This window comes from Macrobrachium rosenbergii, chromosome 49 (genome assembly GCF_040412425.1).
Source record: "Macrobrachium rosenbergii isolate ZJJX-2024 chromosome 49, ASM4041242v1, whole genome shotgun sequence".
NCBI lineage: Eukaryota > Metazoa > Arthropoda > Malacostraca > Decapoda > Palaemonidae > Macrobrachium > Macrobrachium rosenbergii.
In genome coordinates, this window is record NC_089789.1 from 22668606 (window position 1) to 22798605 (window position 130000).

The window sequence follows — 130000 nt, forward strand, 5'->3', positions numbered from 1 at the left end:
GTTGTGTGCTCATTCATTCGAAAAAGGACCGTCGTCAGCTCATTCATTCTTCAAAGGGCAATCATCGGCTCATTCTGCAAAAGACAGTCACTGGTTCACTCATACTTCAAAGGACATTCATTCTACAAAGGACAATCACTAGCTCACTCATTCCTCAAGTACAGTCATTAGCTCATTCATTCTACAAAGGACGGTCATTATCTTATTCATTCTACAAAGTACAGTCATTGGCTCATTCATTCTACAAAGGACTTTCATTATCTTAATCATTCTACAAAGGACAGTCATTGGCTCATTCATTTACAAAGGATGGTCATTATCTTATTCATTCTACAAAGGACAGTCATTGGCTCATTCATTCTACAAAGTATGGTCATTATCTTATTTATTCTACAAAGGACAGTCATTGGCACATTCATTTACAAAGGACGGTCATTATCTTATTCATTCTTCAAAGTACAGTCATTGGCTCATTCATTCTACAAAGGACGGTCATTATCTTATTCATTCTACAAAGGACAGTCATTAGCACATTCATTTACAAAGGACGGTCATTATCTTATTCATTCTACAAAGGACAGTCATTCATTCATTCTACAAAGGACAGGATTCATTCTTACAGTCATTATCTTATTCATTCTACAAAGGACAGTCATTGGCATATTCATTTACAAAGGACGGTCATTATCTTATTCATTCTACAAAGGACAGTCATTGGCTCATTTATTCTACAAAGTACAGTCATTATCTTATGCATTCTACAAAGGACAGTCATTGGCACATTCATTTACAAAGGACGGTCATTATCTTATTCATTCTACAAAGCACAGTTATTGGCTCATTCATTATACAAAGGGCGGTCATTATCTTATTCATTCTACAAAGGACAGTCATTAGCACATTCATTTACAAATGATGGTCATTATCTTATTCATTCTACAAAGGAACAGTCATTGGCTCATTCACTCTACAAAGTACAGTCATTATCTTATTCATTCTATAAAGGACAGTCATTGGCACATTCATTTACAAAGGATGGTCATTATCTTATTCATTCTACAAAGTACAGTCATTGGCTCATTCATTCTACAAAGGACGGTCGTTATCTTATTCATTCTACAAAGGACAGTGATTGCACATTCATCAAAGGATTATTATCTTATTCATTCTACAAAGGACAGTCATTGGCTCATTCATTCTACAAAGTCATTTATTCATTCTAAAAGGACCGCCATTAGCTCATTCATTCTGCAAAGGACGGTCATTATCTTATTGATTCTATAAAAAGACAGTCATTGGCTTCTTCATCCTACAAAAGACAGTCATTGGCTCATTCATTCTACAAAGGACAGTCATTGGCTCATTCATTCTACAAAGGACAGTCACTAGCTCACTCATTCTTCAAATAACAGTCATTATCATTCATTCTACAAAAGGACAGTCATTATCTCATTCATTCTACAAAGGACAGTTATTGGCTCATTCATTCTACAAAGGATGGTCATTTTATTCTACAAAGTACAGTCATTATTCTTCATTTCTAATTCTACAAAGGATGGTCACTAGCTCAGTCATTCTTCAAAGTGCAGTCATTTCATTCATTCTACAAAAGGACAGTCATTATCTTATTCATTCTACAAAGGACAGTCATTGGCACATTCATTTTACAAAGGCCGGTCATTATCTTATTCATTCTACAAAAGCACAGTCATTGGCTCATTCATTCTACAAAGTACATTATCTTTTCATTCTACAAAGGGCGGTTCATTCTGCATCATTATCTTATTGATTCTACGATCATCTACAAAAGACAGTCATTGGCTCATTCATTCTACAAAAAGGACAGCCATTGACATTTTCTACAAATGGACGGTCACTATCTCACTCATTCTTCAAATAACAGTCATTAGTTCATTCATTATACAAAGTACAGTCATTATCTTATTCATTCTCCAAAGGACAGTCATTGGCACATTCATTTTACAAAGGACAGTCATTATCTTATTCATTCTACAAAGGGCTCATTCATTATACAAAGGGCGGTCATTATCTTATTCATTCTACAAAGGACAGTCATTATTCATTTACAAATGACGGTCATTATCTTATTCATTCTACAAAGGAACAGTCACATTCACTCTGTACAGTCATTATCTTATTCATTCTATAAAGGACAGTCATTGGCACATTCATTTACAAAGGATGGTCATTATCTTATTCATTCTACAAAGTACAGTCATTGGCTCATTCATTCTACAAAGGACGGTCGTTATCTTATTCATTCTACAAAGGACAGTGATTGGCACATTCATTTACAAAGGATGGTCATTATCTTATTCATTCTACAAAGGACAGTCATTGGCTCATTCATTCTACAAAGTACGGTCATTATCTTATTCATTCTACAAAGGACAGCCATTGGCTCATTCATTCTGCAAAGGACGGTCATTATCTTATTGATTCTATAAAAGACAGTCATTGGCTTCTTCATCCTACAAAAGACAGTCATTGGCTCATTCATTCTACAAAGGACAGTCATTGGCTCATTCATTCTACAAAGGACAGTCACTAGCTCACTCATTCTTCAAATAACAGTCATTAGCTCATTCATTCTACAAAGGACGGTCATTATCTCATTCATTCTACAAAGGACAGTTATTGGCTCATTCATTCTACAAAGGATGGTCATTTTATTCTACAAAGTACAGTCATTGATTCATTCATTCTAATTTACAAAGGATGGTCACTAGCTCAGTCATTCTTCAAAGTGCAGTCATTAGCTCATTCATTCTACAAAGGACGGTCATTATCCTATTCATTCTACAAAGGACAGTCATTGGCACATTCATTTACAAAGTACGGTCATTATCTTATTCATTCTACAAAGCACAGTCATTGGCTCATTCATTCTACAAAGTACGGTCATTATCTTTTTCATTCTACAAAGGACAGCCATTGGCTCATTCATTCTGCAAAGGACGGTCATTATCTTATTGATTCTACGAAAGACAGTCATTGGCTTCTTCATCCTACAAAAGACAGTCATTGGCTCATTCATTCTACAAAGGACAGCCATTGACTCATTCGTTCTACAAAGGACAGTCACTAGCTCACTCATTCTTCAAATAACAGTCATTAGTTCATTCATTATACAAAGGACGGTCATTATCTCATTCATTCTACAAAGGACAGTTATAGGCTCATTCATTCTACAAAGGATGGTCATTTTATTCTACAAAGGACAGTCATTGACTCATTCATTCTAATTTACAAAGGATGGTCACTAGCTCACTCATTCTTCAAAGTGCAGTCATTAGCTCATTCATTCAACATAGGACGGTCATTATCTTATTCATTCTACGAAGGACAGTCATTAGCTCTTTCATTCTACAAAAGACGGTTATTGTCTTATTCATTCTACAAAGTACAGTCATTGGCTCATTCATTCTACGAAGGACTGTCATTGGCGCATTCATTCTACAAAGGACGGTCGTTATCTTATTCATTCTACAAATTACAGTCATTAGTTCATTCATTCTATAAAGGGAAGTCATTGGCTCATTCATTCTACAAAGGGCAGTCATTAGCTCATTCATTCTATAAAGGACAGTCATTGGCTCTTTCATTCAACAAAGGACAGTCATTGGCTCATTCATTCTACAAAGGACGGTCATTGTCTTATTCATTCTACAATGGACAGTCACTAGCTTCCGGCACAGTAAAGATACAGATCACTGCCGCGGCATTATTGCTGTAGATGTCGAGGAGATTGGTTCGTAGATACGGTGGTGAAAACAACAGATCGTGAGGATTTTACAAATGCTTTAAATGGTTTTGCTTTTAAAAACATTGATGGTTGTAGTCATAATTCTGTTTTCATTTATTTATTGTACTTATTTATTTTGGAAAATTTGTGCTTCGTGTTTTGTAACGCCATTAAACGAATGGGTGCTTTTGATAGTGTATATTTGAAACAGTTACGTACGTATGGGTATTTATGTTCGTGTTTGTCCAGAACAGTCATTCCCTAGAAATTACTTATTGACTAGTATATATACAGCATATATATATATATATATATATATATATATATATATATATATATATATATATATATATATATATATATATATATATACTCTGTGTGTGTTTTACAGTCTATTATTACAAAAATATCAGAGAACAAGAATTTAATAAGAAGAAAGCGATAATTTTATGTTTTTAGTTTTCTGTAAAAGAAAACTATTGTGACGGCTTTGTCTGTCCGTCCGCACTTTTTCCGTCCGCCCTCAGATCTTAAAAACTACTGAGGCTAGAGGGCTGCAATTTGGTATGTTGATCATCCTCCCCAATCATCAAACATACCAAATTGCAGCCCTCTAGCCTCAGTAGTTTTTATTATTTAAGGTTAAAGTTAGCCATAATCGTACTTCTGGCACCACTATAGGTATCAACAACACAGGCCACCACCGGACCGTAGCTGAGTTTGATGGGCCGTGGCTGAGGCCACCACCGGACCGAGGCTGAGTTTCATGGGCCGCGGCTAAGAGTTTCATAGGCCGTGGCTGAAAGTTTCGTACTGCATTATACGCTGTACAGAAAATTCGATTGCCCCGAAGAAACTTAGGCGCATTTTTTACTTGTTTTTAATTCAAATTGATATTGACTTTCAGTTCATATAATAACTCTGCCTGATTAACATCTCGTGTTGTTTCTATCATTATTAGTATTATCCAGCAGAATCAGTGAGAATAGGATCACTAAAATGCTCTCATGATGGATGTCAGTAAACTCATTTTCAAAGTACTGTTATGATATCACTTTGAATTAAATTACAGAGAATGAAGAAAATTAATTTGAAAAAACACCTAAATAAACATTCAGCAATAATTATTCTCATATGATAAGTACAGACTACTCAGAGAAACTAGTCGTAGGCCATTCATGGAAAAAGTTTTTTTTTTTAAGTAATTTCTAAAAATTCATAAGAAAGAGTTAGAACATTATTTCGAAGTAATCCCTAATGTAAGAAAATTGTTTCAAAACAATTTTTGGTGATAAGAGGGAAAAATTACATGGGAAAAAATAAGTAAAACCAGATTAGAAAGTTATTCTGGAATGTTCAACAAACATAAATTATGTTGAAGTAATCCTTGAACCAAGTTAGGCATTTATATTGAAACCATCCGCATACTCAAACAATTACCAGAGAAATAGTACAAAAATAACTTGGAAAACTGCTGTCACGAAGACAAGTGTTATGTTAACAAACTGCCTGAAGGCGTGACATGTATTTCCCCTCTGTCTCTTCCTACCTGCTGCACATTTTCCTATTTACAAAAGGTAGAGGCAACAGATGCGCATTCATCATCAGAGCAAATCGTTCGTTGTAGATCACGTCCACTCGCTTCCAAATTACAACGCAGCCAGATCCTAGCGTATTCTGCTGTATACAACACATAAGGATCAAGAAGCATTTGGATCCGCCTCATTCAATGGTTTCATAAAACTTCCTTAATAAAACACCTAAAATACTGTCTTAGTGCTTTCTAAGCGGTATCCTTCAGTAGTGCTTTCTAAGTGGTATCTTTCACTACTGTTTATATAACAAAGGCAACCATAGCCCCAATAGGAAGCCAAGGTCAAGTGAAAATGAAAAATGAACGAAAAATGGAGGAGGGATCTGAGGCCTGAAGAAGTGGTTTAGACGGTATGTTGGAAATACGGAAAACTGGAGCCGGGGAATCAAATTTTGAGAGTGGGCGAAGAAACCGTCACCGTTTGAGAGAGAGAGAGAGAGAGAGAGAGAGAGAGAGAGAGAGAGAGAGAGAGAGAGAGAGATTTCTTCTGTCACATTCATAAAAAAATAACCATTCTGAATTTCGAATTAAGGCCCTGCTTAACGAGCACATTCTTTTTTTTTTTTTATATTGTGGCGTCATATAGTCAAACTATACACAAAAAAAGCCAACATCTTCGTTTGTCTATATTGTTGCAAAATTGAAGCCATGTACGTTCGTTACTGTGGTGTCACACAAGCTTCAGTTTAGGCATCAGTATGGGCTACTTAGGGCAAAAGTTTAGAAAAAGATGCAAGACAATGTTTAGGTCCGACACTACCTCAATACGGTTGATTGGTTGGCGTAGATTAAACCGGCCTTATGCCAGCACAGACCCTTGCCTGAAGAGTGGTAAGGTGTAAAATAGAGCGAAAGATATGGTGTAAACCTTTGGACTCTACCAGGACCGAGACTGGCGTATTTTCATTAATACACACTCTCTCTCTCTCTCTCTCTCTCTCTCTCTCTCTCTCTCTCTCTCTCTCTCTCTCTCTCTCTCTCTCTCTCTCTCTCTCTCTCTCCGTTCGTCATTAGGCAACTGTCCCTTCCTTTTCCTCTTCACCAAGTTTCAATTTCCTTTGAAAGAAATGGCTCCCTAAGGTGTTATCCCTTCGGGTCATAATATTCACCAAAGTTACAACCTGTCACGGTCGAAAAATTACCTAATCACTGCTTAGGTCGACAGAGATGTGATAGGAATTCATTCCATTTACTAAAGAGATTTTAGTGGGATTAGAGAAGAGGTGAAAAACAGAGTAGGTAAAGCAAGGAAGGTAGCAGTATGTGTGCAAAAGACTGAGAGAAAACTTGGAATGTCTTTGGAGGCCAAGGTTGGGATGTATGAAAGAATTGTTGAACTAACTCTCCCTTACGGAAGTGACGTGCAGATGCTGAATGCAAATAATAGAAAAGGCATAAAATAAGTAAGAGAGTGAATTATTTGTCAGTGCAAGGTGTATACAGTTCAGAATTGCAGGGAAGATGAGGAAAGGTGTGGAAGAGTTGCAGGAAAGGATGGACCTCAACGTCCAGGAAACAAGAGATGCTTGCAAGGTAGAGGTGAAGGATGCAGTAGATGTAGTGGGCTTGAAACCCTTCTGGTGGGCCATCTGTATAGGTGCATGAACCGGCTGGTGGTGTTGGAGTTTTGAACAATGGGTTTTGATTTTCTTGGGGTCCAGTCCTCTTTGGGGAAATGGCTTAATGCTAATATATATACATACTTACATATATATATATATATATATATATATATATATATATATATATATCATTTATATAATTTCTTATATATATATATATATATATATATATATATTATATATATATATATATATATATATATATATATATATATATATATATATATATATATAATATATTCATATATATATTATATATTCCTCTATAAATAATATATTTTATATATAAGGGGGATTTTTAGTTGATAATAAGTCCACCGTATATATACGGACGAGAATATACAGTGACGCACTAACGCAGTCAGCCACCTCTCTTGTGGCCGACCTTAGTGACCGTAGTCGTTCCTCGTCCGTCGCTGGTTCGACCCCACGGACGGTGGACTTATTATCAATTTCTTCGGTAACATATATGAAAATATATTATTTCCGAGGTAGAGTGAATTGATATTAAAGCGACATTTGTAGCTTTCTGATTGTATATGAATCACGGTGATGTGATAAATAGTCATATATATATATATATATATATATATATATAAAATAAAATATATATATATATATATTAATTTACCTGAACGGTCGGTGATTTCTTCCAAACAGCTAAAAAAAAAAAAATGAAGGGAAAAAAGATCCCATTTGCAGTCGGCGCGCGTGTGCCTCTTTCAATTACCAATAGCTTTTATGCCACTTAGAAGAAGGCCGGAGCCTCCATCTCCGAAGCGGAGGTGTCAAGCCCCTTTCAAAGAGGATTTGCATAGATGCCTCCGACGATAACGTCGCTAAGCCGATCGGAGTGAGCTTTTTCCTCCTTTATTATATCTCTCGTCTTTTGTTTGCCTTAATGCCTCGTCACTAACACGGCGGGTTCTTGGTTCTTTTCCGTCATTTTCTCTCGTGTGCGCCGGTTTTTTTATCGTCTCTCCCAGACGTGTACGTATTCTGTTAGGGTGAATTTTGGGAGACAAAGTAATGAGTTTTTTTTTAACTTTGTATGAATATGTATCCGTTTTAATAATAATAATAATAATAATAATAATAATAATAATAATAATAATAATAAACAATCAAATTAATTAATCAATTAATAATAACAAATTATATGACTGAAATTCACTCAAGATTTTAAACGCATAGCTATACACGAATTTTGAATTTGAACTGAGGTAGACCATTTTATTTTTCGCTTACTCATTATTGTCATTCAGTGGCATATATATATTTTTTTCTTTTTTTTTTTACTAACAGGAGCTCATTGAAGCTGGGTGGTATCTAGCGGAGAATTCAATAAAGTTACAAGCTTCCCAGGACTGACAATGACGACTGTTAGTCCTGGAAAGCTTGTAACTTTTATTGAATAAATATTTCCGCTAAATACCACCCAGTTTCAATGGGGTCCTATTAGTAGGCTAATTGTATTAATGCACAAGTAATCGTGTAAGCGATAAAGTTAATTTATATATATATATATATATATATATATATATATATATATATATATATATATATATATATATATATATATATATATTATGTGTTAGCAAATCTCCTCGAGTTGATTCATCCTGATCTTCTGTTAATTTTTGTGAGGAAATATGCATAGAATTTATGAATTTCGTGCTTTGCCTCTATAACATAAATTAACATCACATTTCTTGAAAGATGTTTCTGTTCGGATTAATAATCTAGTTTCTTATTCTATCCACCAAATTTCTCTTATCATTTTACTATAATCCCGAAGCTTTTTCATTATTTCCTCCTCTTCTTCTTCTCATTCTTCTTCATCTTCTTATTCTTCTTAAATTAAAGGTATTGCAATTACCGCGAATGCGATATCTGTAACTGGTGTAAATGTGTAACCATTCCATTCTAATAATAAGTGATGCAGAGGTTTTGATCCATTTTTTCGGAAATGAATGATTCCCTTATCATCAATACGGTAAAAATGCTGAATCATCAACAGTGACCGTTTAAGGCCCTCTTAAAAATAAAAGCACCAGAGGACCAAGAGTAAAGTGACAAAAAAATTAATTAAGAAATATCTGTAAAAAATTAAGCTTATAACACTGACAGACCTTACTCCGCAGTGGTGGCAATTAGGGCATGATACAATCTCCCTGGTAATGACAACCGGGGAGAGGAGAGAGAGAGAGAGAGAGAGAGAGAGAGAGAGAGAGAGAGAGAGTCATAAAACAAACAATGCCAAAGACAAGAGCGCTCAAGACCTTCCAAAATGTCCCTTCTCTCTCTCTCTCTCTCTCTCTCTCTCTCTCTCTCTCTCTCTCAAAAAAAAAAAAAAAAAAAAAAAAATAGATAAATAAATGCAAGTGTATTCCTATCTCTACCAAAATCTAATGAGGTCAATCTTTACAAAAATTATCTTGAAAATCCCCCTTCCTAGCTAGTTTGCCTAATCCCAACAAACGGAATAACAAAGGAAAAAACTAAATCTCTTTGCTAATGTAATATTACAGTCCACATAGGAAAGTGACGACACTGAAATATAATCTCAGAACAGCGGTGTTTTTCAATTCTTGACGCTAGACGGCTCTGCCAAACCCAGCCCAGATAAATGGTTTAATCTTTATTTGATTGATTGACTGAATGATTGATTGGTTAACTGAAGATTCGCTGGGTTAGCGAAGTCGTTCGATCATTCAGTCATTCTAGATTAAGCTGGTATATGCCAACACGGGCTCTTGCCCCTGGCCAGCCCGTAATTAAATAAAAAATTGAAGAGTAATGAAGGCACAGAGCATGGCTCATAGACCACATGGACACATACCACCGCATCAGAATCGTGAGTTGAAAACCTACATCATCATCTGACACTAGCAATTAGTTCCTGAACCCAATAACACGCTAATTCTCAGCACGACTTAAAATGGTGTACATTGCCGCTGGGATTTGTGATATGTGAGCTTTCTTCTTCTCCTTCTCCTCCTCCTCCTCCTCCATATATTTGACGTTTATTTAATTGCCCGTCTAAGTGAAGGGAATTCTGGTCGGTGAAGGACTTACAGTTGAGACTATCATCCAGCAGGTTACTCGATCGTACGAAGCCCCAAGTTGACGAAATTTCTACTCATTCATCTTAAATATCCATTTTATCATCGTTGTTTTCCTTTGCTGTCACCATGTTATGTATTTATAATAGTTTTTTTTATCAATCCTGTCTCTCTTTGATGACAAGCGCTCTGAAGATCAGCCTACTGGTCTAATCATCTCTTGATAGACTTACGTTTACAAAAACTCAGAAAGATCATATTTTCTTTCATTCTTGCACAATCTAATGTTTCCTTTAAACTTTTGATCAACTATGTTGGCACTACAAGGAAATACCATTACATAACAGTAACTTAAATAAGGTTCATGAACAGTGCGCATGGTGAATCCAGATAATCCGAACAGATTTCTAGTCTGATCTGCCTTCTTGCTTTTGTGGGTGAATGTGTGTGTATGTGTGTGTGTTCCTTTTTGACCGATGTTGTCGTTGCTTTGATGCTGTTTGTTACTGCTGCTCTTTTGAAGCATATTTACTCTTCAGCTTACATTCCGCTGAGAGAGAGAGAGAGAGAGAGAGAGAGAGAGAGAGAGAGAGAGAGAGAGAGGATTCATTATATATATATATATATATATATATATATATATATATATATATATATATATATATATATTGAGAGAGGAGAGAGAGAGAGAGAGAGAGAGAGAGAGAGAGAGAGAGAACCCATTTTTAATATCGGTGGAGATCTCCAACGACCTCATATCAGTTTCGTCAACAAACTCTCTCCATCACCTTTGTTGCCTTTAAAAGCGATTAGTAAAATCCCCCAGCGATGTTTGGCCGCTCTTAATGAGCCTATAAAACGCTTCGTGGCCTGTAAAAGGCCTAAAAGAACAAATTATCTCTAGATTCTACAACGCAGCGCTCACTCTACGAGAAAGCATCGCTTGGGAGGACTTAGAGCTCTCTCTCTCTCTCTCTCTCTCTCTCTCTCTCTCTCTTTATACAGCGATTAATAATAATAATAATAATAATAATAATAATAATAATAATAATAATAATAATAATAATAATAATAATAATTTCAGCCCATAAAAAATAATTGCTTAGATCTTTCTACGTGCTTTTGTGCGCCCTGGGTCAGTTAGTACCTTGGTTCAGGTTATTCTGGTCTTATGCCGGTACAGGCTTGTAAGGGTGGACGAGTAGGAAAGGGAATAAGAGGTCTGACGTGGACCTATGGGCTATTCCCAACTATCTGAGATTGCGTGCTCCCTGAAACATCATAAAAAAACTACTAAAAATGGAATAGAACAAAAAAAAATTTAAATCTTCATTGGCAAACCATATTGTTACAAGGAAGTTTAATTTTTACTGTAGAATTTAATCTGTTGACGAATAAATTTCATTTTTACTAGTAAATTTAACATTTTTTTAGGACATTTAATTTTTTACTTGGAAATTTCGTCCCTACTAAAAAATTTCAACTTTTCCAGAAAATTAAAAACTTTTACCAACAAACCTTATCGTTTGACTGGAAAACTTAATCTTTTGAAGATCGTATTTCTTCCTCACTCAATTATGTTATCCTAAGTGTGCTCAGTAGCTGTAAATTTCAATTGCCTCCGCCTATGAGGTTGACCTTTGGGGTTACGACCCCAAGTTATCATTCAGTAAATTGTTTACAATCTTTTCCAGGTTCATCTGGTGCCTACACTATGGAACTCACGTTTTATTAAAATAAAAACAAATTTTTTTAGAATATTAATAAATTTTTTTTTATCTTTGGCGGCTCGAGATTGTTTTCATATAGCAATGAAATTCAGTACGAAAACTTGAAGCAGTTTTTCTCCTAAATGTGAACACTTAAACGCATTTCAAAAACATTTTTTTTTTTGTCAGTGTGAAGTCTTTTTCATTTTGAATTCACCACGAGAATTTGAATATATCCTTTTCTTGCAGGTGAGACAAGATGTTTAATAATTTTGTATATCTCTGATAAACTTTTAATGAAGATACATTAAGACATATTTGAAAGCATTTTTGCGGCTACTGTTGATATGACTTTTTTTAACTGGGACATTTAAATATATTTGAAAAGTTTATATCCCTTTAAGTAGATTTGATAGGATTTTTCATTTTAGTTTCGAACATTGCTGAGTCCTTAACATTTATTTTACGAAATTAAACTATTCATTTCATCTCTCTTTTTTTTTTCTTTCGTCGCCAGCGAGAACGTGTAAAAACCCGAAAGTCAAAGACTCCTCCACCCACAACATCCTTCGTAATATTTTTTTTCTTGTCTCTCTCTCTCTCCTCCAGGAGTCCTGTGTCGGAGGTCACACAATACCTATTAAGAATACCCATTGGTTCCAGCCATACAAGGTCGATGACGTCATCCAAAGTTTTCCCGATAAGAGAATACTAAAGAAAATGCAAATTGAACCTGATTAGCGATAAACATCAAACTACGGGGTCCCTCTGGTGAGAGAACCCTTTACCAACCCAGGCTGAAAGAAAAAAAATCAGGCAGTACCAACAGTCCCCTCGTCACGAAGACAGGCGAGACCAGCTTTTATGCCACAGCGCCGTGAGGTTTGTTTTCCTTCGGCGAAGGAGGGTTTCAAGTGGCTCTCTGGCCTCCGTGTAGGTGTCTGCTGATCCACATGCACGAGTGGCCTTTTTCTTTCTTTTTTTTTCTTTTTTCAAGTGGTGAGTGAGTCGTGTGTTCCCTAAAGAATAAGGGCGGCGGAGCCCCTTTTCTCACCCTTTTCATCCATCCGTCATCTTTCTTGATATGAAATCGACTCGATTTTTTGTTCCCGTCCCTCCTCTCTCTCTCTCTCTCCAGAATGTATTATGAACAAACAAATGTTAAGTTAGATACTTTATGGTTAAATAAGTGGGAGGTGTCACTACTTAAGTACTCAGCCAGATCAATAGGCCGTAAGATTTTCGTACTCAGTCGTCTGATATACCTCATACACAACATAATCCACGTGCAAATACGCAAATACGCAGTATACAGGGACAAACACATCTGACTATTTACCTATTTCCTGCTGTCCGTCTTTCTCCCTTTAGTGTGGGTGCCTCCGAATGTTGTTCCTTTGGCTCCAAGCAATCGTAATTTAGCTGTGCGACCGCGGCTTGTCCAGTACTATTTGGAATACTTAGTTCATCAAACACCCCATGGGACTATCTACCTTAAAGGAAATGATATATATATATATATATATATATATATATATATATATATATATATATATATATATATATATATATATATATATATATATATATGCACAAGGGAACAGTGGTATATTTGTACATGTTAGTGAGAACAATCATGCTATCAACTGGGAAGGGGCAAAAAGGATTGTATATTCTAATAATGCACTGGAAAAGAACATCATTGAATCTAGCTTTATAAAAGAAAGTTACAACCATAATATGCATATCAGTCAAGGGATGTATAAACTTGATCCTTTAATATCAAAAGAAATTTGTAAATTGTTTCAACTTAAGGTAGGCAGTAGAGATGTATGAAAATAGGATTATCAAATTTGTAAACACAGTACGAGGGTAGTAATGTTAATGAGTTTCCAAACTCCGCCTCCATGACACCTGTCAGGTGTGGATCTGAGGTGGGGTATGGTCTGTTTATCAGCAATGTCCCTGAGAGTCTATTGTGATTTTTAGCCAAATGAGTTTTAAAGGCCACTCCTACCTCGACACCGGCCTGAGTGGGGATATGGGGTCTCTAACAGTTGTGTATGTTCGTCAGTACTGTTCTTAGTATATATATTTGTGATGTCTCATATTCTGTATCAGTCCTTCGTCAATGGCTTGGAAATAAAGTCGAAACCGGTCAGGACCTACACCCCGTTTCTATTTTTCACATGTGGTAATGTGGTGATAAATGAATCACGTACAAAAGTGATAATAATCATATATATATATATATATATATATATATATATATATATATATATATATATATATATATATATATATATGACTATTTTTCACATCACCGTGATTCATATATCAGAAAGCTTTTAATATCCACATGTGGAAGTAATATATTTTCATATATGTTACCGAAGGGGAATTTTATTGATATCCACCGTCCCGTGGATCGAACCAGCGACGGACGAGGAATCAGACTATGACACACTAACCAGTCGGTTCGATCCCACGGGACGGTGGACTTATTATCAACTTATAACATATATAAAATATATTACCTAGGTAGAGTGAATTGATAAAGGATATTTGTAGTTGATTATATATATATATATATATATATATATATATATATATATATATATATATATATATATATATTTTGTTTCCCTACCTATGTTATGAGTTTCACCACTTGTTGTTTTCGGGAGTTTCCTAGGTCTATAGGTTATGATAAAGTTTTTTTTTTTTTGAGGATCATGATATGTTAGAGACCTTCCTTTAATAGTATAATTATGAGATTTCTACCTCTCGCATTTTCACCCGAGTCTTTATCACTGGGATATCTCAAGAACGAATGGATAGATCTGACGGACATATTTGAACGACGCCATTGGGTCAACTTTTTAGACAACTTAAACTCAAGAATCACAGTCAAGATTCAGGGATCAAATCTGAATAGTATTGACGATAATATCTCCAACACTTAAACATAAGTTAAGTTCCCGCCCCCCACCATGAAAGGTTTCTTGAGAATCCAGGTCGACTGGATTGATAACTAATACCTTAATCTAGTTTCTCGAGAATCCAGGCAGACTGGATGGATAACTAATACCTTAATCTAGCTTCTTGAGAATCCAGGTCGACTGGATGGATAACTAATACCCTAATCTAGTTGCTTGAGAATCCAGGTCGACTGGATGGATAACTAATACCTTAATCTAGCTTCTTGAGAATACAGGTCGACTGGATGGATAATTAATACCTTAATCTAGTTTCTTGAGAATCCAGGTCGACTGGATGGATAACTAATACCTTAATCTAGTTTCTTGAGATTCCAGGTCGACTGGATGGATAACTAATACCTTAATCTAATTTTTTGAGAATCCAGGTGGACTGGATGGATAACTGATACTTTAATTTAGCTTCGTGAGAATCCAGGTCGACTGGATGGATAACTAATACCTTAATCTAATTTTCTGAAAATCCAGGTGGACTGGATGGATAACTAATACCTTAATTTAGCTTCTTGAGAATCCAGGTGGACTGGATGGATAACTAATACCTTAATCTAGTTTCTTGAGAATCCAGGTCGACTGGATGGATAACTAATACCTTAATCTAGCTTCTTGAGAATCCAGGTGGACTGGATGGATAACTAATACCTTAATCTAGTTTCTTGAGAATCCAGGTCGACTGGATGGATAACTAATACCTTAATCTAGCTTCTTGAGCTTCCAGGTCGACTGGATGGATAACTAATACCTTAATCTAATTTTTTGAGAATCCAGGTGGACTGGATGGATAACTGATACCTTAATTTAGCTTCTTGAGAATCCAGGTCGACTGGATGGATAACTAATACCTTAATCTAATTTTCTGAAAATCCAGGTCGACTGGATGGACAACTAATACCTTAATCTAGCTTCTTTAGAATCCAGGTGGACTGGATGGATAACTAATACCTTAATCTAGTTTCTTGAGAATCCAGGTCGACTGGATGGATAACTAATACCTTAATCTAGTTTCTTGAGAATCCAGGTCGACTGGATAGATAACCTAATACCTAAATCTAGTCGACTGGATGGATAACTAATACCTTAATCTAGTTTCTTGCGAATCCAGGTCGACTGGATCGACGACTAATGCCCTGATCTAGCCCAGACCTGAATAAAAGAGGGATGGATAAGGAGAGAGAGGGGACAGTCTTCAAAGAACCGATAGTCTTGCTTCTTGAAGGTTATATTAAAACGATGAAAACGAAAGTCGAGAGAGAGTCCCTTAGCTATGTGATAGAGGAAAAGAAGAAGACACTGAGACAAGCAATCCTAGAAATCGGGGAACACAGAAGTAGGAAATATTTCCGAATCATAGCGAGGAAGGAAGAGATCCTGTCACACAGGACCAGGTATGCGATTGCACGGTTGATAAAGATATTTTCCGATTACCTTCGGAACAATAAGCTGTAATTTTCAAAGCTACATCATCTAATTAATATAGTTTTTAAAACACTTCGAGAGAGAAAAGAGAGTTGCTGTAACGTGAAGTCATGCGTCATACAAAAAGGATATTTATACAACTTAATTATTATGATTTCTCCTAAGCGTTACTCCTTTGCCTGTTCTTGCGTTAGAGGAACTATCCCCGATGATAAAGGAAAATATTTATGGAAGAAGAGACGGGTTCTAATCTAAGGGACTATCTAAAATTGTTGAGGTCGAGAGCAATAAATTTTTCCAGTCCTCTTAGATTCCCAAAGGAAAAACTGGTCTAAGTAGACATTAAACGCTTAAAATTGTTAAAATTGCCTCAGATCGTTTCTTGAGGTGAAGTCATCTGCATCCGCATTTAACTGGAATATTTCCACTAAAATTGTAGGAAAGTGAGAATGGGGGAGAGGCAGAGAGGAGGAGGGATATGTGTGTGTGTGTGTGTGGAGGGAGGACAGCATTTTGCGTGTTTTGTGTATCTAGAACTATTTCAATAACAGATTGCCTTGCTTTTTTTGACATTCATAATCAATCTCATAAACCATTTCAGAGAAGTAGCATAGTTTGTGGTATTCTTATACTAAAGCAAACCTTTTTCATATCTCTCTCTCTCTCTCTCTCTCTCTCTCTCTCTCTTTTTACATTATGACCAGTCAGAGCACGCTACATCACCTTTCAATCATGTTTGCACAATTGGCTGAAGTGTTTTGAAGGCTATTTTCTGACATGTGGGCCATCTCAGGCGATAAACTTATAGTGGCCTTACGCCGGATGGTGGCTTTGTAAAACCAGTGTTTTTTAATCTTAAAGTATATCACAGACAACGTACCATGGCCTTCGACATACTTGAGTTAGAGACCCATTGCGTGCAGGCGCCCTAGGTCATAATTTCATCATATCTTCTGATGCTTATTTAGTTGTTAATTTTTTATATATTTATATATATGTATATATATATATATATATATATATATATATATATATATATATATATATATATATATATATATATATTATATATATACATAGTGTGTGTGTGTGCATGAATTTTCAATTTAGAGGGTTGGCTCCATTTTCTCAGTAATAATAGATGAGGTTCCCAGCAGCTCAGTAACAACCAAGTATTTAATTCACAGGTTTTATCGATAGAGACAGCAATGTACCTAAATCTTTCCACCTCTCCCAGAAATCAAACACAGGCCCTCTTGCTGGTGAGTCAAGCATCATCCCCACTTGACTACAGTATTTAGTACGGGGAAGCTTCTAAGGTCAGCTTCCTACCTTTGGTCTACTTAGGAGTATACTCACTCTATGAGAATAAATGCTAATGTTTATAATGATGATGATAACTATAATTTCATTCTAGATATATTTTCCATTATATGTATATTTCAATATTTTTTCATATGCAATATGTACATATTGTGCATATATATATATATATATATATATATATATATATATATATATATATATATATATATATATATATATATATATATATATATATATATATATATATATATATATATATATATATATTATATATACATACACAACTATATATATTATATATGTATATATATATATATATATATATATATATTATACTATATATATTATATTGTATATATATGCGCGTGTGTGTGTGTGTGTGCATTATTTATGAGTTCAAGACATGAAAGTCCTTTGAAGTCAGCCCATGGTCACTGCCCTGCTTTGTCCTCATGAAGGGCGGATATACCAACAAGAAAGGCACATAGGGTTTTCACATTATAATGAGGGTTGTCTATGGCCTGAAAAATCATACAGGCTTGTCGCGACTGGGTAGACTTGGATAAAGCAAGAGTTTGGAAACGAGATAGTTTGGAGAGAATATGAGGCGGCGTTCGAAAAGATTAGTGAAGAGGAAAAAAGCGTGGTGGATCAAATCCAAAGACATATTTGATCAGGTGACGATAGGCCCGAAAGAGGAATTTATAAAGATTTCCTTCTTAAATTTTCGTATTTTCAAGTTTTTTACTAATTTCTGAAACAGTGCTCCAATGGTACATTTTCCGAATGATGGGATGATATGATAGGTAAAGCAAGGGATTAGCAGGTGTGCAAAGCTAGCTGTAACTTAATAAATAACTGAGCCAGCTCTCCGGTATAAGAGTGAAGTGTGGGTGTTGAGTAGGCGTGAGAAAAAAACGGGCCTAAATCTACAGAAATGACTGGTTTTGTTGAGGATTATAATTTACGCATGGTCTATATAATTTAGTATACCGTGGAAGTCCATCTTCTATATTTTAAAAGTTTTCTTTTACTAAATATCACTATACACTATACCAATAACCAACGATTTCTTAAAATCTTCATTTTATCATTTTTTAATAAGTTTACGATTGCAAGACGGGCACGAATTATAGTTACCTAACCGATAATAAAAGAATCTCTAGTTCTTGCACAATTGTGACGGCACTGACGTCTCAATATAAGCGACACAAAATTTCATTCATAACTTCGATATCAACAAAATACTTTTAACTTCTTAAGTAATGGTGGTGTGGTGGTAACAGTATTTATTCTAAAAGAAAGTTATAACCTAATAATTTTGCTAAATCTCAGTTTAAACATTTAAACACGTTTTATGTTTACTCAGCATTATACAGCACAGAATATCAGCACTGGTTAGTGTCTTATACCGTGGAAGATATGGCACAGCCCGCACAGGGAATCACCAGTTTGATTTGATTGTTCATTGAGTGGAATTCCGTTCCTTCCTCAGTAGCCTATTTTGTTACTCATTCCACCGCCTTCTGCTTAAGACGTGTATGTAGCCTATCATTTAAGATATATACACGTTGATCTGGGCAGCATTGGCCATCTATCTCTCTTAACTGAAAAAAAAAACAAAAAATAAAGAGACCAGTTTAGAAATGTAGATTATTCTGAGACTTCGAAATAACGTCACTATCTTAATTTAGAGATCAAATTTTCCCTCCCTTACTGGTCATCTGTCATTCAGGAGCAGAGCCGAATGTGCCGAATAAGAAACAAGACATGTCACAATTAAAAAGAAGTCACAACGCTGGTGAAGTTAGTATAAGGGAATCAGTTTCCAAAATTAAAACATCCTGAAGATTGCCCATCAAGTACTTCTGTTTATAATCAATGTTGCCAATAACTGTTAAATTTCCCTGATTCGGAAATTCAAACCCTCAGTGTGGTAAAGGGGGATTTCTTAACCCCGTATGCAAATACTCTGACAAATCGAGAAACTTTTGATTCCAAATTAGCGGTTAAGCTGAAGATGTGGTATTGGATATGCAGAGTAAGGATGAACATGTCAGTAACTGTTATTTTGTAGGGCAAAGTTAATCAGTTTTTGGTTATGCAAGTTCCATGAACATTCTAAATCACTTCTCAAACTTTTGCTCGTATTCTGCAACCTCCCTTAATTGCGTCACGTGGCCGTGACTCACCTTTTCACAGCATACCATCATTCATTATATTTACTTCCAACTACGTATACGATTCAACTGTTTAAACTCTTTTACCATCCAGGCTGACATTTATTACTCGAGTCAATCTTCCTTGGGATTTCACACTCTCGCTAATTTCTGCAGTTCCCTTCACTGTCAACCAATCGGTATTGTACCATCTATAATTATCAACCGTTCCGTGACTCTCCGTTCACTGACTTTTCATATTACTATACCCACGAAATTATTAGACAGCCTTGGAGACATAACATCCATGTTGTAGGCCTAAGCTAACAGCAAACAAGTCACTCTCTCGTCTGTATCTTCTTGCACAAACAGTTTGCCTCCACCATTAAAGCAAATTGGTTATGGATGACTGAATGAAAGAAATGGAACATTTGAATTGTCATAACCATTTCAGGAATTTCGCCACTGTCACTTCTGCCTTTCAGTAAAATAAATTACCATTTCTATCTTACCGAAATTAAGCAAAGTCTTTTTGTTTAAACTTAATGTTTCTGTTGTATAGTCTCTCCTTTGTAAGCATGTAAAGAAACCAATCACAGTATCATCATATGTGTTTTTCTGTGTTATTTCTCTTTTAAACTTTATTCCTTTCAATTTTTCCCCCTAATGGGCAGCTGCGTTGCTTTCCCTATTGTGATGAATTTGTGACCCATGCCAACTAGGTTACACATTGGATGGTGATAATAATAATACACAATGATAATAGTGATAACAACGTAGAAGGGAAAATTACAGGGGAAAATTTGTATGAGCGGGGATTTAATGGGGGGAAAATGCGCAGATACAGCTGGCAACACTTTAAACTCTGAGGTTCTGCTCAAGTTCACAATCACAAATACCCGGACCTTGAGTGACCCGTATGCTTTCTGTTTTCCGATCCATTCGCTGGAAAATTTGTTCTTGTTTTTTATTTTCGTCATGTTAATTGTAAGTATTTTTCAAACATGCTACTATGTACTGTACTTTAGATCTAGTTCTACCGCTCTGCCAATTATACTGTATTTCCAAGCGTGCAAATTAGAATTGTGTCAGATGAATGTATGTAGGCCTAGTCTTTTGCTAGTATAGCCTAACAACTCTTAGATAGTTATAAATAACTCTATTAATGTAAGTACATCTACATAAGTAGATTAGGTTGCTGTTGTGCAAAGATTTTGATTTGCATTCTACCACGGATTATTTACATATTTATATTCATGCAGAAGGTTGTTGCCATCGTATTTTTAAGCACACCTCTGTAGGTAAGTTATGGTGACACAGGCTAGGTAACTGATTTGGTATAATTCTGTAAATTATCCACAGTAGAGTTCAGCTTGGAATTATGTTAATGTATTATTTTACTTTAAATCAGTATTTCATTTTGGTCGTGAAAATATAATTTTCTTATGTTTTAATGTGTGCTTTGAACGTTTATGCCTTTTGTTTTGTTAGCAATTGTGTACTTCTAGAGGTAGGATAGAGGACCCCATGCGTATATCCTACAATTCAAGGCAGGGTCGTTCCTAGACATTTTGAGGCCCTTGGGGGCACAGTCCCATTTGGGGCCCCTCTTACGGGGTGGGAGGCGAGCCAAAGCAGGTGGAGGGTTTTGGGGGGGCTGCTGTAAGCCGCCCCCCCTCCCCCTGGGAACATGTTTAGAATATGAGCAATTGTAGGATCATTTTAAAAGGCGCTTGTAAATGCAAATTTCAGAAATTTTATATCTTGAAACTAGTTGTACATTGAATAATTGAAGATCCACTTAATCCAGTTGAACATAATGATAAATGGTAAAAATGAGGATAACAGTAATGTACTCTGATGGCGATATGATGTGGAAAGAGTTAAGTGAATCAATATTGCTGGAAGGGACTCCATTATGCGAAGGGAGGTAGATCAGAGTGAAAGGAGTTAGATCAGAGTGAGTGGAGATAGAACAAAGTTTCGAGCGGTAGAATGGAGTGAAAAGAAGTTAAAACAGTGAAGGGAAGGTAGAACAGAGTGAGGGGAATGTAGAAGAGAATGAAGGGAAGGTAGAAGAGAATGAAGGGAAGGTAGAACATAGGTAAAGGGAGGTAGAACAGAGTGATGGGAGGAAGAACAGAGGGAAGGGAGGTAGAACAGAGTAAATGGAGGTAGAAGTTAGAACAGAGTGAAATGAGGCAGAATAGACTGAAGGGAAGGTAGAACAGGGCTCGCCCAAGCACCCTTCAATGGGGCCACCGGTCCCCTGCATTAAGCAGAAGGCCAGATTCATTGAATCATTTGAATGTGTACTATCTGGGTAAATGGGGCCATTATGGGGGCCCTCAGAGGATAATTAGGACCCCTATAAGCAGTAATCAATTACCTTAGATCTGCCGTGCTCTTACCCCAATCAACGTTACCCACCTTCCTCTGATCCGTATGAGGAGGTCTATAATGAGCTCTACTATTGGGAGGAGCCCCTGGAGAGCCCTATTTCTTTTCCATAACATTTTTGTTACTTTTTGGGTATTATTTCACTTATGGACATAACATTTTTCTGTTGTATTATGATGTGATTTGAATGATTTTGAGGTTTATTTCATCGTTACTTATCCTTCCCCGCAAATGATATACTGTATACAAAATTAATAAAATATGAATTGGAATATTGGGGATTACAGTTTTGCCCTATTATAAGTATTCATTTTGCGATGGAAATAACCAAAATCATTCAAATCACATCATAATACAACAGAAAAACCTATATTTTATGTTGAAAGCAATTAATGTCCATAAGTAAAATAATACCCCTTGTTCACAGAATTGAAATTGGGGCCTTTACCCCAAACTTTTATTGGACCCCAAACTTTCGGGCCCTTTATTGGACCCCAAACTTTCGAACCCAAATATAAATGGGGCCCTTGACCATTTTGGGCCCACTGGATTAAGCTTGTCCTGTCATAGCAGCAGTGGTTAAATTTTGTATTTTGGGGCCTAGGGAACGATTTCAAACAGCCCCCCCCTGGAATGCCACTGATTCAAGAGACCATAGTGGGAAAGCAGGGTTTTTGGAATGGGGAAAATGCAAAACAAATGGAATACAAGGGCCTTAATCCTACTGATAGCCCTCATTCAGATTAGGGTCAGTTCATGGAATGTTTTCCAACTATCCAACTAACATTATGCACAAGAGTAAGGTTAGGTTGGGTTAGGTGTGGTTGTTAAGGTCATTTGCTAATGAGACAAACATAAAAAATATTCAGATTGCACATTAAAACAGGAAAATTACATTTTCCAGTCCAGAATGAAATAGTGTTTTAAAGTAAAATTGTACCATTTTCTGTAGTTATTGTTTTTGGTGACTGATATTCAATACCATAGGAAATGGGATAATGTTTGTTTCCAGTCCGAACAGCCCTACTCGATTTTTTATTTAATCTTTTGAATCTTCCTAAAAAATGAAAAAAATATTTATTATACATAATTCTTGCAAACTAATATTTATCACAATAAAAAATAATATACAAGTAAATAATTGGGGATTTTTTCTAAGTTTCAGTTTTGTAGAATGCACTTAGGGACATTTGAAGGGGCTGGTACTAAACAAAGCAAAATACATAGGACCCCCTAGGGGCTAGTACTAAACATGGCGAAAGTGTAGATGAATCACTGTTTAGTACTAGCCCTCATGTGGAATTGGAGTTCGGAACGGAAACAAACTTTTACCAGGAAATGTTCAGGGAGCCCATAAATCTCCCTGTACCCTGTGTCAGACTAATGTAGGTTCCCTGTGTGAAACAGGGGCTGTTAGCTGGGGGAAATAGATGAGTCAAGTTCAGGAAGGCACTCTTTCTGAACCTAACCCAAGTAGCTGGACCCATACTTGGCCTGTGGCCCACCCAACTTTACCTTGAGTGCTCAAGAAATTGGGTAAAATATATGATGCATACTAACCTAACCTAACCTAACCTGGGACCTGGGCCCTTACCTGACTGATGGCCTGCCTGTAACCCACAGAGTTTGGGATGATTAGGCCATGTTATTTTCGGCCGTGAACCTGTAAGGCCGTCACAACTTTAGGCCATATGAAGTTTAGGCCGTAAGACAGGGTGGAAGCTCCTTGGGATGCCATATATAGTACCAGCCCCTTGGGGATCCAAGTATTATATACACCCACTTCACCTGTTTGCTAGTCTGGATGTTACAGCTGGAATGACCAGGACCCCACCCACCTAAGTTGACCTGGAGTGCTGTAAGTCACTGGATAAATTATATAAAAGTTCAATAAAGAAATGCATCACAACCCAACTCTGGTACTGCCTCACCATTAGCAATGCACACTGCTTTGAGATTTGGAGGTACACAGCAAATTCGCCTATTTCCACTTTTCACATCCTGTATGGTGATTGGCTTTCAGCCTGGGATTCTTTTGTCGAGGAGAATCAGTGGAAGAGAATAATATTACTTTTAGATGAATAAAGCATTATTTTATGCATTCTGGTAAAATAAAATATACTTTCAAGTATCAGCGTCAACACTTCTTACACAAATGACAGCCATTCTTAAATTGAAGACATAAGTGAAACCAAAGAATGTTAGACAAAGTATAGGTACTTTAACATAAGAGTCTTTTAGTTTGATTGGTTGAAAACTACTGGGGTAAGTAACAGTAGAATGATGCTAGCAATTATTCCTTGAGAAGTATGTTAAAGATCAGATATTCCTATTGTAAGGGGATAAACTTTCTCCCAGAACACAGTGAAGTTTGTCAAACAGGCTATTGAGACTCATTTTTCATGGTAATGAGTTAAACTGTGGTTATTGGTGTTGTCATCAGTGTTGTCTGGAAGTTCATTTGGCTGCAATAATTGATGATATGTCATCAAGGTTGTCTGAGAAGTTTATTTGCATAGAGATCTGCAGAAACATTGTGTGTATTCCAAAAAAAGAGAAAAATTCCAAAGTTGCTGGCCACTTCTGACCAGAGAAGTTAACCCTATAATGGTAACTGCATGAAGAGACTGTGTATTGGAGGTAGCTCTAAGCCTGATCATAGAACAGCCGCAGAGTGGGACCGAATCAGAATCTCAACTTGTGAAACTGCTGGTAATGCCCCTGATCTTGATTGATATTAGATGCCTTTTCCCAAGACAAATCCAGCACGAAAAGGCAGTCTAGATTGCAGGGGAACTAATAGTTAACTTGTAGTAGACAAGGCGCAGCTTGAAGAACAGCCTGTACTATCATGATGAAACCCGATTGAGGTGGGCCAAATAGAACTAATCTCTTTTGTCAAGAAGTGTTACAGTAACACAAGAAAAATGCTCTTGAAAGTTTCTCTGTTAAGAACTGGAATATCAGGGTTCCCTAACCTTTTTTTTGTGGTTTTTCGTTATTCTGGACGTAACTCAAGGGTCCCACTCAGAAGACTTGAGAAGCCTTTCTTTCTGTGGTAGACCTGCCAAAATAACCTGTATTACCATCAGAATCCTGATCAATGGTCATGAAACAGTGAAAAATCCCAAAATGATTCTGTTGAATGTTTTAGGTAATTTATGTGGTTATCCTGAGTACAGAGATCTTAAATTAATAAACTGTGCTTGCATGCTGGAGCACTTGGGAGGGTCACTACAAAGGCCTTTGTAAAAATCGAAGGGTTGCTAAGGGTCGTGGGTAGTCCAAATTTTTCATGATAAAGAACATTTCTGGCTACTGCTTATAAATTTATGCTAGCTGTAATTTTATTTTTCATGTTATAATTATGAGTTTAGTTGTATTTTGTGGGTTCATTATCATACTTGTTAAAAATAATTAACAACAAAATTCTGAACACAGAATAACGTATTGAATTTAGCCGAGAAAAGGAATCACAGTTCCTAAACATTCTTTCAAAAAGCTTGTTAGATTTATAAATTCTTTAGGCAGCATAGAAAAGTATAGTAAATTTTCATTTCAGTGACATGCAGTATATATGCTATTTATGCCCATCATTTCGTGTGAAAACTGATGCACAGTTGGCAAACATTTAAAAGATTTTACCTTGAAAAGGTTTTTAGTGATAAAGCTATTTGAACTTCAGCTACTTAATGTGAGATGTATTTAAACCATCCTACAACATCCTCTAGACAAATCCCAGTTCTTCCTGACATCAGACTATTTATGACTAATTATTATTTTTCTGCAAATTGACTTCATCAGAATTTCTGGGATGACATTTGCATGATGTTACTGGAATGTCGTAATACAGTATTAAGTAACGTAAGCATTCCAGTGTTGAAAGGAAACTGTTTACCCTGATAGGCCTTGTCAAAGGAAATGACAAAGTGCAGTAATTCTCCTGTGTTCAGTAAGAAAAAGATGCAAAGCAAAAGGGAAATACTACATTGCACTTAAGAGCAAAAGAATAGAGCAGGAGACCTATTGACAAAATAAAATTGAAAGGCTAAGTACTCTTTATGAAGATACAGTACCTAATATTCAGCAGTACAGATTTCCTTTCCCCTACTTCAGATAGTGTAAAAAGGCAAAACTTCGTAAAGTGTCCACCTTGTGTCAAAAATTATGGGAAGAAAGAAACCACTAAATGGCCAAATAGGAGCAACCAAAGCCATTGCTTGGTAGTGAGCCTATTTGCTACAAAAAGAAAAGCCAGTGAAACCCCAATGGCACATTGGAAAGTTCCCACAAATTGTAGATGAAAGTATCAACACTCGATATGGATAAAATGTACCCAGAAATATCACTTAATTTGGCTGGGAAACCTCATGTGATAACAAAAAAAAACAAGAAAATTCAAGTGCAGAGTTCTCACAGTCTTGATATATGAACCTGGTAAGTATGTTATTTGGGAAAAGCATGCAGCCTGGCACACTACAGTATGACAAATATTTCTTACAAACTTGAGGGCAAAAGAAGGCAGCAGAAAAGAGATAGGGGCTTGTAACAAAATAGGAGGCTCCATTCAGTTTGTTTTATGTATTGGTGACATTCATTTAGACGATAGTCAATAATCCATGCCTGGGGTGCTTTTTGCAGAAAGAATTTCTACCCAAATATGTCTACATCATGTTGCTTTCTTCTCAGGAGCTGAATGATGAAAGCATCCTCTTCAAATAAAAAAAAAATTTTGTCCCCATTTTGGGTTTTTATATACAGTATACAGAACCACATAAATTTTTTCTAACTATGATCTTTATATTTTTTATTTGGTTGACAAAGTTACTTGGTGTTGGCAAACAATAAAAAATCCTGTTTTTTCCAGGATATTCAATTAGACCTGGACTTAGGCCAAAAATAGGTTTATTAAGCATTACTGTATAGATATTGTTAGTAATTTGCAGTTTGTGTTTCAGATTTCCATTGAACTGTTTTCATATCTGCTACCAATATTTGATCAGTCCATAAGAAGACAAATTCCAATCTGCTGGCTACCAAGATTAAATTGTGGATGAAAAGCTGTCCAAGGTTCCTGTAGCTTTTGGAGGCATTTATCCAAGTAGTAGTCTGAAGTACGTAAGTATAGCATAGCAGCAGCTTCTCAGAATAAGAAGTGGAACGTATTACGCAGAAAAACAATGCTTTCTATTCTCAACTTTTAATTTTCCTTTGGTCTCATTCCACCAAGCTGTCCTACATTTTTAGTTATACCTTACTCAATTTTTTTTTATTCAATTTAGAAAAAGAGTTTTGGCTGAGCCCTGTGCAAGTGGAAATAATTTCATATATTGATATTTTTTAACACTTATTTGTCAGAACTAGGTACAGGGTCTTGCTTTTCTTGAAATTAGGTAATAAAGTTTTTCATTACTTTTTTAAGCTTTTACTGTTAAACCAGAAATCTTTGACGTTTCTTAATTTTAAGTAGACTTTGAAGGTTACTTAAAAATTTAATCCCTACAAAACTCCCTGTACTGTAGAAGTAGTAGCTGTCTAGACTGTAACAAAAGATGGTAATACTGTATACTGTATGCAATATTTTAATTCAATTTATTTTTCAGATGTCTCCTCCTCTACTACTTTTTCTTGTGGTAATTCAAGGTCAGCTTTTGGAAGTCAGCTGCACTCATCATCTTGTGTTGTGGAAATCAGGTAACTTGTGAAAGATGGATGATGCTTGGAATATGGGGAACAATGCTTCCATATTAAACATGGAAGATACTGTAATTGCAAATAATCTTGGCGTAAAACCTCATTGTATAAGATGTGAATTGTGCTAGTTTCTGCATGGGTAATTACTTTGCATATTCAGATTATATTTAATCTAGCGCCATTTTAGTCATTTAAATAGTTGGCATGAAAAAGGGATTTTGACAAAGGAAAAATCTATTTCTGGGAGAAGACCTGTGTCACCCAGCCGACCGCCAAGTAGGCGTCATCACGAGACTGACACGTCATCCCAAATTTAGCACCCACTGCTGAGTATTTCTCCGGGTGGGAAAAACAGGTGGGTCACTGGGTGATACAGGTCTTCCCAGAAATAGATTTTTCCTTTGTCAAAATCCATTTTCTGGGTCGACCTGTGTCAGCCAGTGAAATAGTGACAGAGAATTAGCTATACGAAAGCTTGGTGGCCCGCCTCAAAGAATACACAAACAGAACTAAAGTAAAACATTTTACGAATAGAACTTACCTGGCAGTTCACCTGGCAGTCCCGGTTTCTGACGGTTCCGGCTATATATATAGCTTAATTTTTTTAGAACCCTGTTTCGAACCGGCAGATTTTTCAAATTTCCGGGTTACCCTGTCAAACCGGGACAGATTTTTTTTCAAAACTCGCGGCAACCGCTGAATGGTAGGTGTCCGATTAGGTGGTTAACAACCCTTACCGGGTGGTAGCTGGAATCATTCCCGTTTTCAGTTCCTCAGATCATCTCTGCCGGTTGGACTGACAACATCGTTGCTGGTCCATCCGTCGGGTTTTTCGCCGCTTCCCTAGGTCGCTGTGATTGGACTTATAATTGGTGACGTATATTGACCTTTTTGATTGGCAATCGCTTTTGTGGCTTGTTTTTTCGATTTATTCTTTTGATTGTTCTTGGATAAGATGTCTGATCCTAAGTTTTTTCGAGTATGTGTGAATGAGGAATGCAAGGTTAGGTTACCGAAAGCTTCACCCTCACTCTGTTTGTTTAGGGTGCAGGGTTTTGAGTGTGCTTTTGATAAAAGATGTAAAGAATGCGAGGATTTGGATGAAAAGAAATGGATGGAAATGAAACGCTATGTGCGTAAATTAGAGATGGATAAGTTAAGGAGGGCTTCTAAATCTAAATCTAGGTCTGTGAGTGATGTTAGCCTAGACATTTCTTTTAACCCTTCTATTCCTAAATCACCCTTAGAAGTAGATCCTTCTCCTGAGGTGGTAACCCTGCTCCTTCTACAGGAACTGTATCTGCTGTTATGGACCCTCAGTTCGCCAGGATGGCTGCTGAGATGAAAGAACTAAAGGATCAACTTGAAGCCTTGAAGAAAGGTAAGAGTGCAAGTGAAGTTAGTGATAGTGTTTGTGCTAAGTGCAGTGGAGGTGGCGACTGATCGACCCTGTCATGCCCTTAGATCTAGACCCCTACCAAGCTCCCAGGACCAAGGGAGAAGGTATGTCGACGATCGTAAGGGGGTGAGAGGGACGTATCCTCGGTCAGCCGTCGCCTCAAGCAGTCCTGTTGCTCTTTCCCAGGCTGCTTATGACCGCCACAGAAAGGCGTGTCGGAAGAGCTTGTGTCTTCTCCTAGCCCCTCTCCAAGACGTAGATGGCAGTATGAGGAGTCGAGGCCGACCAAAAGAAGATGGTTGCAGCAAGAGGATCAACCTCGTTCTCACTCTCCCCTTTCGTGTGCATGGAGTAGCCCCTGAATCTTTTCCTTCCGACGACGACCGAAACGTCGCTCCAGCAAAAAGGTCAAGACCTTTTTCGGAATGTTCTCCTCGCTGTTGGTGGAGGAAGGAGAGTTCTCCTCTTCCTTCAGGTTCCGGAGAACTCTCGAGAGAATCCTTCCTTCTCCCAGCTTGTCTCGACAACCTTCTCCTTTGGAACCTCAAGATGCAGCAGCTGCTGCAAAATCCTTTATGACCGTCATGCAAGGCCAATTGGCTTCACTAGTTCAGGCCTTTTAGTCGTCCTCCCCAGTCGGACAGACGTAAGGACTCAAGTTGCCAGTGAAGAGATCAAGAAGGGAGTCCCCTGCTAAGGTTTCTTCTGGGATAAGAGGGAACTGGATTCCTCTCCCTTTCAAGTCAACAAGGGGCGCAGTTCTGGCCTGGAACATAAGAATCTTTCTTTTCTCCCAAGCAAAACCTCAGGTTCTTCTCCTGAGGCTCGACTCTTCTCCTCCACGCTATAAACGACAGGAATTTTCTTCCTCTCGCCGAAGCATTCTTCCTTTGTTCAGCAAGATTACGACTTCGGTTCTCCAGGAAGGAAAGAACGCCGTGAATTCTCGACGCCAGGACGCATCCTCCTCTCGACGCCAGGACGCATCCAATTCTCGGCGCCAGGACGCATCCAATGCTCAACGCCAGGACGCATCCAGCTCGATACCAGGACGCATCCAGCTCTCGACATCAGGACGCATCAAGGGCTATTTGTCAGGGCGCAACCAGCTCTCGCACCAGGACGCAACTCGCCGACCAGATCGCCGGGCATCGCCCTCCCTGGCGCAATACAGCAAGAAGAGAAAGAGACGGAGTTGGGAGGAATGCATGATTTGGAAGATGTTTCAGAGGACGAAGATAAACCTTCTAATGCGGCTGATGATTATAAGGTTCTCTCTCGCTCTCTTTGGAGCTGTATGGGGAGGAGTTTAAGCCTGCTGCTCCTCGTTCTCCTCAGTCCCAGTTCTGCAGGAAGAAATCGAAGAAGCAGTCAGCCTTTATTAAAATGAAACTGTCCATTTCAGCAAAGAAGGCTCTGACCAGGATTGATAACTGGCTTAAGGAGCGTAGACAAGCAGTTAAGTCCACCTTCTCGTTCCCACCAGCTAGGCTTGCTTCAAGGCGGGCATGTGGTATGAGACTGGAGAAGCTCTTGGCCTGGGAGTCCCTGCCTCCTCCCAGGGGACTTCTCTGGCATAGTAGACTCTTCTAGAGACATGCCCTTAACTCAGCTAAGGTGATGTGGTCGATGACGGAACTAGACCATCTCATTAAAGGAATTTTTAGATCTTTTGAAGTGTTTAGTTTTTTAGACTGGTCTGTTGGAATTCTATCCAAGAAAACAGAAACCATTCAGGCAACAGGAATTGAAGACCTTTCCAGTATTATGGCCTGTATGGATAAGGCTCTGAGGGATGGAGCAAATGAGATGGCTTCACTTTTACTGCAGGTATTTTGAAGAAGAGGGCTTTGTTATGTTCCTTCATGACCAAATCTACTACAGTCGACAGAAGGCAGAGCTCCTTTACGCCCCCTCTCGGAGCATTTGTTTCGGAGTCCTTGGTCAGGGATATTTCCCAGACTCTGGCACAAAAGGCTACTCAAGATCTACTTACTCGCTCGGCTAGGAGGTTTCTTCCGGCAATTCCTTCAGCTGCTAAGAAGGAGGAAAAGAAGAGTTCAGCAGCCCTTTCGGGGCAGAGTTCCATCTAGAACTGAATTCAGAGGAAGAAGACAAGAAACAGGGGTAGAACTAACAGAAGGACATTTAGAACACGCTCTAGAAATTGAAAACAAGTCCTCCAGACAACAGTAGGAGCAAGGCTGTCACACTTTTGGCAGGCTTGGGAAGCAAGAGGGGCGGACACCTGGTCCCTCTCAGTCATCAAGGAAGGGTACAAGATCCCTTTATGGGAAAACCGCCACTTTCAACAAAGCCACTAGCCCTAGTGGCTCAGTACTCGAACACTATTGAAACAAGAGGCACTCCTGAATCTAGTAGACCAGATGTTGGAGAAAGGAGCGATAGAACCAGTTTTGGAACTAGGATCCCCAGGGTTCTACAATCGCCTGTTTTTAGTGCCCAAGAGTTCGGGTGGATGGAGACCGGTCCTGGATGTCAGCGCATTGAACGGATTTGTAGAAAAGACCAAGTTTACCATGGAGACGACTCAGTCAGTGCTGGCAGCAGTCCGTCCAGGGGACTGGATGGTATCCCTGGACCTGCAGGACGCTTACTTTCATATCCCCATCCACCCGACCTCAAGGAAGTTTCTAAGGTTTGTAATCCAGGACAAATGCTTCCAGTTCAAAGCCCTTTGTTTCGGCCTCAGCACAGCCCCTCAAGTGTTCACCAGAGTAATGTCAAATGTGGCAGGATGGCTTCATCAAGAAGGGATAAGAGTATCCCTGTACCTAGACGACTGGTTGATAAGGTCCCAGTCGAAGAACAGGTGTCTGGAGGACTTACACAAGACGTTTCTGATGGCCCAGGACCTGGGTCTCATCATCAACAAGGAGAAGTCCCAGACCGAACCGAGTCAGACGATTCTTTATTTGGGGATAGTTCTGGACTCAGCTCTTTTTCGGGCTTCTCCTTCCCAAGAAAGGCAAACCAAGTGCCTCGAGAAGGTTCAGTATTTCCTGGGGAGACAGAAGTGCTCAGCGAGGGAGTGGATGAGTTTGCTGGGCACCGTCTCCTCACTCGAGAAGTTTGTCTCTCTGGGAAGGTTGCATCTCAGACCTCTGCAACACTTCCTTTCAAGAGTCTGGGGACAGGAAGAATCAGGAGGACTCATTTTCCTTCCACATTCCAGCAGAGATCAAGAAGCATCTGAGTTGGTGGCTGGATCCGTCGATCTTAGGGGAAGGAATCTCCCTACGCAGGAAGAACCCAGACCTAGTGTTGTTCTCAGATGCTTCGGAGTCAGGATGGGGAGCAACACTGGAGAACAAGGAGGTCTCAGGCTCTTGGGAAGAGGGACAGATCGTATGGCACATCAACAGGAAAGAGTTGATGGCCATTTGGTTAGGATTGAAAGCCTTCAAGGAATCTGTCGCGGGGAGAGTAATAGAAGTGAATTCCGACAACACCACGGCTCTAGCGTACATCAGGAAACAAGGAGGGACTCATTCTGTCACTTTACGAAACAGCAAGAGAGCTCCTTCTGTGGGCAAAAGACCACAGGGTGGAGCCGTTGACAAGATTCGTGCAGGGGCAGAAGAATGTAAGAGCAGACATGCTCAGCAGAAGAGGGCAAGTTCTGCCCACAGAATGGACCCTCAATCTTCAAGTTTGCCAGAAACTGTGGAGATTATGGGGAGGCCTTCAATAGACCTCTTCGCCTCCAGCCAGAACAAGAGAATCCCCAACTACTGCTCCCTAGTCCCGGACAGAGAAGCAATAGCAGTAGACGCCTTCTTGATGGACTGGACGGGGATGGACACGCTTATGCGTTCCCTCCGTTCAAGATTATCAATCTAGTCGTCAAGAAATTCGCCCTCCTCGATTCAGGGAGAATGACCCTGGTAGCTCCTTTTTGGCCAGCAAGAGAATGGTTCACAGAGGTGTTGGAGATGTTGGTGGATTTTCCGAGAAGTCTTCCTCCAAGTCCAAGGCTTCTCAGACAGCCCCACTTCGAGAGATATCATCAAAACCCCCTCACTCTTCAACTGACTGCATTCAGACTATCGAAAAGCTTGTCAGAGCGAGAGGATTTTCAGCACAAGCTGCGAGAGCTATCACCAGAGCGAGGAGGGTCTCTTCACAGAGAGTTTACCAATCAAAGTGGGAAACCTTTAGATCTTGGTGTAAGCAGCATAAGGTTTCTCAACCACTACCTCTGTGAGCCAGATAGCTGATTTTCTCTTGTCCCTCAGGCAAGATTCTAAGCTGGCCGTATCCACCATAAAAGGATACAGAAGTTTGCTGTTCTACGGTCTTTAGGCACAGAGGCATAGATTTGTCTCAAGATAGAGACTTGAAGGATCTTTTAAAGTCATTTGAAACAACAAAGCAGACTTTGAGACCCCCGTCCTGGAAATTGGATGTGGTTTTGAAGTTCTTGTGCAGCAGGAAGTTCGAACCCATCTCTCAAGCAACCCTGAGAGACGTAATGAAGAAAACTCTGTTCCTGTTGGCTCTTGCTACAGCAAAAAGGGTCGGCGAGATTCAGGCGATACAGAAGCAAGTAGGCTTCAATCGTAATGGAGCAGTTTGTGCATTAAGGCTCTACTTCCTCGCTAAGAATGAGAACCCATCCAAACCCTGGCCAGGGACGTTTGAGGTTCTTAACCTCACTGATTTAGTGGGCCAAGAGGAGGAGAAACTCCTCTGTCCAGTTAGAGCCCTCAAGGCATATATTTCTAGGACAAAGGACTTAAGAGGTTCATCCAGTTCTTTGTGGTGTTCAGTGAAGGATCCAAAAAGCCCCTCTCGAAGAATGAGTTATCATTCTTTTTGAGGGAGACAATAAGAGAAGCTCACCTTTTATGTGAAGAGGAGAACTTTGGTTTGTTGAAGGTGAAGGCTCACGAAATAAGAGCCATTGCAACATCTCTGGCTTATAGAAAGAATATGTCAGTTAAACAAATAATGGATGCCACTTTTTGGAGAAGTGACTCTGTTTTCGCTTCTCATTACCTCAGAGAGGTAAGAGTCGATTATGAGAAATGTTACACCTTGGGCCCATATGTAGCTACAGCTTCGGTATTGGGTAAAGGAGTTACTACCTCCCCTCAACCTTAACTTTTGTTTGGGATACCTGTAATTGGGTTGGTGTTTTTATGGTTGTCTGAGGAAGCTTCCTTGTGGGAACAGCAACCCCAGTCTAACTAGATAGGTGGATATCTAGTCTGCAAGGTTAGGTGGTTAGATTGAGTAAGGTTACAGGTAATAAAAGGGGAATAGGTAGTACAGAAGTCTAGTCACATTGTTGGTCTCACCCGGTTGACAGACTCGATTGAGTTGTTTCAGCATAACAGGTCTCCACCTGGCTGGCACTCCTAAGGGAAAGCGACTCAAGAGGCAGGAACCTTTGAAGTCAGCTACCTTAGCAGGTAAGGAATCAAGGTGATTACCTACGACTTATAGTTGTTCCCAACGATGTTGGCTGTCTTTCACCCTCCTCCAAATGTGTGAATCAGCTATATATATATAACTGCCAGGTAAGTTCTATTCGTAAAAATGAAGTTTTTATGATAAAACAAAGTTTCATGAATACTTACCTGGCAGTTATATATATATATTTTAAAGCCCCACCCTCCTCCCCTCAGGAGACAGGTCGGGCAAGAGATGATCTGAGGAACTGAAAACGGGAATGATTCCAAGTACCACCCGTTAAGGGTTGTTAACCACCTAATCGAACACCTACCATTCGGCGGTTGCCACGAGTTTTGAAAAATCTGCCCGTTCGACAGGGATTAAGCTATATATATATAACTGCCAGGTAAGTATTCATAAAACTTTGTTTTATCATAAAAACTTCATTTTAAAGAAAACTTCAATGTATTTTAATACTGACAATTCAAACATTATCACAAAATCAGAATTCAGAGGCAGACAGGTAAAAAAAAAAAAAAATTCAGAAATACACAGTAAAATTTTGAGGTACTCAGATAAAAATTTTGAATACTAGATATTAATCCAACTAGGATACTTAAGGCTAACAAAATTAAATGACAATGAGGCATTTGTGGAAATAAATGGGCTAGGCTAAGGGGCAGAACTGACCCAAGGGAAGATGCAGGGCAAGCAGGTGAGACAGGGGGTCAGGGACTAAATTCATATAAACTAAACTTGATTTGGACCAGGGGGAACCACATTACCCACTACAACTGTGGAAAATTTAAGGGCCTCTAAAGACTTAAGATAGTGGCGTTTAAATACTTTTGGTGATTTCCAACCCGTATACTTCTTAAGATCATCAAAATTCATATAATGAAAAAAGTTAGTAGAAGTGGCCACCGCACGAACATCATGGACCCTAGGCACTGATTCCGGATTTGCTTGCTTAATAAAATAAAGAATTTGTTGTCTGATGGCTTTGAGTGAAATATTCCCCCCCCCTTCCCTAACAAAAAGGGGACCCGAAGTTCTATTAGAGGTCCTATCTAAGTAAGCCCTTAAAGTATTGACTGGGCACAGAGATAAATCTTGTGGAAGAGGGACAATCTTCCAAGGACACCACCTATTCTGCGGGTCTTCGTTCTTTGCTAAAAAACTAGGATCTGGGGATAACAGAACTTCACCTGACGGGAGGAAATCAACATGATTAGATTCTCTAGAAAGAGCAGACAGTTCAGAAATTCTAGCCCCTGAGGCTAGACTTACTAAGAACAGAGTTTTCCTTAACAGACTCGGGTATGAACATGAAAGATTATCAGTGTCTGATGCCAACCTAAGAACATCATTTAAGTACCAGGAGACTGTGTGTGGACGGGTTGCTGGTCTAAGGCGCACACATGCTCTAGGGATAGATGAAAAATATGAGTCTGAAAGATTAATATTAAAGCCATGTAAAAATATTCTTTTTAAAGCAGATTTAGTTGTAGTAACAGTATTAGAAGCCAGACCCTTCTCGAATAATGACCTAAAGAAAGAGATTGCTAGGTTTGTGGTCATCTCATGAGCATTTGATTCTCTCAGAAACAAGGCTAATTTCTTAACTGCCGAGTCATACTGCTTGAGGGTAGATTCTCTTTTATCAGACTCAATAAATAATATATTAAGAGGGTCAATTTTGGCGTCTTTAAGCGCTGCGTATTTCATGAAATCCATAAAGTTAGGGCACTGAGAATTCTTGAGGAAGCTGACACAATCCGAGTTTGTACTATTTGTGTCAACTGTGGGTTGGGAATAGGTCTGGGAGTGAGCTTCAACTCTAGTAGTAAGGGAAACCAACTGCTTTTGGGCCAGTTGGGTGCCACCAGTGCTACTCGGCCTCTGAATGATCTCAGCTTGTGCAAAACTTTCATCAGCAAATTTACCGGGGGAAACAGATAGATCCTTTGCCACCTGTTCCAATCGATTGTCATTATCTGTGGAATAAGCCGGAGGGTCCAGATTGGGAGCTACGTAACAGGGAAGTTTGTGGTTGCTCTCTGTGGCAAACAGGTCTACCTCGAGACCCGGTACCTGAAGACAAACCCATGCGAACGACTTCTTGTCTAGAGACCACTCCGACTCCAGTGGGGTTGTCTTGGAAAGTGAGTCTGCAATGACATTCCGGACACCTGCCAGATGGGTGGCTGACAGATGCCAACAATGTTTCCTTGCTAGGGAGAAAATCGCAATCATCACTTGATTGATATGACCTGACTTGGAGCCTCCCCTGTTCAGGCAATGTACTATAACTGCATTGTCTAGTACCAACCTGATGAGAATCTGTTTGGCCGGGCGAAGCTTCTTTAATGTTAGGAACACAGCCATGGCTTCTAGGATGTTTATATAGAACTGGCGGAACACTGTCGACCACGTTCCTTGGACTTTTCCATGTTGGGAGTAACCCCCCCAACCGCTCAGGGAGGCGTCTGTATGTACCACGAGAGACGGAGGGGGAAATTGGAGAGGCACTGACCTTGACAAGCTCTTGACTGTCGACCAAGGGCGAAGCCTTTTCCCCAAGATCTGGGGGATCAGAGAAAGGTTGTCTCTGCTCCGCCTGTCGGCTCGTTTCCGCCAAACCCTGTTTATGTCTTCAGTTTGGTTTTCAGCAGCAAGTCTGTCACCGAAGCAAACTGAAGAGAGCCGAGAATCCTTTCCTGGGTACGATGAGAGGCATGCTTGTTTCTGAGGAACTGTCTGGTAGCTTTGGCTATTTCTTTTCTCTTGGCTGGTGGCAAAGACAGTTTGTGAGTGCTGAGGTCCCAATGAATCCCTAGCCACTGGAATTGAGCTGCTGGGACTAAGCGTGATTTCTTCCTGTTTATTTGGAAACCGAGGTATTCCAAGAAATTGATGACTATATGGGTTGCTCTTTGACACTCTTTGGCACTGGGTGCCCAAATGATCCAATCGTCCAGATACGCAGCCAACATGATCCCATGGGACCGCAGCTCTTGAACGACTGTCTCTGCCAGTTTGGTAAAAATTCGAAAGTGCGATGTTGAGCCCGAATGGCATGACCCTGAAGGAGTAGGCTTGTTTTCCTAGTCTGAATCCCAGGTAAGGAGAAGTTTCTCAAATAGGGACGTGATAATATGCATCTGTAAGATCTATAGAGGGTGACGGCCCCACGAGGAAGTAGGGTCCGTACCTGTGAGATTGTAAGCATGCGGAATTTGTCGCATTGAATGAATGAATTGAGGCGGGACAGGTCCAGAATTACTCTCTGCTTGTCTGAGTCCTTCTTCGGAACACTGAACAGACGGCCTTGAAATTTCAAGTGTCTGACTTTCCTTATTGCCTTCTTCTGCAGGAGTTCTTCTGCAAAGTCCTGTAAGTCCTGGGATGGGTGTTGAAGGAACCTGACTGGTGGGGGAGGCCCCTTGCACCAGCTCCAACCCAGTCCTTTCGAGACTATGCTGTGGGCCCACGGGCTGAAGGCCCAACGGTCCCTGAAGAGATACAATCTCCCTCCTACCTGGGGTGTCTCATTGATTAGGGGAAGGTCTGCTACCTTTGGTCCCGCGGCCTCCCCTTCCTCATGAGAGGGGCCTGGATGTTGCTCTACCTCTGTAGGCAGCTCTAGCCCTGCTTCCTCTCGCATATCTGTTATAGCCTCGAAATGTTCCCGAGCTTTCAAACGAGGCGTTGAAAGGTGGGGACGTCACGAAAGTTGGTGCAGCGGAAGCATGTTGGTTCGGATGCACCAAAACAAACTGCTGCTGGGGTTGCGCCTTAGATGTGGAGGGCTGCCCGACCTGTGAAACTGGAACAGCCTGAGGCACAATCAGGGCTTGAGGTCTCTTAAAGCCCTGGAACCTCCTGAACCTCTTCCCTTTAGGTTGAGGGCCGCATGTCTCAGAAAACTTCCTCTTAAAAGGAAGGCCCCAACGAGAATGGAGACTTTGGTTGGCTCTAGTAGCTTCAGCCATAACAGCATTAACCTCATCCTCCGGAAAGAGATTAGGTCCCCAGATAGAACTTTTTATTAGCCTATTAGGTTCATGTCTGATGGTGGTCTCCGTAAGGATGTGTTTTCTGCAATTTTGTCTGGCTACAAAGTCGTAAAGATCTGACTGGAAGGAAGCCAGAAAAGACTTTGTAACCACCTGAAACAAGGGCTTGTCATGATAGGCTAGAGCTGTTACTTCTGACATAGTGACTGCGTGCAGGGAACGACCTAACCTGCACCTGGCTTCAAATTCTGTTTTGAGCAAAGCTTCTGGAATTCGAGGAAGATGCTCACTGAACAAGGCGGAGGCACACTCAGGATCGAGCTTCCCTACTGTAAAAGTTGCCGGAGCTCCCAACCAACACTCCGAATCTCCGGGAAAAAGGAGAGAGGTGGAATCCGTTTCCCGGAGCTGAGGCATAGGCTTGCCGTCCAAACCCGCTTGAAGAGTCAACTCCGCAATTTTAGTAGTGCAAGGAGTCGGAATGGCATCGCCAGTAGAGAACATCGTGAAAGTCCCTTTGAAAGGAGTGAGCTTAGTGTTCACGCTCCCAACTGGTGAGAGCACGCAACAGAGTAGATTGAGCCTGATCCTTTGGAAAGATAACCGTCTCCATAGGGACCTTATCAGACCTAACCCAGGCTTCTTCCGTTAGCCTGGCGAAACCTGGATAGGGGGGAACTAAGTCAGGCGGGAAGAATTCCAGTTCCTCCAAGCGACGGGTGCCTAAACCTTCGATGGTCAAAGTGTCATTATGCAAGGGAGCATGTAAAGCCAGACGCCATGGGTTCCCTTTATCGAAGGGAGGCAGTTTGGAGGCATCCGGGACAACATGGGACTGGGGCGCTGCTCCGGACTGGATGAACCCGGAAATCAGACTTTCTTGGGCTTCTACCTTCTCTGTCAAAGATTGCATAGACTCTCCGGAAGACTTCAGGCTTGAAGCAATATCATCAAGCTTAGCATCAACTTTAGAGTCGATCTTCTCCATCAAAAGATTTATGAAGGCCTCAGAATCAAAGTCAGGCAGAGACTTAGCTTTCGAAATTCTGGATCTCGACCCCTTATGAGGGGGAGCAGCCTTAATTATTGGTGATACCGGTTTGGGAACCAGAGATGAGAGAGAGGGAAGCCTTTGAGTTTTAGAAGGTTTTGAGGAATCTTTCTTTTTCTGTGTTTTTACCTTGGGCTTGACAGATTGAGATCTGTCCCCAAGATTGGCTGGATTCGGGAAACCCTGGAAAGAAGAGGATGAAGAAGACGGTGAATTAAGAGATGGAACACACACACCAACCCCGCCTGTCTCACTTACCACCCTACCTTCAACCTAATGGACGTCAACTTCGACAATCATGGGTTCTGAATGTAAATTAATAGCCGCCACCTCTTCCGCTACTTCTCCACACAGGGCGTCGTCTTGGGAGGATTGTGTATCCAGCCGAATCTTTTCAATGATCGGCGCAGCTAAGTCCTTTGGTAAGGCGGCGGAAATCCGGGCACCAGGGTAGAGGAGATTACATATCTCCTCTGAAAGAACGTACGGTTTGCCTGCCACATTCCTCCCGAATCCGCCGACCCAGGACTTCAGAGACGACAGCGCTGCGGAGCGGATTACAGGTTTAGCCTGGAAGAGAAGGTGGGGTTAATAAAAAATCCCTCCTGAAAGGAAGAGCTATAAGAGGTAATATAATCGAAAGAGACTACAAATTAGTCGACTCTCGACACTTACCGATTCATCGGACGCCAGTCCGTAAAGGGCGTAACAAATCTCGGAGCCTTCTGGGTGCCAAACGATTCCATCCCCAACATGAACCGCACAGCTAGAGTGCGAGCGGCACACTTCGTGACCGAACGATTGATGGAGAATGGCCGAGCACCCAGGTTCTTCACAACGTACCATCTGTAAGTAGGAGGATGGTAAATGAGTACCATAAGAACAGGCGCCGCCGGAATAAGACCGGCGGCGAGAGAGATTGTTAATAGCGTAAAATTAATACAAGGCAAAAAAGGGACGAATGTTTTTTAAAATCATAAATAAGCGGAGATGTTATAATGCTCCGCCGCAGGGGAGATTATAATGCTCCGCCGCCAGTCACTGATTTCGCTGCATATACATTTATGGGGATGGAGTCCCCATGGCGGAGAAGGGGGAAAAGATATACCTCCCCAACAACCGCGGTTAATATCACCGTAGTGATAGAACAACGAAAAACAGGACTAGACCGGCGGAAATGAAAAATAATAATAATAAATATCCCGAATGTTATCATGCATACGTGGGACAATGTTCGACACACGAGCTGCCAGCCGGATAGACATTGGAAACAAGTCTACGAAACACCGCCTGGATGAAAAGGGAGTAAGTGACATAAACCTGGCAGAACGATGACTGGTTGAGTGGGCAGCACTCTCCAAACGCTGAATATACCACCCAGGGGAGGGGGGAAACCGAACAACAGTGAGCGGCTACCCCCCCATACAGGGGGAAACGCACAGGTGACATCACAAATCATATGACAATAACTGAGCTGCATACACGAGAGAGGAAAGAGACCGTAGCCTACACTCCAAAACCCAAGCTTCAGGACTAGACAGGGGGCCAGTGGGGTATGCCACTGTAATGGGGAGAGAAGGACCAAGGTCCTAGCTCAGCCAGCCACACGAGACTAGAACAAGCAGGGAAGGAGGAAAGTGAGGATTCCTCACACTATAGGCACTCGTAAACAAGGCAAACCTAACCTCCCAAGCCTAATGGCTGAACGGGAGATTAAGGTAGCCTAATACCGTGTAAGAGAACAGCACGTCTAGCCTAAGGAGAAAGGCTAAAAAACTATATCTAGGATAACAATACAATAAAAACATTCGAAAGAGGACAACATATTAAAACACGTATAAAAAGCATAAACGAATTGACGAAAAGACAGGCCAAAATAAGCCGCAGCATTGGGCATAAGGATACTGTGTGTATCCCAAGATGGCTGCCAGAACGCCAAAACGAATGCCAAACTTAATCTAAAAATATAAATGTCATCCTGCCTTGTAGAAAACAGCTAACATCATGAATAAATAGTTCACACCAAGGAGTACATATTAAAAACTGGAGGGGAAGAGGAACTGATAAGAGGGACCCAAATTCTATTGTCAGAAAATGGGAGACCCACAGCCTAAATGGTAATGGATAGGCAAAAACACAATCTCGTCTCCAACCAGCAACTCGATGCAAAGTAAAATAAATGTTCTCCACACAAACTCCAAATTATATGGAGTCAACAAAAACAAGGAGAAAAACACACAAAATAATATCAAAAATTTTGAGATTGAAGATCAAAATGTAAGAGGCAAACATAGAGCATACGCTGCAAAAGACTAAGACGAAAATTCATAAGATTAAAATTAAATTAAATTGCCTCTAAGACCAACAATCCAACCAGAATTAGTACTCAATTTAGATGGTGAGAAAACCTCGGTGGAAGACATGATGAGGTGCCAAAAGGAAAATACGATCACACACAGAACGAGGTGTTAACACGATCGGTGCTAAAATTGGAATGGTGTGTCAGTCTCGTGATGACGCCTACTTGGCGGTCGGGTGAGTATTCCGGGTTACAAGTGTGTAACGGCTCATCCAAATTGGGTCTTTGAGAATTGAGAAGTCTATTGGACGAAGGCCTGTGGAAGCGTGATAACCCACCCCTGGTATATATCGACATCTGTTTGAGATGATCGAACTGGAGGTAGTAACTCTAGCATTCTACATAGCTTTTTTCTCTGGTATATATAGCAATCTTATACCTAAAAATGTGCTAATTGGAACCAATTTCACTGGCTGACACAGGTCGACCCAGAAATTTACCTTTTGTTAATGGTTGTGCTGCTTCGGTTCTGTTGCTCATATAAAGCTGTCTGTAATTTCAAGTGCGAACAAAGAGATTCAATGCTTTCTGGGACTTAGTTAAAAAATATTCTTGTTTAGTGAACATCAGTGTTCTTTTTGCTTGCTTAGACTTTTTGCCTTTGTAATTGCCTTTTAATGTCATGGCACTGTTTTTACCACTGTGTACCTTGTACTTTCCCTCAAGCATTTTTCATCAACAATCATATTGATTAAAATTAGGCATTAGGTAACTCTTTACTGACTGTAGTGAAATGTTATTTTTTGGACTGTATGTTGTCTATGTCCCTAAATTGGAGTCTTCAATTCCACATAAGGACAAGATAGATTTTAGACTGCAGTGAACTAGCATGCTAGTTTAGTTTGTTAAACATTTTGCCCTCTGCTAATGTTTCCATTGTACATAGGAACAAGATAGATTTTAGATTGCAGTGTACTGGCGTGCTAGTTTGGTTTGTTAAACACTTTGCCCTCTATTAATTTTTTTGAGTAGCATTGTTTTCCTGGTTCTTGTTTTAAACTATACTCTTAATACCCTTCACATCCAGTAGAAACTTTTCTTCCATGCATTGCCTTACCTTCTGATCTCTGATAGAGAGTTTTTATATATGTAACTTACCCAGTAATTGCTTAGCTAAGAGTTTCTACTCGAACGGCAGTTAGAATTCTGAATTCCGCAGTAGCGATTCTTTTGTTTTGTGTAGCTGACTATGCCCCGCCCACTTTCAGGGTACGAAAGAGGAACATCGCCAACATGACAATTTGTTTCTGCTGCTTGTGACGTCAACACCTGGCGTTGTTACAGCAGTTTAGAGTTTTTTTTCTTCTTTGATGAAGTATTTTTGTAGCCTTTCTGGCATTTTTTCATATTGACTTTCACGATTTTGACCTGTTCACCTAGTTAGGATATGTCCGACACTAGTACTTGTAGTTTCCAGTATTGCATTACCCGGATGACAAAACTGACTTACGATTCTCACACCTTGTGTTCTGGTTGTAGAGGACAAGTTTGCTGTATTAATCTTGACATGTGACGAATGCAGGGATTGGGAAGAACAAAAATGGAAGACTAAATTCTCATTTCGCTAAGCTAAGCTATAAAGAGATAGTAAGAAGAAAGCAGCCGCTAAAGCCAGCGGGAAATTAGCTAGTCAGGCTTTGACTCCTAGGTTGGATAAGGCTGACATATCTGTTAATTCTCCAACTTTTAACACTTCCCCACCTGCAGCAATTTAATTCTCCTAAACCACCTACTCCTCCTGGCTCTGTCACTTCTGAACTTAATCGCTTTGTCAGCCTTGAGAATAAGTTTGGGCAGTGTTTAAATCTGGTAGTGAGTACAGTGGACCAGCTAGGGGCATCAGTGCGTGTCCTCATGGGCAAGTTCGAAAACAGTGCTAAAGGGCAGTCGTCCCTCAGTCCAGCCTGTTGCATTCCAGGTTGCGACTAGAGACAGCCACTGGAAAGGAGTCTCAGAAGTGCATCAGCTTTCATCAAGTTCTGAGGAGCCCTTGCCTTGTAAGAGCCATCTTCGTCGCTTTCCTGATGAGTCTTGCCCTCTTAAGAGACGTTTCTCGGGTAAAGATCAGTCCCTGCGTCTCCCTTACAAGAAAATGAGGAGCCTTCCCTCAGTCCTCAGCCTTTGTGTAGCAAGTGGGACAGTCCGGAGCATTTCTCCTCTCCTTGGCACCAGGGAGTGAGGTTCTAGCTCACTGCACCTTTCGGGCGAACAGCTCCAGATTTCGTGTAAGCGCCCTTTTCCCTCTGAATGTCCCATATCGGCGGAACGCTTTGATGAGCGCCATGAAGCAGACAAGCGCCCTGTAGCAGCCAGGCACCCTCATGTGGCCAAGCACTCTGACGCAGCCAAGTGCCCTGAGGTTGTTGACGCTCTTTTTCGTCGAGAGCACCCTGAAGCTTCCAATCTTTCCATAGCGCTTGGAAAAGAGCCAAGAAAACATTTTATTTAACTAATAACAAACTTGAATTCAGCAAGCATAATATTCTCAAATTACCGTACGATGAAAGGTTTTTACAAATTCCTAGGATTTTGAAGCTTTTTGATGTGAATGTTGTTTTCAGTTAATTTCATGTTAAGAGTTTAGTGATAAAAAATTCTCCTAAAGATGTTTGTGGCTGCATCTATGAAATTCCTTGTAAAAAATGTGATAAAATATGTTATGGACAAACTGGAAAATCACTTTCACAACGAATCAAACAACAACAATATTCTGTGAGAACTGACCAAATATGGAATGCATTATTCGTACATATGAGAGATTATACATGTTTTTGGATTTTGTAAGCCTAAACTTTAGTATTTCTCTTTGTTTGGTCTTGGGTTCAGTTTGTGACAGCTCGATCCCAGATTATCCGGGATTATCTTTCTGTTTATTACCCTTTGACAACTGACCATCTGGTATTCTTGTTCTTTTTGTTTACTTGTAACCTTCTTTATATGTCTCTCATTCGTGCCCCGACGATGCGTTAATAAACGTGAAAGCGCTTGGTACTGAACTTCTGCCAGTCATTTTCCTGTGGGATTCGCTTATACACAGAAGTCACGTGCATCTACTGTGATTTTTTAAGCATGCATATGTATGTAAAGAATTCAGCTCCCTTTTCCTGTGTTGGAGCCAAAAAAATAATCTTTTACAAAAATTACCTGGAAAATCCTTATTACACCAGTTTCTGGAAGCCTTCCAATTCTTGTCTTGTCTAATTCAACTTTTAATCCCCTTGCCATTCAGTATGATGGGCCAAAAATGTTTACACCAACATTAGACAAAGTCAACTGTATAAGATGGGCCAAAAAATGTTTACAAAGTAAAATACACCTGGCTTAGGTTTTCACCACCAAATAAAAAAATAAAATTCCATATTATATGCAATTATGGGCACTGTGGGAAGAGTCCCCAATAAAATGAACTGGATTAAATTTATGCATTTGCTATTTTTATTACATTTTCAAAAATTAGTAACTTGACTTCTCTTAAGTAAATAATATGCATCAAATCCTTTACTTGATTTAAAATTAGTTTTGATTTCTCTGCCAGTTTTAAGTCATAAATATGTCAAAGGTTTATCTGAAAATCTATTAATAGTCTTTTACAGAATTTTATATATTTAATTTTAGCAAATTTTATGCTAAAATTTTAATTTTAATTTTAATTTTTATAACATACTATAAAAATGTATTAGTATTAAGCTTGGTAGCTCTAACTTTTCAATCAATCAGTGAACATCATAGTCTGTTGATTTTCATGCAAACTAATTGCATACTTGGTTTGATCCAAACACTGATTGAAAGACATGGGGAAAAAAAAGATAATGAGAAGCTAAATACAAGCTAAAAATACATATTCTGTGCATGACCAAACAGGTAGCAAATATATAAAATTAAGAGGAAATTTGTATTTTTCCTAACATACGAACCTACACTTTCACATATGGAGTAATCTGTGCTTACCTAACTTCAGCTGTTAATGAATTGTCTTTGAAAAACAAAATCCTTTGCTGTCATATATGGAGCCTCACCTTAAGGCAGGAGGACAATCTCTCCGGTAAAGGTGGGAGTGTTCCTACTCGATAACACAAGGGCATGCAACAGGTATATGCTGTGTACCATACTCGCCTCCTTTCCTCATGATGTTGCCGGTGATGTCTTCCCCTATAGACGGAGCTCTCTTAGGGTTCTACGTCGTTATACAACCTTTTGTGCTGCCACTACTGGGCCATAGGTGAAGATATTGAAGAACTTTTGTGCTACATCCTTGAAGTAGAAAGAGGTGAATGTTGTCTGCCTCTTCCAGACCCTGGCCCGGAGGATCTGACCACCAAGTGGCTTTTCCTAAATGTCGTGAACCCTGACTCTGGTTGGACCCAGATCTTCGCTATGGTCCAAGCAGTATGCCCTCACAATCACCTCTCTCGGCCAGAAGATGGTGTTCCTTGAAACCTCTCACTTCACTTAATCCATACTTAAGAAGTCTTAGACAGGACGGTCTGTGGGGGGCTGTATGTTTAAGGCATGCTCTCAAGGCTCTGACTGGGCATAGCAACATTTCGTCCTTTTCACTCCCTATGAAGTCCTTTAATGAGGGACAGAAAAAACCATCGAACCTTGGTTCGTGTGCAGTGGTTCTGGGTCTTTGCCACGAACTACGGAATGAAGGTGAAGCCAATTGATGTCCACCTATGGGAGTGGGTAACGTCATATGAGAAGGCATGCAGTTTTCCCACCCAATTTGTTAATGCCAATGCCAACAGGAAAACTGCTTGAAGAGTCAAGTCCTGGTCTGATGCCTTCCTGAGTGGTTCATAGGGCAGTTTTTTCTGGGAAGCAGGACCTTGGTGATGCTCCATTCCAGGGTTTTCAATTACCAAGGGGAGCAACTCCTCTTGAAGGTTTCTAACCATGTCTGACAGCTCTCATGACGCAGCTCTCATGACGGTGAAAGGTCTATGTCCCTAGGTTTGAACAATCGGGCAAGGGCTGCCATACAACTTTTAATTGCAGACATGGAAAGGTGATCTTCTTGACACAGGAAGAGAGGGAATTCCACCACATCCCTCAGAGATGTTTTGAAAGGATGGAGATTCCTCCCATTGCACCAGCGAAGGAATACCTTCCATTTTACCTGGTACAGACTGAGGGAAGAGGGCTTGGGGGCGCTGGTAATGACCACAGCAACTTCTGAAAAATTTTCTTTTTGTGGAGTTGCTGGATAGCCTCCACACATGAAGTTGGAGGAAGGCCACTGCCTGATGAAACCAACCGTTGTATTCTTGCTTCAGCAGGGTGGCTGTGAGGGAGAGTTGCCTTGGTATGTCCACGGGCAAGTGGAGGAGGTCTGTGTATCATTCTGCTTGGGGCCATCTTGGGGCTATGAGTCATTCTAAGACCTTGGGACACAAACAGCCTGTTGATGACTTTCCAAAATTGGCTGGACAAAGGGAAGGTGTACATGTCCAGGTTGACTCTCAAATGCTAGAAGGTGTCCTGCAGGACAGTTCTTTGGTCTGGGACTGGCAAGTAATACAGGGGTAACTTCTTGTTCCTCGTTGTGACAACAAGTCCAGTGTGGGCCCACCCACAACTTCAGCAACATGTCTGCTACGCCATTTTAACAACCATTCTGTACCCACTATCTGATCTTCCCTGCTTAGTTGTTCCGCCACAACGTTCTTCTTCCTGGGTATGTACCTGGCTGTCAGCATCAGTCCCCTGGTCTCTGACCACTCATGCATTTTCACCACTAAGTCCTTCAGGTCGTGGGATATTGTGCCTCATTGCTTGTGTATGCGACCACCAAGGTGTTGTCTCTCAAGATGACTGTGGTCTTCCCTTGTTGGAGATCTTGGAAGTGTTGGAGTGCCAGCCAGACTCCTCGCATCTCAAAGACGATGTGTTGTTGATGTTCCTCGTCCCACTTCCCTGAAATGTATGCACCGTTTAAGCAAGCACCCCAGCCCCTTCGGGATGTGTCTGAGTATACCAGCATCTACAGGGTCAGTTAGCTTAACTGTACCCCTACAGAAAGTATTCTTGGCTCCTCCGCCACTGTGGATGCTCCAGTATCTTCCTTGTCACACTTGTATCCCCATTGCTGGCCTGCGAGTGGCATTCCCCCTTCTCCTTCATTATCCCCATGGCTTGCCACTTGTTTATTGGTTGGTGAGGGTTGGACAGGAAGGAGTCAGATACTTCTAGGAACCTGGCTATCCTCTCTTATAAAGGGTAGGCCTTCACCCTCACAGTATCAACTGTCATCCTCAGGTACCTGATTCCTCTGTGTAGGTGCTAGGTCTGACTTTGTGGGGTTGATCAGGATTCCCAAGTCCCTGCACAACTGCAGAACCTCATCCCTTGCCTTTGTGGTGTGCTCCACTGAAGGTTCTAGTATGAGCCAGTTGTCCAGGTACCTGCATATTTGGATACCTCTCCTGAGGGATCACTCCAACACTAGTTGAAACACTTGGGTGAAAACTTGGGGGCCTGTTGCAAGGCCAAAGCAGAGGCCCCTGTATTGGTATGGGAGACAAGCTGCTTGAACTCCCTGAAGGAGAGACGTATCGGGATGTAGAGATACGCGTCTTGCAGATCTAACTAGACCATGAAGTCTCCTTCCCTGATAGCTGCCAAGATTGACTACACCATCTCCACTTTGAACAGCATCAGTCGCATGTAACCATTCAGGGTTGACAAATCTATGACGAGCCTCCAATCACCCAATGCTTTCTCCACCAGGAAGAGGTGGCTGTAGAAGTTCAGTGTGTTTTCCTCCACTACTTCTATAGTCCACTTCTGTAGCATGTCTCCTATCTCCTGTTGCAGTGCTCTTCCCTTGGGCAAGTCACTCCAGTAAAAAGTGAACTTGAATGGTTCTGAAGCCAACGGTGGTTTTTGCTCGAAAGGGAGTAGGTATCTCTTCCTGAGGGTTTGGACTATCCACTTCTCCACTCCACACCATTGCCACTTGTTCCTCAGACATTCCCAACACCTGCACAAGATACAAACCTAATGGGGGGTCTATTGTACGATCATCTATTTGCAACATGAATTAACTGCAAGGCTTATCCTTGCCTGCACAACGATTCACTTTGGGTTTCCCATTTTCTTCCATCACTGTGGGGAGAGAGAGAGAGAACACATGAACACTAGGTATGTCAGTAAAATGCAAACACATACGATCACGTGGTCACAGAATTCACTTTTATGACCCAAGGAATGATCTCAAAAAAAAAAAAAAAAAAAAAAAACTCTCCCAAAAAAAAAAACTCCCACTACATTATTGGAGCTATTACAGGCTGGGATGGAATCCCACCTTAAGAGAAACACCACGTATTTTACGCACTATTTGCTTTGCTCCGAGAGGAGGATGCACTTGGGTCATGTTCTAGTATGCTACTCGTTGTCCTGCACCAAGGGACAAAAACTAATGCACAAAGCACAGAAACTCCAATATATTCTATAGACATGAAGATGAAAACTAGATACAGCAAATACGGCCCGAAAATCACTAGGCACAGGGAGTACACACTTCCAATCACAAAGAACAGAGAACGGTATTAACAAATTTGAGAGACAACTTGGTAACGTGCGAACGCTAGGACAGCTGCGAACACATTGGAAGATGGTAGAGTGACCCAGGTTTAGCGATAGTGTTTTGTTTTCAGAGACAATTCAATAACAGCCAAAGATAAAAGTAAACATGGATTACTCCATGTATGAAAGCATAGGTACTATACGTGTCGGAACAATTAGCAGTACAGTGTTTGCTACTGACACACAAAATGTTAAGAAAATATAAACATGCAAAAGTTACTCAAAACAAGTGCCAAGGGAACAACTTTTATTAAAAATGTTCTTACACAATCAATACATCTAAAATATGATTACCATACATTTTGCATGTACAATACCCTAGAGTACATGTAAGAAAAATGCAAACAAGAAAATCTCCTTGTTGTGTGTCAGGTTGTGTTATAATAATATAAACTGGAAACACCTGCTTCAATTAGAAAGAGCTTTTGTGAAAACAATAGAACAAAAATCGCTACTAAAAATCACTACTTTCTACTGTTGGGAAGAATATAACTTTAAAACTTGAAAGTAATACTGTATAAGAAAAGAAGAAACTTTTCTACTTTCTATGTGACTTGTGTTTAATACCATTAACAATTAATGGGAATGTTACTTCAGACACAAATGTATATACATTTTCAGACATTTTCTTGAAGACTGCTGCCCATTACTTAAATAAAAAAAAAAGATTGTCTTTAATACACAAATATTTTGCTTAAGACCAAAGGTCAGCTATTTTTATATTGTAAGAGTGGACAGGACTGTGATATTAATACTGTATAATACAGTACTGCTTTGTCTTACTATATCTTTAAAGAATGACAATTCTTATAAAAAAAAAAACCTTGGACTGACAACTAACTTAGGGTCTTCGGGAACATTTCATAAATGTGTGATATAAGGTATTTGCAAATAAAACATTATTCCATTCTTCCACTACTGCATAACAATTCAGCTACTTATGGTTTTTCATATTACTGTACTGTATACCATACACTTTCACAGTAGCTATAAACTATTAAGCTTATTTGCTGCCATCAGCCACAGTAGACTCATGAATATAATTCTAGTATGTTAAGAGACAATGTACAAAGATAACCTTACCAACAGTTATCTTATTACAGGATATGAGGTGCACTACTCCTGGTGATGACACACCTATGCTGTTATTAATGTAAGCTGTTCTAGGAATCCTGAACAGTGTCATACAGCTTTTTCTGTTCCTTGGACAACAAAGCAAGATAAAATTATCAGCCCAAAATCATAGTGTACAATATGTTAAGTCTACCGGTACCACACACAATAAACTACTGTATGGACATGCACCAAAGGTAGGTTCCTTGTCAAACATACAATATCATACATTCTTCTGCATCTAGTGCCTCATGTTACAAATAAATTGTTACATTTTTAGCACTATAATTTGTCACTGAATATAGAATGCATATTGTTAACAGCAAATCTGAATGATTAAATTATGTTCTGGTCTGCAAAGGATGTTAAATGCTAAAATATTTACAATATTATCATGTATTAGGATGCTCTCTTCGTTAGTAATATCATATTGTCAGGGAGAAAGGGAAAAAATTATACATACATAAATGTTCTTTTCACATACACATCAATATTTCCTTTCTTCATGTGAACCTTAACAATATCCATTTATCAAAAGATATTTGTATTTACTGGTCTGTCTTAGATAAAAAGCCAAATTAACATACATTCTTAAAAATTATATTTACAGCAAGAAAACTAAAGAAAGCATCATTTTCTAATGCAGAACATAGTGCATGTATGTTTCAAGTAATCAAGTAAGTCCTGAATTATCAGGAATTTATGATATGGTAGTTCATAACTCTAAAAGAAAGGAATGCTCTTTGAAATTCTTGGCTACTGTTGTTGATAGAAAGGCAGTCAAGTTTGTAAACTACTATTTTCCTTCATTCTCGTCGTGGAGTACAGAAAAAACATGGTTTGGCCAAGTGAAGTTACTTGAAGACAACATAGTCACTGCTAGAAGAAAAACTTCTGAAGCTAAAGAAAACATGATTAGTAACTGCAGGAGGAAAAATTTATGAAACTGCTTCAGTGCTTTATGAATGTAACTCTGACTTTAGAAAATCTAACCAAAAGTGTCAATTTCCTGCTACAACCAGCAACATCTGGGAGTATTTCTACATACCAGCTTTCTTACCAATATACTTTTCTAGAAAATCTAACCAAAAGTGTCAATTTCCTGCTACATCCAGCATCATTTGGGAGTAATTTCTACACAATACCAGCCTTTCTTACCAATAAACTTTTCAAAAAATTTATTGCTTAGCCATGAAAGAAAGCAAAGTGAACTACTACTTTACAGCAGTGTAACATGAAATAATGATGGTTTTGTTTGCCTGGATTAAATATTAATGTTTATAATCTAATATGAAATTACTATAAGCAAATAAAGTTCATAATCACTGAAAAATTATAAAAAGTACTCATTATATATACATATATATATATTATAATTTTCATTGAAGAGAACACTACAATTAACATGCTTAAAACAGGTATTTCATTGCAAAATATTGAAGTCTTACATAATGAAATACAAATCTTAATTTTTGAACAAATGTAAAAGATCAGCAGGAATATCATCAAACAAATGATTATGAAGGGACTTTCAAAAGAATTCAGAATGCTTAAAGTGCTGACATTTAAACCGACAGAAGAAGCCTTCAATAAAAACATGAAAAATTACAACACACTATGGTCAGAGGCCTTACACTAATTGCAACACTAGCTTGCAGTTCACCCATCAGCATACCTTCAATTTACTCCTGCTAAGTTAACATTACCCAGGCAACTTTAATTTCAAAATGCTTGATCTGCAGGAATTTATCTTCAATTTCATTTATACCTGATAAAATATAGGTCTCTGAGGCTTGAATGACCTGTATTGACCATTATTGCACTAATATGAGTCTCCCATGCAACTGACATCTTTGAATCAACTGAACTTTAATACAAATAATTAGGAAGGTATTTACATAAACATTACATAAACACATCCATATTGACATCATGAATGCACTTGATTCATGAAACTACACAAAACATTGAGCTGTTATATATATAATTACAAAATTTACATGTTACAAACATATACATAAAAACTGTATATGAGAGGCAAAGCCTAACTATAAACTGTAAGCCAAAGAAATATGAAAGATAGATCACAGTACAAAGAATTTATATACAGTAAATATAACACAAATTAATCTATATATCTCAAATAATTTTAATGCTTGCTCTCTCTCCACGCCTATCCATGTCTTGTTCTCTTCTGTTTCTTTGGCTAAATGTTTTAAGTTGTAGTCTAAACTAAAAAAAACTCCCAGTTTTAGATCTTGCCTCCCAGTAACAACGTCCTCAAATTATGCTTTTTATTACTTGCTAATGTTTGATCTGCCTCCCTTATTATTTACTATATACATATATATAAAGAACAAAAATATTAATTTTTCATCTAGCTCAAGAAAGTGCTTAAACTAAAACCCTTATGTTCTACTGAACTACCACAGCCACTGAGGCGCAAGAGGTCTAACACTTCACATTACGTACACATCTCACTCCTTTAACACTGGAATACAGAAGTGTGAGCAGAAATGCAGAGAAAAATCCATATACTATACTGCATATGCATCTTGTGAAGTAACTAAACAAAAATTTGGGATTTGGATGCTATGTAAAAGGATCCTGTAGAAAGAACAAAAGATTTTGGACTTTCCTGCTTCAATACACCCACAGTAAAAAATACCCTCAATTCTGTGTCAGAGCCTATGGACTGAATTTTTAAACCCACAAATGAGTTAACAGAGTTACTGTCATGCACAGTAATGCAAGCTCTTCTGCAATACTTTAGTCAAACATTGTATAATACACGAATAATTTACAATGTACCATGTTATCCACTTATCATTTTGTCTGCATTAATTTACTACTGTTCACTCCAGTACTAAAGTTTCATTAATTTGGCTATGATGGTAAGTTAACAACCATTCTTTCTCACTCACCCTTGTAGCTCAATGACTAAGGAAAGGTGTAAAACAACAAAAGACCATGGGCTCATAACTACCATCACAAATAAAAGAAAATCATTACTAAATTTGTATATAGATCTATGAGTCTGTTACCTTCACATTCATTTATATTTACATACATATACAGTACAAATAATTTAATAAATGAATATGATTAAATGAGTAATGATGCATTACTCCAAAAAGGCATTAGAACTTTTACACCAAACACAAACCAGTGTAAAGCAATGTTGATAGATACACTTGATTTTTCTTCTTTAAACTCAGACATATTGTTGAGAGTGATTCTGCATTAATGGATTCTATTATATAAACTCATTATTGAATTAAATGAAATACACATTCCTCCTTTGCAAACTCAGCATGAAGCTGAATCATAGTACACCTTTAATACAGTATTACATTTACTACAAAATATTTTTCAAAAATCCTTCCTTCTCATGACCTAATGTAATAAATTGTATTCTTTACAGTTCCAAGGTTTCTCAGGCAGGGTTAATATGAAACACTGCACGGACAAATATACACAACACTGTGTATTATTTAACAAGTCTGTAGAATTCCTCAACTATAATTTAACAGATTCATATAGAAATGCACAACTTAAAATCATGTTAGCCAAGATTCTCAATATATATAGGCAACCGTTTACATAAATTACGAATATATAAGAGCAATGAAAAATGTATATTTTGTAAAACCTCCAGAGGTTTCAACTGTTGCTTTAAAAAAAATAACAAAAGTAACTTTTATGGAATTGACTAGTGAGACCTTCCTTCAAGTATACATACCAAACAGCTTCATCAAGTTACTTTTCTTGTTACTTCCAAGCCTGTTTTAGAGCTTTCTTCTGGGCTAACTTCCTGGTAATTACTGCAGCTGCTAAAAGCGCTAAGAGGGCTCCAACAATTAAATAGTGATCAAAGTCATCTTTTAGCAAATCAAACATCTTGCTTGGGAAAACACGTGTATAAAACAAGTCTGAAAGAGAATAAAAAGAAAAATTTGGATGTATTACAGCCTTAAATGCATCTTGATCAAATTTAACCTTAGCAATTCTTGATAATACCCAACATCATATATGCTGTCAATTAAATTACTGAGCAGATATTTGGGAACAATCTAGTAATGAATGAAAAGCTTAATGACTGATTTCTTCAAAATACTGAGGGGAAAATCTGTATCCAGACAATTAATGTAGTATTTTCTTTTTACTACTATTACTCCAACCCTTCAAAATTCTATGAATCTTGAAAATCTAAACAACTAACCAGGTCTGACTGATACTGAAATATGTTCAAAGGGGTTGGTGTTGAGAGAGGCCTTTTCTAAACCTGATGCAAATGACAAACAATAATTGCTAAATCATCCACTTCATTATTTGGATTTTCTTTTCATAAAACTCCCTTCATATTCACATCTGCTTGCTAAAAAACTTGCTTCATATTCACATCTGCTTGCTAAATACTGTCTTTAAAAGGTAAGAACAATGTACACTCGGCAAGGAAAGTGAGGATACAGTTTTTTTAATCTTCGGACATATATTGCTAATTAATGCGACATCTGGCAACTTTAGAAGGGGGAGGAGCTTCAGTCTTAATGTGTTTGCTTTTTGCTTGACCTCCTATAACTTTCAATCATATTCTACGGTTCTGAAATCACTGATACTTAAATGCAGTAGTAAGCTTTACAGTATTCGTCCAAGTTGTAATTTGCAGCGACAGTTCTGAGCAAAATAAATATTTTTCGACATAACCTACCAACTAACCTTACACAAATGAATTCATGACACCACAATGAACGGGATGCTTGCGTAATCGGAAACGTGATCTTCCATAATGAAATCAAGAGTTAAATTTGAGCAATGCCCAACGAAAAACATGGGGAACAATAAAGGAACGAATGCAATGTTATGATGAGAGAGAGAGAGAGAGAGAGAGAGAGAGAGAGAGAGAGAGAGAGAGACGCTGTTGTGTAAGCCTAGGCCTATATGTAGAGCTACTCATTTCATTATTTTTTTTTCATTTAGAGATTGAGCGATACTATACTTGTATAGTATGTTTTAGCAATGGAGAGAGAGAGAGAGAGAGAGAGAGTTGCTGTCGTGTAAACCTAGGCCTATTTGTAGAGCTACTCATTTTATTATTTTTTTCTTTTGGAGGGTGAGCGATACTATATTTGTATAGTATGTTTTAGCAATGGAGAGAGAGAGAGAGAGAGACTACGGCAACGTCAAGAAACATACAGTTACTTGTGTTTTCCCTACTCCATCATCATAGAGAACGCTCTTGCGGTTTAAATAGATTTGGTCAACCTACCCTAGCTGTCACATCATTTACTGCCATTAATTCCAGCTGACCTTTAACACCGTGAAATATAAATATGAATGTGTAAAAATTAAATAAATTATCATTACCTCCTATGATGATGCAATAATAAGCCTGTTCATAACGGAAAACGAGTAAATATTGCCGTTCTGATAAACAGTACTACACAGAGATATCCATACACTATCTTTTAGATCTCTATGAACGAATTCATCTGAGAAATTCTGCTTACTTCGGACATCCATGGTGGTTTTAAGTATCTGAACGTTTTTGTTTTGCAGATTTAATGTATATGATATAATTTGCATTGTATTTTCATATTCTAGAGTAAATTTATCGAGATTATGTGTTTTCTGTAAGAAAAAAATTAAAATTCGATGAACGAAATCTAATGAAAACTGTATCCTCACTTTTCTTGACGAGTGTACATAAAGTACTTTAATTTCTTAGAATTGTTATACCTTCAGTTTGACCTTTACTTGCATTTCAGCGTGGAACCATATCATATCGAAAACATACAAACTAACATAACGGCTTGATATAAAAACAAGACAAAAGGACATATAAAGGCTTAATATAAAAACAAAAGGGCATAGCATATGATGCTTTGTTGGAAATTTTGTCTCAATAAAATGATATTTTTATGATAAAATAAAGTTTGTTCATACTTACCTGGCAGATATGTATATAGCTGTATTCTCCGAAGGGACCGACAGAAATTCAAAACTTACGGCACAAGCAGATGGCCCAGGTGGTTAGTACCCATTCCCGCCGCTGGGAGGCGGTATCAGGAACCATTCCCATTTTCTATTCAGATTTTCTAGAAACTAGAACTACTGTCTCCTGAGGGAAGGAGGGCGGGTACTATGATTATATATATCTGCCAGGTAAGTATGAACAAACTTTATCATAAAAATATCATTTTGTTCATGACACTTACCTGACAGATATATCACTAATGCTGGCGAAAAAGGGGGTAAGTCCAAAATGGCCTAAATGAGTTATGACTGCCAAAATGTTGCTAAAACGGGCTACTATGCTGGAAAAAGGGGGTAAGTGTACTGTGAATATGTTAGTCAGTACGTCAAAAAGTCTTTTATGGGATAACTACATGCAGCATCATTATGTTGGCGAAAAAGGGGTAAGTAGAACATACCCCTTTTTTAACCACATTTTCATTAAAATTCATAGCATTATATTGGCGAACAAAGAGGTAAGTGATACATACCCCTTTTAACTACATTTTCAATATAGGTCAAAAGGGTTAAGTAAACAAACTTATTAATATTTAGGTAATTATTCACTTTTTATCTATAACTCTGCAATTTTAGTTCTAATCTAGTCATAAAACTCATACTCTTCTTCTTCATTTAATATGCCAGTATTAATCCCACTAGGCCTAGCAGCTAATGCACTCCACGAATGTGTATTATTGTTGCGAGACAGGGCCCAAACTCGTTCCCTCTACCTAAGTGCGGCTTGGCACATCCGCACGCACTAGATAGAGAGAGATATGACGTGTTGTAAGCTGTCGTCGTTCTGAACGCCAGTATTAACCAGTGTTGATTACAACTCGCCTTCAGTGTTGATTACAACTCGCCTTTGATTGCAGGAGTGTAGTAATTTATAAGATTCTAATATTATGAACTTGTGTATAGATGTAAATTGAAAACGGTTTTGGTGATGGATGCATCTAAATCACGTGCTCGTCGAATTCTTGACAAAGCATTACACGAAAATGCAGAGAAAAGAAGAAAAATGGACCTGGAAAACCGCCAAAGTAATGTCAAACACTGGCTTATTGCTAATAACTTTGGAGAGGAAAGAAATGAAGGTATGTTATTGATGTTCCTGGGATGCCTGCAGTTTAGTGGGACACCTCTAATTCGAGCAGTGATTTCCTTTTGACGGAAATCTACTTGTAGTGCCATTTTTTTATGTGTTTAAAATTATTTTAATAGTTATTTCTATCGGAAATGAGCCATTTCAAGTATGAATCCAAACAGTTGGAGCTTGTTAAGATGGACATGCAACCTTAACCTAGGCCTATTCCCAAAAAATTAGAAAAACAGGCCATTAACCTCACCAAACCACACCAAATCTAACCTCAACTAGTAGACAGTTTCACAGTACCTAACCCGTGTGTTACCTAGCTGGGGAGGACCCCGTAAGGAATATAAGTGCTATTTTACGTAAACTGAAAATTGTCATAAATCGGTTATAAGAAGTATGTTTTCAGGGTTTTAAGGGATGCTGAACAACTTTTCTTCTATAAAATTTTTCGATATAATGAATATTAACGACTTGCACGTCGATCTTAACACTACCCCTCGAATAGCTGATTAACTTTTCTTCTATGCATTTTTACAAAATAATGGCTCTAGGCCTATAGTAGATATTGGTGTCCCACTAAACTGCAGTTAACCCATGTTCCTTTTATAGTTAAGGTAAAAATTTGTTCATATTATAAAGTAATTTTTAATACGATTTACTATAGATGTAATACAATCTATTTGTTCGACGATGGCTACATCACAAACCTGAAGGATAGCCTACTGTACTTTTTGATTGTTTTATGACTTGTTCACATGAAAGTAGGATATGGTAACACGTCATATTTGTTGTTAGTGTTTGTGGTTTGAGATGTTCATTATTCAGACAAAAGGCATATGTCATTTCTTAGATTTTGTATAAATAGCATCAACTTTGTTTATTAACCAGTGGTAAACAATAGTAGGAACTTTGTTTATGAGCCTAACAATTTTAGTTAGGCTTAAAATTCACCTTACAAAATGAGCTTCTGCCTTCACGGCAGCTGTATTGTGAAGAGCCAAATTTTTTTATATGAACGGATCTTTTAGTGTTTGGTGGTCGACACTAAATTTCATTGTAACTAGAATTTTCTATGTACTTTTGCTCATAGAATTTGAAAATCACAATCGTTTGTCAGAGAAATGGTTAGATTTTTAGTTAAAAATGAGTTTTTCACTATTTTATAGGTACTGACAAACCACGAACTTTGTAGAAATTATATTTTTGCAATGTATGTTGTCATTTGTCATTTTTCATGATTTTTCAATGTAATTGTGTGGATGGCAGGAGCACGGTTGTTCAGTATAACAAAACAAAAATATAAAATTAATTTTAAAATCAAGTATAATGTTCAAGTTATTGTTCATATTAACACAGTCTGAATACTTTTTATAACAGATTATGATGAGACGCCTGATAATTTCTATGATGATGATGATAGTGTAAAAGATCCAAATTTTGAAGTTACTGATGAAACCTGCAGTGTATCGTCTTCGTCCACAATTTCTCGTGAAAATAACAGTAAGCATGAGATTAGACTTAAGGGCAATCAAGAAGCAGAACATCCAAGAGAGGAAGAGGCAGTCAAGAAGCTGAAAATCAAAGATGAACAACCTTGCCAAACTCCAATGAAAAAGGTACTCAAGAAGAGCACGAGAGAGAAAGAGTGTCGACAGACCGGTAAATCGATACGATCGACTGCGTCAGGTAAATTAGTTTCCGCTAGAAAACAAAGTCCACCAAAGCAATGTAGATTGAAATGTCGAACGTTTTCAATGATGAAGATCTGCAAATATTATTCATTGAATATTGGAATTTGGGCTCAGTAGATTCAAGAAGAAACTACCTCACAACTCTTATTACACCAAAGAACCCATTACGCACCCGCCAAGAGATGGAGGCGAAAAAACATTAGGAGTCGAGATGTAACCTATGAGCATGCCTTAGAAATTCAAATGAAAAGACATCCTATTTGTCAAAAATGCTTTTTGAGGGTGTTTGGTGAAACCAAAACTGCCTCTGGAGTGAGCCGAGGGGATAGGAGAGGAACAACTCCAAATCCACGTCAGAAAAGAAGAGGAACTTTCTAAAATTGATGATCATATCAAATCATTTCCAGCATACGAGAGTCATTATTCTAGGGCACACTCCTCCAAAAGTATTTGTCATCAACACTTACATTAGCAAAAATGTATTCGTTGTTTAAAGAACGCTACCCAGAGTCCTCAGTAACACGCTTTACATATGAGAAAAGATTTCATTGTCATAACTTGAGTTTCAAACAGCCTAAAATAGACACATGTCATACTTGCGATGTGTTAAAGATGCAATTAGATATCACCAATACCCTGAAGAGAAAGAACGTCTCACAAGCCGAAAAAGAAAGTCATCTGTTAAGAGCTGAAAATGCCTATAGTCGTAAAAAAGAGATGATACAAAGTTAGCTTTAAGAAAATCCCTCATTTGCAACATACACATTTGACTTACAACAGTGTCTCCCCACTCCATACTTACAGTCTTCCCGTAGCTTTTTATAAGCGCTTGTTGTGGACATACAATCTCACTGTTCACAATAATGTCAATAAAAAGTGGACTGTTTTATGTGGCACGAAACCATTGCTGCTAGAGGTGCCAATCAAATAGCATCTTGTCTAATGAATATCTTGCAGAATTTGCCCAGTGATGTTCAGCACGTAATTTTTATTCTGATGCTTCGCGGACAGAATAGAAATTCCCATATGGCTGCTATGTTTATGCATGCATTGTCCAAATTTCCTAATATACTGACAATAGATCACAAATTTCTCATTTCCGGTCATTCACACATGGAGTGTGACTCACCACTCTGTCATTGAAAGACTCAAGAAAAGGAGAGCCACTGCAATCCACCATCCACGTGACTGGTACCAGCTGGTAAGATTGGCAGGAAGAAGATTTCAGGTTCATGCAATGACTCAGGAGGACTTTTATGATTACGCACAGTTATTTAAAAGGCCCTCTGGTAAAAAGATCAAAGAACAGCAATAATGACAAATTTAACTGGTCACAGTGCCAGTGGTTCAGGTATCAGCGCCCCATTGGAATTTTGTTGTATAAAGGATCTCTTTCAAACGAGGAGGCGTTTGAACAAGTAGATATGAAAAGAAGAGGACAGGATAATCCAAATTTGATAGATGTCAAAAGGAATATCATTCATTACTGTCTATCAGTAAAGAAAAAAGAAGGACTTGATTGATCTATTGCCTTTGGTTGATCCTATGTTTCACGATTTTATAAGGCACTACCAGATATGAGTAATGTTCAGGATTGTGATCCTGACTTAGGGAATTTGTTGAATAAAGCAATTTATAGCTTTTTACACCTATGCAATGCTAACTAAAGTTGTATTTCTTTAACTAGATGAATCTCTGAGGATATAATTTTTGACATTTCATTATGCCTAGATAAGTCTCTGGGAATTTTTTTCAACATTTTATTATACCTAGATAAGTCTCTGGGAATTTTTTTTCAACATTTTATCATACCTAGGTAAGTCTCTGGGATTTTTTTATGGAAACCTAATTTTCTTCAATGAATTGACTGTACTAAAACTGTATTTCTGTAACGGTTTATTATACCTAGATGAGTCTTTGAAAAATTGTAAAGTTTTATTTTTGAGAAAATATTCCTTTGTTTTTGTATGATTATGCAATGCCAACTTAACTTGTCATTTAACCGTTTATTATAAATAAATAGGCCCTCTTGAGAAATGAAAATTATCATCAGCGGTATTTTCTTTACAAAATAAAGTTATAGTATCATAAAAATGCATTTAATTAGCCTAAAAAGAGCTATGTGACAAGTAGGTCAATGAGGTTAAAAAGGGATATGTATGATATGTAATGATAACAAAGTGGTTAAAAAGGGGCAAGTCTTGGTCAAAAAGTGATATGTACTGATAACAAAATGGTCAAAGAGAGGTAAGTCCTTAAAAGTATATAAGAACTTTGAATATATTAATGTCTTCATAGTGCATGAAAAATACCTCAAATCCTTTAAATTTAGTAAAAGAGCTCAGATCGCTATCTTCTATCAGTGATTTATTGAATGCATTTGAAAACTTTAAATGCAATTTTCTCGAAAGTTCCATTTTGGACTTACCCCCTTTTTCGCCAGCATGAGTGATATATATAGCTGAATCCCACCATTGGAGGTGGGAAGAGACAGAATAGGATTTAGGAAACAAACATATGTAGGCGATTGACGCCTTGGTTCCTTACCTGTTAGCATTGCTGACTTCGTGATTACTGTCACCCAAGTCTGCTTCTGCTTTACTAGAGAACTCCAGCGAGGTAGAGACCTATAAAGCTGGTGAAATCTAGATGATCTGTCAACGGGCGAGACCACAATGTGACTAGACCATATGACCTTACTGTGAGGGTAGCGACAAACTAAACAACCACCTGACCAAGCCTAGTTACGTCAAGAAAGATTGACATAAACTAAGGACTGGGGCGACCACCACTGGTGGAGACCCAACAACCATAAAAACAACACATAAAATATTTAAAAACACACAAAAACAAAACTAAAGGAGAGGATGAGAGTCGCTTTCTGTTCCCAAGATCGATTTCTTGTGGAAACGTAAGGCCCCAGCGCACAGCAATTCTCATAGGACGTTTTCACTTCTGTGAGATAATGAGAAGCAAAGACAGAATGGCTTCACCAAAAAGTGGCACCCAGAATGTCATTGAGAGACTGGTTTTTCTGGAAGGCCACTGAGGTGGCAATGGCTCTCACTTCGTGAGCCTTGACCTTCAAAGTTCTCAAATCCTCGCCTAGCACACTGGAATGGGCGTCTATGATGGTGCTTCAAAAAAGGAACGCCAGGGCATTTTTCGAGAGAGGTATATCAGGCCTCTTAACCGAGCACCAAAGATTGCTAGAAGGACCTCTACAATCCTGGGTCCTCTGCAAATAAAATTTCAGAGCCCAGACAGGACACAGGGATCTCTCAGGTTGTTGTCCAGTGATGTTCATCAAGCCCTTAATTTCGAAGGACCTGGGCCAAGGGGAAGACGGGGTTTCATTCTGGCAAGAAACATAGGGCTCAGAGAACAGACAGCATCAGGGCCTCTGAAACCTATAATCTTGCTGATCGCTTTAGTTCACTAACTCTCTTCGCCGCCGCCAGAGCAGTTAGGAAAATAGCTTTCTTGGTTACATCTTTGAAGGAAGCAGAATGTAAAGGTTCAAATCTCTTGGACATCAGGAATTTTAGAACGACATTTAAATTCCACGAAGGTAACTTAGGGAGGCTACCTTAGACGCCTCAAAAGACCTAAGAAGATCATGAAGGTCTTTATTGTCCGATAAGTCAAGGCCTCTATGCTAAAGACCGTTGACAGCATACTCCTATAGCCTTTGATGGTAGGGACTGCCAGCTTTAAATCCTTTCTCAAATGAAAAAGGAAGTCCGCTATCTGGGACACAGAGGTTGTGGTAGAGGAAATTCCCTTAAGTTTACACCACTTCTAAAAATGACCCACTTAGACTGGTACACTGCGCTGGAAGAGGCTCTCTAGCGTTAGCGATCCTTTAGCCACTGGTTTAGAAAACCTCTCGCTCTGAGCAACTTCTCGATAGTCTGTATGCAGTCAGACTCAGAGCGGGAAGGTTTTTGTGGTACCTCTCGAAGTGGGGTTGTTTGAGAAGATCTGTTCTCAAAGGAAGCGTTCTGGAAAATCCACCAAGAGAGACATGACCTCTGGGAACCACTCCGCTGAAGGCCAAAAGGGGGCGATTAAAGTCATTCGTCCCTTCTGAAGCTACAAACTTCCTGACGACTTCCCCAGAATCTTGAATGGAGGAAAGGCATACAGATCTAGACCCTTCCAGTCCCAGAGAAAGGCATCTACTGCTAGGGCTCCCGGTCGAGAACAGGAGAGCAGTAAAGGGGCAGCCTTGTGGTCCTTGAAGTTGCAAAAATGTCCACCAGGGGACGCCCCCAAAGCTTCCAAAGTTCCTGACACACTTCCGCGTTCAGAGTCCATTCTGTTGGCAGAAGCTGATGCTGCCGACTGAGAAGGTCCGCGTACATTCTCGACCCTGCTACTGAAACGAGTGAGAATTGTCACCCGACGAGAATGTGCCCACAGCAGGATCTCCTTGGCGATCAAGAACAGGGACCGAGAATGAGTACCTCCCTGTTTCTTGAGGTACACCAGGCCGTGGTGTTGTCTGAGTTGACTTGAATTACCCGGCCTGCAACTTGATCTTGAAGAACTGAAGAGCCAAGAAAATCGCCAGTTCTTTTTAGATTTATGTGCCAGGACACCTGTTCCCCTTTCCAGGTGCCTGACACTTCCTCCCCCTCTGAGTGTTGCTCCCCATCCCGACATGGACGCGTCGGAAAACAACACTAGGTCGGGTTCTGAAGATAGAGAGAGACCCCTTCTGTCAACTTTAAGGGATCGAGCCACCACCGAAGATGGTCCTTGACAGAGAGAGAGATCCTGAGAGACTCCTCCAAGTCCTCCTTGTTCTTCCAGTTGTCCGCAAGAAAGAACTGTAGGGTCTGAGATGCAACCTCCCAGGAAACAAACTTCTCTAGTGATGAAATGGTCCCCAGCAGACTCATCCATTCCCTCACCGAGCATGTTTCTTTCCCCAGGAAGGCTGAAACTTTTACTAAGCAGTGCTGCTGACGTTCCTGGGATGGAAAGGCTCGAAAGCGCTGAATCCATCTGAATCCCAGATAAAGAATGGACTGAGAGGGGATCAGATGCGACTTCTCTAAATTCACAAGAAGTCCCAGGGACTTTGTCAGCTTCAAAGTTGAATGTAAGTCCTCCAGACACCTTTGTTCCGATGTGGCTCGGATGAGCCAGTCGTCCAGATAGAGCGAGATCCTTATACCGGCAAGATGAAGCCACCGGGCAACGCTCCTCATCAGGACTGTGAACACCATAGGAGCTGTACTCAGTCCGAAACAGAGAGCTCTGAACTGGTACACTCTTCCCCCAGGACAAATCTCAAATACTTTCGACTGAGGATGAATGGGGGCATGAAAATAAGCGTCCTGGAGGTCGAGAGAGACCATCCAATCGCCTGGTCGCAGCGCATTGATAACAGACTGGGGCGTTTCCATTTTGAACTTTTCTTTGACAACAAAATTGTTCAGTCTGCTGACGCCCAGGACTGGTCTCCACCCCTGACTGTTTTGGAACTAGGAAGAGACGATTGTAAAACCTGGAGACTCCAGATCCAGGACTCGCTCTATGGCCCTCTTCTCTATCATTTCTTCCAGCAGATCTAAAAGGATCTGTTGCTTCTCCCGGACGGTAAGAAGGCTTACAGATCTCTGGGAGTTGAGGACAGGGGGTTTTCGAGGAAGGGGATCCTGTAACCTTTCTTGATTACATTGAGGACCAGGAATCTGCCCCTCTTACTTTCCAGGCTTCCGAAAACAGGAGAAGCCTGGCTCTACTGGTGTCTGGAGGTGGAGAAAGTCACTTCTTGCCCCTTTGGGAAGAAGGGGCTCCGCCTCTGGAGAGACCTCTTCCTCGCGAAAAGGGTCTAGAGGAGGAAGATCTCCCACGAAAGGGCTTCTGTCTCTTCGGGGAAGTCCTTACATGACGTGGAAGGGACACTACGACGTCTGGGAAGACTGAGCAAGGAGATCATGAGTAGCCTTCTCCTTAAGGCTGGAGGCGAGATCCTGACAAGCTGGCTGGGGAAGAGATGGCTAGACAGAGGGGCAAAAGTAACTCAGCCCTCTGAACAGGAGAAACCGACTTGGCAGCAAATTGCAGTACAAAGCCCTCTTCTTTAGGAGGGTTGTACCAAAATGCGGCCAGTTCATCTGCGCCATCCCTGACGGCCTTGTCCATGCAAGACAGTACACTGGACAGCTCCCAGAGAAATAGAATCTGGACTACGAGTCCTTAAGTCCAAGGCCCCCAAGCACCAGTCCAGAAAGTTAAAAACCTCCATAGACTTGAAAAGGCCTTTCAGATGGTGGTCGGTCTCAGAAAGAGTCCAGGACACTTTCGCCGAAGAAAGGAGAGACCTCCTTGAAGCATCAACGAGGCTCGCAAAGTCGCCTTGAGAGGAAGAAGGAACTCTTGAGCCAATTTCTCTCCCTCCTCATACCACATTCCAGCTTTCCCGCACAATCTGGACGGGGTAGAGCGAAGGAAGATTTTCCTGAGACTTCCTATCTTCCATCCAAGAGTTGACTCTCTTGAGAGCTTTTCTAGTAGCCAGAGAAGTCTTCATTTGCAGGAAGCCAGGCGATTTCCTCACCTTCGAGGAAGCTAACTGCGAAGGAGGGGAAAGAGGAGCAGTAGGCTGAAATTTATCTGGAAAAAGTTCCTTAAGCATGCTAGCCAAAGCCCGGTAGTCGGAGAAAGACGACAGAGGGGGCTGCTCCTGTTCTGCAGAGTCCAACTCCTGAGACAACCTCACCCTCTTCGACAGGAGCGACAGGAGAGTCTACCCTCTTCGACAGGAGCGACAGGAGAGTCTTCCCGGGCTAGAGGGGAGACTAAGACCTTTGGGTCCACCCGCCCAGAGACCTCTTCTCTTGGGAAGAAGCAGCAGAAAAGTCCGGAGCAACTCAGACAGAAGCGCCCTGGACGCGTCCTGCTTCACAAGCAGCCAAGCGCCCTGAAAAGCGCCCTGTCTCACAAGCTGCCGAGCGCCCCGACGAGTCCTGACGAGCGACCCGCCAGAGCTTCTTGACGAGTCCTGAAGAGCGTCGCGTGCAGAGAACGGGAATAAAGAGAAGCGCCCTGGGAGCGCCCTGCGAACGCCAAAATGAGAGCGAGAAGCAAGAGGAGAGTCAGAAGAGCGTCTTGGCGCGAACTCTTACTAGCGGCAAGCCGAGCTGCAAGAGGAGCGCCCTGATCAACCAGCGGCGTCCACGACGGGGCAAGGAGAGCTGATGATTCGATGAACGATGAGGGCGACTACGAGAAACCGCAGGAGAGAGAGACGAACGAAGAGCAGGAGAGGGAGACCTCTTAGATCTCTTAACTGGCAGCGCTAAATCTTTACGGCGCCTACGAGGCTCCGTCTCCTTAGCAGCGAGAAGGGAAGCTAACTGCCGCTGCATATCCTGGATAAGACGCTGAAGGAGAGGAAGCCCTCTCAGGAGAAGGGCTGCTCTTATGAGAAGAAGAGGGGGGAAGGAGATGTCCTCCTTCTACCAAGGGCGACAAGAGCTCTCTTCTTGGGGGCGGCTGGGACGTTCGCAACGTCCTCCTCCGAAGAAGTCCTGGTCCTCTTCTGCGCGGCAAATCGCGAGCCAGTCGGGAGAAGATTCCAAAGCACGAGAAAGAGGAGAAGAAGCGTCCTCTTCAACGGCTCCTCTTGAAAGGACGAGTCCAACCGAGAACGCGACCCCTTAAGTGGAGAGGGCGCCGGAGGATGAGAAGCAATCCCAAGGATCCAAAAGACAATCAGAATACTCAGTGGAAAAGTTTACGAAACTCCACGGGCGGAGGTATTGACAACAGGTGTTGACAATACCGCGACAGAGAAAAATCTGAATAGAAAATGGGAATGGTTCCTGATACCGCCTCCCAGCGGGTGGAATGGGTACTAACCACCTGGCCCATCTCATGTGCCGTAAGTTTTTGAATTTCTGTCGGTCCCTTTCGAGAATACAGCTATATATATATCTGTCAGGTAAGTGTCATGAACAAACTCTTTATTATACCATATTATGTTCCAATTAAAAAGATCTTTAACATTAGCAAAAATCTGCTATATTTGGAATTTAAATTATCTTAACACTGTCTGAAAGTTATTTATGGTTACTATAAATTATTATTTAATTTTCATCGTATTTTGTTTCTTTAAAAATCTACAAAAAAGTAGTCAAGTCACTCCTTTGGAAAAGGGACTTTTGGGGGCTTGCTTTCTATTTATCGCTCCATATATGTGGCCAAATTTGTGTGGGCTTACGAGAACAATTTGGTTAAAAATATTTTTTATCTAAATATCTACAGTATTTTTTTTTGGTACTGTGGAAGATGTGGGGAAGAGGCTTTAGTAACTTAATGTTATTATCACCATGGATAGCACTTGTGGAATTTGAAAGGACATTTGACAAGAGTACCAAGACAAATAATTAAATGGGCATTAAGGTGGCACAGGGCACCAGGAAGACTTTACCATAACACCACACCTAGGATGAAGATAGTAGCAGGTGTATCAAAAGAACTGGAGATAAATGTAGGTGACATTAAGAATCAGTGCTGAACCTTTTACTGTTTATCACAAGACTGCAATGGAAGAAGCTACAAAAGAATGTGGAAAAGTGATACCAGCAAAATCTGAGGAAGAGATGGTGGAAATGTTTAAAAAGTGGAAGAGTGGAATAAAGAAGTGGGGATTGAAAAACAACATAAGCATAACAAGGCTATGAAGAATTGTAAAAAAAGCAAAAGAATAAAGTACAATCAAGAAACTGGCCATATGGTGGTTTTAGGCAAGATGCAGGGGTGAACTCTGTACTGTGTATCACACAAAATAGCTAGGGTTACAAAATTTACTGAAATAAGGGATTTTCAATATACACAATGCATTACAACAGCAAATTGTGGAGGGGAGCTGAGACCATAATGATAACTATGCAGGTCTTCGAAAAGATGGTGTATAGAATTCTGGTACCTTGGAGACAGACTGGACTAGGAAGCAGGAGTTGAAAGAGCAGTAAGAAAACCAATAACTGAAAAATGGATGAAATGAAGTGAAAAAAAAAAAACCTACTGACAAAGAAAGTGATGACTTAAAATAGGTACAGAGGCCTGCACTACTCTATGCAACAAAAACACTGGCTCTGCTGAGGAAAACAGAGATTGAAAATAATGAACACAGAATGTCAAGATGTATAAGAGAGATCATATTACAAATGAGAATTGGAGGAGAGATCTGGTAATATGAGGCTCAATAAAAGGCTGCAATCTCAAAGACTGAGATGGTTTGCACATGTGATGAGGAACAGTCGGCAAGAAACACAGTAGACTTGGATGGAAAGATAAAGACCTGCAGGAAGATCCAGGATATCATGGAGAAAAGGAGAATAGATAAAGGCCTATATCTGATATGGGTTCAAGCAGAAAGTGCACAGGGCAGATGAATGGAGCAAATCATTTCAATTTTAATTAAAGGAAAAAATTGACAAAGAAAAGTTTTGGATGATGGTGAAAAGCAATCAACATCACAATCACATTTGTCAAGAACACAGTAACATTTACTCCTTTACTACATTAGATGCTTAGACGCATCACAATATAAATTTTCACAAGACACTGATGGCATGTCCATTTTTTGCATTCTTAATTCCAGTTTCAAGTTGGAAGATATGTTCAAATCATGTTTCTTTCCACTGGGTCCCATTTCCTCACATATATTCTGATATCTGAATTTTCACTTCCATAAAAATGATGAACTTACTTTTAAACTGTAAAAAATTACAAGTAAATTGAAGAATAGCAGAAAAAAACTTTTATACCATTGACTGTATTCTCCTATCTCATAGGGCTGGCCCAAAGGTTTTGTTCTTAATGATGATACTAGTTCTTAATCAATATATTGTAACTTCTAAAAAAATTAATAATTGGATACACCCCAATGTTCAAATAATCTGACAAAATTTCTTTCCAGATCTTTTTCTAATATATGTTGTTGGTTACAAATTGTACAATATCTGACAAAACTTCTTTCCAGATCTGTTTCTAATATATGTTGTTGGTTAAAAATTGTACAATCACTAAAAATATGTTTGAATGTAAGAGCTGTTCTGCATCCAGGGATTAGGCCATTTGGATTTCTGTTTCTAATATATGTTGTTCATTAAAAATTGTACAATCACTAAAAATATGTTTGAATGTAAGAGCTGTTCTGCATCCAGGGATTAGGCCATTTGGATTATTCATTAAATACACTTAGGTCAGACAAATATGAATTCAAAGATGGGCTCATGTTGCTCTCAATGTAGCATTTTTTTTTAGAAGATTAATGCCACTATCTAACTGTTGGTTTAATTTGTTAACATCTAATACATTATTCCACAATCCTTGCCACTTACTAAAGATGACTGGCTTAAGAGATAGTAAATCACTGGTAAGAAGAAGTATACTGTACCAGTTACTTAACCCTTAAACGCCTACTGGACGTATCATACGTTGACTAAAATTGTCTGTTGGGTGCCAAGTGGACGTATCCGTCGTCGACTACAAAAATTTCAACCTTCGGTCAACTTTGACTCGACCGAAATGGTCGAAAACGCAATTGTAAGCTAAAACTCTTACATTCTAGTAATATTCAATCATGTACCTTCATTATGCAACAAATTGGAAGTCTCTAGCACAATATTTCGATGTATGGTGAATTTTTAAAAAAAACTTTTTCTTACGCCACCTGCAGCGTAACTCGGCCGAAAATTTCAGAAATTCTTTCGTCATTTTTTGTTGTAATTTTGCACTGTTCTATATTAGCCGTTACATAAAGTTTTATATATGAAAATGTGCGCAATTTCATTTACAATACAAGAGAAAATAACTCATGGTTGTAGCTTTTATCAGTTTTGAAATATTTTCATATAAATCACGATAACTGCCAAAATTTCAACCTTCGGTCAACTTTGACTCGACTGAAATGGTAAAATAATGCAATTGTAAGCTAAAACTCTTACATTCTAGTAATATTCAACCATTTACCTTCATTTTGCAACCAATGGGAAGTCTCTAGCACAATATTTCGATTTATGGTGAATTTTTGAAAAAACTTTTTCCTTACGTCAGCGCCAGAAATTCTTTAAAATCACGTTGTCGTAATGTTTGCACTATTTTATATTAGTCGTTACATAAAGTTTTATATATGGAAATGTGCGCAATTTCATGTAGAATACAACAGAAAATAACTCATGGTTGTAGCTTTTATCAGTTTTGAAATATTTTCATATGAATCACGATAACTGCCAAAATTTCAAGCTTCAGTCAACTTTAACTCGACCAGAAATGGTCAAAAACGCAATTATAAGCTAAAACTCTTACATTCTAGTAATATTCAATCATGTACCTTCATTTTGCAACAAAGTGGAAGTCTCTAGCACAATATTTCGATTTATGGTGAATTTCTGAAAAAAAAAACTTTTTCCTTACGCCTCTGCTGTAAACTCGGCGAACATCTCAAAAATTCTTTTCGTCATGTTGTCGTAATGTTTGCATCATTTACATTAGTCGTTACATAAACTTTTATATATGAAAATATGTGCAATTTCATGTAGAATACAACAGAAGATAGCTCATGGTTGTAGCTTTTATCAGTTTTGAAATATTTTCACATAAATCACGATAACTGCCAAAAATTTCAACCTTGGTCAACTTTAACTCGACCCGAAATGGTAAAAACACAATTGTAAGCTAAAACTCTTACAATCTAGTAATATTCAATCGTTTACCTTCATTTTGCAATAAACTGGAAGTCTCTAGCACAATATTTCGATTTATGGTGAATTTTAAAAAAAAACATTTTCCTTACGCTCTCTGCGTAGTAACTCGCGGAACATCTCAGAAATTCTTTCATTTCGTTGTCGTAATGTTTGCACCGTTTTATTAGTCGTTACATAAAGTTTTATATATGAAAATGTGCGCAATTTCATGTACAATACAACAGAAAATAACTCATGGTTGTAGCTTTTATCAGTTTTGAAATATTTCATATAAATCACGATAAATAGAAAATCACGATAAATAGAAAAATTCGACTCTGTCAACTTTAACTCAACCGAAATGGTCGAAAACTGCAATTGTAAGCTAAAACACTTACAGTCTAGTAATATTCAATCAATTAGCTTAATTTTTCAACAAACGGGAAGTCTCTAGCACAATATTTCGATTTATGGTGAATTTTTGAAAAAACATTTTTTTATGTCCGCATGTTACGAATTCATGCATCATTTTGTGATATTTTCTCTGTGTTGCTTTGATCGTTTTACAATTTTTATATACCAAAATCATTGCAATTTAGTGTACAATACAACTAAAAAAATTAACTCATTAGCTTTAACCACAGTGCTTACAGCGCGATTTGTATACAATTATATAAATTTTTTTTTTTTTCGCTGTCATATATTCCAATATTTATATATGATAATGATATTTTTTTCATTTCTGATGGTTGCATACTAAACTTCAGGCAATGACAAAAAAAAGGAGCCAAAAATGAACTCTTAATTTAAAAACTAAGCGTGCTGTGATTTTTTGAAAAAAACTTTTTTTCCGCTTCGGCGCTAACTCACCGAACGCCACCGGCATACGGGAGACGTTTTTGTAAATAGAGGCTCGGCGTTTAAGGGTTAACATAGTCACAGTAAATGAAGCTTTTGCTGCTTTATCAACATAATTTTCTTACTGCTTACATGAGCAGGAATCCAATATATTACTGGGTAAAGGAACTGGCTTGTTAAGAATTGGAACCATCAGTATAAATTCAATTTGGGCCAAATCAGTTAAACTATATATGTTTCACTAAAAACTTCTTTATATTTAAAGTTAGAAAGGGACAGTATACTTAATAGTTAAGTCAACTTCATTCTATGGGGGGCAAGTTTCTCACCACAGTGAGTTCAGAAAAGAGAAAGATCTCTACAAAGTGAGGCTTAATGATACAAATTACAATTTTGAAGAATAACACTAAAAATCACAAAAGGTTCTACTGGTGGTAAATTACCCCTTGACCTTGATTTCACTCTGCATCTCAGCTTTATTTGTGGAGTAAGCATGTCCAAAATGAAGTTTTAATCTTTCAGTTCAAAAGTTATGTCTGAGGTTAATCTGTCTGAGCCTTAATTTCTGAGTCTTAATGAATGGACATGCCAACAAAGCTGGAAAGGCAGGTCAATTACTAGTTGCTGGATGGTAAACAAGTGTAGAGGAAAAAATGACTAACAAAATAAAGTACCAAGGTATTTCATACTTACCTAAACCATACACAAGAACTAAACATGCAGATTCTAATCCAGTGGGGGCAGTGTAAATGCCAGTGATACGAGGGAGTGTATGATTATAGGTGATGGTTTCTTGTGGTAACAATCTCAACTCAGGTACATATGGTACCAGACCCTCTTCTCTAGGACCACCAGTGACAGGTCGCCGGGGATCCAACAACCATTTAGACATCTGAAGAAATAAGTATTACATTATATATTTTGTTATCTTACATATTGTTGCATGGAATATTCATTAAGAATTCGCTATTTCAGGGAAACCAAGACAAAATTTACTGGAAAAAATGCAACTGAACAAATAATGGGTACTTCCTCATGAATGAGATAGTGCTGAGAATTTTCTTAACATGCATGAAGTTATGGTAATTCATATCCAATATAACAAAACATAAAGCATTTATGTGATAACATACTTGAACTACACCTCCTGACTGTAAGGCAAAGAGAATAAATTTTGTTGTTATTCCTTTTTCAGTTGTAGTATGTGCTGCTGCTTGGACCCCGAGAGGCATGATGTATGCTTGTCGTTCTAAAAGTGGAGTTGAATGTCCACTGAAAGATGAGAAGGCAGAAGCATTTGCTTGTGACAGCCCTTCATACAGCTCCAAAGATGTAACCTGTATTAAGATAAATACATGAAAACATCAAACTAGAACTACAAATTTCAGAGTATTATAACTATTCCTAAATTGATAGTCTCTAAAATTCTGAATCAACTTCTATGAAGACAGGGAAAATAATGTGCAGAACACTCCTATATAATAGGTTAGCTATGTTCTACACTTACTCTTACCTCAAATTGCCTATATTTATCATTGAAAAGTGTGTAGACAACCAAGTTTTCAAAATGTACAATATGAATTGGACCAGACACTTTCTTATGGGATACAGATTCAATCACGGCTCCAGTTACAGTAATACATGAAAACATCAAATTAGAACTACAAATTTCAGAGTATTACCTAAATAGTCTCTAAAATTCTGAATCAACTATGAAGACATGGAAAATAATGTGCAGGACACTCCTATATAAAAGGTTAGCTATGTTCTACACTTACTCTTACCTCAAATCGCCTATATTTATCATTGAAAAGTGTGTAGACAACCCAGTTTTCAGAATGTACAATATGAATTGGACCAGACACTTTCTTATGGGATACAGATTCAATCACGGCTCCAGTTACGGTGTCCACCAGATACAAGGTCATAGAATCTGCAATGATCAAATGTTTGTGCTGTAAGTAACAGTTTTCAGAGTGAAAATCATAACTTTAGTTAAAAAGATCATTGATTCCCATTTGCACACACTCAAAGGGTTGGCCTGAAGGATCTGTTCTTACGTATATGGTGGAAACTGGAGCAATGTCAAGTTAATGACGATAACACCCAGGTGGAGAGTCCAAAGGAATGAACAATAATTAAGTAGATGAGAAGCAACTGGGGGGGGATTCAACAGATGCTGCACAAAACCAATAGTACAGTCTAAATTGTTCTGTATAAGGGACACGGTAGGTGATAAACTCCCTATGAAAATACTGCTACTAAAAAACATTCCATGGCCCAGAAAGGTTGCTTTGCCTCATGAGACATTCCTCTCTCTCCCAAAATCTAATCACTAGTTGCCGGTCATTGTACCTTTTGGTAGATATGTTTGTATAAATCCACACTCGACAAATGGTAGATATGTTTGTATAAATTCACACTTGACATTGTGTGTACTTCTACCAACAAATAAACCAAGCCAAAATCTGAATTTCCTCTTAAAATGGGAACATTGCAGGGAAAAAAAAAAAATTACAGCTACACTCAACCAGCATATCTTGAATCAGGCACAAACTTTAGTGAAGAAAATAAAAAAAGCTTCAAACCTAACACTCATTCCATACAGCTATTGCCATCTCCTATATCTACAGATGAGGTCCATCAGCACCACATCAACACACATTATAATTATTGTAGTCTCTTGAATGGATTCTCATGCTTCCTGATGATCTGTTCAGCCATTTCTACCACAGCATCAATCTACCAATATCTATGTCTTAATCTCCAAAATTATTCTCTGTTCTGATCAAATTCTCCATCTTATGCTTGCTACATAACATATTATTACAATTGCAGAAATGCTCTACTTTCAATACAGCATTGTACTGTGTCCCTTACACCAAAGAAAAAAACAACGTAACAGAAACAAAACATAAGTCTTGCATTGGTTTCCATATATACAAGAACTTGATATACTGTACTGCATAAATACCAAGAAAATGATCAGCACAAAGCCCTTATCAAATCAGGGCCTGCATTAAAAATTTTAAAAAAGGAGAGAAAAAACATAGGGGTCAACAGGAAGATGCAAAATCTACTTTATTCAACCCATGGGTTGCAAACAGAAGCTTGGGCTGTCCTGATTTAAAAACCTCATTAGTTATAATGGGGGAGTGGTATTTCTGCATAATGAAAGGAGTAAAAAGCATATTTTTTTTGCATGATTAACTGTGCGCTCCACAGGTTAAGAGGGAATGCTGAAAAAAATTTCAAGGCTAAAACCTATCTAAATAACCACTAATTCTCAGAATGTTACTCTCAAATGTAAAAAAAAAAAAATGGGTTGAAGAGTATAGTAGGAGTTTTGCATAGTCACTTGAAATGAGAACAGAATAGCTAAACAAATCAGAAGCCAGTAGCTAGCTTTACTTTTATCATCTAATTCTGATGCGCAGATAGTGCACTTGTCAATCTTAACTGAGTGAGAGGCCTATCCAAAGGTTAAACAACACACAAAAAACTTGTATACATCTTAACATATACAGACAGCAATGTCGTCATTGATCACAAAAGTCATCATTGATTCCTTGTGTCTCCTCTTTGCCCTAAGGCACAGTCTTTGGATTATTTTATTAAAAAAAAGGAATCAGAGCTAGTGCTATAACACATATATATGCCTCCCTGTGTATAAAAGGGAAGGATACTAATAGGGCAACTTCAGTGAATGGAAGAGGATTAACAATATAAGGAAAAAAATACTCTAGTGCAATTTCTAATAGATCCTAATATTAGGAAAATGATGAAATGAAGTGGATAACATAAGTCCACATCTAGAATGAAGAACACGAGTGATGGATGTCTTCTAACCCGCCTGAGTTAGCTCAGTAATCACAACTCAAACCTCCTCAAAAACAATTTTTATCTCAACAGGATGAAACATAATAATCCAATATTATTGATTATTATTATGATTACTGAAAAGGATGGCTGTACTATGCAAATCTATCTCATACAGGGTCTTTTCTGTTTTCCTTATACGTAATTCGCTTTTCAGGCTCAGTGATGTTGGTCAGCAGCTGGCCAATATTCATATTGGAAAAAGGATAGTGTGTGGAATGTGGGAAGTCTTTTACTGAAATAATCAGAAATCTGTGGAATCCTTCGTGGTCTGGATTCAGGTTCTTCTACTTCAGGTCATGGTACCTTTGACATGTTTCAACCATCTCATTGGTCATCCTCTGGACGTGGTTGAGAAAGATCTGGAGAAACAAGGCACTTGGTTCAGTATTTATAGGGACTCTTGATCATTGCTGAATTATGATTGGCTGCCCGGGGCAGGTCATCTCGGGCAGAGCCTTCTCTCCCATGTTAATGTTCAGGGCTCGTCTTGCGTGCGAGCGGCATTGCAGTGCTGGGTCACTTGGTGCAGGTCTCCTGGCGGCCATGGAGAGGAGAAAGGTTTCCTGCGTAATTTTGAAGGTTGGTTTCTCCTTCCCAATGTTCAATGCTTCCAAGAGGCACAGGCAGTGGTGGTCTGTAGTTCGGTCAATTATTTCCAAATTCGTGATTATATTTTTTCTTGCAATTCTCTGGTTGTGGGCAGTCCTGGCATGGTTAAAGATGGCTCCCTCTTGGAGAAACGCATGGTGGTCAAACCGATGTAAGAACCGAGGCATCCTCGGACGGGGCATGAGTACCGGTATACCATGTTGGTTTTCTTCATGGGGTCCTGCTAAGGGGAGCTAGATTATTACGCATTGCCAGACTGCTCGTTTTTTTGCTCCAGATGAATATTCTTATTGGGGTCAACAGGGCTTATATTATCCTCGATGATGTCCCTGAGGGCACGTTCATCTTCTTTATACTTATGATGAAATCGTCCTCTATAGAAGAGCTCTATGCGTTCAGGGGCATCGGTGCAAAGTTCGTGCCAGTACCATTTATCGATGTTCGCACTGATAGACTCTTCTATATTTCAGTTTGGGTGTCCATTGTTGACGAGGGTCTGGGCTACACATTCCATTTCTTCGTGTGTGTCATTCCAGGAGGAGCAGTGCAAGAGGGCCCTCCTGACGTACGCGCTGATGGTGGAGCGCTTATACCACTCGGGGCACTCACTCGCCCTGTTCATACACATGCCCAGCTGCCCCAATGTCCCTGAACGCATAGAGCTCTTCTATGAAGGACAATTTCACCATAAATATAAACATAAAGAAGATGAAAAAGCCCTCAAGAACATCATCGAGGATAATATCTGCCCCGTTGACCCCAATAAGAATATTCATCTGGTCACTTATTACAAGAGCAAAAAGACAAGCAGTCTGGTGAAGCGTAACAATCCAGCCACCCCCCCTCTCAGCAGGAGCCCTTGCAGAAAACCAATGTGGTATACCGGTACAGTACTCATGCCCCGTCCGAGGATGCCTCAGTTATTACATCAGTATAACCACCATGCATTTCTCCAAGAGGAGAAGGAGCCATCTTTAACCATGCCAGGAATGCTCATAACCAGAGAATTGCAAGAAAAGATATAATCATGAATATGGAAATAATTGATCGAACTACGGACCCTGGCCACCTGCGCCTCTTGGAAGCATTGCACATTACGCAGGAAACCTTTCTCCTCCCCACGGCCGCCAGGAGACCTGCACCAAGCAACCCCCATAGCGAACGAGCAAATCAAAATTCCATATCTGGGGATCAAAATTCTCTCATTCATCCCCAGCATTACAATGCCACTCCTACGCAAGACGAGCCCCGAACATCAACAAGGGGGAGAAAGCTCCACCCGAGATGACCTGGCCCAGGCAGCCAATCATAATTCAGCACCGATCAAGACCCCCCTATAAATACCAACCCAGGCGCCTTGTTTCTCCAGATCTTTCTCCACCACGTCCAGAGGGTGACCAACAAGATGGTCGAAACATGTTGACGGTACCACAACCTGAAGTAGGAGAACCTGAATCCAGACCACGAAGGATTCCATGGATTTCTGATTGAATATTTCAATAAAAAACTTCCTGCATTCCACGCACTATCCTCTTTCCAATATGAATATTGGCCAGTTGCTGACCAACATCCCAGAGCCTGAAAAGCAAATTATAAGGAAAATGGAAAATACCCTGTATAAAATAAATTTGTATAATACAGCCACCCTTTTCAATGAGACCTGTTTAAGAGAGGGTCTATTTCCTTCATATTATTATTATTATTCAGAAGATGAACCCTATTCATATGGAACAAGCCCACAAGGACCATTAACTTGAAACTCAAAGAACATAGTGTTCAAAGAACGTGGTATTCGTTTGAAAGAAGTAACAGAAGGTACTGTACACTAATGGGAGATACAGAAAGTGGACATTAGTCATTAGAAAAACTGATAAAGTAACAAATTAATAAGTAAGTAAAATATAATTAATTTAAGATTCATTTTTTAAATATTTACCTCTCCATTACAGTATATAGCTTTTACTTTCACACCAGCGGTAGTTCGACAGATTGAAGAAAAAAAAAAAAAACCTGAACACTCAGTTTTCTATAAACATCTGTCGTCTATCCATCTACTTCCCCCAACCCCTACCAGGGGATCGATAGGTACAAACACTCGTAGTCAGTCAGTCTACTTCTGTCCACTTTGAATGTGGGGAGGTAGGGAGGGCAATTTATATAATAGAGAGGTAAGTATTTAAAAAATAAATCCTAAGTATTTATATTTTTCAAATGAACCTTACCCCTCTATTATATAACTGATTCCCACATTTGATAAAGCAGGTTGACATGGTGGAAATCAGCCACCCCTTTAAAGGCTACTTAGTAACAAAATATTTTGTACAAAACAAGTGTCTGTTTTAACCAGTGAATTTAATCCATAGGCTATTACTGTCACCTTAGGAGGACTGTCACTCAGGTACAAGAGCCTCATCATGAAGACAGCTGAAGTCTCTTCGGAGGATGCCCCTTTCAGCAGATGGAGGGGGAAGGTTACTGTGCCAAAACCCTGCAGAGCCAACGATGGATAACTAACAAGTACATCTGTACAAACAGGAATGCTTCTAATACTCAATACCTCCAAGCTTCCCAAAAACCACAACCAGGTATAAAAAGCAGTAGACCAAAAAAAGCTACCTATTGATTTGGGACATAATATCCCCTGCACAAACCACAGGAGTTATTATTCTAAAATAATCGTATTCAATCTCCTTACCATGAAGATGAACCAAAGCAAATACAAGATTACCATGCCACTTAGTGACTTCAATATCTTATCCAAGGATAAGTTATTTCCAAATTAAAAGTTGTACCCACTGGTCACATGTTCAGTGGCTTACTTTCCATTAAGGATAGAAATTAGCATGAAACTCCCTAACCAGAGACCTAATGAAAAGGATATTACATTCACACTCTTCGGAAGCTCTGGTTTCCAAGTCACTAAACACACCACCATTACATCAGTTTTAATCCTTTTAGTGCACTTCCAACAATCCTTACAGACAGTACTGGACCCTCAAGGGCTCAAGTTCCTGAAGCCCTAGTAACTTCAAGGTAAGTAAAGATACTGTTTAGGTAGGGGCCTAGTCCAAAACTGTACTTCGTCCTACATAAGGCAAAGGTAATTGCCTTGTCTTTAGCAAAGCCTACCTTATCTGACTAAGATTGTGGCGCTCTCTCTTTGGCTAAATCTAAGGTTACCATGAAGTTTCCATAGAAACTTCTTTAAAGGAACTTGTTCTAAACATTTCACAGGTCGACAAAATAATGAACTGAAGAACTGCATACAGATTCCAAGGTAAAGTGTGTAGCAGAGACCTGGGAAACTCCACCTTAACACCTTGAAAAACATTTACATGTCACTGTTCTCAGATAAGCCTATAGCCAAAGCCAACATGACCCTTTAGCCTTAAAGGCTGCTGCCAAGTAGTTTCCTCATGCTTGAGATACAACAGAAACCTAACCATGTTGTTTATAGAGGTATCAGTGCAGGAAAAAACCCCGTATGTCGGACCATGACTTACACCCAGACCACTGGTGGTGGCAGATTTTCTCCCACAACTGATAATGGCATTACTGCAAGATCCCGCCTTGAGCTCACCAGACCCAAGGACCATACCATGCAGTCATCTGTAGCTTGTGGGATTGTGATGAAACCTTTCATCTCTTGGTTGCTTGTCTCCACCGAATGAAACTGAAATCCAGCCTTCCCTGTCACCTGGGGTAATCAACCCCAAGAGACAACTAACAAAGTTGCCCTTATACACTGATGACTTCTTGAAACCTAGCTAGAGTAGGAGTGGCATTACAGTCTAAACCCAACCAGGGAACAGGCTGGTGTCCCTGCCTAAGCTAGGGGACCTTGCACTGGTGAAAAAAAAAAAAAAGCAAAAGGACAACTCCCCTTAATCTTAAACAGGTCCTTAACAAGGGATGCCCACAGCCCACTGTCCACAGCCAACCTCTGGATGTTGAGCCCCTTCCATTGCTATTACTTATCTCGGTGACAGAGTACATCCACTATTATTTCCATGAATAATTACCTCCAGTAAGGTAATAAACTCTGGGTGAGGTTGTGTGTTAATTTGACCAAATATCAGAAAAAGGGGCAGAACATTAGGCATAGTAGTGTTCGCTCCTACTTGAACATAAAATTATTAATATCATCTCTACAGGCTTACTCTATCTGAGTATACTCTAATTGCCCTTATGGCATAAAACTGTCAAACTCATTACCTTTAAATAAGGTCCAGTCTGCATTTAACAACCCTGAGAAGGGAAAAGCCTCAAAAGATATTTTTTCTCTCAACCCAGGCCAAGAACAAAACACTATTATCTTCAATACAAAAACCAGCATTCTGCAACACTTGTACTTCTCTTACCATACCACAGGTCCTAGGCAACCAATAGAGGGTTTAATTGCTTCAAGAGGCTTTTACTTAAATACTACCAGAAGAGAAGAAGTATCATTGCTACCAAGCCGATCAGATAGTAAAATTAAAGAGGGAAAAACATCAGGACTCTCCTCTTATTCTTACCTGAGCAATCCTATTGGAGAATGAATTATGGTACAAGAACTGGCGCCACTAATGCTAGACCTGGTGCTTGCTATCAGACTGAACAGAGGAAGAGGACAACAAGCACAGATCTGCACCGCTTTCTGACATATCCTGGTTTTCTGTCACTCCAATCCACAAGGGAGTAAGACAGGATGTGCCAAGGGCAATGCAAGAAAAAGCGGGGTGTTGACCCTTCCTCCAATGCAGGAAACAACCCGAACTTAACCAAGACTCTCAGAAGGGTAGTGAAGAAAAGAAAACACTAATGTGATAATAATATCCAGCGAAACTTACAAAAAGTGAACATAAAAAATTACTCCATCCTATCAAATCTAATGCCCTGAATCGATGAGAAGCTCATTTGGAATAACAGATTGAGGAGAAGCAACAGAGGACCTAACCAGTTACTAAATGGGGAAGCAGACAAGACATGCATAACTTTAACTTCAGTCTTACAAGTATTATCCTCTATACAGTAGTTGTTTCTACAACCTAACATGCTCTCTCCGTTCACAATCAATTACTGCATTTCATTCAACTATGATTCATGTAGTTATCCAATCATAACCTATCCCTCAGCAAAAACATATGATGGTCAATAAAACTGGAATAATGCCTATTATGACAACTCTTACCTTACAGGTTCTCACCGAACGAATATTTAAAATATAAAAGAACATCAAAAAAAAAAAAACTAACAGAAAACCAAGTATAATCTGTCGAACTCCTACTGAAACCAGCGACAGAAGTAAACTAACCAGCTAAGAGTGGTAGTACCTACTAGTCCCCTGGTAGGGGGTGGGGAAAGTAGATAAACATAAGACAGAAGTTCATAGAAAACTGAGTGTTCTCGTTTTTTTGTTTCAATCTGTTGAACTACTGTTGGCATGGAAGTAAAAGCTATATAATAGAGAGGTAAGGTTCATTTTAAAAAATTAAAGTAAATTATTGAAATAAATGGAGAATTGTATTAGGGTAGTAAGGCATTGCATCTTTGCTTGAACTCCTGAAGTTCCAACTGCACTACATCCTCAACGAGGCTGTTCCACAGTCTGACAGTGTGAAGAATAAAGGCACTTTGGAACTGAGAAGTTCAACAATGCTGCTGTTTAGTGAATCTGGTTGTTCTCAGCAGGAAAAGGGAATCAGGAATCAATTGTGAACGTGAAAGATCTCTGTTAAAATACAACTTAAGAAAAACTGACTAACAAGAGACCATCCATCGATGATCTAAAATAAACCATTTTTACAGCATCATCATTGCAAAACATGTGCTAAATTTAAACTTACTCTTGGTAATATGGTCATATCCCTGAGTGATCACCACAGCAAGGTTTGGGTTGACATACTTGTAAAGTACAGAACGATCTGCAAGTACTCGCCCTGGGGAATGTACCTTTTCAGAAGCAAGTTTCCCATACACTCCAGTTATTGGTCCACCACCCAAAGAAACTTTCCATACTTCAGTTAATGTAAGTGCCTGTGAAAAAAAAAAAACTAGAATTGCACCTGTATGGACTGTTGGATTTACCCATCATGCAACTAAAATAATGCACAAATACAATGTATACAAAATTTGTAACATGTATATCCTATAGACTGTATATATTTCATATCATAATTAAACAGGGACTAAAAGCTCACTTCTTACTATAATCAATCGACTCTGAAAATAAACTTAGTTTACATGACTGATAAACACTTAAAACCAACCCCTGGTTGTGAAAATCTCAAGGAATATCCAGTAAGAACATTGGTACCAGGCTGAGCCATATGCAGGAATGTAATGTCCTTGTGCTTCAGTAAAACAGATTCTCCACTAGCAGGGAACATGTGCGGAGTCAGCGTTGTATCAACCAAGAGAAGGGGCTGGAAAAAAAACAAGGATTAACAATAAAGTTGTTTAAATCTTAACATGTGATGAAATAGGAATAGAGCAGATTTACACTAAAATTATACAAAACAGTTATAAAGGCTAATGAAACAAAGGAAATGAAAAAATAGTTTAAAAAACATTTGCAAAACATTTTCAATTTTGTTATCTGTTATGTATACATTGAGCCTTCATTCCTTATCATCTGCCTTCCCTTGTAGTGAAGTTCTCTCTCTTTTGTCTAGTAGTAGTAGTTTAACTAGACCAGAGAGCTAATATATTTAGCTCTCAGGGCTGGCTGAAGTACTTGTCTTTCTTAATGTCAAGCTTTAAATTAGATTTGCCAAATTACAGCTATTAAAAAATAACAACACTGAAAATTATGGAGAATAAGTAATTTAACCAGACCAAGGAGCTTAAACTCATAAGTTTCAAAGGGATGACCCCAAGTCTCTGTATAATAATACAATTTAGATTTTCTTTACCAAATGAAATTTCTTAAAAATCTAATTATATAAATTGGAAACTAAAACTCTTATTTGACAATTAGCGTCGTTCTGCATTCTCTTTATACAGGAGCTGGGTCAAGTAAGATATACATCATATATCCAAGGATAAACAAATTGTGACCAATTAGAAGCAGTAAAATTACTTCAATGTGCCCTCTTTTTGGTATGACAAATTTATTTTATTATTATCAAAATAGCTTGACCAGACCACTGAGCTGACCATCAGCTCTCACAGAGCTGGCGTGAAGGATTGGAATGAAATACCAGGTCTAGGCCACAGGCTAAGCACTGGGACCAAATAGGTCATTCAGCATGGTGATGAATGAATATGATTTTTTTTTTAAACCTGCACAAAGGTATATGCCTTTACACTGGAATACATGCACACATTACATACATTTATTCATGTTTCCATACACACATTCACAAAAAAGTAATGATAAAATTCAGAATAAGTTACATATAACTTTTTAATTTGTGTTTTTATTCATTGAATGTCCTAAGAATTTTTGTATTTTCATTATTTACTTTTTATATTTTATTAATTAAATTACAGCTCTTCATGAAAAATAAAACTGGAATAATTGAAAATGTAGGTTCTGACAAAATTTCCCTCATCAATTTATTCCAAAAGTTAATAACTGCTCTTGGTTATATTTTGGACATTCACACAAGTTAGTATCACTTTGCATTCTGAACATTTGGGAGGAGAGTTATGTGGACTGTTCAGTAAATGTCCATGTGTCAAAAAGTATGATCTCTTCGAAGACACGTCAGAATTACTTGTGTATGCTCTCTCTCTCATATGATAAGCTCCATTTTCCAAAACAGGATTTTATCCATTTCAATTTATTATTTATGGTGTAACAAAAGCCATACTTTAACAATGTGTTTTAAGACATGTTAATAATCACAGACAGACTGACTATTTTGATTTATTCATATTAGCTAAGACTCAAATAAAATATAAAGGGTACATCTGTCTACTAAACAAAACTGTATAACTCAATCGCAAGATGTGTTTAATGCACAATTTCATATTTACTTTTAAATCTATCGTGGAAAATGATGAAAGTATATTTTTACCATGAAGAAACTGCATCATGCTGCACTTTTACATACTGTACATACTAATGACAGAAGAAGTGTTGAAGATTTATGGGTATATCACTGATTCTCATTCCAAATAATGAATGTTTAATCTTTACTTCTTGAACCTTGTTACTGACAAACATTCCTAAAATAAACTGCATGAAAAAATTTAAAATTTGCAAAAATACCTTGAGATACTGTTCATCTGACTGGTGCATGAGGAATGCCTGGGTGAGATGATATCCTAAACTGATGATAACTCCACGTTCATCAACACTCACTCCTGAGATGGGGTTGAACACTACTAAGAGACCTTCACCAGTAACCTGAACAAAAAATACAAGTTATAAAAAATATGAAGAAATTAACAACTTTCAGAAGTGGTGAATAAACCACAACAGTACAAAGCCTCCTCAACCAGGCAAACTAATTCATAATGCAGAAATTAACATGTAAATAACCACAATAGTAAGGGCGCTTCTGACGTGTAAATTAAGCAATCAATCTTGCTTCCTCCTTTCCATGGTAATGATTTCTATATCATCACTCACATTATGCACATTGATCTACTCACCAAGCATCCACAGAACAGAACTGCCTTATTAGCAAAGACAAAATTACAACCAAGAAATAAAATCATTATCAACAAACAAGTAGGTATCAGTATAAAAATACCTAATGAATTTGGGTGCAAAAGTAAAAGTAAACAGGATAAAACTGAAGTGGTAAACTCCTAAAATGTTCTATAGAAAATAAATTCAGGACTAGGATTATCATCAAATAAATCTGGCAAAGGGAATAATTAATTTGAAAATACTGTTTTTTTACAAAGGATAAAATTATACACTTAATTACCTTATGTCTCCCAACAACAACACATTGAGGATGGTGTGGAAAATGAGCAGAGGTCCTTTGCGAGTACAACAGCAATTTGTTCCCTTGTAGTGGTGCCAAATTAGATACATAAATGCTCCATACTACATCTCCATTCCAGCTGTCAATTCCAAGAATCTAGAAATAAAAATCATAAAGAGCAACATGAAATGGAGCCAATCACTGATAAAAAAAGCTTTGACAATAACCATGAAAAAAATTACTCGATTGCAATGTTTTCTATAGCATGACAGGCCTTAAAAATACAGAAAATTATAACACACAACCCAGTTACCTCTGATTAAAAATACTTTTACCTTGCCACTGCTTGTTGCAACCACCAGCAGTTTACGTAGATTTAACTGATCTCTGGTGAGGGTACCAAAAGATTCTTCAAAGGAGTCCTTATTTCCCAATAAAGCACTAACCCAGTGTGCAATCTGGGTGCACTGAGTTTTTACACGGTGTACAAAGCTCCCAACCAAACCTATGAAATGTAATCAGAATCAATAGTGCACCTAAAATAAGAATAAATGTATTTTATTATAGTTTGTATACCATTTACTAAAAGTCCTGGCACTGATACATGAATTTAAAGATGAAAAAGTAACCTCACTATTGCACATAAGTATAAAACTGCAGGTAAAATAGAAAAATGCTGTTAGCCATGTCCAGTATTAAGTGGGGGAGATTATAAAATCTATTTACTGTACATTATACATTACAACAAATATTTCATTAAAAGTGCTTTCTATCTGAAAGTACTGCACCTCTAAGGAACTAAATTCTTATTTGGAAAAATTTAAATAATTAGCAAAGTATTACTAAAACTTCATTTCAAAATAAGAGCTTGCATTACCTGGACTAGGGAGGGACAGTACTTCTGTTGTAGCTTTACAGCTTTGATAGTTTCATAAAACTGGTCAGACTACTGTACTGCTGTACGATCAACCTAACAGTATGTTAATTAAATTTATCCTTTTACATTAAAAGAGCAAAGATCATATTCAGGAAGATGTAAAGTTTGTCACAATCAGTTTTTGATTGTTTCATCAAAATTTCATTACTAACACAAACCCAAATTCATGGTCTTCAAATCTCCAGAAACTTCACTCATTAGTCTAACAGACACCAAAAGATTAGTACAGCAGTAGTTTTGTGCACATGCCACCTGGAGCCTAGGTACCCATCAATCACTTGTTTTGCTTTTTTTTCTATTCTAACTCTTCAACAGATATGAAGCATAGAAGCTAGTAACTCCAGAAGTCTTTGTCTTCAGAATAATAAATATGAGTTCTTTCACAGAACTCTTCATATATCAATTTCATGATACCAGCCCTACTTAAACTCAGAACTTCATATCCTATTAGGAACACAAGTGACTGACTGATATCTGAGGTTCCATGTAACACATATGCTAAGCTACTCTTACTAGTCTCCTGTTTTTAAGCATAAAAAGTGAAGTGTCTAGGAGACATTCAAATACTGTACCAGTAACGTGAGCATATGTGTGTAAGGGTTTGTATGAAGAAATGAATTTTGTTTAACACTAAAAAATCAATACACTTTTTCCGTTCTATTAAAGATGCCAGTCTCCGATCTATTATTAGGCCAGCACTTAAAACTTAAAACCAAACACAGCCAAATTAGCCAAAATCCGCGTCTGATAAGAGAAAACACATCTTATTCAGTGATAAATTACGATGATTGCTAAACATTCCAGGATTTCCAGCTCAAAATTTACACTCAAAAGATATCTGCCATTGGAATTAGTTAGCAGTTTAGCAAGCTACAATACCTACACTACCAATTAAATGTTTAATTACCTAATAGAGTACTTGGGTACGACCTTTAAAATATGTTTACAACACAAAACAATCTTTCATATGTTCTAAAGTAAATACTGTACTTGAAAGTTACAAAATACTGTAACTTCTGTAGGGTAATTAGCATTTTAAATTAAAAAAAATACTACAAATATAAAAATTAAACATTCACCTTCCTGATTGCTGGTTAGTGCTCTTAATGCCAAAAGGATTCATATAATTTTCCTAAGAGATGACCTTAGCCTACTGAATACTTTACTGCACATAGCTTTAAACATTACTGTACTATAATTCACTGGATCTTACTTGATTCTTCATAAAATGTTGGCTTAGAATCTATAAAAAGGATTCAATGTTAGTTTTAAGAACCACATTAGAACATTTTTAAACAAGTTGTTTAAGTATAAACCCATTATTTTTGACATAGCTTGTTTTGTACATCAGCGAGAATCCCAATAACCAAAATTCAAAGAAAAATAACAAAGTCAGGTGCTACAGGTAAGTTGGCTCAAGTGAATGCAGTCCTTCCATGTCTAGACTAGATGCCTCACCTTTTGTGTGTCTGCCAACTGGTATACAATTCAGAAATCCTCTCTGAGTTACAGTTTTCAGGACTCCCATAATCACATATTCATATCTTGATACTGCAATCCTTTATTTATACACTATATATTCTTTCATTTAATTATGGGCTTTGTTTTTTATAATTTTCCTTTATGGTGTTGTGTGAATCTTTGTTTTATATTGGAACCTAACTACTCAATTTTCATTATAAGACTGTGTAGTATATTCATTAGCCTCTCATCAGTAAACCTTTTGCATAAATAGCATTATTTTATCAAGTTAATTACGTCTAGATTTATTTGAATTCAATTAACAATTTTCAGTTTTGTCAGTCAGTATAACCCAATGGCCTTCACTAACTAATGCACATGTAATAAGTCAATGTTACTTAAGTACATGTTTTCCAATAAGGTTACGGTTACAAGTTTCAGGTAACATTACTTATCTGACTTGTTATTCTGCTTTTAGGATTAATAAGTCAGTCTCCGCTTATTTCCGTAAGTTTCCTATGTAAAGGGTATTTTAAGTATTTTCTCAGTGAATTTTGCTTTGCTAGTGTTAGATTCATTTAATAGCATTTTTTCTGATAAAGTGTAAATGTATTCATTGTCTTTTGCATCCATAAGTATACACTGCATTGCCCAGCAGACAACACTACAAGAGTCCTTGACACTTTCCCTTCCTCCCCTAAGCAGGTGCACCAGATCATTAGCCAGTTTCATAACAATGTGGTGTCTCACCTTAGGAAGATTTTTATTCAAGGAATCCAAAGACATTGCCAAGCTTTGCAGAGACTCAATGGTTAACACATGCCTTCTCAAATGTAGTGTGTTCTCTAACTGGTGAAACAAGAGGAATATTAGCCAACTCAAAACCTCTAGTGAAACCACAGGAATATTAGCCAACTTAAAATCTTTCTTCCAGTCAGAAGATTTTTTACTATTCATAAGAAAAGAAAAGATGCTCACCTACAGGATAAAGGCTTACAGATCATTATGGAACAGGTTTTTGAGTTCCATAACTTGACATCAGCAATAGCAAGAATTTTCTCCTACTGCCAAACCCCTTGCCTTTCAAGAACCTTCATGAATCCCTTGAGAAAGCCTCTCTTACAGACCTAATGTTTAAAACAAATTTCCTCAACGCCTTTGCTTTCTTAAGATGAATCACAGAGATTCATGCCCTCTCTAGTAGGATCACATGCCCCAGCAACTGAGACTGAACTGGGTTGTCCACTCTAGCAACTGTGGCCAAGTCATGCTCCATTCGCTATTCACTGAATTTCTTTTCAAGCTTTTCTGTCTTGCTGGGGTTATTCAGTGACCTTCAAAACAAAATATTTTTGGGAAACCAATGCCAGGGTGTTCATTTCCACAGATTAGGTCACAAAACAGGTTTCAAGAAATCACAAGTCATTCTGGAGAGGCATGTTATTTTAAGGACTTGCAAGGGTATCTCTGAAATTGATGCCAATGAACAATGATCTGTATTGCTGTTACGGACATGTTTCAAGGTTTGATGTCTTGGCCAGAAACTGAGCTACTATAGGAATAAAGGGTAAATTCTCTTTAATGAAACTATAAATGAATAAAGATTGTGGCAATTTGAGAACAGAGCTTTAAGAACATTAAAAGGTGGCTGGATAGAGAGAAAAATGACAGCATATGGAAAATTACAGAAGCTCCACAAGTAAATGAGTGTCCCGCAAAAGGTCAGAAGTCTCTACGTCTCTTGGTTAATACACATTTATTAATTCTTACGTTAAAGATGTTGCAAACACTTTTAGAATCTACTCCTTAGGTCAATATGCAGACAGTCAAGCTTTATATATTTCAGTTGATAACTTAGACTCAGGAGTAATTCTCATGACTTCTTAAATCATCTTGTCCTCGTATTCAACTAAGCACAGAATCTCTGTGGTATACGGGGTGTTTCGAAATTAGAGCCCCCCTCCACAGAACAAATGGAAAGTTATGAAGTTTTCTGCTACAGCCTATCTCCAAGTACTTTATTTTAAGTTTCTATTCAGCTATTTTTCATTTTACATTTCTTGTATTTTCAGACTGAGTGCGGCGTTAGATACAGCCATGGCTAACGACTTGGAGGAAATCAGATGGACTGACCGAATCTGGGCTATAACCTTCAGAGAGGCCAGGGATGCTGGCACATCCTTCATTTCACATTCCTGGATAGCTAAATACATTAAAAGAGATGACTCCTTTGTTAACAGAAACTGGAACAAAAATCCATATGAATGTCATCGTGAAAAGAGTGAGAATCTTGGAAGGCCTGAAGTCCTTTCTCAAGAGTTAAAAGACATCATAGCTGAGGCAGTGGGTAGACCAAGAAAGTCTTTACATAAATTGGTGCTTGAACTGGAAACAAAACGGGGAAAGAAGAGAAGTTATAGTGCTGTTATTGTGAGTTGAAAAAATCTGGTATCAAGCCATTTCATGTTATCAGCAAGCCCAACATCACTCAGCAACAGAGAGAAGACTGTGCATGGTTTTGTGGTTCATTTCTTAAAGATTGGGATGAAGCTGACTTTCTCCATGTTGCTGCATCAGATGAATTCTTCACTTACACAGTCAGGAAGCCAAATCATAAAAATGACATCATTTGGGCTGCAAAGTTGGATAATATCAACAATGACGTGCGCTATCACCAAATTGTGAAATTTCCTGAATGTTTGGGAATTTTTCTCTGTTTCACAGCCAAATGGTTAATGTGGATCACCAAAGAAAAAGGACAGCCATGGAATGGCGAATACTTCAGAGAAACTGTGCTTACTGGTGGAGTATTTCCTTTCCTCAAAGATCCTGAAAATGTGTTATCTGTTGAAGAAGTCACATTTTTGCATGATAAGGCACCATGTTTCAAGGCTCTTCAGACACAGGAACTGCTTCGAAACAGTGGTATCGATTTCTTCTCGTCAAGTGAATTTCTAGGTAGCTCCCCTGACCCTAATGTGTGGGAAAACATTGGTAGTATCTTTAAGGATCATGTTGAAGTGCACACAGTGAACTATAATGGTATACCAAGCCTCGACGACCTGCGAAGAGAGGTGACCGAAGTGCTCAGGGAAATGGAGTTTGAGTCTCAGCTTTTTTGCGATTTGCTGAAATCATACCTCTCAAGAATGCAGGCTGTGGTACAGGCAGATGGAGGCCACACAAAATATTAAATACTCAGAGAGAAACTTACATAAATACCTGTTCTGAATTACTTTTGTTTTTGTCCATATCAATTTTAGTTTACACTGCAGAGGGGGGGGCTCTAATTTCGAAACACCCTGTATATACACTGTTGACAAGTTCCTCCTTTTACACTGTTTTAATCCAACTCTTGAACTTCTCTTACTCCAAAGGTCTACAGATCTGAATCAACTTCTTTACTACTGAGTTCACAATTCTTTCAGGTTCCTTCTCTTGCTTGTCAGCAACTTGGCTCTCTCCCTCATGGGTTTCTACTCAAGCTGCATTACAAGAAGAGTACCGGGTTTGTGGTGAAACAAAGGCAAAATTTATTTTCAATGCGTATTACTGTATCACTTTTAATTTAACTGCCCTCCACTCAAACTCATGGTAGTCTTAGACTATGACACATAAAAAGTAAGATGTCTAGCCACTCTGATCTGGAAGAACTGCATATGCATGTGCTAACCTACCTATGGAAGCAGCCTTCTCTACTTTCTTTTATTTGGATTTTGCATCTGGCATTCAAACACACACACACACACACACACACACACACACACAAAATAAATTGAAACTTTGTTTTGAAAAAATTGTCTTTTACAATATTAAGAGTGAAACCAGTCAGCATCCTCTGCTCATACAACTCTTCAATTAGAATTTAAAGTTCACAAAAAGCACATCTCACTGTCAACAACTCAACTGAAGATTCCAACAAAAACAAAATTTTGAAAAATTAGTTTCCCTAAGAAACCTTACTTCTATACAAAATCAGAATACAGTACACCTAAAATGTAAATCTCCTCAAGTTGGGTCTCTTGTTTGAACACTAATATAGTACTTGATTTTCTAATATAAGAGATAACAATGTGTGAAGGCACTTGTTTGACAGAGATATGATACACCCTGCCTACGATACAGTAAATCCTACTAAATATACATGTTATCTTGCTCTACAGCAAAACATAGTTCTGTACAATTCAAGTTATAACAAAAATAGTTAAAAAAAAGGCATTTATATACATCAACAGAAAAGACAATTTAACTTTCTGTACACAGACCTGTTATGGGTGTCAGTTGTTCATGGTAATTTATATTTGCACCATCAACAGGAAGATCAACAGCTTCAGCAGACAAGACCGATGCCAGTGCTTCCTCTCTAGACCATACAACACCTGGACATAATATTAAAAAATGTACGTTTTTAAATGGGTCCTGAAGACTATTAAAAAAGTTAAGTGGCTTTGCTAGTAAATCTAAAATATCATACATAATAAAGTGCCTTTCCCAATATGTTCGGAAATTCCTCACAACAAGGAAAATCACACCTGGTAGTCTATGCAATGACCTGAGTGGCCAAAATGACACGAAGTTTAAGTCAGTATCATGAGAGCCCAAAAATATCTCCCAATAAAAATATGGCTATTAAAAATAAAATAATAATAAAATAAAAATAAAATAAGTTATTAAAACATAAAAAGGCATAACAAATAATGAGCAAGCTGAATAAGTCTTAAATATCAAATAAACAAACTAGGTTACAAACTAGGTTTATACTTTATAACAGTACAGTCTTTATTGCTATGAGAAAATGAATAAATGGTATGTTTATATCTAGAGCTGAGCCATTACAGGAATAGAGTAAATTGTAACTCTTCAGCAAAACTATATCTAAAATATTTTGTCAATTAGAGAATACAGTTTTAAGATAAATATTAGATGTTACATGAGGAAATTTCCTCAGTTCCACTGTATGAGATAATGAAGTAGGGAGATGAAGATGGCTTGTGCATAACCTACACACCATCCTTAAGAGAACAATACATGTGTGTCAACTGGACTCCTGTGGGCACCAGAACCTGAATGAGAACTATGAGACAAGAAGCTGGAGATGAGTTCATTGATGATAAAGCATGGGAAGAAATAAGTGGCATAATTCCACATAGGCCCTTGGCATTCCACATTCCATGGTGTTGGATATGATGATGATTATGATAAGCATGGTTGTTAATTATGAGTATGAATCAAAATGAAAAGGGAGCCATGATGTCAAAAGTTATGAGCAAAAATGAAGGTTGTCAGTAGGCATTACACCGCAATGTTTCCAAAAGAATAAAAATTATGCAAGAAAATGAGTAGGATAATATGATAACCATTATAACGCCCATGGTGACTTCCTGAAAATCTTTAGCACTTTTAATCCTAAACTACAATTTGTGTTGCGTGCATTTTGGAATCACCTGATTACCATAGCTTTTCACATACTTTATATAACTTAAAATAGTTTCTGATGAAAAACTGTTTACAGTTAAGTAGCTTTCGTTATAACTGTAGCTTTTGTTAAACAGTATTTTAACTGTACAGTAACAAAATTTCACATGATAGCAGTAACTGGATTTCTTCCTTTATTGCTATAATATTTTTCAATATTATTAGTTATGAGTACCAAATTAAGTTGGACCAAAGTTCATTAAGTGCTAATTACATTTGAACTTTCCATGACAAATGAAAATTTAGAATACAGTTTTTAACTGCAACCAGCAACAGAAATAATTTAGACTCTCTGTCAGGGATATCAATACTAAAACTTGATTAAACAAAATAAATTAGACTATATTTTGTAAGGATTCCTTTACTCACACTTGATTAGACAAAAATAATTTTTACTACAGTCTTTAAGGGATATTTAAACTTGAACTTGATTGGGTAAAAAAAAAAAATCGGACCAATTCATAAGGGCTACCTGTACTCACACCCGATTTGATACAAAGAATTTAGATTACTTTGTACAAGATACCTGCATTTCAACTTGATATGACAAAATATAAAATATATGACAAATACTTAATTTGTATTTTTCCTAACTACACAAACCTGAGGTCTTTACATAAGGAATATGCTTCAGCACAGCTAGAACAGCCGTTTAACTTTTAAACAAGGTGGTTAAGTAGTTAACTACTGAGCGCTGGGGGGCAGTCCCGCCCACACGGCTGGTATGCATTCACTTTGCCTTTTGGGCCAGGTGTCAGAATGAGGGGTGGCATAAGGTGGGCATTTAACTGTAAAGACCTCAGGTTTGTATAGTTAGGAAAAATACAAATTACTTTAAAAATCTGTCATTTGTTCCTACACAATATACAAACCTAGGTCTTTACATAAAGAAGGCTTACATCTTGGTGGGCGGAATCTGAGTAAGCTTCCGAACTGACTAGGAGTTTGCCACACCTGGGTCTTCTTCCTGGTCAAGTAGATCAAGGAAGAGGACTGTGCCTCTGACATGTTGAACGGAGTATGAGAACTGCGTGTTCAGCTGTCAGACTTCTGGGCCTTTTTGAATGAATGGGTGTGAAAGCAACATCATTCAAAAAGGGGCTATGTTGAATCTTGAATGCCGGAGACAAATAAGCAATGCATAAACAAAAGATTTGATTTATTGTTAGGCCCTCTCTCCCCTTGCTAGAGAGAGGGTAGGACTTGCTCCTATACATCTATACACAGGTAACAGAATGGATGCTCAATATGAAACTCACCTGCATCAACGCCAGTACCAGCACGTGACAGCTTGCTAACCTACCCTCTGCCCTCAGGGAGAGGAAGGTTGAGGAAAGAAAAAGGGGGGAAGGCCAGTCACTCACACATGTACTCTCTCTTTTGCAACAACACCTTAGGCCAGATGCTATCTGTCCTCTTAGGGGAGCCGGGTAAGCTACACAGCTCATAGAGCAGCCACCACAGGACCCAAAGAAAAAGGATCCAAGGACTTGTGAGGAACGTCCCGAAGGTAGAAGGAGGTGCAGGTGGTCTGGCGCAACCACACCCCCACCTTCAGAGAGGAACCAACAGATTCTTCCTGAATGCACGGGACAGAGCAATGCCCCTGACCTCGTGGGCTCTCACCCGGAACTTACAGTAAACCCCATATTCGTGGGGGATGTGTACCACAACCCCCGCGAATAGCTAAAACCCGCGAATACTTAGAACCCTTCTAAAAACACTTAGAACTACCTATTTTGATAGTTCAAACAGACACAAAACAAACTAAAAATGCTTATACAGGCATTATCCTATCTACGATGGGGTTAGGTTAAAAAAAAAAGCCGTTTGTTGGAAAAAACGTAAGAAACACCAAAACATATCTCGAATGTAGCCTAGCCTACACTACGGTATTTGGTACCATGTATACATATATGGTAGCCTAGCCTACACTATAAAGTATACTCCATACATACAAGTTATAGTAATTATTAACATCAGCTAATTCTGGAGGTTCATGCAAAGTGAAACTGAATAACAAACAAGAATTAGCTTAGCCTACACTATGGTATATTGTATACATAAACGGTAGCATAGCCTACATTATATTGTACTCTATATTCACATATCGTTGTGTTATGCCTTAATTCACTGTATCCAATAATATTGTATATATTCTTATATTGCTTTTGTATTATAAACTGCGGTCACAGCGATCAATGTTTTGGTTTGGAAATCGTTTATGCGGTGTTTATTTCGCCATACTGTATTTAATTCAGTTCAGAGCACTTTTCTTACTTCTAGTTAGCGTAAATGAATCTCAAGATACTTATTTGTATGGGGCAAGGTTATTTTCCGTTATACGAAGTTTTTTTAAGTTGAAATATAACTAAAATACATTTCATTGTGAAATTAATTTATCTATTTTTTCATTAGTAGATGACGGTCGCCGTTTGTTTTGCATAAAAAAAAAATTCCGTTTGCTATTTTCACTTGATTTCATCATAATACGAGCTTTATGTATTTATCGTTTATCAGCGTAAAATAACAGCAATATGTTCTTTCATGCCCAGTAGTTTTGATTAAAATACTTTCCCTCCAATTTTAATTACGATCAAGTTTCACCCATGTTGCCGATGCACAATAATTTACAGTATAGTCATTAGCAGCTTGAACACTGTTTTCTCAGCTTCAGCTACAACTTGCAGCTTAAATTTAGCAGTATATTTCCTTGACAATCTTTTATCCACACCAAATAAGAGTATAATGTAAAAAAATATCAGTCCTATTCTACTTAACGCCATTTGTGCTATAACCTACGGTAATTGTTTTTACCATACGATGGTTGAAATACAAGCAAAACAAGTTTCTCGGTCAGTTGTTTATGGTTGTATGCATTTACGCAAGAGTATAACGTTACTAACAATACTTTTATCATTTTCTTCTACTTTTTTAACTAGAAGATGGGATAAAGAGATGGAGGAAAAGTTGTCTATTGTAATTTGATCTCTCTCACTGCCTGATTATGCTGCTGCCTGCACCCGCGCGAAATTTAATTTTTATAAATAATATTGTCGTATCATTTTTAACTGCTTACCCCATTGCAAAATTGAATAATCGTAAGGTGAATTATCGTAACTCGAGCATTACCGGAGTATTTCAATAGTTTTATCACAAAAAGTGCATTTGGTCATGAAAATGAGATTAAAATAGAGTAATTGGTGAATATTTCTCAGTGAAAAATACCAGGAATGGGCGAATTTTCTGCGAATAATGAGTAGATACGCTCCACACAGAAATCTGTGAATACGTGAGTTCGCATATCGTGAGAACGTGAATACAGGGGGGTTTACTGTACTGGTGTCCTCACACGCTGCAGAGTACGCCCATTTGATCTCCTCACGAAGCCAGAAAGAGATGGTGTTCTTGGACACACCTTTCTTGGTCGAGCCAGTACTAACAAAGAGTTGTCAACACTCAGGACGGAGATGTTGAGTCCTCTTGAGGTAGTACTGCAGCACTCTAACAGGTCAGAGTACATCTCCCCTGGATCATTAGCAACAAAGTCCTCTAAGGAGGGGATCGTAAAGCGTAAAGGACTTGAACCTGGCATTAGGGACCGATGGATTCCGAGTCTTCGCTACGAAATCCGGGATGAAACTGAGTGTAATTGATCCCCATCCCTTGAGTGTTTAGCTTCAAAGGAAAGACCATAAAGTTCACCTACTCTCTTCGCCGATGCCAGGACAAGCAAGAAAATGGTCTTGAGGATCAGATCCCTGTCCGATGACTCTTGTAGAGGATTGTACGGTGCACGAGTCAGGCTCCTCAGCACAAGAGTCACATCCCACTCAGGAGGCCTGAGCTCCTGGGAGGGCAAGACTTTTTGAAGCTTTTCACTAGCAGGAAAATCTCCAGCGAGGAGACATGCACACCTTTCAGGGGTAAGACGAGGCCAGGGTAGCCCTACAGCCCTTTACAGCTGAGATGCAGAGAAACTTCTCTCGACGAAAAAAGACAAGTTAGTCCACTACCTGCTGAATAGTAGCTCCCAACTGGAGAGAGACCCAGTCTACGACACCAACCACAGAAGACAGTCCATTTTCCTTGGTACACAGCTGCAGAGGATTGACGAAGGTATCCAGACATCTCTGTCACTGTGCAGTGAGAAAACCTTCTTGCTCACGAGAGATGCTGGATAGCCTCCAGCCATGAAGTGGAAGACTCCACTGACTGGTGGTACCATTCTATGTGCAGTTGAAGGTTGTGCCAGGGGGGAAAATCTGTAGGTGCCTCGGAAAGTAGAGCTAGCAGGTCCGGATGCCGTACAGCATGTGGCCATTTGGAAGCCACCAGGGTCATTCTGAGATTCAGGATGACATTGCCCTTGTGAATCAGACAAATAGAGGAAAGGTGAATGCATCCAGGTTGTCCCATGGGCATTGGAAGGCATCCTCTGCTGCAGCCCATGGGTCTGGTATGATGGAACAAAACACTTACAGTTTCCTGTTGTGCCAAATGACAAACAGGTCAACAGAAGGTAGACCCCAAAGGTCGAACAGCCTTTCCGTGACGTCTGTGTGATGGGACCATTCTGTCCCTATCACTTGACCCTGGCGACTGAGCTTGTCTGCCACTACGTTCCTCTTGCCTGGAATGTATCTGGCTGACAGCTCTACAGAGTGTGCTCTGCCCATTTGTGCGCCTGCACTGTCAACTGGTGTAGCAGAAGAAACACTAGGCTTCCCTGCTTGTTGACATATGCCACTACTCTGGTGTTGCCAATCAACACCACCGAGTGTCCCATCACTTGATCCTGAAACTCTTGGAAAGCCAGGAAGGCTGCCTTGAGCTCCAGGATACTGATGTGAAGGTGCTTGCTGTTTCAGCTCCACACAACTGAAACCAGCAACTCCTCCAGGTGTGCACCCCATCCCTCAGTCAATGGGAAGCTCATTTAGAGTAACAGATCGAAGAGAAGCAGAGGACCTAACCAGTTACTAAATGGGGAAGCAGACAAGACATCATCCTTTTAACTCAACTTACAAGTATTACCCTCTATAGTTGTTTCTACAACCTAACAAGCTCTCTCTATAGTTATCCAATCATACCCTTTCCCTCAGCAACAACATATCATGAGGGTCAATAACACTGGAATAATGCCTATTACGGCAACTCTTACTTTACAGGCTCTTGTCGAACGAATATTCGAAAAATGAAAGAACACCCAAAAACAAACTAACACAAAACTAAATATAATCTGTTAAACTCCCCCTGGTGGGGGGTGGGGGAAGTAGATGGATAGAAACAGATGTTCATAAAAAACCGAGTGTTTTTTTTTTTTAATCTGTCGAACTACCACTGGCGCAGAAGTAAAAGCTATATAATGGAGAGGTAAGGCTCATTTAAAATAATTTAGTTTACAGTAAGTGGTACCAATGCTGATAATTAATTAAAAAAATAAAAATAAAACAGAAATGGCACATCACCTGCACTGCTAAGAAGGTGAAGGGCATGGTCAGAGCAGGTAACAAATGCTCTGAGGGCCATGCCTCCATCCCGCCTCTCAAAGCGATATATGTGGAGAGACAAAACTGAACCAGACTGGAAAGGCAGCTCTACAACTACTCCTTGCTCGCCAATTTCTGCACCAGTTTCAAGTTCAATGGCTTCAATTGTTACAACCTGAGAAAGGAATACAGACAGCTTTTAACTGCTAACCTTAAATCATGATAATAAATACGACTTAATTTTTATACTTACCACGAAGTCTTTTTCCTAATAAACTTAACTGCTACAGTCTTTTCAAATTCATGCTGTACTACTGGATATACTGTATTCAGAATTGGGTTTAGATTTTAAATAAGAAAACTGCATATTTACCTGTTTTCCAGCTTCCCGCTCTACTGTCAAAGACTACATAATTTACGTCTAACAAGAAACAGACCATCCCATGGTGTGCAGTGGTGGTCTCTATTATTACCTTTTTCCACTTTATGATTATGTATCCCTCTTTTGCATATCAAGAATACTGTACTCAAGTTATTAGGGCACAAATATGGATCTTTTTTCTATTTCTTTTTTCAACCAAACCATGTTGATGTCAGTCATTATTACAGTAGTGTCCAATGAGTCGGGAGGTTTCATTATCATGCCATGGCAACCTATGGGTCAACACAGCATTTAATACCTTAACAGCAGGGCATCAGGGCACGATAATGAAACCACTAGATTTATTAGCAACACATTTAAAGGGCCAGTCATTTTCCCAAGTAATCTTCCACAAAACAGAATGACTTACTACTACAAATTCCCATTACCTTTTTAGTGTGAAGTAACAAAAATTCTTAGACTGTTGGGCAGAATTACTTTCTTTTCAAATATTTCAAAGTTTTAGCATCTTTCTGTGATAACTTTATTCTACGCTCCAAAAATGGCAATTTTTTAAAATAATCTGTATTTTTCCTAGCTATACAAACCTGAGCCTTTTAAGTAGGATCGTCCTTCAATAAGAGCTGGAGATGGTTGTTCAACTTATTAACAAGGTAGTTAACCCATAGTTATAGGGGGAGAGTGGAGAAATACCCCCTCACTCACCTGCTGTCACTAAGTACAGGCAGCTCCCGGGTTATTGGTGGGGGTTCCGTTGCGACGGCGTGACAATAAGCGAAAATCGCTGATAACCAAAAATTGTTTACTGGCGCCAATAACTGGGTATTGGCGTTAGTAAATGGAGAGCGGTGCCAATACCCAATTACTGGCACTGATAAGCGGAAATCGGCTCCTACTGGCACCGAAAATCATAGATTTTTGTTGCTAGACAAGTGCCGTAAAACTGGATTGCCGATAACCGAGGACTGCCTGTACCGTATTTGCCGGCATGTAAGAAGCACCCCTATTTTACAAGGATATTTGGTGGAAAAAACAATTTTCGTATGTTTCATCATACATTTATTGAAAGATATTTTAAAGTGATTTTTTTGGGAGAAATGTATGATTCTATGCATGAAATACAACATTCTGAGAGTATGCTGGAATAAAGTATGAAATCATAAATAAACAACGTTTATGTGTTACTCCAACAGGCCACCAGGCCGGCGCTAAGATTTTGTTTACATCCACTCAATACAAATGGCTGACAGGCAAACTGCTGACGTATCATAAGCAATTTTTCGTAAGTCTGCGATAACAGACTGATAATTCAGCTTGTTTTCAATATTTTCTTATTAGGAGCACAATTTACTGTAATAATTAGGCTTGTTTTTCAATGTTTTATTATTAGCAACAATTTTTGTGACTACCCAGTATGCTTGCCGTAGGGTAGGCCTAGCCTAGCCTACGACATTTGGTCTCCCTTCCATAATACGGCTGCATTGGACGCAGGCCAGTTTTTTGATACATTTAAAAATAAAAAAAAATTTTCTAATATCCGGCAAATACGGTACTTTTATCTTCAACCTATGGGAGAAAGGGGGTGGTTGAAGAGGGCACTTTGATAAAAGCTTTGGTTTGTTTACCCAGGAAAAACACAAAGCACTTTAAAAATTTTTATTTTGTTCCTACAAACATACAAACCATCACCTTTCATATAGGAGACTTACTCCTTGCGTGTGAAATTATCTTTGTTAACAAACTGGATGTTGACAAACCAACCTGGAAATGTTATGATCATGGTCACAAGAGCAAGCAATGACTCCTGCAGCATCCTACTCAGTCTGGCATAGGGATGATAAAGGGGTAGGGCTCCAGACCTGAGAGAAGGTGAAGAGCACCACTCAAGTAAGAAAGAGATCATAAAACCATATACCATCCCTGTAAGGAATGAACAAATTGAAAGGCAGCTATATCTCGGAATCAGAATACAGCCCTATCACTGCCTACCTGCTAGTCAGAAGGAAGAGCAGAGGGAGTCATATCTTGTCACCAAAACTTTATGACTGGTTGCTTGATTGAGTAGCCACCTACATGTATGCTTGGTCCTGCATGCATCTTTGGCAAGACACATTTCTGTCCAAAAGGAGTTGGTTGCTTACACAATGTGCTGAGCAGCCACCAAAGGTCCCAGCATAACAGTATTTGGGAACCTATGGGTGAACCCTTAAAAAATAAAAAGTAGAGGTGATCTGATGTTGGAGAGACTTGCTCTTATCACCCATGTACAGATAAGTCACTCTAAAATTCCAGGAACAGTTACAAGTTCCTGATTTTGTGACTTTTCACACGAGCTGCATGAATGTTGCATACAAGCCAGAAAGAAGGGAGATGTTCCTAAAAATCTACTTCTTAATTTTACTGGTACTAGAAAGACATGCCAACATTCTTGATGTGAGAGGCCATGTCCTCTTGGTAGCATAGAAAGGTCATACTGGGCAAAAAGGCCTCTTCTCCAGATCACCAAAAGTACCCAGAGAGAGGACATGAAAGCTTGTCTCTCTCATCAGACTGATGATTCCCACAAACCAGGGAATTATCAAGTACGAATGATTGCAACCCATGATACTTGCCCATTCAGTTTAGGAGGGATGTCAGTCCTGCAAGTGGTCTAAGTCCAAGGCCTGTGTGAAGGGCTCAATGCAGCCCACGCATGCTCTGGAAAATGTCACATCCATCCTCAAAAGCTAAAGCCCTGGGAGGGCAATACTGATCAAAGCTCCAAACTAGCATAGACACCTCTGTTACAAATGAGAGATTCAAGTCCTCCAGTATGAAGCCTTGGTTCCAGGCAGCTAGTATTTCACCATGGTGACTGTGAAGATATAAACATTACTAGTTTCTCCTATATGCCTCTGTTGAGCTGGTCTACCAAACATTCCACCATCATGGAATTATATGGCTAACAGTTTGATGGTGGGGCAAAATGCCCACTCATGCATCTGCATCTCAAATTGATAAATGCAGGGAAACTGTCATTTCCCCCTTGCTTATTGAAGTAAGTCACTACAGACTCTTGTCACCAACAACAGTATGAAATAACTCATCAAACAGTCTTGGAACTACAGGGTAAGCAATGCCATATGCCTTTACAGAACAAGTCCCTCACATGTTCGCCTTGATCCCCTCTCAATAAGTCTTTGGCTAGCAGATACCTTTTGGAAAGTGGAGAGTTCAAGAGAACTCCTGTGGAGGTTCCTGCCATCCTTGGCCTACATACCTTAAATAAATGAGCCCCTCAAGCATGCACCTCGATCCCCATCCAATGAAGCTGTGAGCACACGCACTTCAGGAGGTGGAGCGCTCAGGATAGCCTAACTCCCACAGTTTTCTGTCACCCCGCATCCATGCAAGATACACTTAAATCCCAATGCTCACTGAGCCCAGCTGGGAGGGAGCCTTGCTTGCAGCTGATCAGTGCCACCTCCTGAATGAACCAAAGCAAGCTCCACTGACAATAGGATTTAACAAATGGTCCATAGTTACTTTCCCTGAACTCTGTATCAACACTGCTGATGTTCTGAAAGGATGAAAATACCTCCAGAATTAAACAGATTCCCAAAAGTAAGAGATAGACTGTGGTACTAAAAAATTCAACTGGTGCCAATTGGCAAAAAAAAAAAAAAAACGGCAAAGCACACATAACCTTCAATACTGTGGTCCAACAACCCATAGACTTTTGCATATAGTATTGGTCCAGCAACCCATAGTCTTTTGCACAACAGCAGTTTCTAGCTTAACTAATACTCTCTCAAAAGTGTGGTTGAAAAGCTAGAACATCTGTGGGTGTCATACAACAGAAGGGAAGTGCAACTCAACTCCACAAGCTCCACAAAAAACATAAGCTAATAATGTCCAAAGACCATGCACACAACAAACAAGGGGTAATGCTGGTTCTTAAGCAGATTGGTGACAAGTCTGCGCCTGTAACTGTTCCCATGACCATCATGCGTGATCAGTAGCAAAGGTACTGAGCATAACACACAAGCCGAGGTAGACTTGCAATTGGAATGAAATTCCATGTCATCATCAGCTAATCCATGCAACCCCCTATGGTTGGCGATGACTGAAGTATTAGAGTAAAAGTGAACCGGCACTTGCACTGTCATGCATGCACAGCCAGGGGCTGTGGCAAGCCACAAGCTGAGCATGGAAAGGAATGCTGTTAAGGTCATCAGTACTGGCTTGTAGCGCAGCTATGGCCAAGCCAAGAGAATGGGTAGTGCTGGTTCCACCAGGTGTTTCTGGCAAAACACAGAAGAGCAGGGAGCATTCCTTGTGTCCAAGAATGAGCAGTCTAGGAGAAGCATGGGCATAACTCTCCTTCTCAGATGAAGCTAAGTGGTTGAGGAATGCAGAGAAAAAGGGACTCCTAGGGATGTTCAATGAAGGCCCACCTTCAGTAAATACTTGACTGCAAATGACTGTACAAAGGGAATATTCAAGAGAATCAGTAGTCTACCTGGTGGCAAACAGGGTACACATTTCAAGGAGATCTCAGCAGGGGAAACCAACTCTTAATCCAAGTTAAACATGTGGCAGGCACCCCCACCCTGCAGAACGAGGGAGAAGGGGCACCAGAAGACAGTAAAGGATCAGAATAGCAGGAGTGGAGAAGTAAATATTAGTTTTACCAGACCACTGAGCTGATTAACAGCTCTCCTAGGGCTGGCCCAAAGGACTAGACTTATTTTACGTGGCTAAGAACCAATTGGTTACCTAGCAATGGGACCTACAGCTTATTCTGGAATCCGAACCACATTATACCGAGAAATGAATTTCTACAACCAGAAATAAATTCCTCTAATTCTTCATTATCCGGCCAGAGACTCGAACTCCGGCCTAGCGAGTGCTAGGGAACAACTCTAAACGACTCGCCCAACGAGGAACTCAGCAGGAGTGGAAAGAAAAGAATTGGAAGGGTTCTGCAGTCACCAGAAGAGTAATGTAATGTCTCCCAGGGAGACTCAAATGCCTCCTATCCCTCTTCCTCCTATTAAACTTTTCCCACTGACAGAGAGACAAACCCACGCATCACTTACAGGGGACAAGGAGTAAAATACCTACATGCAAAACGAAATTACCACACAAATGCCTTTTAGTTCTCTTTTCTCCATAAACAAGAAGTGCAAACCAACAAAGAAATACTCAAGCTCAACAGACAACCTAGCAGATGATAAACGAGATCTGCATTAGGTGACAGCTGATGCAAAAGTGCTTGGTGATGGCAGGAGAGTGAGTGGTATTCCTCCATAACCAGTTATCTACCATGTTCAAAAGTTCAATGACCATCTCCAGCTAAAGTTGATGGATACTCCTTCATAAAAAGTGGTGGTTTGTATTTCTGTGGGAACAAATCACCTTTCATTATAAAGCCATGTCTATCTATTCCTTTGGAGTTAAGTTTTGTTATTTTTCATAGTTTTCACAGGGTTTACAATGACCATCCCATTGGTTTCTATGTTAAAACAATGTCTATTCTTTGATACTGGCCTCATTCATAACTATGGTTAAACAGACAGGCATTCTGAAATCATTATATACATTTACTAATATTTGAACATGTTAGTGATCAAAACACACTTCTCCTTTCTAGTATATGATAATGATCCTGAACCACTAATTGCAAATACTTTCATGAAGAATACCAGACTTACCCAATAAAACTAAGGCATGAAATTAATAATAAAAAAAAAACAGCTATATTCCAACATTTGGAACAGAAGATATTCCATGTCGGAAATATCTCCTAAACAAGATGACATTTCATATAGCTACCAAGCAATACATACTGTAACTGCTTTCAAATAACAACCAAGTGCTGTAGAGAACAGTGAATAGCATAAAACTTACACGTCCACTTTGAGTAAGGCTGTACAGAACTCCTTCAACAATTGCTGATGCTCTGGAGCCACTCAAATCCCTAACCATATGGAGTCCATGAGGGTGTATGTGAACCAGTTTTCTTGAGCTGCCAACCTGAAATTCAGCAGTGAGACTAAATATATCATTCCTGGTCACCATGCTTACATAATGAACTACAAAATCTTAAATCTAAACCTGGACAAAGAAGAAACAATAAGGTACCAAGTGAAATTTGAAAATAATGATGGTCATAACATATTCTGAAAAAAGTACTATATTGTTACGAAAAACAATCTCTCTTATTTTAATCCTTCCCCATAAAACAGCCTTACATAAAATGTAATTATAATCCTAGCAATAGCATTAATATCTTAAGTTAGTTTGACTAGACCAGTGAGTCACATTCTTAGACTAGACACACTTCTGAATTGCCTGAAGGATTTTTTTTCAATGAGGTGAAATTGGAGCATGGGAAAATTAGGGAGACTGGACAGCTAGGTGAGAAGAGATCAGAGGGAATGGATAATACTAAGAACCTTTAGTATCACCTACAATGTGAGCTGTATAGCATACTGTCAGTGATACCCTCTACAATATAGTACTGTTATTAAACATTTATTCCACATGTTTTGCAGCAACACAGTTCTAACAGAGTGGGTAATTGCCACTAATAACAATCTGAACATGAAAATGTTTTGAAAAAATAGAGCTGCAGAGATAAAAAGATATTTATTAAGTCTCATTTACAAACTAGCCCTCTAAATGTAAAGTACTAATACACTTTCATCACTTTATGAACAAATCTAAAGCCTCACTTGGGACTGTTTACTGTACTTTCCTGAAATCAATTCTTATTTGCATGATATAAGATGATCTTATATACAAGAAATTATACATGCCAACATCTCTATTATCAACTAGAAACGAAATTAAAATATAACCCCTAAAAGTCTTTTGAGTTTACTAATGTTATGGGTTTACGATTTACTGTTCTCCTGAATTTATATTCATCAAAAAACCAAGGAATCATTATGATATTTACTATAATTTATTTTTAATCAAGCAAATAAATTACAAAGTTGTTCTGCCATTACACATTCCCATATTTTCATATTACAAACAACTATCTCCTGTGTTACAGAAAATAAATTTCCACAACACTTTAAAGAGCACAAAGCAGGTTTTATAATCTCAAAAATAGTCCTCAATCTCAATGTTTTTGTAAAGTAACTGAGGATATGCTAATAAAAGTAATCAATGCAAAGCTTTTTGCATGGAGCATTATAATTCACTAAACACACTAAGTTCCATATATACTCATGTATCATACAGTATTCTAAGAAGGAAATTTACATCTGTTATTAGAGGGTCCACCATACTTGAAATACAAAATGTGCATGGGTGAACTATTGCCCTAAGCTGGGTGCCAAAAGTATCCATTTGCATCTGTCAATTAGGCTATTACAGCTATATTTAAGATAAAAGTATTGGGACCAAATGGAATATACAATTTAGGCCAAAGGCCAATGCTTGGACCTATAAAGTCATTTAGCTCTGAAAGGGAATTGGGAATAGAAAGGATTTAAAGGTGTAACAGGAGGAAAATCTTGCAGTGTCACTATGAAAAAATTGTTAGGAGAGGGTGAAAAGTAAGATGGAAGGAAGAGAATATAAACAGAGGTACAATAAATGGATTGAATGGGGTTGCAGCTAGGGGCCAAAGGGATGCTGCAAAGAACCTTACGTATTACCTACAGTGCACCGCAAAAGGTGCACTGATGGCACTACCCACTAACAGGGGATAAAGGAAATGCTAATGAAACTGATATTCTACTTACTGAATCCAGTTACACTGTCTATTACCGAAATAATTAGGAAATCATTTTTTAGCTGCTAAAAGAAATGGATCGCTAATGAAAATGCAGTATTAATTTTATTTTTGTACATCAAACAGCTATACAAAAATAAACTAAATGGCTTCAATATTGCTTTCACTGCTGGCAGAATCATTAAACAATGTTTAATTCATCTTCATTGATGCAGTCGTCATACTGATCATCTTCCAAATCCTCAACATTTTCATCATCTCCTCCAGCATATTTGTATAAAGCACCATCTTCACTTCCAACCAAAGCATTTTGATATTCTGTATTTCTTAAATCCTTTAATTATCAATTCTACATCTATCTTCTTCCACTCTTCTTTTACCCACACACACGGTATAGTGGCTTATCTGTAGCTCACAATTTCCCTCCGTTTCCTAAATGGTTTCTCTCCTTCCAACATCAAGTCATTCCATTTCTTCTGTATTAGGTCTTTAAAGAGTTTATTAATTACATCAAGAGGCTGAACAACAATAGTCAAGCCAGCAGGAATAATTGTTATATCAGCGTTTGATTCCTGAACAGTTTCTAAAACAAAATCTACTCAATGTGACCTGAACATATCTCAAAACAAGAAAAAATTTTTTCTTGTCTTAAACCACCTGGTCTTAATCTCTGAGCTCTTTTTAACCGAATCTTGCAGCCACCTTCATCCATCCAGCCTTTTTCATGGACCAAGTATAATAATCCCATTTGGAAACTTTTGTTAGGGCATTCATTTCTGCTTAAAAATAACAATGGGAGGAAGTTTCATCCCATCTGCCAAGCACGCTAAAATAGCAGTAAAACGTAATTTTTTGTGTCCTGTAGTTTTGATGTCAATACTCGTCTTCAATTTTGTCAACCGTGGAATTCAAAGGCATATCAAAGTTTAAGGTGGTCTCATCCATGTTGCCAATGCATGATAACTTTAAACCATTAGCTTTGTGATGTCTCAGTATGAATCTTAGGAAACCAGTCATTTTTCTTCAAATTCCATAGGCAGTTTTTGCACAATAGTTGTTTTTCTTTGTACCAAAAGTCATCCCTCTTCACGAATTGGGTGCACCATTTGGGAAATGGTATAAACTCAGGAATTCTCAATTTTCTAGCTTCTTGAAGGGCATAAAGTCTTATTTTAGATCTTGTTATAATAAAGCCATTTTCTCGATTTTCAGACACCCCCCTTTGCCACTTTATTATCTAAATAAATGCGGCCACTTACATTTAGACCCACGATTTGCACATTTATAAGAAGGAATTGCCTCTAATTTTTCTTTTTACTTTGTCCGTGTTGCTTTCTCCTATGCTGAATTGCTTTGCAGCTTGAACACTGTAACTTTCTTCAGCTGCAACTACAACCTGCAGCTTAAAGTTACCTATAAATTTCCAAACTGATCTTTTTTTCATTGTGAATAAGGGGTTTAAGAAGGAATTATTAATGGTATGTTTTACTTATAGAAGTGATTTGGAACATAAAACTTTTTTAACAAATGTTTATTAGTTATTAACAAGTCAACAACTGTACTGCACTGCAAAACCGTTGTTTCTTGATTCAGTTGTTTATGGCCATACTTGATGTTGTTTATGTCAGTTAATTTGGTAAGTGGTGCTCATGAAATAATAAGTGGTTGTTAATTATATGAGGTGATGATGAATAGCTACATAAGTTTGGTGATCTAGCCTATTATAACCTACCAAAAATGAAATTCACTCTGAAAGCACAGCCTAGTACAGTATTATCTACTCAAAATGAAACTCACTCAGTACGTACAGTAAAGCACAATTTTATTATTTTACTTCTGTTCATTTAACAAGAGGATGGGATTACAAACTACGTAGGAAAGAGGTTAGCCTACTGTTATCTGAGCTATAAAAAATGCAACTTGCATTCATGATACACGACTTATAAGATGAAACCCTGTTTTGAGGATGAAATCCTAAGGGTTGCATGATACACAAGTATATAAGGTGTATACAAAAAATCTGTTACAATATGGCAAATAATACTGTAGTGGAAGGGACATCAACTGTGGGAGGATATCAAGAGCTATTAGTGTATAACAAAATTAATATTGTGTGGAAGCAACATAAAGAGCTATAATACCAAAAACTTATTACCTGAATAACCATGTGCTCAGGAGCTCCAGCAACCCTCTCCAGTGATATCTGTGGGTTTATAGATGGATCATCCATTCCAAGGGAGGCCAGCGGAGAAGATGCAAATGTTGGCGATGCAGCAGTGAGAGGAAGTGTAAATACTAGTCCAAGGCTTAGCTCAACGCACACCAAAGTTTTATCAACAGACTGACACCTGGTTGATTGACAAAAGAAGCATGCTACAGTAAAATACAATCCTAGTAGGTAGAGAGTAATGAGATGAAATAGACAATAAAAAAAAATGCTTAAATTTGATTTTTCCAGTCTCTACTACTTGTAAACAAGAAAAGGATAGAGCATCCAAGCTGTGATGGAGACAAGCTACAAGTACAGTATCCAAAACTTTATTATAAACAATAAACGGAAATGATTAAGTCAAATTCAGTTGAGTCTAATGTTTACATTTACTTAGTTACTAAACCGGGCAATCCTTTAAGGATATAAACATCCTTAATGATACTCAGATAACAGTACATTTCATAAGACAGCAATATAAAAATATCTATGGCATTTGCAAGCTATTTCAAGGAATACTTACTATGACTACTGAAAACTCTTTTAAACTTGAATCAACATATTACTGTATTACCCTTTAAACATTAATGAAATTAATTTGCTACCAGCACTGCATCACACACTGTTGCCCAAACTATGCATCAATTTATACATCCATATGTCTGAATTTAAAGTAGAGCAAACTAAGCAACCAAACCAAATCATGAAGCCAGTAGTACTTCTCAAAAACTAGTGCAGTTAAAAAAATCTTGGATTTATCTTTAAAACAACAGGGTTTCAATCATATAAAAAACTGTTGTAATCTTGACTAAAATACTGTTTTTAAAAATGAACTGAAACCTGTACAGATAATGGAAATACTTTAGATTTTCATGAATAACAGGCTTTTCCCATTTCCTTTCAACGCAAAACTTCCTAAGGATCAAAATTACAAACCATGTTGTTCAAATACACATGCATACAATAAAATTATGACCAGAAAGAAAATAAACGCACTTCATGTAAACAAATTCTTCACACTCGCTTATAAAATTGGATCAGCAGTACAATGATTTGATGAATTGGGTTGCTATGGTATTCTCTGTAATTTTCCAAAACTACTTTAATTTACACTAAATATGTCTTAGTCTCAAAACTGTTAGTGTTCTGAAATTACCCTAATACATACAAAAGTCCTAAATAAATGTTTCGGTTCATAAGAAAAAACTCTTGTTTTACTGGGTTCTCCTGAAAGCAGTAATGCGGAAGTACACAGGTCTGTCCTCTGTATCACTTGAATTTAAGTAAATATACAGTACCATACTAAAGTATTCGTCAATCAGTGAATAATCTATATTGAATGACCTTACTTCGTCTTGTCATGTAACCATGGTGCAGCAACTGTGGCATGATCCAAAGCAGCCCCAGAAGATCGATCCAATGTAGTCATTGCCAGTGACCCAGGAACCAATTCAGCTAAGATCACTTCATTTTCTGTTAAGCTGACAGCTCGCATCAGCACTCTGAAAAGTTCAACATCTAGTTAATTTTCAAAAAGCAGTTGATCAACAGCATGGCTCTTCAACAAATTCATAGAATGTGTAATATGGACCAAAAAACAAAGGATGAAACTTACCCAGAGAGAGATGATGCATGGTCCAAAGGTATTTCTTCAACGAGTGCTGCTGAAACTGAATCCCAGGTGCGAAGGAGGTTCCCAGAGACAATTGTAATCTGGGATCCCTTACTGACCAAGAGGTCAATGCCTTCACCATCCGTGTCTTCCATAACATGACGCCAAACAATCTCCCCTAATAAAGAATAATGATGACAACCTAGCTAATTTTCCAGAGCAAGCAAGAACAGCTCAGAAGTACAGTAATACAGATTTTTCAATTAATGTAATGCCACTGGCACAATGAAGGGATAAACAAGTTCTTACTGATAAGTGAAGGGAAACTGCAAAGCAATTCAAGTAGATTATACAATATTGTACTCACTAAGAATGTAAAATTTCACAGTAAAATGTATTACTTGGAAACATACCTACTGTTAAAAGATAGCTATATATTTGCACCACCAAGTGTGGAGGGCATTCAAATGTGGAAAACATTCAAAATGAAGAAGACTGACTGGCTAACCCAGGTGACTGTCTAGTTAACGTGCTTTCCACCAGGAGTCTTTTGAACGTTTTATTCTCGCCAGAATTCTTCTTGCCAACCTGCTAAGTTGATGGGACGAAACTTACATACTGTTAAAGACAGATGCTTCCAACATTGAGAGAAGGATGATGGGTTAGCACAGCTAGACAAGAATCCCCTCAGCCAAAAGTTCCTTACATAAAACCCAAAACATTCTTACCTCATCTGAGATCCTTCCTGGGAAGTACTTACCACCAGAAGGTGGATCCCTCTCATGAGTATGACAAAGTAAAAGCAGCCTTACAGAGAAAGCTGCCTCTGCAGAAATGGTGTTAATTATATCCCTGTGCCTGGGTCCAACAGCCCACCAAATGAGCCAAAACTAAGAGAATCCTACTGATAAAAAAAGTACCCTTCTAAACAAATGATGTAACCTCAAGCTCACCAAGACTCGAAGACCAGACTTTGAAATTAACCAGAGACTACAAGACTGCTCTTTTGCTTGGTTTAGAAAGACTGTGCCTGGTATGACTAGCAGACCAGGGGCTTTACAATTTTGAAATTAAATTTCCAAATCTTTAAGGTAATGCACAGCAAAATCAAAATTACATCTCCACTGTACTGCATCAATTACAAACTTCTGAGATAAGTTTTCAAAAAATTAACTAAAGTATCAATACCTCTACTTTATAAATATTTACCTTCAGCAGCAAAGGTAATAGATCAGGATTAAGCTTTTCATAAACAAAAATGGGCACTAAATTCTTAGACATAGGAGTGTTAGGTCTGCTAACTCCACAAAACAGCAAATTTTAAAAGTAATTTGTATTTTTCCTAACATATTAAACCTGAAGTTTATATACAGAATTTAGCTTTGAGTTTGAGCTGGAAACAGCCATTTAAACTTACTTACAAGGGATTTAACTATCAACAGGTAGGGGCAAGCCCCACCCACCTGTCGGTCTGCACTTTACTTTGCCTTCCAGCCCAGGTACCAGATGAGAGGGGTGGTTGAGGTGGGCCATTCATGTAAAGAACTTAAGGTTTGTATACTAGGAAAATTAAAAATCCTTTAAAAAATTCCTATCTATTCCTTCACAATTACACACCTTCATTCTTTTAATAGGATACTTACCCACTGATGGGAGAAAGTCTGGGTACTCTCCGAACTGACTGGAGGTCCACCCAACCTCTGCTTTAGTGACAAAACAAGTGCAAAACATCAGTAAAGGTGACTGCCAACACTTGTTCAATTACCTCCTCTAACAGAGAATTGACTTCCTTTTGGAAGACTATGAACTTCCCCTAGCGTTAAAGATAAACAGGAGGAACTATAGAAGCTGAAGGAGGAGGAGGAACTAGAAGAGGAATGAGTACCTCGACCACCCAGGGTTCTGTCCATAAGTCTTGCCATACATTCCAAAAGGCCTTCAGACAGCCTCCTAGGAACCTGGAGGCAAGTCAGTTTTCCTTAGGTTAGGTTAGGTTAGCCACTGACACCTTTCCTTTCAAAGGCGACAGCAAATAAGAGAGAACACTCTGGGGTATGCAAACTGGTTACCCAAATCAAACTCAGTCAGACCCTTCCAAATCAAATTCAGTCAGACCCTTAACAAATTCTAAAATAAGACATCTTGCATCAATTTCAGGATACACTTTTCCTGAACTGATTGGGGGGAGGGGGAGCAGAAGGCAGAGCTGAGAGTGTAGGCTCAGGTCTAGGCATAGGTGAAGGTGCGGTTAGTGAATGGGAAGAAGGGTAATTAGAAGCAGCAGTTGGCAACAAAGACAGAAGGGAGGTAAAAGACCTACACCCAGTTCTAATTAATGCTGCCTATATTTAACAAATTTATTCATAAATTCATCTGACTACTACCCACACTCTTCACATCTATAGTTAACGTCACACTCCTGAATACAGTACTATAACTGGCACAAACTGTGTGCCTATCTAACTCTACTGAATCTAATATGTTAACACAACTCATTTTTGCAAAACCTGATGTTTTTTCCTATTGTCAGTTGAAGACATCCAGAGCAAACAAAGCAAAAAATCACAACACTGTGAAAAGCATTCAATATCCAAACTAGTGAATGTACAGCACGCCACACAGAATGCCAGCAAGAGGAATTCATATGAAAATTAAAACATTCAACACCCCTGGTGGAGAACAGGTGAACCAGACTCTCTTCCAAGTGATCTTTTTTGTGTTGAATGCTTACCCAACCTGCTGGTGCAAAGAAATAGCTATCTTTAACAGTAGGTAAGAGTCATTCGATATAATATAAAATACACCAATTGCAACCTGTGAGAGAGCTGAAGTGACATACCATTTTTTGTGGACAAAGCAGCTAAGACATTATGGGCAGTTGCAACAATGATTCTTCGTGCAGGTACACTAGATTCATCAAATACTGCATGTTCCACCACACCAACATACTGCTGAACCCTGAAATCAAAGTATATCATTAATTCTAAAGTACAAGAAAAACCACTGAGCTAATAAACATTATGATACATACAGCACTAGCTATTAACTAAAATATCCAAGCTAAAAATGACACTCAACTTTTCGGCAATTTTCAAACTGATGCAGGCCAATACATTCAAGTGCAAAGTAGCTTAAAGCAGATGGAAGGAGACTAATAAAAACTCAATTGAAGTGAGATTTAACTAGGCTACAAAATAAAAAGTGACCAGCTCACATACAGTTTGGGTAAATTACTGTAACTTCTTTTATCATACAGCGCATGTAAGTAGAGTAAAAATATAAAATCTAATCATATCTGGTTAAGGAATACAAATGATGAAAACTAAAATTTATCACTAATCATTGATGGATTGGTAATTTTGCTTCTATGCTGCTAGGATTTAAAGGTTTCTTCCCTTTATTCTCTCTGGGTTTATAATACTCCATCATCCTTTGGTGAAGAAATTGGTTCTTAACTCTCGTAAAGTCAACCGCTCTCTCTCTCTCTCAACACAGGACAGGCTAGTTAATCACAAAAATATATGCCTCATGTGCTTTATGAGAAGTAGGCTAGGCATATTCATCATAGGCTACATTACCTGACAAAAGAGGGCTATCTGACTTAGGGTAAGCATAGTATAGCCTACAGAGAAATTAGCCATTATGACCTAAACTAGTCAAAGACTAATGGTGCAGTATACTGTATAACATATATTTGATATTTCGTGGCAACAGCATATATAGAGTTAAGACAAGTTTTTCTCCCCAAAACCATTGGAAATTACTTATGACTGTTCGATAGAGTTCTCGGCTAGCACTCCGCTAGACCCGAGTTCGAGTCTCCGGCCAGCCAATAAAGAATTAGAGGAATTTATTTTTGGTGATAGATATTCATTTCTTGCTATGATGTGGTTCGGATTCCACAATAAGCTATAGGTCCCATTGCTAGGTAACCAATAAGTTCTTAGCCAAGTAAAATAAGTCTAATCCTTCAGGTCAGCTCTAGGAGAGCTGTTAATCAGCTTGGTGGTCTGGTTAAACTAAGGTATACTTACTAAATTAAAACAATTATTGTTTAAATTGTGATGACATTCAGAAACTGACTGTATTATCATCTGCATCACTGGTGCAACCCTTAATATCACTGCAGTTATACATGAGTTTTTCTCTCCAAAATCCCTGGAAATTACTTATAACTGATATGGGTCAGCTGGTGATTTAAAAAATTATTTTGTTTAAACTGTGATGACATTCAGCCACTGACTGTATTCTCATCTGCATCACCTGCAGTTATACATGTGCATTGTTGCATAGTCTGTTCTAAAAGAATCATTATTTGCCTAATGTGTATTATAGTACATTCTTTTACATTTTATCAGCCTTATTAGGCATGTGTGGAAATGAGACCATACTGCTTTCATTCCAATTTTGGTATGAAACTATTTTGTAGTCTTGGTACTATTTTTTTCATATTCAAAGTTAAAATGCAATGTTGTCTATCCAGTGTCATGAAGTGTTTTTTTAAAAGTTTTCAACAACACCAGTGATTCTAAAATGTTTGTATCTCTTATTCTCCTGACAGTTTTTGATGAGATTCTGGTAAAGTTGATACTCATTTCCATAATAAACCCTTGGTTATCTTATTACCCTGCAACCCCCTTAACTGACAATGAAAAGGAACCCCACTACCAAGGTGAGAATACATAATTAACAGTTAGGGTAAGTTATATCGGTTACATTATCCTAAATCCCAGTTTTAAACTAATATTTGTTCTTTCCCCTTATTTCTAAACCTTGGTTTCCTGGTTCCCACACATTATCATAAGATTTAGTGGGGTGGGGGTTTTGCAGTAGGCTACCCAAACATTTCTAAAGGAAATTATGGTAATACAGTAACCCCTTAACTTTACAAGATTTCTTTGCTTGCCAGCTTCTTTGTTATGTTGGTTTTTACAAGGATCACAGAACAAAGACTACCCACCCTTACATCCCAGGAAGGAAGGACAAGGCACCCTATCTAAGGTTAGAAAATGTCAGATTAGGGAGAAGGGTTACATACTCAGGCAGAACTCACCATTCTTCGGTCAAATTAGATATGGTAAGGTTTCAATACAACCCCTAATTAATAATGTGACATCTTTTTCCTTATATGTAATGAATGAACCACATAATCCTCTAATAGCTTGTTATATGGTTTATAAAATTTAGACCATTCCTATTAGTAAAATCCAATTGCTCTAGGTTATCCCCAACCCTCACAACACCAGTTCCCTATTGGATCCCCTCAAAGGCTAAGAATTATCAATCACAAACCCCATTGTAAAGAAAAAGATATCACTATCAATTACAGGATGTATCAAAACCTTTCCATCCCCAACTTAACCCAGCCAAAAGTGCTGGGTTCTACTGGGCTATGTAACCCTGCTACTAGGATCCCTGACCTACCTTCCTACCTGGGATATAGGGGTGGGTGCTTTAACCCTTGATCCTTGGATTCTGTGCCCTCCCTGGCTGTAAGGGCTTCAGCAACCTTGGACCCCCACCCACGTAAGTTGTGACCCCTCACTCTGCATTCTACCTAGCTTGGCGCTTTAGTCTACCAGACAAATTCCAAGGGTAACCTGGGCTAGATGGTCCCATCTGAGATGGGCAAGGAGAAGACTTAACAGTTTAAGCTTTACTGGGATTTCCTGGGGCAGGACAGAGCCTCTAGCCTAGACTAGTCTCTGAAGCCTGTACCTTATGTTATGCCGGTATGATTATAGGCTGAGGTAGCTTCAGGCTTACCCTTGGTCAATCTGGTGAAGTTTAAGGAGCGAATGAAGCGTGGGGGTGTCACGACTTAATATGGGAGGTCCAGGGGGGAGGGGTGGAGGCTCCCCTGCCAGGTTAGGGCACGGCGTCCGAGGTTAACTTAGGTTAAGGTAAGTCTGGTTAGGTCATATTCCCTCTGAAATAACTACTGCGTAAACGCTTTGGTAGGCCTAACCCTTACTCTGCTTTCGCTCCTTATATACATAACATTGCCTTGGTTACGATTGCATTTGCTTGAGGTGGCGTAAAAAAGCCGAGTTGGGTTAGTCTTTAACACCACAACCACGTTTGACTTTGGCTCGATTTCAATTAATTCTGCTCAAATTCTAACAGATCTAAACTAATTCTTACCAATCAAATTTCCCTATTTGATCTTCATATAAGGCTTGCGACGGTGTTACAACAGACAAGACGACAAGAAATGACACAAATAACAATTTTCCAGCCATCGTTCCCTGGCCTGTCATCTTCACCAGAGACATGTTGACATTACCCGGCTGAGAAGTGCGACACATCTTCTTCTTTCTTTTCTGAGTTGTCAGCATTGCTTTTCAGCTGTTTCATGATTCCCACCATCTGCTCCATTTTGTCATTCAAATGATGTTACTCAAATATATGGTTCTATTACAAATTTTTCTACAGCATTAGCAGCAGCTACAATGGATGATCGCAAGATGTCGAAATGGTGTTCATTTTGTGAGGCGAATAGTTATTTAAAAAGACTAGGAAACGATGAAAAATCAATTGAAGAAAAATTAACAACATGAAGAGCTAATGATATTAGTCCAGTTTAATATCAAATAAATTTTCGAAAATCAGTTTACATCTCTAGAGAGTGTCACTGGGAGCATACAGGTCAAAAGTGATACGTAAATAGGAAGGAGAGACTGGACCTTGAGTTTGTTTAGATAAGCTTAATGACAACAAAAAATTAATATGGCATCTTTTATAAATATGCATAGTTTCCTAAGACAGGGAGTGGCTCCAGTGAGAAAATAAGGCAATAGTCATTGCCACTTTTTTATTTTAAGTGCTGAAATAATAATAATAATAATAATAATAATAATAATAATAATTGCCTTTCAACGGAAAGACATGGGTTATTTCCCGACGTGATTCAGAAATTTATTTTTGTTTCATGCGTGATTGTGTGTTGCTTGCACACACACACACACACACACACACACACATATACACACACACACACACACACACATATATATATATATATATATATATATATATATATATATATATATATATATATATATATATATATATGATGTGAAACAACCAACAAGAGGACAAAGCAGCTCATAAATGAACAATAGGTTTCCCAAACCTTATATATTTCGTAAGAAATTATGAGCAAAGCTTTGAGAAAGATACAAATTCTTATTACTTATTCTGAGCTAGGGATCTCATAAATTCAGAGTGGCTAGTTTGTGAAGCAGACACTAGATATAACCAAAAAACTGGAAAATTCTTGGAGTAACAAATTTCTAAAAAGATAAACTCAAAATCTCATGTATTTTTATCATTTTTTCCACGCGAATAATCCATCTCAAAACTCCCTGACCTATCGTTTTCTCAATTCTAACATTTGACCACACATTCTTCGTGCCAGCTCATTGCCACTTTTCTCTTAATCTCACTCAGCATCTTGACTTCACTTCCATAAAGAAGATTTGATTCAGCAACATTTTCGTACATTCCAGTGTTTGTTTCCTTGGACACTCTCCGTCCCATCCAAACCACTTGCAGAAATCCAACTACCTCCCTCGAATCACTTCTTTTTCATCATTCATTTAACACCTAGCACCTACACAGATTAACCACTTCTGTTCAACTATCCTATCCATACTAGTGTTTACTTTCCCATCTCCTTAGATTCCCTATATCCTCGTAACTTCACCTTCCCCAGTAATGTATATACCTTCAGCTTTCTCCTCTGCAGCTTATTTTCACAATCACCAGTTACTGCCATCATCAAGAAGCATTAACCACTCCTTCTTTTCTTCTGGACCACTTACACAGACAGATAGACAGACAGACAGACACAAACATATATACTGCATATGTACACACACACACACACACACACACACACACACACACACACACATATATATATATATATATATATATATATATATATATATATATATATATAATCCATTCACACTCATACACACACACACACATACAGTATGTACAGTATATATATATATATATATATATATATATATATATATATATATATATATATATATATATATATATATAGTGTGTGTTTTTGTATGTTTTTCATCTTGGTTACTGGTAGGTATGGAGAGGTTTTGGTTATGTCCCTGTATTCTGAATAACTTTATGTAATCTCTTTGATACTATCATCTGGGGATCAAAGATGAGCTATGAACTTGGGATGACATTAGCTCTTGAGGAATTTTTCTTTACAAGAGTAATGCTTGTTGTGGGTAGATGGTATATGGTTGAATCAGTCGTGCGTAAAATCGATACAATAGTCTTTATGAGGTACAGTAAATAAGACAACACTTGTTCCTCTTTGTTTATGAAAAATAGAAGACATTATTCGATGGGAACCGGCATTGTGCTTTTTACAGGCATAACAAATCTCTTTATGAATCCATTTTGATCCTACAAACTCATACGCATATTTGCCCTTTCCTTGACTTTCTCATTTTCATATCGGACACACACACACAAACACAACACACACACACACACATATATATATATATATATATATATATATATATATATATATATATATATATATATATATATATATGTGTGTGTATGTATATATATATATATATATATATATATATATATATATATATATATATATATATATATATATATATATATATATATATATATATATATATAATCGCATTCAAGAAAATCCGCACCACACATCGGGCGAGGATGACCTATGTGTTGTACCGTAGTAAGAGATTGCTAGTATTGTACATGTTGGTTGTCACAGGATTTGTGTCCTAATCTTATATACGGTTTATGATATCGAGAAATAGTCTGTAACTGAGAAATCAGGTACCCGGGATAGTTATTATCTGTACATTTTTCTTCAATTATCAAATGCCGACATACATATATATCGCATTATTTTCAAAACTTTTATAAAATATTTAAATTATCAATTAAGTTCAAAGGTGTTATCGCAGGTCCCTGAGCCCTGAAATCGGGTTTTCTATTATTATAAGAAAATTATTTTCGTATACTAGTATAATAAAAAAAAAGTAGTCAATAAAGCATTGTATTACTTCTGGTCCGAAATTGATCGTCTTTAAAAGGTAAACAAACAAGGAGGACCTTTTAGCGCAAAACAAACTGTTTGTCTTAGTAATAATAGTAGAATTATATGGTAAATTGTGAATTTATCTGGTGTTACATTACTAGGTCTGAATGCATTACAAAAGAAAAATGACCAATGACTGCATTTTTGTTAATACAGAATCAGCAGTACGGTCTACAAGGTTAGGTTCGGATGTATTCCTAAAAACTGAGCGCCATTTGCATATTAAGGTAATTATTCACTGAAGAGGCATTGTCTCGCGGGGTGGTAATATGTCGAACGTAGCATTTCTCTCAACATATTCATTCATGGAAAATATTAATGAATTACTGGTTTTCTGGTGAAAGCCTCATCTATGAAAATAATTGAAAACACATGAATTACTTACCAACAGACCATTATTTATGTTTGCTAGCCTGTCCCTAAAAGTAAAATCTTTACTGATGTTAGTAACAGGTGATGGAAAGCGCAGTATTCAAGTTGTGTTGTAGCATTGTAATGCATTTATTTACAGGCTATTAAAAAAATATATTGTTATAGGCAATATTAAGGTTACCAAATCATCTGATTCTAATTAAAATCGAGAAAACCCCACTTGATTGTATTTATCTCTATGATTTATGGGTGAGACCTTGACACTGAGCTAGGTTTCAACAACTGCATACTGCACCTTTAAAAGTAGAGAGAGAGAGAGAGAGAGAGAGAGAGAGAGAGAGAGAGAGAGAGAGAGAGAGAGAGAGAAACATTGTTGTTTTGTTCAAGCGTGAAAATGCTGAGATTTACCAACACTTGAACATTCAATTTCTTACTCCCCATGTTCTAAAATTTCCCTCCTTTTGATTTGTTTTCACGAAAATCCCAAACCTCCCTCGCCTGCAGTTGCGAATCAACGCCCTATGGTCTAGTAGGCCTACATTGATTGGGCAACCCACGGCCCGGGGACACCACATGCGGCCATCGACGTACCTGTATGCGGCCCTCAATCGTATTCTACTCTCTGTTAACGTAAAATCATTATTAGACGTATTAGTTCATTCAGAGTTAGCGCTTATACGTTTTTACTGTACACCATAACTTCATTACATTTGGAATATCACGTGAAGAGGGAAAAAATAGTCATTTAAACTAACCATCTTGAACGCTTGTCTTTGTGTGTGTGTGTGTGGATATTACAAACACATTTCTGCATATTCCCATACAAGTTCAGTCTATGATATTTTACAATTTTCGGAATGTGATATCTATAATGTTTTTTTTTTTATTCAAGGGGTGTGTGTTGAAATAATATTTACCGCCTGAGAAATAAAGAGACACGAGTAGTGTTTACAGCAGCGTTTATTTATTTATTATTATTTTTATTTTTACTTTCTGTTCGTGTCATTGTGATAAATTTAAAATCGTTGAAGGTATCGGATGAAAATTTCACTCTATTTCGTTTTTCACAATAATTTTTTTTTTTAAATATTAACAATATCCAAATAATAATTCATTCTTAGATAATATATACTTGTGTTAGTAATTCTAAAGCTTTAGTTTGGCATAGTACTTGATGCATACAAACATTACTTGAAAAATTATGCTGTCAGGGGTCACTAGGAACATTTATAATGCGGCCCCTAGTTGGGCAAAGTTGCCCACGCCAGCCCATTGAGCTAAAATTACTAACTCCCATTTGGTTCTTAATGAAATATAAAATCTTATTCAATGCACTGCAACGTCTCCAGATTGTATTAATTAGATATACTGAAAATTTCAACCAGATAAATTTTTCTTCAGGGATTTATTTCCGATACTGCATATATATATATATATATATATATATATATATATATATATATATATATATATATATATATATATATATATATAGTTAGTTGAAAATGGGAGAAGTACTAAAGATACGTTTGATTATACGTGTATTGCATTCTCTGCTTTCAGGGACTGGATCGCGTGGGTTATTCGTCACATAACATTTGGTCTGGTGTGTGTGACCAACTGAAAGAGGGAACAATGTTCCTCCAATGTTCCGTTTTTGGAATGAAGAACGCTACAAACCAACCATTTGTTTAAACTTTATAAATTTGCTATTGTTGGGTTCATTATTTCCTAAAGCCAGTTATTTACTGAAGATGATGGGTTTTAGAGATATACTTGATCTAATCATGGCAATTGTAGCTTTACTGCTTAATTAGCATGTCCATGTTCTTAATTGCCTATTTGTGCCAGTGGCCAACATATTTTCACATTTATAAAATGTGGACTGAAAACTCAATTTGTTGAGCAAAGGGGTTTTTAGGACAATCATTTTGAAGAGCTCTTAAAGCGCTTCCAGAGAAACTAGAACTTACAACTTTTTGTGGTGGAATGTTTTTAATAATCTTAGCTGATGATCAAACCGCAGGCAATTTTGCTGTGATAAAAGAACCATCATTGTCTAAAGAAAATTGGCTTGTTTCATTGGACGATATTGTGGTAAAATCTCCACCGGAAGAAGACTGGGACCCATCCATATAAATTATGTAGTACAACAGTTACTTCTTATCTGTTCTATTATTTGTTGCTTATGGTGTTCAGGGGTACAAGAGTAGTTTTAGGCAGATAGTACTAGTGTGTATAGACACGCACTTTACGATTAATCCTCGGAAGGTGGGATTCTAGTGACGAAGGACGTGATCGCCAATTTCGACTAGTACATTTTTGTACATTACAGCTATCTTGTATTGTTTAAAAAATTCTTGCTTTTGACTTTTACTAAGCAATGTGTTTTTTTCAGTTAGGAAGGAACTTTACAGTTTGGGATATATATATCAGATTGCCTCTCATTTTTAGTTCAATGCCATAATTATTTTTCCATGTGATATATTTATAAAACGTGACTGCTTAAGTTTTCCATAATGAAGATTAAAACCTACTGTAGAGGCAATGTTCAGAATAAGTAAGTTGGAGGTAGTGTAGAATATGGTATACTTGACAGTACACAAAGCATTTCTGATTCCAACTGGCAACTGATCTGTGATATCGTTTAATGCAAAAAGGAACCAAAGATATTTTCCTGTGGGATACCAATTTTTTATGATACCAATTTTTCATTTATATGTCTAAATAAATGCTTTCCATTTGCACCAGAAAAGCGCGGTCTGTTAAGAGGTCTTTAACGACTAGTCTGTAAGAAATTTAGAGAAAAGTGTTATCTGATGCCTTTGCATCAGAAAGTAGAGATAAGATCTGAAATATACTAAATGGTAGTTATCTAATCAATATGGGTTCTACATTAAATTGACCTGTAAGAATAAATGATGAAACTACTATTATGACAACACAAGAACAATAACGATGGTGACTGGGACCAGAACACAATTAATTTTACAAAAGGGGATCCTGAGGATCCGATCCTTAGTATGTGGAACCTCTCAGTATGTGGAAAGGTCAGGTACCTCATAACTAGTGAATATTGTCCATTCGTCTGTCTTCTTTGCATTTTTATTTCTTAGAACAAATAAATCGTTGTTACCTTTTATTTCTCAGGCTCTCATGGTTATAATATTCCGCGGAAGGCTTTCTCGAATTTTTTTCTGTAGTTCTGGTTTTTCAACATAATGTGGCACTTCGTGATATTTTCAATACTCGTTATAGTAATGATAATACATGAGAGAAAGGCTCTGTTTGGTATTTGATTTTTCAAGATGAAAGGTAAAAACAAGAAGTAGTGAAAATAAAAAAAAATAAATCTGAAAGTTATTGTCAACGTAGCTTTCTCGCAAAGCGAACAGACTGTCAAAGAAATAAAATAGGGAGTAAAACCCGTGACCTAAATATGGCGACAGATAAGTCAACTATTTCTTTGCAGTCGGCAGCCTCAATGAAGCATAGAAATGCTTCCTGACCTGAAGATTTGGCTAAAGGTCTGTATTAATAAGCGTCAATAAAATCCACTGCGGATATATATAGATTAGAACAAGGCATGTGAACGCGTTCCACGTTTTAAATGATCTAGGATGGCTCAGGCAAGACAGGGCAGAGTTTCGTATACGCTGATGTGGCTCCCTTCAGAAGACAATGTTAATGATTTCAACAGACCGATACAGAGCGAGCGAGCTTGTGGGTGGGAGCCCAACTTCAAAGCTGTCTGCTACATTCCCCTCTCTCTTCAGACGTCGTCTATGCAATATCGGCGTTTGAAATGCCTTCAGAAAATGTGTAATGATTTCAGCACTTTAAATTTCTTTGCATCACGCCTTAAACTATACAAAGCAGAATTGTTGATTGTTTTTCTTGTACTGCAGAGGGTTATGGGACCTGCGATAAAATACTATTATCTAGCCCTGGTTCGAAATAGTCCACCGTAAATGAAATTGCAACTTATAAGGTGTCTGATAACTGTATGTGATACAAAGCATAACTTATTCAATTGTATTCTTCTCAGTCACGAAGATAAAATATTGCTGGCCTCCAATATACTTTATCTTCGTGACTGAAGAATCTAAACGAAGGAAAAACCACAGAGGAAGAAAAGAAATACAGATCTTAACTTCGCCCAACAGTTTCGTCCTCCTTAAGGCCTCTTCCTGGGAGCTTTACTGACTTGCACTTGAGCTTCTGCATGTAAAATATTACATGTAATTCTTGTGAATGGGATCAGTAGGTTTGATGAACTTGTTCATAAATGAAGTTACGTGAAGATGGTGAGAATGGTCTATATCAGCTTCACTAAAATGCATCTGTTTGATAGATACATGTACGTATAAAAAAAAAAAAAATCATAACCTGGACAGCGTGGAGGTTAGCGGTAACTTCAATCATATTCTTCTGGGGAAAGTTGAGTTGCTTCATTTATTTCCTCCTGGAGATTCAAGGCTTCCATCGGAAAGTGTGCCCAAAAAGTTTTCGCAGACTGAGTGGCTACGAGACCATGATGGTAATTAAAATGCTTGATTATGGTGGATGGAACTAGCATATTCTGTATATCGTATGTATGTAATGCAATAATGATGAGATTTTCGCACTGAAAACTTTTTAAGATTAGTGAGAATCTCTCCCCCTCCTCTCTCTATCTCAGTGTACAAACTATAAAAATAGGGTAATAATTTATGCAGAGTCCTAGCTAATATAATTAACGTGTGTATGAAATAAGTTACAGGGCGGCCCTAAGACTGGCGACTTTTCTGCCTGAAGTCCTTCCACGTGGCCTTCCTTAACTATTGGCCCTTCTCCTCCTCTGCCAATACCCACCTCCCTCTTACCGTCGCTCTCTCCCTCCTTCTTATCCTCCTCTTTCCCTGTCAACGTGTCTTGCAAATACAATTTCTAGGTTATTTTTAATTTCTTCGTTTTCTGATCAGGAACATTTACAAGGTATTATCTAAATCCTCTCTGCAACTGCCATTCTTTAAAAGCATTACTAATCCTAGTCATTAATTCGTCATCATCATCATCATCGTCACTTCCAACGCCGCGTGACGTACAAGGCCTCAGTGCAATTCGGCCACGAGTGTCTTTTTCCTGCTTTATCTTCCACAAATTCTCTGCTTTTTTCCAGTCTTCCTTCTCATAATTAACACCCAAGTAGGTCTGGGTGTTCCGACTCTTCTGGTGCTCACAGGTACCAAGCTGACATTACCATTCTCCCAGGGGTTTGCGAAGGACATCTGCATCTACCTTTCATTATTATCTCATCTACATGTGAAACCTCCATAATTTCTCTTATGGTGTCAATTCTCACTCTATCCTGCCATATGACTCCTAATATTCTTCTTGAAACTTTATTCTCACATCGATAAAATCTTAGATATAATTTCATCGTCTTACATTGATTCCTGTCCGAATAGCATTAGATTTCGTACAAATTCATGTGTAGTCTTGTTTTCGCATGCATTTTCAGTCTATTTGATTTCCAAATCTTGTTCCGTTTGCCCACTGTTATATTTGTCTATTTTGTTTTCACTCCTAAATTCCAACTCAAGAGATCCATTTTGGATATCACTGTTCCTATACATATTTGAAAGATTAAATCTCATTAATCATTTCCCCATCCAGTGTTGTTTCATCCCTTCAACCCTTAGTGCATGCTCTGTCCTTATTACATCTGCTTTCTTTGATTTATTTTGAGCCACATCTCTCTAGATTTATGATGTATCCGAACCGGTTAAGCGAGCTTTGCAACTCCAGTGGTGATGAAAACGGCATCATCTGCTTATTCTTGGTCTGTCAAGTTTCTATCGTTGCTCCAACCCACTTTCACCTCCGTCCACTTTTTCCATGATAAAACCCAAGAGAAGGGTAATAAACAAAGATGAATTAACATTCCCTTGTAGCATATGACCACATTCCATCAACATTAACTCTGCATTTCCCTCGTTCATTGATGATTACATTTAGCTCGACGTGTTTCACAGGAAGTCATAATAACGCGAGGCTCCCCATAGTATTGGTCTGAGCACGCCGAGAAAGCGTTCCGTGATCCACGAAAGCCAAATTTGTTACCATGAACATACGTCTATGCAAAAATGGCGAGACAGCACTTTCATTTATGTCTTGTTTTACTGCATCCACAAATTATGTATACTATTAGGGATATTTGTATGTCATGATAATCATTTACATATTTGAAATGAAATAAGACATCCTATAGTTAAGATAATACTATTAAGGAGTCAATGCAAAAATGTTTCTCACTGTATATGAATAAGTGAAAATGACCTTAACAGACATTTGGAGTGTAGTTTTTCATATGAAAAATTAAGATTAGTCTAAAATTCTTTAGTGTTATATTCTAAAAAAATTCACTTATTTCTTTCATGGCGATCCTCGTGTAAAAAACACCGAGCAGAATTCTCATTTTATTTGTTTATCTAAAAAATTTGTTAAAGGTCCAATTCTGGTACAATGAGACTAAAGTAAACTTTTTGAGTGTTTTAGTGGTGGTGGGTCGAGGACTGGTTGCCAGAGGGGTTGAGGCTGTTTACCTTTGATATTACACACTATCTCGTTACTGTTTTTGCCACAATTGCACCTCCAGAGGATTCAGTCTCCCTCTCTACAACGTTTTAGTGAAAATCACGCATGAATCACGCATGGTTGACCTGGCATATTCGGCACAAATTCAAGTAAAATTGCATATGCCCGTGCACACTCTTCGTGAAGACTTGGTATTCGTTCCTTCTCCAAAGATATCTTCGCGAAAATCGCATTAAATGTTATGGTGAGGAGACCTCGTGTTCCATGGAGAAGGAGACTCCAACACGTTCTCTTCCTCAGTGGATGGAGCTTATAAACATATCCTTGATTTGATCTACCTTGAAGGAGTTTCCCAAACATGGCCTGGATGTGACACTCAAAAGACAAGATATTGTTTGCCTAAACCTCTCTCTCTCTCTCTCTCTCTCCGTTCTACCTTATAGGTAATGACAAAGGACTTATTCAAGATATCAAGCGGAGCAAATCAATGATTCTGTGCCGCTCATTATATTTCTTTCAATCAGCAGGCATGAACTGCTGATCATTTTCGCATATGTTTTACCTGAAAAGTTTTTATTGTAATGTTTTGAATTTAGCAGTTTTTCGAGGACATTTAGTTTATTCTACTTCTATGGCATTTCCCATAACAATGCGTACTTCAGTAAAAATGAAACATAAAACAGCTGGTACTCCTAAATTCACCTTAACCCAAGTAACTGAATTGCTGAAGACATGTTAAAAAAACAAAGAAATTTCTCACAGTTTCTCAGCCCATCCCCCACCACACACACACACATATATATATGTGTGTGTGTGTATTCATATTTATTATTAGCTTCCCAGTCCTTCACAGAATCTCGTTAGTAGCACCTTAGAACTGCGCCATTTACCTACTTCTTGAGAGCACTCGTGTGCCTCCTGGGTATTAAAGCCTTTGCTCTCCAATTTCACCCTTCTACCCAATATTTTCAAGGCCTCCCTTCCCTCTCTCCTCCTCCTCCCCCTTCCTAACAGTTGCGAATTATACAGTTTCACCAACCTACCGCCAACCATTCTTTTTGCATGGCCAGACCATCTTACAGTGCAACACTAATCTATCATTTCACCTCTGCGCGTCTATGCTTTTCTCACCCTTTCAATTAACCTTATGCCGCAATGTATACCAAGCGAAAAGTTCACTTCAGCAGCTATGCATAGCCCTACTTGAACATAATATGTTATTTTCCATTTCATTTTTATGCAAAAGTTACTTCAACCAAACTCGCAAAAATCTTCAAAACGGCTAATTATACAGTAAAAAAAAAAAAATAGATATAGCATTAACTTGTTATTACTAGAACTTAAAATCTCCAGAATGGTCAAAACTGGCTTACCAGGGCTGATGGGTTAGACATATCCAACGTATTATTACTGGAATAGTTCAGAGAGGCCATTTACTTTCATGAACCAGCGTCCAGTGACCGAATATATATATATATATATATATATATATATATATATATATATATATATATATATATATATGTATATATATATATATATATATATATATATATATATATATATATATATATATATATATATATATATATATATATATATATATATATATATGTGTGTGTGTGTGTGTGAAGATAAACAATAAATGATATGAAAGAAATGCGGTAGTAGAAACAAGTAACTGAATAACGGAGTATAATGAAAATTATTTTGAATATATATAAATTTTCACTTGGCACCGTACACTGGAAAGTTCTTTTAGCTAAATTATTGATGAGAAGACCACTTACTCCACTTGGTGACATATATTTGTTTTAATTTTGAATCTACGAGTTCTGTTGGTTCTTATTCTGATTTTAATCATTCCGTTCTTTTGGCTCTTGTCCTGCTGTTATAAAGTTATTTTCATATTTGATAATCAAATTTGACTAATTTGATATCAATCTGGAACGGGATTTTTCATTTTTGCTTATGATATTTGTCATAGTCCCACTGCAATGGTATTACGATAGCTCAATTTCACAGCGTTTGGCAGTTTCTTATTTGAATAAGATTCTTATACTATGGTTTTGAAATATTATCGACTTGCCCTTGTTTTATTTCCATATTACCAGTTTTTTTTCCATTTGTGCTTATGTCATGATTCCCCTTCTAATACACTTCTAAGGTTATAGCTGAGGTGTAATAATAATGATAGTGAACATTGTCAAAATGATCTCATGGTTATAGTTGTTTTCATACTATTATTACTGCTCACGGTACATGGTCGATACTCGTCACCTTCCGATATATTTCCAGTTCTGTTTTCGTGTTTTCTAAAATGTTCGATTGTTTTGTGCTCATCGTCACAGCCGTTAGTCATATTTTACAATTTTTGTTAAGGTTCATGCCATTCTTAAGAATATGCCGTCTAACCTACAGCTCCATTCTTGCTGATATCTTCCATTTTAGACAGTTTTTACTTTTTTTGTGTGTGTGTTTTTTGGTTATATAAGTTTTTTTCATCAAGTTAACATGGTTCTTACTTAATACATTATGAGTTACTTTAGAATAAATAGTTAAATTTTGTTGGACTCGAATGATACTTGATTCACCTCACTTGATTTGTCACTTTATAATTTGGAATCAGACTGTAAGCAGGGCCCTAGAATGGAACGAAAATGTAAAAGAATCCAATAGTTTCGGTGGACTCTCCTTCGGCGATGACGTTGTGCCTCTCAACAGAAATTTATCCGTCACACGTTCTTTACATTTATGGCACCAAAATCACTTGGGGATTGTTTAAGGGAGAAGAAGATGAAGAAGAGTAGGAGGAGGTTGATGCTCAAGGAAGAGGAGGAGGAGGAGGAGGAGGAGATGTGTTGGAGGATGCTGAGAGTCAAATGGTGGAGGAAGGAAGGTCGCAAGGGGGTCCCAAGGCAGAGAGGTCGCCAGTGCCGCGGGCTCGCCTGTGTCGTGAGGTGGTGGTCTGCAGTGCTACGACACCCCATTTCGTCACCACCAGCACCACCACCACCACCGCCGCCGCTGCTGCAGGTTGACCGACGGCCAAACCCTTTTGGTGGAGGGGGCATACCCCCTTGCTGCCTTTACCAAGGGGGGGAATAGACTCGTACTTCATTTTGCTCATCCTTCCGATTATGTCAAGATCCTATTGACTAATTTTTCGCTTCTTTTTGGAAATT

General features: G+C 38.4%; 2 protein-coding genes and 1 long non-coding RNA gene across 16 annotated transcripts in view; 2 read left to right on the forward strand and 1 right to left on the reverse strand.

Annotated features, from left to right (window-relative positions):
* The first annotated feature begins 20341 nt into the window (after positions 1-20341).
* Positions 20342-50896, forward strand: LOC136832158 (uncharacterized). The gene is made up of 4 exons (XR_010851102.1): positions 20342-20643; positions 27015-27174; positions 27660-27750; positions 50690-50896. It is a non-coding gene; the product is annotated as an uncharacterized lncRNA (long non-coding RNA).
* Positions 49820-117028, reverse strand: EMC1 (ER membrane protein complex subunit 1). The gene is made up of 17 exons (XM_067092879.1): positions 116873-117028; positions 113568-113686; positions 110732-110906; positions 110466-110618; positions 109063-109255; positions 105068-105193; positions 98773-98968; positions 92092-92205; positions 85764-85933; positions 85429-85584; positions 84762-84899; positions 82813-82968; positions 82390-82579; positions 73855-74003; positions 73204-73407; positions 72764-72962; positions 49820-54631 (listed from the first exon to the last, which is right to left on the reverse strand). Exons 1-17 carry the CDS (start codon positions 117001-117003, stop codon positions 54471-54473), a joined length of 2730 nt encoding a protein of 909 aa, XP_066948980.1. The 5' UTR covers positions 117004-117028; the 3' UTR covers positions 49820-54470.
* A 12615-nt stretch (positions 117029-129643) lies between these two features.
* LOC136832154 (collagen alpha-1(IX) chain-like) overlaps positions 129644-130000 on the forward strand; it is a 99775-nt gene continuing 99418 nt past the window's right edge. For 6 of the 14 annotated variants that reach the window (XR_010851100.1, XR_010851101.1, XM_067092874.1 and 3 more), the window contains exon 1: positions 129714-130000. This exon is cut by the window's right edge and continues 11 nt beyond it. The gene's annotated coding sequence lies outside the window, so the exon portion shown is untranslated. The other 8 variants (XM_067092870.1, XM_067092872.1, XM_067092864.1 and 5 more) reach the window with 7 other exon arrangements.

Coding starts and splice junctions, on each gene's coding strand:
- EMC1 (XM_067092879.1), bottom strand. CDS start 117,003: ATGTCTCTGGTGAAGATGACAGGCCAGGGAACGATGGCTGGAAAATTG. Junction 110,907..113,567: donor TGCTTTGTCCACAAAAAATG/GTATGTCACTTC, acceptor ATTCTTTATTAG/GGGAGATTGTTTGGCGTCAT. Junction 98,969..105,067: donor GCCTTACTCAAAGTGGACGT/GTAAGTTTTATG, acceptor TTCCTTTCTCAG/GTTGTAACAATTGAAGCCAT.